The 144,179-nt window shown below is 40.6% G+C and overlaps 3 protein-coding genes across 5 annotated transcripts; 2 read left to right on the top strand and 1 right to left on the bottom strand.

Annotated features, from left to right (window-relative positions):
- The first annotated feature begins 23,274 nt into the window (after positions 1-23,274).
- On the top strand, positions 23,275-112,086 carry TIAM2 (TIAM Rac1 associated GEF 2). Of its 3 annotated transcripts, XM_081997031.1 has the most exons (25): positions 23,275-24,552; positions 30,424-30,859; positions 35,903-36,075; positions 37,120-37,344; positions 47,183-47,368; positions 48,607-48,753; positions 52,347-52,409; positions 57,205-57,372; positions 60,024-60,128; positions 60,593-60,671; positions 61,625-61,717; positions 62,766-63,026; positions 79,937-80,040; positions 98,296-98,475; positions 100,193-100,261; positions 100,629-100,754; positions 101,977-102,085; positions 102,633-102,812; positions 104,223-104,341; positions 105,473-105,581; positions 107,322-107,380; positions 108,207-108,312; positions 109,647-109,734; positions 110,298-110,452; positions 111,336-112,086. In XM_081997031.1, the coding sequence occupies exons 1-25, from the start codon at positions 23,356-23,358 to the stop codon at positions 111,977-111,979; spliced, it is 5,181 nt and encodes a 1,726-aa protein (XP_081853157.1). In that variant the 5' UTR covers positions 23,275-23,355; the 3' UTR covers positions 111,980-112,086. The 3 variants fall into 3 exon arrangements, with proteins under 3 accessions (XP_081853157.1, XP_081853159.1, XP_081853158.1); XM_081997033.1 differs by lacking the exon at positions 52,347-52,409 and having other exon boundaries at positions 57,211-57,372; positions 60,024-60,134; XM_081997032.1 differs by lacking the exon at positions 52,347-52,409 and having other exon boundaries at positions 57,208-57,372; positions 60,024-60,134.
- Positions 112,087-113,215: 1,129 nt separating this feature from the next.
- TFB1M (transcription factor B1, mitochondrial) lies at positions 113,216-139,058 on the bottom strand (the record flags this gene model as incomplete). Its single annotated transcript, XM_081997645.1, has 7 exons — positions 113,216-113,477; positions 116,166-116,293; positions 126,838-126,957; positions 131,546-131,697; positions 133,482-133,590; positions 137,232-137,383; positions 138,926-139,058. The coding sequence occupies 7 exons, from the start codon at positions 139,056-139,058 to the stop codon at positions 113,216-113,218; spliced, it is 1,056 nt and encodes a 351-aa protein (XP_081853771.1).
- On the top strand, positions 122,364-123,054 carry CLDN20 (claudin 20; the record flags this gene model as incomplete). Its single annotated transcript, XM_081997475.1, has 1 exon — positions 122,364-123,054. The coding sequence occupies exon 1, from the start codon at positions 122,395-122,397 to the stop codon at positions 123,052-123,054; it is 660 nt and encodes a 219-aa protein (XP_081853601.1). The 5' UTR covers positions 122,364-122,394.
- Positions 139,059-144,179: the final 5,121 nt, after the last annotated feature.

The raw sequence follows: 144,179 nt of genomic DNA, 5'->3' as shown, positions 1-144,179 counted from the left end.
AAAGAGACCTTAAAGTCCGTATTTCACATAGCCTTCATTGTCTTCAGAAAAATCTGGCGTGACCATTTTTTTAGAAGGAAATAGATTTCCCCCCCACCCCGTTCCTTAACTGACTTACATAAGTCACGCAGATTTTCCACGTTCTCTTGAAACGCAGGTTTCTCAGTTCCCCTATGTTCTAGGTTGCTCAGAGGTTCAGCCTTCAGCTAATGATACAGAGGAAGCAGAGAAACAGAGGAAACTATATGAGATAGATTAATTAAACACAGTGAAACAGCCTGGATGGCCTTTCCTCCAGCATATCCTTCTTTGCTTCAGAATAATTGCAGTGATTTCATTGGAGTTATTCCTGATGTAAAGATGCCGGTCAGGCATGATTATGGTGGTCTTGATCTGTCACACAGGTGAACTCGTAGGTGTTACCAACCAAACGGCTTTAAAATACCACATAAGTGTAATTTTTTTTTTTTTAAAGAAAAACCTAATACCCATTTAAAAGAAAAACATTACATATGGCCTCATGGTTTAGAGTCAGCCAAACATGAATCTGTGAGGTTTTGCACTTAGTTTTTGCTGAGAAGGGGTTCATCTTTTTGCTATCTTAGCCCCCTGTTCTGCTATCAATCTGGAGCCTGCAGGATAAAGTCACTGTTTCATCTGTCACCTCCTTTGGATCCTAAATGGCTACGTCACCTCATAGAACACAAAATAAGAGTAGAAAACAGAAAAAATAATACTGAGCAAGACTTATATTATAAGGGAAAGTGAAAGGAACTGGTGCTTCTAGTCCCTGGGGAGGAGAGAGGAAAAAGCAGTACAATGGCTGAGCAGGCACAGGAACAAGGTCGCTGTTTATGGGCTTCCTAGGAGTACCTACATAAAGCTCGGTGTGGAATGAGAAATGCCGTAATACAGAAAGAAAAGGAGAAATCGATTGTTCCAAATATAAATTTGTGCATAGCAGAAGAGCTGCACAACGCGCTTTTCTCTAGGGGAATTGTGTTTCCTGGTTAGTAAATGGTACTTTTGGGGTCACCAGAAATCCCGTTTCCCAGACTAACGACACAATATGGTTTTCTTACTCCATGTTGTACACTTGCCAGCAATGCTATCCTCTGAGTCTGTGCGCTGATCTCAGGTATTTATTAACCCAGCTTCCAGTATTTTGAAAAGACTACTCTCCCTGCTGATCATACCTGAGACATGCTTGCTTCTTATTTTCTCAACCAGTAAGAATAAATGACAGAAGGCAAGACCAGATCTGCTGTTTTCACTCTGTTCTTGAACAAAAAGTGATTTAAACAGGGAACATCTCTCAGAACCTTCTGTCTTGTGCATTCATTTATGCTGGTACAAAGCAGGAAGAAAATGCTACGTACAGTGATGGGTCGCATTTAATGCCCAGCCTGCACTTGCAGAATAAGAGAGAGTCTTCTGTAGAGACTACTTTGAAGGGAGCTCTGTTCTTCAGAGGAATTAAGTTGATTTGTAACCCTGTCTTTAGGAAATGCACATGCATCCTGCATCCGTTTGTGTTTATTTGTAACTTCTTGTACTTAAGAGTCAAGGAGAGGAAGATGTTTTGCCTGTTATTGCCAAGTAATGTGCTACATGCAAATAGAGCGACCGCTTGCTTTCACCACCTGTAATGACCAGGTGTCCACCACAGAAACCTGTAGAAAGCAGGCATGAAAAAGGGCACCAAATATCGGTGAGCCAGTGAGCTACGCTTAATTAACTTCAGTTTGTAATGATGCTGGGCTTCTCTCTATGCCAAGGCAGAGGGGCTTTGGCCTTGCAGGGAGCTTGGCCGCGCAGCTGTTGGCCATAAAGCTCTAGTCAGACTCCTGCCAAGGGCCTGACCGGCATCTCCATTTTCCCATCAGTCTGTGACTAGTAAATGGTGATAGGCATTTGGCTTAAGGGCTTTTCAGCCCCTGCTGCCAGAAAGTGTGAAGATGAATTTCTGTTCCTTCTCTTGACTAAGCATCCCAGAAACTCTGGCAGCCGTAAGTGTGGAGCTTTGACAAATTTCTGGTCCTCTTCCTTCTCTTGCACGTTTCTGTCAAGAAATTCTGTTCTGAATCCTACCTCTGCTGCAGTAACCATTTTCTTAAGCAATAGTAGCAAAAAAAAAACCCCAAAACCCCACCCCCAAAACACACCAAACAAGCAGTCCTCCTGCTTTTCTGTCCCTAAACTCTGGTGAGGCCACACCTGGAGTACTGTGTTCACTTTTGGGCTCCCCAGTACAAAAGAGGGGTAGATGTACTGAAGAGAGTTTGATGAAGGGCAACAAGGATGATGAAGGGACTGGAGCACCTTTCATGTGAGGGAAGGGTGAGAGAGCTGGGACTGTTCAGCCTGGAGAAGAGAAGGCTCAGGGAGATCTCATCAATGCGTATAAATACCTGAAGAGAAGGTTCAAAAAGGATGGAGCAAGCTCTTTTCAGTGGTGCCCAGTGACGGGACTAGAGGCAATGGGCACCAACTGAAACACAGAAGGTTCCCTCTGAAAATCAGGAAACATGTTTTTACTGTGAGGCATGACCCTTAGTTAGTTGACCATTCTCATTTACTAGTAATGGAATTGCTCATAGTTTAAATTCGTTCATTTCTGCCTACCTTGACAAAGTAACACGGAACAAACTCACAAATGTTTGCAATCTCTGCAAGGGTCATTGCTGAGTTTTCACTTTGGTTCATGTTGAGGTGTTGGCTTGGTTGCTGTAACAGCTACAAACTGTATAACTAGGATTGATCTGTATTATTAAAAGCAACGTGCTGTTGCCACACTATTGGTGTAGTGTCACTCAGTTCTTCAGATGCTGGTATGCCTAGCAGGTGTCCCCAGTGGAGAGGGCTTGCTGCCTGTCAGGGGTGTTGGGAAACTGTCAGTGCTCTTAACCTTGCAAATACAGACCACTGCACTGAAAATGAGGTGCTCAGCATGTTTTTCTGTGTGTATATGTGTTCATTTATCAATTTCATAGTTACCAACCTTAGTTTGTTGTTGAAAAATGGTAAGTCACCAGAACATGTTGCAGATTTTTACATGGACTTTGTTTTTTTCAAAATTCCACATTTCAAGAAAAGCATTTTGCTAAACAGATAATTTTGAAAGGTTTCAAGCACCTCTAATAAATAACAGTAGCAATTTGTCCAAATTAAAATATTACGCTGGAACCACTTTGAAAACATAGAGCTGAAATGCAGACTGGGCTGTGGATTTAATTTGTCCCAGACACAATTAAGTGAAGCCTTGAGATACAGACATTCCTGGTATTTGAATATTGTTCAAGATCTAGGTCCAGACATGAATCTTGCATTGGAAAGTTGACCAGTTTACATAACACTGGGGGATATTTAACAAGATTTGATTGGACCTGGAAGGTAATGACTGCCTAATATTTTTGATGAATAGAGAGGAGTTAAGGATTTCCTGGGGATGGCCCTGAGGTCATCTTGCATTTCACAAATACAGCCTGCAAGAAGAGGTTGCAGACTGTCTCATACATTGCAAAACTAGTGCCAGCGTTGATAAACTCAGTATGTAGCGAGTGTTGGGTGAGCAGAGTGTTCCTTCTCTGTATTTAGCACAGTTGAACAAGATGATCATTTGTTTTGTGTAAAGGTAACCTTTTATTGATTTTATTTATTTATTTGCTTTATTATCTTAAATTTGCATAAAAATAATCTGAATTTAAGCCATGACAAGGGATCTGTTCTTATATGTTGGCTCAGTGTACCTTGCCAGCCCAGCATAAAGTCAAGAATATAATACCTAAAGTTAGGCATATTTTTAAGGACCATGCTGAAATGCAAAGCAGATCTGTGTGGCTTCATCCTCTGGGTACTTTCACTGCTTTCAGCCTGATGCAAAGCCCATGGAAGTCAGTGAGAGCCTTTCTGTTATCTGCGGTTGGCTTGGATCGGGCTCTATCTTAGTAATGCCATTATGTCAGCAATAATATTTCAGGAAGCTGAAAGGCAGTTTGATAAGGTGGGAGAGAACAGCCAGGACTCCGAAATCACTGCTTCGGAGTAGACGGTTCACACAGGCTTGAGCGTTGTTTAGAAGGCGTAGAGCACTTTGGGAAAAACATATCTACTACTGCAAATTGCTTAGGGATACGGATGTCAAAGAGCATCCAAACATTGCTTTGTGAGTTGCATTTGCTGCAAATAGAGTTAACGTTTCATTATATATGGAAAAAATGCTATAGAATTCCCCTCTGGGCCTCATGGAAAAAGTGAACCAACAAGAATGTTAATTGTAACCCCCTTCTCAGATGCTAGGAGAGAGTCCTTGAGGCTGCCATACCCTAACAAGATATCCTGTTGAGGTCAAGAACATTTATTTTCTTCCCTGATCGGAGCTTTCTACCTCAGGCAAGGAGAAAGGAACTCATATTAGTTGAGAGAGAATAGAAAACAAAAAAAAATTATGATGCTCCGCTTGTTAATTTGCCTGAAACTGGGATACATCTGGGGAAAGGCTTGTGTCTTTCCTGCAGTCTTCATGGTTGCAGGGAAGAGCCCCTTGCCCCTGTGCTTGGGAGATGGATGGAGGCAGGGTGACCGTGCCTGGCTGGCTCTGTGCCGGCGGGAGTGCAGCATGCCGGAGAGAGGATGCAAGTGGGGCTGGGCTAGGACCAGGGTATGCAGAATTTCACAGTGACCCAGACGTTATGAACTTCTGCATATTGGGGTATTAAGGATTACATCTTTAAGTGGCTTAGCTTTGAAGGCAGTAAGTATGGGCAGAGAAGACCTCGGAAACCCCTGGTCCCCGATTCCCTTTTGTCCCTGAGCTGGGAATTAAGCCTGGCTCTGCTGGCCTCCACGCGGCTCAGGCTGGAAGTGGGGAAGGATGCCCTACACACAGCAGGGAAATCCCTGGCCACATGACTTTCTGCAGACGGTCTTAGGCTTCTCGCATAATCCTACGCTTTTGTTTCTTGGGAGGGACCCCACCTCTCATGCCTGAGTGTAAGCATGTGTAGGAGGCTCAGTGGGGGAATCTTGCTGATTTAATTATTCCTTGCATGTTGTTTGCCTGTGAATGGGACAATTGAGCCCGTAATAATCAATCTTGCATGCTCTCAAACAGGAAAATGGTACATATGATCTAAGCTGCATGCTGAAATGTGGTTATTGGAAATTAATTTTATGGATGAATAGGCTGGCATCGTGTTGTCTCTTTGCTTTTTTGGGCTTTTAGTTATTTATTCACAATGTCATGCCGGCAAAATATTTTATGTCTTTCCATTTAGCTCACTGACTTAATCTTCTGCTTCTGGAAATGTTTATACGCAGATGACAAAATACAGATTTTCTGTGTAAACTGGTGGCTCGCTTTTTGTTCATGTTAATTGAAAGGCTTATCTCAGTAGCATCTTTCTAAAGAATGGGAAAGGAATTTCCCAAACTCCTATTATATGCATTAAGATAATTTATTTTTGCTATTTCTTATCCACATTGTGGTTGCTTAGGAACAGAAGTAATAATACTAATTCTGAAGTCTTCTCCTTCCATTTGTCCTTCCATCAAACTGGCAATTCCCTATAGCTGTTATGTTCCATATGGTAATCTACTAAATATTTACATGTCTTCCCTTACAGCTTTGAATGCATTTTTGTAAATCTCTTACTTCTCACACATGGTCTGTGGTTTGGTAATAGAGGTCTCTCACAGGCATTTGTAATTACTACACTAACATTCCTCACAAAGTCTACGTGAGGAGCTCTGTTCAGGTGTTACAATTTTGAAGGGATTCCAAATTTTAGAGGTCTCCTGAGACTGTGAAGAAAATAAGACAGTCCTGTTGATAGTAGGACTGTTGTGGTTTTTTTCCCATGTTCAGAAAGGCTAGGTTTATATGAGATAATTACTGCTGCAGAGCGTGTTTGATTACTGTTAAAATAAGTGACTGAGCAATAATCCATCATAAGTAAAGCTGCTGTTATTCTGCTTCCTTATTAGTAGCATTCCCCTTCATTTCTATAGATAGTAGAAGTGGGAATATCTTTGATCTGGCTCGTTAAGTATGAGTGTCATTTGTCTGTAACCTCTCGTGCTGCTACATTAGTTTGTTTATACCTGTCATCTATCATATGGCAGATGAGAAGAAAAATCAATAAATAGCTATTTTGCCTCCCCTCCCCATAACTTCCTATATGTTGAGATGCTTACTGTTGCTCACTTAGCGTTCAGGCTTGAAACAGCATGTTTCAAATTTCTCTTTAATGTAATTTATTTCTTTACTTTGTTTGGTAGGTGCAGTGCTTATCAGCAATGTATGTCCTCTTTGTTTAAAACTGAGGGTTTTTTTTAAAAATGTCGAGGCGATATACCGTGGTGTGTATCCTTGCGGAAGCCGGCGCCCTCCATCTTTCATCGTACGGTGGGGATAATAGAAACCTCTTGCCTACTTAACTCATGTGATTAAAATGGGACGCATTGTGATGTTCTCCTCAATTAGCATGATCGGCTCCCGGGGAGCGAGGGAACCCTGGCTGCGGTGGTTCACATTTTCCCTTCTAATGAGTAGAAAGAGTCTTTTGAGAATTGCTGAATAATTCAGACCATTAGGAACCTGTCAACTTAAGTAATGCCCCCTCTGACCAGAAAAATGGTTGTGAGCAGTTGGACACCCTGGCAGATGTTGAACTTGTTCTCATTGTTTGCTCTGCTTCAGGCAAATAGCTTTGCAGCCACTTAGAGGATTTGTGCGTCGCTCTGTTCAGGCGATGCGTGCGGGTATAATCAACACATGTTAGCCAGACTTCTAGCTTTTCTACCCCAGTATTTCTTTCAGTTAATTTAATGATATTGTAATAGGCTCCTAATATTGCCATTTACCACTTTTAGTAGGTTTGCCAGCCAGCTATAATGAGAAACCACAATCAAGGTTTTTTTTAAAAAAAAAAAAAAAAGGCACACACACCCCCAATTTGACTACTCCAATATTGCTTCTGTTGTGTTAATTCCTTATTTTGCATTTTGAAGTGCTTCTCTGTAAACAGAAGGATTAGAGGTATTGTCAAGCAGAATTTGCTGTATACTCATATAACTCTAGGATCTGAAACTTCAGGGGAAACACTCATGTCTTGAAACTTCCTATAAAATCATATGCATGTGCAGGACTACTTTAGTTAAAATTAATTATGCAACAAGATCTATTTTATATGCCTTTTTGTGCATGCTATTGAAGCAAACACTGGTGTGATGCAATTTTCTTAGAAACCTTGCCATACTTACACTTCTGTAACGTTTATTTATGCCTGCAGATTTTTCTAACTTAATTGATGATCAGTAGTGTAATGAAAAATTATTTGATACGTTTGATTAGAAAACAACCCCTTAAAGCTTCCCTGCCCCCCAGCAATTGTTTGCGCTTCTGTCTTGAATGAGCGGTAGCAAATAGTCAATCTTGCACAAGCAATTAGCTGGTCTGTTGGATCAGTTAATGGAACAAGCTATGGTAGTAATGCAATGTGAAATAACATCTGTGCTTTATAAATATTTATGTTGTAAGATCTCCTACTATATTCTTCTGACAAATGACTCCACCTTCAAATATTTTTACATGTTTAATAGACAAGCTTTTTTTTAACGGCATGTGTGAAGGCTTCAGTTCTGATTTTTTTAACTTAATGCATTAAAAATCATTTCCACTCCTATTTTTGTGAGATTTCTCCAAGTTTTAGATTTTTGTTCCTGCAAAGTAGCAGTCCTAAATTGAGAGCATTTTTACGCCTATCCGTTGTAGTAAAAGAACTTTTAATTATAGCTTAGAAGGGACAGTTACCTAGTTAACTAAAATTTGTTACTGCCCACTGTGTATTGAAGAAGCATATCGCTGAAGTTGGGTGCTTGTCAAAAAGGACGCATCCGTTCTGCTCTAGTGATGCAGCAAGTAGCAAATACTGCTCAGAAGGGGTTCCCATCTTGATTGGGTGTATCAGTATTTCTCTCTCATTTTGTTTTTCAAAAATGAAGCTTTTACTGTTAGTTCTGAAGAAAAGAGAGAATTAAAAAGTGTGACCCTCGGGGGCTGTGCAGAGCGAACCTCCCTGTAGCAGTAGCTACCACCGCTTCCGAGGGCCACCTTCCTTTCAGAGGTTAACTCTTGTGAGGGCCTTGTTGGTCTCGGATGCTGTGACGGCACCCCTGGCAAAACAACCCACCAAAAAATTGCTGAGCACCTTATGCGGTGGGGGATACCCCTTTGGTCCGGTGGGGTCAGCTGTCCTGGCTGTGTCCTCTCCCAGCCTCTTGCCCACCCCAGCCTGCTGGCTGGTGGGGCAGAGTGAGGAATGGAGGAAGCCTTGATGCTGTGCCAGCACTGTTCAGCAATAGCTGAAACACTGGTGTGTTATCAACACTGTTTTGGTCACAGATCCAAAACGTAGCACCGCAGGGGCTGCTGTGAAGGAAATGAACTCCATCCCAGCCAGACCCAGGGCAGGAGCACTGACCATTGTGGGCCGGGCGGCTCACATCCAGTGTGCTCAGTCATCTAAACTGAGAAGATGGCTTTGCTGCATTGTTCCTCTCTTTTTCTCTCCTAATTGATTTACCATTTTTTGGTAATACTTCTGCCCCATGCCCTGCCATCGTGTGATCATGCTTTATCTTTCTTCACTCAATTGTATTGAAATTAATAAGGCAGGAACCAGAGCCACTTTGATTCCTCAACTGTTCTCTATAACTCACTTGAAAACAGATCATAACCATGACTAGTAAGCCCACATGTACAGCAGAGCTAAAGAACCACACAATATAAAAATAAAGGAAAAATTTAATCTTGCTTTAAACATCAGGTGTGGTTTATTGCATGCCTGAAATGTCAGTGGATTGTCCCTGTTTTGAACGCTGGAAAAACCCATGAGAGGAGCAAGATATGTGTGTGATGCTTGAACAGCAGCCCCTCTGCTGAGCTGGGCGAGGGCCGGCTGGCTCCACAGGGAGGTGGGGATGGGGAGCACCCCTTCGATCTCCTGTGTTACAGCATTTCACAAAGAGAATGGGAGCCTCTGCCAGGAAGGCAGTAGCCATTTAGGGCACTGGAAGTCTCTGTGATAGCTGAGGGTGTGAAATTGTGCTCATCTGCACCATTCTCCATTGCTTAACATCTATTCTGACCTATAGCCAGGGCTGTTTGACTTGTGTTGATGCTGTCATTCAGTAAGTGAAATGGTCTGTTGGGGTCTGTGAGCACTGGAGAGAAGGAATGTGCTAACATACAGGCTTCTGTTCACTCTTTTCCCAAACTCCTCTGAGAATGACCCCAATTACTTTTGTCCTCTTCCATCTGACAAACGTTAGGAAATGAGACCAGGAAGCCAGGTAGGTGAGCACTGGTCTGCAGAAAGGTGAAAAGTTCTCAGAAGCTGAATTGATGTCTTCTGGAGGAATTTCATGTGGTGTAAGGCTTCTTTTCACTGCTAGCTGAATGGTAGACTGCTGCCTTTCTTGTGCAGTTCCCCTCCAGGTTCAAAGACCACAAGGATGGACCTTGAGTACAGTTTAATGAGAGTATTTCGCTACCAGATGTTGCATGATTCAGATGTTTTAGTCATGAAATCAACAAGGCTTCAAAACTCATCTCTGATTATTATCTTCTTGACAATAACATGTAATTATTTTTAGCAGTTTAGTTACACTTAGTGTAGCATAACTTCCCAGCTATCTTGAGAGCTGCGTTAGAGGTTTCTCATTTGAGAAACCAATTTCCTACTTCAGACTTCTTTAATTTCTGCATGCATTCTGTTTTTGGGAACATGGGAATATGTTTTGGATTTCATGGTAAGTCTCTGTACGCATCTGCCAGCTAAACCACGATCAGCAAGATACCGAAATCTTTCCAGACGTGCCTGTCCAGTGCCTGTCTGTTGAGCGTTGGCCAAGGAACCTTGTGGACCAGGGGTATGCACACAGCTCAGCTGTATCACTGTCAGGTAAGTCAGGCAGGAGAGGGCAAGAGGCAAAGCAGAGAACTGGCCTTTCAGAAACAGACTGGACTGTGTCTAGGAACAGATATTCTATATGGGTGACATATGTTTGTAAAAATGGGATGACTTTAGTGAAGGAAGTGTGTCATTTTCGTAGCATGAGTGCTGGGGATATGTGCATTTTCTGTGTTTTTCTTAGTGGATTTCCATTGCTTAGAAAACAAAACAGTGGTGACAGTAGAATCTCTTAGCACTAGTCTAGATTTTATTTTGAGTGTAAAGTAGTGTAAAACACGGGTTAAAATAGCTATCTGTTTAATTTTTGTAATTAATTTATCTCCAGCTATGAAAATAAGTTCTAGGCTTTAAAACATTCTGTAGAACGCATTTAAAAAATGTTATGAAGATTATATGTTAATCTAGAGTGTTTATGTAGCCAACCTGCTATCCAAGGCACAACTTTTATTTTAATTCCATTATGGACTTCTCTGCACAAACTACAGTTCGTTTTACTGCAAAGGAGAAATATTAAGAGCCATTAAGCTGGGAGAGACATGCATTAACACAAGCTACGGAGCTTCCTTTTACTGTATTGAAATACCCTTTAATTTCTTTCGTGGCCTAGCAGCTCTCTAGAAAATGACGATAACGGCACCCTTCTCCTTCCCAGCAGTGTTGTGATGATACATTTCTGGAAGATTGTGAGGCACATAAATACTTTAGATAGTAATAAGAGATTAATCTATTGTGTTCAGCATGGAGATTGCATACTCCTTGTTGCTCTCCAGGGGACATTTCATTATCAGGTTGTCCCAAGTAGATAATGGCAAGGCAACAGGTGAGAGATGGGGGATGAGATAGATGTGGAGACTCAGTTGTGGTGGTGTGCTAAAGAAGGACCTTCATGCTGTAACCCACTAGCTAGACTGTGCCAAAGCCTGGTCATCTCATCCTCCTGCTCCCCAAGGAGCAAGGCAGCAGGAGACCCCATGTGCAGGGGGAGGCACTCGCAGCAGCCCGGAGGTGGAGGATGTTAAAGCTCTGTGTAAGTCAAGTAGAAGTCAGGAAAGTATGCCTTCAACGCAGTGTGCTCATAGTAATCAGTTAAATATGTTAGAGGTGGAAGCAAAAATAAAAGAACTGGAGAATATCAACTAAACAATGACTAAACTTAATGAGTCTTGGTTGGCTTGTCACAAAAAGTGGGAACGTGTTGATGAAACAGGCTGATAAAAGTGGGAGACATAGTAGGTACACAGGTAGGTTAGAAATAATGTAGTAAATAGCTGAATGACCCTGAAGACTGGAATGATAAAACTCAGTGAACTTGAAGGAGAAAGTACGGGGTTGAGTGCTTTACACTAATAGCAATGATGTCTGTTGACATTTGGGAGTCACCCTCTGAAAATGAAGGAGGAAGGGAATGGACAGCTTTATTATCTGTTGCTGGAAGATTGCGAGGCACTAATGTGATTCAGCTGGGTCATAGGTTATGTCAGTCCAGGTATTTTTGGTTGAGTTAGGAAAGAATTGCTATGCTTGAACAGGGTGCTGGAGAGGCATCTTTGGGAATAGTATTTATACTTCTGAACATTCACCTCTAAGAAAGAGAAATTCAACAAAATAGATGCTGATGAAAGGCTTCTGCGCTGGTTGGAGGTGAACCTTACCTAAGGAATCATTTGAACGTGTTTTATTTAATCGTCTAAGAGGTGGACTCCTGGGGGAGATGCAGTACTCTGTGTGAGAAGAGGAGTGGGACCAGAGGCCAACTGTTGCTCCTGAGAGAGACCTGGTGCTTTGATTCATGAGCTGTCACTGCTTCCACGTTTGTCTCAGGACTTGGATCTGGCCTGTTAGTGAAAAAGCTGGACCACAGCAGTGCTAAGTGAAGAGAATATAACTGTACCAGGAACAGGAGAAAGAAAATAGTCTGCTTTTCACAGAGAGCAAAGTTGTCCCCAAAACAAGTAGATGTGAAGCCCCCAGATGTATATTCAGGCATAGAAAATTAGGAGTACAGATGTAAGTCATGTACTGCTCTATTACATTTTACAAAAACTGACCTACGGAACTCACTTCATCGAAAACATAATTGAGGTCAGTAGAATTAAAAGAAGGGTTTGACCTTTGGCATGGTGACGAGAGCATATTCAGTGCTAATATTGAGTGTGAGAAGAGATCCAAGTCATCGTTTGCCAGTGGAGGCGTTAACTGTAACTGGGAATTGGGGATCCAATAGAATTTTTTTCCAAACTACTCCAAAGCTGCTGGGTTTTGGAGTTTTCTTTGTAGTGAGACGGGATAGTGGACACAGTGAAACAGAGGTCCACTTCTAGGTGGCAATTCCTATGTTACTATGCAAATTGTTATTTTGGTTTTGTGGACATAAATATTGATTTGGGGCTTTTGTGGGCTACTAATGATTTCTATTATAGTGTTCATGTGTTTCTTTTCAATTGAATACGTCATCTGCAGTGTAGCTTGGCTGTATTTTCATGCTTGGCACTTGAATGTGACCCTGCAATTTTATTAGAATATTTGAATAAATGCCTTGGTTTTTGGCTGAGTTAGTTCACCAACTGCTGCAATCAATGAAGCGTTGAGCTTTTCTGATAATAAAGCAATTGTTCACGCACCTAACTATGGATTTAACAGCCTCGTTCTGTGTATTGAAACTTGGAGATGTCATTTCCATCTTAAGAGAGACCCATTTTATCTGAGGTCAGTTATTAAAAAACAACTAATTCTCTGCACAGGATAGTATAAAAAGTCTGACAAGCAAGGAAGAACGTGCCAGAGTTTGCGGTTGTGTATGTGATGCTGTTGTGCAGAGTTGTTAAACGCGATTGAGGGCTGCTCTTAAGAGTGGGTTTTCATGACTACAGCGTTCCCGCTGTGGTTTGGGGCGTTACGTTTTTGCCAGGGCATCTCACGCGAGGATGTTAGGAATACCTAATCCCTCCTAGCAAGTTGTTTTTTTTTTTTTTTAAAAAAAAAAGCTGGGGGGAGAGGAACCTAAAAGAAAGAAAAAAAAAAAAAAGAAAAAGGAGAGCCTGGAGCTACCTCCAGGGAAGCAAACCCCTCTCCAATTCAGCAGTCCTCCGAGCAGCTTTCCTGTGGAAGCAGCCTGGCGGCTGAGGAATGCGGGGTCAGACAAGAGCCCAGTCACGGTGTATTCCCCGGCGGCTGCCCGGCATCGTGGCAGGCCGGCCCGCGTAATCGTTTCAGGCGGCCCGTGGAAAACCACCCTCTGGTTAAGTCTGCATCATGCTGCTCCGCCAATGGAAGAAATCGAACGGGAGGAGGGTGTGTAGCCTGCAGACGAAAATACATCCAGCCTCGCGCAGGATCTGTTTTTAGTTCCTAACGGCTGAGCGTTTTGAAGTGTTAGGCACAGTTTCCTGGCGTGCCCAGGGCAGGGAGAGTCCCTGTGTCGTCGTGTCCGTGTTCCCGTGGCAGAGCTGGGGCGGCCGTGGGGCCGGGGAGGCTGAAGTCAGCTCCTTGGGGAAGGTAAGTGGGAGCGGAGAGGGGGGCTTGAGCTGGGCAAGGGAGCTGCTGGGGGACCGTGGTCCTCCGCTCGCCGGCTGCTGGCCAGAGCTGGGGAACCGAAGGAAAAGCAGGGAGAGACGTGGGAAACCTTTGGAAGCCGAGGGCAGAGTGAGCTTGCTGCAGTGCCAGGACTTGCAGCCCCCGCGCTGCCTCTGCTATTGCCGGCTGCGCCCGAGATGAATGGTTTTCCTCCAGAAAACAGTTCTCGGTGGTCATCTGTCAAACTCAATTGCCAGAATTGCTAAATAAACCACCGCTGGGATCATTTTACAGCTCTGCTTATGATGGGGCTGCATTATTTTTTTTTTTTTAGGGCGAAGTATGTTTGAGTGCTACAGTTTCTGCAACATTAAGGTCACTGTCCTAATACAGTATGATTAATAATCCCTCTGAATCTTTTCTTTTTTATTATTCTGCCTCGTCTCACTAATACTTAACGTAACTTGCAATAAGTAGACAGTGTATCCAAGCAAGGGTTATAGGTTTGTGAATTGTTAGAGGAAAAAGTTTCAGTCAACGCTACTACTACTACTGAACGGGGATGGTATGGAAAACCAGAGCTTCTGCACCTGGCAGAGGTACATCCTGCACAGGTTTTGATCTTTCTACGCAGATTTTTAATACTACATAGATGTTTGATGCATAACTGTACACAAATTATGAAAATGCCATGTTCTGTGGCACAGAAAAAAATAAAAAAGGAGGGAAATGCCCAAGAAATGGAGAAGTGACTCCCCCCCCCTTTTTTTTAGGAGACGGGTGAGTAATTACTTGTGCAATGCAACCAAAGTTTGCTACTTTATTTATGCTTGTTGCTGATGTGGTCACGGAGTTAATTTTGTATACTGGTGACTTCATACTTCATTCTGGAAAGCATATGTTTCTTTCCCTTTAGGGTGGATGATTTGATAACATTATACAACGTATAGCAAATTACTAGTTAGAGGTAAGGGATTAAAAAAATTCCCTAAAAAAAATTCCATCCTGATGTTTTTTTTTTTAATCTGATCACCTTCAACAGGAAGGTGTATCCACATACCATGGAAGAGAGGACTCTCTGAATAGGGCGCTCTGTAGCTGTGAAGCTATAAAGCAAGTGTTTTAGTGGAGAAACCTAATCCTTGGTGTACTCTGTTATTCTTTTAATGTATGAGTAACATGCTGGTACTACAGGCGTAGAGGAGAGGAAGCCCTAAGCTGTGTTACTGCTCCAGGGCTCTTGGCATGCAAAAATCAAGATCTGCTTTTAATTTTCCCAGGGACCGTGGCTCAAGTTTACTTCTGGTGTCTTAACTCCCAGATCCTCTATCCTCTTCAGGAAGTCCCAGGGCCGAAGGTGGGAAACCATTTACTTTGGAATCAACACCCCCAGGTGTTTATGAATGTGTAAACTGAGTAGAAAAGACTCTGCCAAATGCAGCGTGGTTTCTCCCTCCCGCCTGTGGAGTGGGCTGTGTAATAAGTGGCAGGCAGGGAGTCCTGCAGCCGTCCCGGCCCGTCCCTCAGCCTGAAGCATGCTGTCCTACCAGTTGCTGCTGGAAATTTTTCTCTGGTGCCAGAGGTTAAGAGGTGGTTCGATAGACTTGGAAGACATCAGACCAAAAAGAGTCTTCAGGGGCAGAATGGATTGACGCTCCTGCCTGGGATTGCTCCTCCTTGATGCTCTTTGCTTGCCCTCTTGGTACGGTCTACAGGGCTGCCCAGGGTGTGGTGTGATAAACTGCATCCTAGTCCAAAAATAACATTTCTCCTACCCTCTCCAAAGCTGATGTTTTGGCACCTACAGTTTTGGGTGGGTACATGTGAGAGTATATCCCTGTAGCTGCCTGCTGACTGTGGTTGTATTTGATAGTGTGAGCTGGTTGCTGCTGAAGCGGACAAGAGAGGAGAAGAGCAGATGTTCCTGGTGGGGATTTGGGCATGCCAGTTTCACCAGAAAACTCCAGTCTCACCTCCTGTACTTACCGTTGAGTAAGGAGGAGTGAGGCAGAGACCACTTCAGGAGTTTGTCTAAGCTCAGGCAGGAAGTCTGCAGACCTGAGCTCAGTCTCTGAAGTGGTGTTACTCCAGAGGCCAGGGTGGGCAGCAAGGCTGGAGCCAAGGCTCCCCTGCTTGGAGTTTCTTGCCTCCTTTCAGGTGCACCATCCTCCCTGCTCAAGGTCCTGAGCCTTGAAATCCCTTGAAAGCACCGCGTTAATCTGCATCAGGACCTGCTCTTGTGCCTACAACCAGAGTAGATGGAGAAGAAAAGACCTTTCAGATCACTGAGTTAATTTCCCCTTCAAGGGCAGGAAGTAGACCCTTTGACATATCAACTCTTTAACTACTGCAGCTACTGCATTAAGCCAAGATGTGAGGTGGCATTCCTGTTTTTTTTTAACAAGCTTAATGGCTTTCATTTAAATGGATGTGCACTTTAGCCATTGTCTGTAAATTCAATAACATTTACAAATGGCGAAATTTGTTTTTCCTGCCAAAGAAAAATAAGTCCCTAAAGATTTAGATTGTATCAACACTGGTGTAACATGATAAGGATCTTCAGGCTTGACTCAACCTTCCATATCGCGCTAACTTGAAAGCTAGAAAGCAAAATTTAATTAAGCTGCCAATGTCTTGGACCCAGTAGAATGGGTTGAGTAAAAGAAGGAATCATGGCCCAGGTACAGGATGTGTAATTCTAATGCAATATATTCGTGATGTAGTATAGACCTGTTGGGATTAATGTTATTTTAAGAGAAGGAACCAGGAAAGGAGATTGTCCCCTTCTTGTTTAAACTGTGAAATTAGAAGTGTGTATGCTATGTAGGTATGAGTCACAGCATGAAAAAAAAGTCTGGGGTCATAATAACCACTTCTGTTTAATGAGAAAAACTATTGGTTTTAATGTAATCTGTGAGCTACCAAACAGTTCCTAATACAGGAGGCTATAACTCTAGAGAGGCTAATGAGTGAGTGAGGAATTCTGGCTTCAAAGTGGATTTTTAAGGCAAAATAGTCCTTTTTTTTTTTTTAAAAGAGAGACATACCTGTGGTGTTTTGGTTATTCATTCTTTGAATACAGTGGTATATAATGTAAAATATCCTGCCAAGAATACCACGGAATAATTATTATGGTATATTTTTGTAATAGGAATGTGATTGAGATTGCAGGAATAAGAAATCTGCTTCTGATTTGTGGAAGCATGTAACCAAAGTGCGTAGTTCTAAAAAATACAGTAAATTGTTTCCAGTAAGAAACTCCACATTTAATCCAGCTACAGTGTTGTGCTAACCTGCCTCCCTCATTAATTTCATGTATCCGTCCATACGCAGCCATGCAGGAGGGTGAGGGCAGGTTCGTGTTCTAGCATTCTGTATTACTTTCATACTAAAACTCAAAGTAGATTAAAAGTTAATTAAAACTTCAAACCTGTAATTCCGTATCCCTGTAAGAAACTTATGAACATGTTAGTATCTGAAAGATACTTATGTACAATTCTAAGACTTGATAAGCCATTTAAGATAGATTTTGTTTTAACCATTGGGCAGAAGAGAATGTAAAAGTAGTTTGAAACTAAAAATAGGAATTGCTCGGTCAATTAAAAAAACCCCAAAACCAAAAAAAAAAACCCCTTTTCCCGGTGTAAAAAAAACACTGACATAGTTGCTGTACATCAAAGCCTGCAACGTTTCTACCAAGATCTGCCACTAAAAGAAAACAAGTTGGTCCTTTCATACGGGGGCTTTGTGTTTCATATTTTACTGCTCTGAGCTACTTTCAGATCCTCTGTTATCCCAGCCCGACTACCCCGATGCCAGTCTCCTGCGGTGCGCTGAGGAACCCCGTGCTCGGAGCAGCCGCCTGTGTAACGACCCGGGCGCTGCCGTTTCTCCTCTCGCCCCGCTCCCCTCTTCACCTTCCCGCTCCCGCGTGTGCGGTCTGGGGTGGCCATCGCCATCCCGCGCTGCAGCTGGGACTCCTCCCCTGCCCTTGTGGAAACACGGTTTTCAAGCACCGCAGACAGCCTGTGTGACGCATGACTCTCCTCTTGCTTAGTTGCTAGAGTAGTCAATGGGGTATTCTCTGCCTTCTGCATATAAAGGCCCTTTGTATAAGTATTTATATCACTGTGAAGTGAGTTGGAGCTCTGCCTTTCTTTGGCAGACGTTTATACCTGTGTGGATGGCTGTGAGGGACAGTGCCTGGTGGCAGGTACTAGAAAATTGGTCCTACGCCCTCTTGAAAGGTACCATGCCGGTGCAGGTAGCAGTCTTCCTGTTGATGAAGAAAGTCTGAAGAGGTTGTGACACAGAGTTGCTGCTTAAGCTACAAGTAGGAATAAAATACTCAGCTTATTTCTTTCTTGAATAATTTTTTTTCCTTTCCTCAAGGAAAGGCCTTCTTTAAAAGTTTAAACTATGTCCTGGTGTGTCATTGTGAAAAACTGAAAAGATGCCGGCTCTTATTTTTTGGGAGTGAGGCAGCCAGCTCTAGCTCTTACCTATTTTCTAAGTCTTTCTCCAGCTCTCCTTTTAAAAGGCTTTTTCTTGTTAATGTCAGGAGGTTTTAAATTTAAGCTCTTCTGCTGTGTATAAAGAGTTATTATTCCTGGTAATTCTGATGACTTTTGTGAGTTCCTGCATTTCCTAGTGAGTCCTCACTCAGTGAGGCTAATTTGATGGGATGATGTTATCCTCATCTGGACCAATCCATATTGTTCTTTTTTTGGTCTTGTTTTTGCCGTTTTTGCACTGATGCCATGTTCAGTGAAGTGAGAATCAACTTCCCTGCACCTCATCAGTAGATTTTTGAGGAAGCTTCAGCAGGGATTAAATGGTTTGTAGGTCACTTACTATACATCTACCAGTGAAGGTTCATTGTCACCAGCCATCCAGAGCAATAAAGTCATCAAAACGCATCAGAGAGATAGGTTTAGTGCATGTGTTTGTGTCTCATGCGGGTAACTTCTTGATCCAGGCTAAAGCTTAACATTGCTAGGCTGACAGTAGTTGATCTCTTATGACATCCTGGGTGGCGAGATTGTCGGTCCCAGTCAGGGAAATCTGCTGAACCTCCCTAGGAAGATGCAACCACAACCTCTTGTCTTTTTGTAATTGGTATAGGACCACTGCCCGATGCTGACTGTGGTTGAGGAGCAGTCAGTCTACTTACAGCTCTGTGCTTGCCTCCCGTCAGCATGGAGCTTGCCATTTTCTGTCCTGTAGCTTTTGAGATTCTCAGGCTGGTTAGTGTGACTGTACTGGAAGCAGATGGCTGGCACTAGCATAATCATGTTTGGTGTATGTTCCTGCTGGAGCAGATGAGACCAGCACTGGAGCCCGTCTCTCTTGACTCAGATCTCCCACTAATTCATAATACAATAGAATCATAGAATAGTTTGGGTTGGAAGGGACCTTTAAAGGCCATCTAGTCCAACCCCCCTGCAATGAGCAGGGACATCTTCAACTAGGACGGGGCTCTGAGCAACGTGATCAACCTGACCTTGAATGTTTCCAGGGATGGAACATCTACCACCTCCCTGGGCAACCTGTGCCAGTGTTTCACCACCCTCACTGTGAAATATGTCTTCCTCAGATCTAGTCTAAATCTACCCTCTTTTAGTTTAAAACCATTACTCCTTGTCCTATCGCAACAGGCCCTGCTAAAATAACAATAATAATAGCAACAACAACAATAATACTACTACTCCAAAATAATAAAAACAATAATTCCTTTTTGTATCTCATCAGCAAACGTAGTACTAGGATATTATTGTTATGGTTCAGTTTTGCTTGCAATATGGTTAGCGAGTCAAGCTTTGTAAACCTTTATTTTGAGAGATTAAGGCTGGGGAGGAAAGCACCCGTGCAATTAATTGCAGGGCACTACTTGTACATGCGCTCACCTTAACCCTAAGAAAAGCGTTTTCCTCTAAAGCATGTATAAAGCAGTCTAGCTGTGGTGATATTAATGAGGGAATATAGGTGGCAGGCGCTTCTCCGGAACAGCTCTTGAGCTCCTGTGGGGTTTTTTTTGAGCCAAAAAAAATGTAGGAGAGCTTTGTGTGGGGAAGCCTAAAGGTGGGGAAATATGTTTTTAGCTCTAGGGTTGTGATTTGTGTTAATTATTGGGTGTGGTGGGGATGGTGGGGTTCCCGGATTAGTATGTTTGCATAGCTGTGTTTTCTGAATGTGTCAAGGGGAACCAAGGTGAAGATTAGAAACTTCTTTTTTAGGGAACGTGGATATAATTGAAAGCAAATAAACTCTTAATAGTCATCTTCAAGGTGCAGTGAGCTGCATTCTAAATATACTGCTTATAATTGCAGAAAATATTCATAGAAACTGGTTTTGCTCACAAGAAGCATTCATCCCCCCACCTAGGAAGAGAGAAGAGCACCTTGTCTTCTGTGCTGGTAGGTTTTCTGTGGGAAATACAGGGGAAGCTGAATGCTGTCCCCTGCACTGTAATTTCCAGCGCTTCCACAGTTCAAATAGTGTAAAATATGTGAGCGTCTGGATCGAGCGCAGCCAGAGCTTGTCCACCACCGTCCCGCTGCCTTTGGGCACAAGCTGACTCGCTCCGCTCCCCGCTTCCCCTTGTAATTAGCAGAAAGAAAATCGCTCCATGCAAGTGTCAGGCACGAGAAAGGCATCGCAGCTGATTTTCAGGGCGATGGTCTTTGTGTGGCTTCGCAGATGACCCGGCCGGTTATCGCAGTGTGTGCAAATGTTTAGCCTACCGTAGCTTTCTGGACGGCTGGGATGCTGAGAAAAATCCCTCAGGGCTAGTTCTATGGGATTTATTGACTGTTGTGTTGTACCACTGGCGGATTCCTGCACAGACCGAGACGCTGTTTTGTAGACATTGTACCCCGAGATAAATTTATTCGTTCACGCATTATGTGACCTGTGTATTGGATCAGACGTGTACAATGGATCCTGGTAGCGGCAACTTGAGCCTTGACGAATTGAATGTCTATCTTCTGAGGTTCATGACAGCAGCTTGCTTGCTACCCACTCTGTTAAAAGGATTACCTAACAATTGCACAATCACTATGGAGACCAGATGGTCTTTTTGCCTGTTTCTTTAGACAAATTGGGTTCAGTGTTCCCTTATGAATAGATAGAAGCCCTTCAAAGCCCCCTTGTTGAACGTAGTCCCTGCTCCCAGATGAAGAATTCTGAATGTAAACTCATTGCTTGTTTGTGGTCTGTGCCTCCTGGATCGAGGAAGGCAGTTTTCCTGGGGGTTCACAGTTTGTTCAGCAGCTTGGAGCTTAGGAAGTTTGTGTGTTGTCTTCCGTTTACCTTGAATCAAAAGTCTTTTGTTCAATCCATGTTGCATATTATATTTTTAAAAATGTTTACTTAAATGCGTGCATTTAGCAGCATAGGCAAATGAAACCTGCAGGGCAAGGGTGTCCTAAATAGCAGCTTTCCAAATTGTTAGAGAGAATAAGCAAGTTGAACAGATTTTTTTTTTCCTGTTTCTTTTTTTTTTTTTGAGCATAAGATTAAATTTCTGTGACTTATCTGTTTTATCAAATATTTTTGTGATAACAGTTGTAAATTTGTGTTTATAGGTCTGTAACATCTCTTGCATGATCCAAAAGGATATATCTCTTCTAAGTCATTTGCTAATCTTTTTCTAGGCTTGGTGTTGAGACTGTTTTTAATTCTAGTTTGCAACCTTTACCTTTGTTTTTTGGAAACGTTAGCAAAATCCTGAGGTTAGCAGTGGACTCCTTTAAATATCTTCAAATATCTTCAAGGTTCTTATACAGTAAATAGCCACAAAAAGAGTCAAAAAGAGCAAAACTCTGTGTGTTCAAATCAAGTAGTTATTCAGTTGAAAAATATGAAGAGTAGCCATTGAATTTATGCAGGAAAGAATATTTTGGGGGGTAATGTGTTAAGAATGGTTTCTTGTTAAAACATTTGTTCTAAAGCTGAGACTTAAGAGCTTGTACAGCTGCTTCTGCTGAGTGTTTCAATCCCTAAACGGCTGGTGTACTTCGTGAGATTTAGCTTCTGTCCTTCCGTTTTGAGTTGCAGCCTTTGTGTGCCAAGTGAAGAGCCGATACGTTCAGATGGTCAGCAAGAACTTGGGTCTTGTTACCTTTGGGTGTGTGCAGTGCTTGGTGCTGCCTTTTTCTTTGTTTTACTGGCAGATTAGCTTAAAATCAGAACAAACTTGAAGAGGGATGTTGCCGGGTGGTTGCTGGAGTGAATTGTGTGGTGGCCTTTCACTGCAAGGGTCATCGTTGGGGAATCCAGGCATGGGGAAGAATAAACAGATGCTGCGGGACGTTGCTCTGATCAGTTTGGTCCGCACCGGAATGGGTCACTGCACAATCCTGCCATCTGTAATTGGTCTTCCAAAAAGCAAATTGGAGTGGGATCAAAGTTTGCCGTAACTTGTCAGTGAGAGGGGAGAAGGACAGAATTAGCAAATAAACCACTTACCCAAGCAGTGACTTCATTGTATTAATTCAGTGTCAGTTGTTAAAGTGTGTTTGTAAAAATGTTTGTCTAAAGTCCAGGAATCCCCTTAACCATACCTCTTTTCTCCATTTGTAAGTTCTGTGTGATTTTTTGGAGTATTGTTTTGCTTACAGCTGGAGTAAAGTGTAAATTCTATTTGACTGAGTGCGCCCTTTTTTGTCTTTTTGGTGTTTTCTAGGAAGGCTGTGTGCAACTCCATCCTGGGTTTGGCAAGTGTAGCGGCTGGCCAAAAAGACGATGCAGAGCATGCTAACTGCTGACTGTGCCCGTGTTTAAGAGTGATCCTACAGGTATGCTCTTCGTTACATACTACACTTTTAATCTAAAAGTATTAGAAGTAGGGATGTTAAAATATATACAAACTCTAGGAGATAAGAATTTCAGAATGGCTTATTTTGACAAAATTTTAATGAGGCTGCAGTGAACTCTCCTAAGAGTGATAGTCTGAGATCCAACGTGCAAAGAAGCACAGTGCTGATGGAAAAAGTGCTTTGATGTTGTTTCTGTAAATTACAAACAGTGGAGATTCGCTCCAAGTAACAAAAAGAACACATCTATCTTTTTTACTTTGGAGTGCACTTTATGTAGGTCCAAAATCTTCAGTCATCTCACTGGGGCAATTTGATTGCTACAGTGTGTGCTATTCACTGCGAATTCAGTAAAAAGCTGCAGAGCGTTTTACCAAGCGAACTGTCGAACTACGCCATGCTGAATGAACAGAATGCAGTTTTGTGCTGTAGTGGAAGATGAGGCTATTTGCTAACCAAATTATTTTGTGTTTGTGGGGTTTTTTTGGTGTGGGTTTTTTTTTCCCCTTTCTCCTGGATTGACTCCATTGAAACACAAAGTCGGGGTTTGCTGAACAGTTTATTGAGGTAACACTTGGTTGCACAGAAACCAGTCAAGCTGAAACTGCAGTGGGCTTGTCTCCTGGCAGAAGGGATTTCTCTGAAAGTACAGTTCACTTTACATCTAAGTTATTATTATCTTGCTGTCTCCCTTTCATTATGCCATTGTTCTTGGAAGCCAGAGATTTTCTAAGTTATAAGAAAAGGATGTTGCCAAGGGTGTGGGTGGAGAAAAGTGTTGACATGATTTCAATGGAGCTAGATTCCAGCTTTATAACAGGGGGATAATGAACCATACAAAGAATAGGCTTTCCTAGTCTGCCCCTAAAATAAGTTCAGTTATGAATTTAATGTTGTAAATGGCTATTTAATGTTTTCTTTTGAAACAATTGCTTCATATAATTTTTTTAAAAGGCACTTTCCTGTGTGGAGGGTAAAAACGGTCTGTTACTTTTCTCTGTGTCTTCTAGCCATTGTTTCTAATGAGACTCTTCTTAATTTAGTGGAAAATGGGGAATTCAGAAAGCCAATACAGTCTTCAGGGGTCAAAAAATCATGCTGCTGCTACAGCTGGTTCCAAGCAGAAGCCTTGTTCTCTGAAAATTCACAGCATTCATGCTAAAGATGAAAAGTCTTGGTCCATGCATGGATGGGGACATACCAGTAGCAGCTCAAACTATAAATCAAGGTCCCTCGCCAGAAGCTGCCTTTCACACTTCAAGAGTAGTCAGCCTTATTCATCTAGACTTGGTGACACCGTGGTGAAGGTCTCTAAAAGCAATGCCCATGCCAAACACAGGACAAACACCTCAGGGGACTACTGCCAAGGAAGTAACGCAGTGTTTTTGCCCGAGAACGGTTTCCACTATATTGGCCTTCAAGCTGGAAGTAATCATGCTGCCTCCCGAGAATGCAATGGACACATTTTGAATTGCTATGGAAAGAATGAGAGTCTTGCATCAACCTCCCCATCAGAGGACAGGAGGAGTCCAAAAGTTCTCATTAAAACACTGGGGAAGCTGGATGGTTGCTTGAGGGTTGAATTCCACAACAGCAGCAACAGCAAGGTACCGACTGAGGAGTCCAGTGGACCGGTTCAGTTGCTGAGGTATTCGCCTACCTTGGAATCTAAGCCGAACAACCTGCTCGATGTCAGGAGGAACTCCAGCGCAGACTGTTCTTCAAGTCATCGTCTGTCACCTACTGATTCAAGGCTTCGGTCTAGTAAAGGAAGCTCCCTCAGCTCTGAGTCTTCATGGTATGACTCTCTCTGGGGAAATGCTGGGGATATCAATGAGTTGGATGGTCCATATTTGACCAGGAGCACTCCCGATACAAGCATTCATGCCACCTTCCCAGCAAATGACAATAAGAAGTCGTTCAACCAAAGTTCATCTCTTTCCTCACTGCGCGATCTCTATAAGGATACAAATTTGGAAAGCATGCCTCCACCTGGAATCAGGCTATCTGATGAGTATATTGATACTCATGGTAGCCTCAGCAACCGTGTCTCATTTGCCTCAGACATTGATGTTCCTTCCAGGGTGGAGCAGGGAAGTCCTGCACATTATTCCTCCTACACACTCCCATGCCGAAAGTCCAAGCCCCTCAGTGAGGATGCATCCAAGAAGGATACGTTAAAAAACCGAATGCGACGCATCAGTGACTGGACGGGAAGTCTCTCGAGGAAGAAGAGGAAACTACAGGTATGTACAAACCTCAGCCTCAGTGCCTGAAAGTTGGTTTGCAGATTCCTCTTATAAATTTAGTGATTGCATCAGGTTTCTCTTTCTCACAGGATAATTACTTGCTAATCTCATTTGGTATTTTTTGGAATTCTGAGAAGTATTGCATCCCCGAAGCTGTCTGAAATGTCAACAGCAAAAAGATACATACATTTGTGTGTGCACATTTTCCCTTCCTATTTTGTCACCTTCTTAGCTAACTCCAATCTCTGCAGCCTAATCTCTCAGTGAATTAACTTTTGAAATCATTGCATTACTTACAAAGTGACTTGGAGTTTTTAAGCCTTCTCTTTATTTGAACTGTGAAAATATAACCTAGTTATCCTATATATGCTATGAATCAGCATGCATTATCTAAAGAGTGTGGAAGGAGCAGTAGAAGAAGGATGTTATAAGTATCTTTGCAGGTATTCCCTATATGTATTTTTGGCTTCATCATTCACTTTGGTTTCACTTTTGGCCCATCTCTAGCAAGGCGAGCAACTGTAGAGTATCGGCCAGACCTGCTGGTTCTGCCTCCACCTCCCATGAAGGCATTACATGGAGCTCCCTCCTCCTTCCTGTGTGTCAGCTTAGTTCTCCAGATGGAAGAGCTTGAATTGCCATCTGGCTCACTGGGAGATGGTGGTGTGAAGAAGGAGATGGGAGGAGGGCAAGAGGGAGGGAAAGGATGTTTCTTTAGAAGAATTTAAGGCTAATCCCATTAATAGGCATTTAGGATGCCTGTGGTCAGGAATGAAATTCTCATCTCTAGCTGTAGGTCCCAGAATGAGCTCTTTAAATGCCAGACTGTGCCTGGACTTCTGCGCATGAGTTCACAAGCTGAGATGGAGGGCAGAGGCTGTTCTTGGTTTTGGTTTGGATTTTTGTTTGTTGGTTTTTTGTTTTTTGTTTTTGTTTTTTTAATCTTCCTTATTGTTTCTCGTACAGGAGCAGTCGCTGTGCTTCTCTAAAATGGAGGACCTACTCCCTTTCAGCAGCATTAGGGTGCTGGCCACTTCAGAAGTGAGAGGAGAGGAAAGGGAACCCCATAACACACACTTTCTGTGCCATGTAGAGGGAGCTCTGTCTCCCATGTTGGCAATTCAGACAGGTATCATGCTTAACAGGCGTCTGTCATTGCAATGTAAAACTCTGACGGACCCTTAAGCTCAGAAATGAGGTCAGCGTAAGGTTAGCCAGCACAAATCCTAGGTAAGGGCTACAGAACTGGGAAAATGAAAATGAAAACTGTTTATTTGGATTACCTCTTTTGTTAGTTGGTGCTCATGTATTTTATCAGATGCTGTCTTTTCACCTTCTTATTCAGCTGTGAAAGAGAAGGCAGAAAAAACAGAGTCAGTCAAGAGCCTCAGTGCCTTGTGCCAGGATTCTTCACCGGTTTCAACATCCATAGCTGTTCTGGATTTTACAGCCAGGCTTTACATAAGATCTCTGCATCCCAGACCTTTGCCATGTATTACTTAGTTACGACATTTTCAGAATGGTATTTGTGGTGCATGATTCGTAGCTGTTTTGAATTCACTGTGCAGTGAACTGACTTCAGACCCAGCAAGGAAATTTGGCTGGTGAGATTGCATCAAGCTTGAATCTGATTCTGGTAGAAGGAAATTGGCCCTCGCTACAAAAATGGTGATTTCTTAGAAAAAGCCGTAGGAAATAGTTAGTCATCGATTTTTATCGGACAAGTATCCAGCGACAGGAAGGATAAGAGGGGTAGCGAATGCTTTGTGACTTTGCTGTCCTTGTGAGGCTTGGGCAGCTCCTTTAGCTCCTTTCTGCCTTGCACGCTTTGAGTAACCTGCCGTCTCTTCTGGGGGTTGCTGTGTTGTAGTTCACTAACGATCGTAGTCTCACCAGGTCCTTCGGCTTAAAAATGCAGAAATATCGTGCGCAGTTGTGATCTGGTTAGTCCCTGTCTGTAGGACTGTTCATCACAGAGATTGTAGTCTCCGTGCTTCGCTCTGAACAACGTGTCCCTTCCTCAGTGCATTACTAATAACTGATTGTGAGTCACTTGGGCTGAATGTAGGTGAAAGCTGGAATATTTCCCTATCGGTGGGCCCAAGCACTGGTGCTGGCTGGGTGGGTAGGTCCCTCCAGCTGCTCCAGTGGAAACAAGGCAGCCAAGGCTCCTGCTTCACGGGGGCGCAGGACCAGGAGGCAGAGTCTTGGGGTACTGAGGCCAGTCCCCTGCCGCTAGAAAGGCAGTGGAGTTTCATCTCCTTCATGAACAAATTGCAGGTTAAAATCAGGTGGGCTTTTCCCCAGCTTGAAGACTGCTTCCAAACCCTCTTACTCCGAATCTTGTTAATTTGCAGAGTGAATGTAGTCTGTGGCCAGTTTGTTCTGATACCAGTATTGTCCACTACATTAGTTATCCTTTCCTATTACTTAATCTGTTACGGTTTATTTAAAGGAAGAAACGGTGTCTTTTCTCAGCCTGCATTTGGGGGCTGTGCAGACTCTCTTTGGTCTCCTGTCTTAAGATAGGAAGTCTGTTTCCTTTTCATGCTGGCACCCTTCCTCTGCACCTGTTTTAAATCATCCATAAACAGATTTGGATGTGGGATATTCCAGAGGAGCCCTCAGCCGTGCCCTGTCCAGTGACTTGGATGTTTCCTTATGTCTGACTTGCTCTGATACTTGATCTGATATATCCTGGAGTTGAGTTTGCCTTTCTAATAATGCTCTCACGTCAAGCCTTACAGTCATTCTGTGCCATGACCCAGCTTTCATTGTACAAGGGTGTTCTAATGTGTTCCCTCAATGCAACACCGGTACTCTACTGCATAGCATGTCTTCATTTAGTTTAGTCCTTGCTGAAATGGCACTGGGGAGGTGCTGTATCACAAGACACTATGTGTGAGCAGCAAGGTATATGTGATGCATGTGAGATCTGTGGGCAGAATTTAGGCAGACTTGTTGCACAGTCAGCCGCTGCTAAAGTTGGTGGTGCATGCAACTGCATAACAGGGAGAGAATGAGCAAATGCTGTGTAAAATGAAAATCCAGCCACCAGAAACAAGTACTGCAGATGGGTTCTTCAATGAAGTTAATAGCCTCTTCGTGGTAATAATTTCTGAAATTTCCTGACTTGATATGACAGAGCCCTGAAGTGTGGTGTATAGAGAATTTAAAAGAAAAGTACATTGAGACAACGTCCTTATTTGACTTGGAAACTGGTATTAGACTCCACTTTCAGCTTGGGTCCTAATGAATTTAGCAGGCTCCATTGTTTCCTGCGCTGCTCTTTACAGCTAATTATTACATGCGTCACCCTAATTGTTGTCTTAGTTAGCCGCTTTATCTTTTGCAATATCTATAACTATTCCAGGATATATCTCGGACATGGAGAGATCTCCTTGAATGCAGCTGGGCAGAAACAGTGGTAGTTTTCTATAATCACTAGATGCAACAGGGGGAAAACGAGCAGAAGGTTGGCCAGCAGGAAAACCACCACTAGCAGTGGTCAGAACTTTTCAGCAGTGACCAGATACTCCCTGACGACTGCAGAGACTGTGTGACTCTGCCAATTCTGCTCTTTAAGAAAAATAAAATACAAGTGATGTTGTGAAGTGTATATATTAATTTTGGATCCTATGTCCATTTGCTCTACTCTGGTACTTCCTCATTTCTACCCTTTCTATGTGCATGGAGAAAACACAGGATGTGGTTAGTGGCTGTGCATGAACAGGTTGTATCCCACCCTTTTCATTAATGCTTGTTGTTCCAGTAGTGGCCCTTCACAGCAGACACCTTCTTATGTATGCGTCTCTTGTTTTTCTTCTTAGCACTTTGGGACTGAAAGAAGTACATACTCTTAATAAACTGTATGTTAATGTTTTCTAGAGGACACTAGCAGTTCCTGGAGAATAGTCAAACTATTAAAATACAGGGTTTTGGCACATGTGTACAGTGACAGCAATTAAAAAGAGGGTGGAGGAAGCTTCCAGTTTCCCAACGAACTGCAGATGGCCGGCACAGTTGTATGATCCATGTCGTACAGTCACTTTGTGGGCATAAACACATTACATGTGTGATTCTCCCCCCTTTCCCTTCCCTTTTCCATATAAAAAGCAAAACTGCCGATGTTTAGGGAGTTGCTCTCAGAGAATGCTCGTTAACAGTCTGCAGTAAGAGTTGAGGAAAGTGTTCCATTATCAGAATTAGCTGCTTGTTGCTGGACACAGCCATCTGAAAAGCCAGGCTCAAACTGCAACGTACCATCGGAGAACGTGCGTTCCAGTTCAAGCTGGCTTTTGCCAGGCCGCGACCGGCAGTGTCCTGCTGCTTGGGAAGCGGCTCGTCTATCGACGCTTGGGAGGGCGTGCGATCCCGCTGCTGCTCTTGGCTGCGTGCTGGAAGCCCCGATGCTATCAAAACATGGCGCAGCTTTTCCGCTGCAGTTTTGAAGAGCATCAAGTAGGAAGCCAAGCAACAAAAAAAGTCGTTGCTTTCAAAGCTGCTGGAGAGAGCAGCTCACAGGAGACCAAGGTTTATTTACTTTATTCGTGTGCAGAAGCCTGTGAGCAAATAAATGCTTTTAGAGAGGCAGTCTAAACTTGAAAGTATAATAGCTTTATTATTGCCGAGGGTAATAGCGTCACTTCTTGAATCGTTTATAGCCATCTCTTCTTTCTTTTTGCCTCGCACATTTACTGCAGAAGGCAGCAGGCTTTCTGTGGTGTACGTTCTTAAATCTTGGTTGCTTTTAAGTAGCTTCAGCAACGCTTGAGTTGGGAAGACTATAAATGGCTTCTTACGACGCATGGTGTGGTTCTCGCCAGTGAAGTTAGTCCAGGGAGCTCCGTCTTGGGTAGTACGAAAATCCCTGTCTATCGCTGGAGCCTGGGAGAGTTGGAGGCATTCAGCACATTACTGGGAAAGGCTTGAGAAAGAAAAGGCCCAATCTGCTGACAACGCCCCACGTCAACAAGCAGTGGCAAGAAATGGGCCTTCGTTAGCATCTGTGTCACAAGGCAAAGTTGAAGTCATACCACCAGGCCTGAGTATTTCAAATAAAATTGGCCAGCCCTCTTAATACAAGGGATGAAAGTGCACAGTGCAGTTAAGAGAAAGGCCCGTCGGCGCTTGGTGAGATAAAGTCCCCAGGGGGTTTCCAGCAAGTCAGAAAATACACACCTCTGCAGTCTGGAGACTGGATTCGTGCCAGTCAGCAAGCGTGTCTGTCTTTTTTTAAATCACATCTTCTGTTGGATTAGATTTTTGTCAATTGGTCAATACTAACAAGCTCAAAATATTCTCAACTTTTGACCTTTTTTGTGTTGGTTAAGCACTGTTTGTATGACAAATAGCAAGTGGAGGCAAAATCAGCCTAGCTGCGCTGAAGTTAAATATAGCTGCCTCGCACAAATGGAGCATCACCAAAGTACTGAAAACCTTGTAATATTAGGGAAACTTGTTGTGACACCATTGCCGCTTGTACTCAAACAGGCGTGTGAGAGGTGGTGGCAGGGTTTCAGCCGAAGGATGTGCTTGTCTCCTGGAGTCCATCAGGTTTCAGCCAGTAGAAGCCCCAGTAGTTATTGGTGAATTTGGAGATTACTCAGAAGTTTCTGAGTTACCAAAGCTCACAGACTTTAGTGGTTAGGGTTTAATGGGGTTCTGCTGAGAAAACCCTGAGTGGTGGCACTGACGGTGTCAGTGGCTGCCAAGGCAAAGCCTGTGATGTAATGGTGAAAAGATGTGGCCCTTGATGAAGGAACTGGCCATGGCTAAACATGAAACAAATTTAAATGACAAATGAGGAGTGTCTTTTCATCGTAGCTCTGGTGACTGATCGCTGGCAATTTCCCTTTTCTTGCACAGGAGCCAAAGTGTAAAGATGGGAGCGAATACTTTGACAGCAGAATGGACAACTTCACCACGGACACGCTGGCACCATCACAGTTCTCCGCTTTGCTGTGGTCACCTGGCTCCAGCCATGTCCTGTCCCAGAGAAGTGAGTCCACCAACGCAGTCAGCAGCGATGCCCTGAGGCAGAACATTTACGAAAATTTCATGCGGGAGCTGGAGATGAGCAGGACGAACCTGGAGAACACCGAGACCTCGTCGGAAACAGAGGACTCCAGCGCCGAGTCCCTCAGCTCCTTGGAGCAGCTGGATTTATTGTATGAGAAAGAGCAAGGAGTGGTACGTAAGGCAGGGTGGCTGTTCTTCAAACCCCTGGTGACCCTGCAGAAGGAGAAGAAGCTGGAGCTAGTCACACGGCGGAAGTGGAAGCAGTACTGGGTCACACTCAAAGGTAAACCACCACATTCTTCTTTGTTTTGGCAGCAGCAGTTGTTTCCATTGTGTCTCAGCACCTTTTCATGCATGCCCGTCTCTGTTAGCAGATTTAGGGGATCAGAAATTCATGCCTAACTTCACACAGCCAACCCATGTGCTTAAGTGGCACATGTGCCCAAGGACCCCACTGAATTCAGGTAGTGCTCATGTGTTCGGTATTGCCTGTGCAGCCTTGCATTTCATACCGTAGCGGGGATTGTTTCGTCTGACTTCCCGGTTCCTGTAGTCGGGGAGAACTGGGGGTTTAGAAGATGCTTTTGGATGTTTTGAGGTCAAACACCAAATTGAACCAAAACTGAGAAAAATACAGAAGTTACACCTCTGTATCAGGGAATTAAAAATTCAAGGATCAGCAGAAGTCCCCAGCGCCCAATTCCTTGTCACAGGCACGCAGTTTCTTGGGCCCTGCTGTGAGGTTTATTGAAAGTTGGGGTAAGTTAATGTAAAAATGTTCATTTCCAGTGCTTCAGGTGGCAACATAACGAAGAGGTGAACTCGCCGTGCTAGAGCATTTACACAGAAAAGTGTGCAATTCAGGGCAGAGGAGGGGGAAGCAGCAGCAGGGGAAGCCCCGTGGCACCCAAGGCTCAGCTGCCATGGACCACTGCCAGGGCTGACCAGTCTCCCCTGTTTCCCCGGGTGGTCTTTCATCTTGCCCACTCCCTGCAGTACCAACCCCTTCTGGTTTCCAGCATGCCCACCTTCCTATCTCCCCCGGCCGCTCCTGCTGTGAAACAGCCCCGTGGGAAGGCAATCCCCGTAAAAAGGGCTGCCGCTCGTGGGCTGCGGTGCGATTGCACCTTGGTGGCTCAGCGTAATGGAGCGGGTAGGTGTGCCGCAAGAAGCGTACAGGCGTCAGGAAGCGTGAGAAGGAAAATAACATCTATTGTGGGGAGGAAGAGGAATTTAATGGGTGAGTTCATAGGCTTTTACTTTTTTTTTTTGTTTTTGAATTGCATCCAAAGGATTTGCCTTTCAGTAAATATAATGCTAGGTTAATGAGTAAGGAAATGATCAAACTTAATATATTATTTCCTAGCATATCTGGGACTGGAGGAGAGAAAATAACACCTTTCCCACAGGTTGCCCTTTTCAAAACTCTGCATGGGTGTAGACCTGAAGAAAAATGAATGGCAAACAGCAAGTGCTGTGAGTGTTGTCCATGATAGCGCTGATGTAAAAGAAGCAAACTTGCAAGAATGCAGCAATTCTGCCTAATAATTCCGAGACCTGTTATCAAGGGATCAAAATGTAGTCAGTCTTAACAGTTTAAATCAGATATTCTGATCATCAGATAGCATGATTCATGCTTACAGGCAATGTATACAAAAGGAAAAACAATATCTGAATGCCACCATCTTATTGTATGTGTTTGCATTATGGAGTACAAATATGAGTTTGATCTGCCTCTTCTAAAATTCAGGTAGTTCCTAAACAATCCCATCAAAACTCTAAACTCAAGTACATAATATACTAGTAGTTCTTGCATTTCTGGGATAATGAAACCCTGGAAAGGAACTTAGGTGCTTTGTGTTTCGTTCTTTGCTATAAAATATGCTTATTGGCGACCTTGAACAAGTCACGTCCCTTCTTGATACCTGAATTTCCCCAACTATAAAAAAGGAATAATAAAATTCTTTGTAAAAAACTTTATTAACTTCTAACATTATAAGAAGTATTAGATACAATGCTTTTTACTTCGGATGGGTGATACGGCTGCATTCATGGTGCAGAATCTCTTCCGCTTTGTTAGCTGTTTTAAATATACATTCCTTATTTCCTTGATCTCGTACCTTTATTGTGCTGTGGAGACTTCTGATGCCAAAATAAACTTGCCTGTCTGGATATCAAGGCGTAGTTCTGTTTTCATAATATGATACATCAAGATCAAGGCGCTTGCTTTGGTTCTCCTTATAAAGGGTTTTGAATAAATCTGTTTTTAATTTGTTCTTGAAGTTTAAATAGCCACGATATTTTAAAATATGACTTAAAATAGCCACATATGCAAATGGAGAACAGCATGTTTCTTTGCACTCTGTTGAGATGTGTTTAATTACAAATATGCAGAAGGCTTATAACCATCTGGTTACCTGCCAGACTTCAAAGTATACATGTCCTGAGGCCTCTGCTCTACTTTCAGGGCCACCAAGACCTGAGCTTGAATAGTAACCCTTTAACAAGAGGAACTCTCTTTTCCATCTGTCCTGTCTAATTAGTTTATTTTAATGAGGGAAATTGCTTTCCCATTGCCCTTCCCCTTCAGTTCAAGTTTTGATTAAAATACTTGGACGATAATCAGTCCCAGTGGGTCGCTCAGAGTTTATGAAACTAGCTGCTTCCAGGGATCACTTGGCCTGATCCAAAGATATACCTGGGGTGCCGTACACCTAAACACACACACATGCCCTTCAGAATTTTTTATTTATGTACATATAAACTGTCAGGATAAAAAAACGATGCATCTTTAGTTACCTTTTTGGGTAACACATAGGGGAAATATAGGAGTTTAAAATAGATCTTAATTTGCACTTTCCTAAAATGCAGAAGTGGAATTGTTTATACAGCCCTGCTGCTGCTGCTGAATACAAGAGGGGACTTGGTTTTCTTGGTTTAGTGTGCCCTGTTACATTGAAATGGTGACAGAAGTGCCATGCCTGATATGCAGAGTGGAACAAACCATGTCCTCCTTTTCCAGCTGCAGAGACCTCTAAGTGTTTCTGTGTCATAAAGAAGATCAGGTGACAGCTGCTAAGAGGAAAGGATAGGACCAACTCTCTAGGATTTGCTCTTACCCTAAATATTCTGCCAGAGAGTCTGGACAGTAATAGGAGAAGGTGCACTTAAGTTGTATAGAGACATTTCTATTTATTGTGTTCCTTCCTTTGAAAACTTTTTGGTCATCAGATGATTTGGTCAGTAACCTCTGATATATATTTCCCTTTTTCTTGTAATGGTTGTACATTCACTGGCACTGGAGAATGTGATGAAATCCATCTGATGGATCTCATTTTTCATACACTTTAAATTTCGGCTGTATGAGGACCAGTATATTCCACCACTTTTCATAGCAAATGTGCCCCATAATCTCTAATAGGCCCATCCTTCACCTTTACCAGACAGAAGAATCCAAAAAACCTCGATTTTGCTTCCGTTTTCAGATTTGACCTTTGAGGAAGCTCCCCTCAAATTTAGATGACTTTGGATGATGTGTCTGGAATTTTCAATACAGCATTAAGTGTAAATGTTAGAGAAGTACTAAAATAAGGTTGAACTCTGGTTTTATCCAACTATTTTAAAAGCATCCACAAAGAAAACATTGCTATTTTGCAGGTTTTGCAACATTCCCTTGATATATACTTCCTATGTACAGACAGTGTGTCACACAGATTAACACCAACAGCTTGAAAATCAGCAAGTCAACCCAAAATCTCCATTTTGGTGCTGCCTTGTGTTGTGGTGCCTCTTTGATTTGAAGGAGAAACAACAAAAAATGGACTAGAAAGATAACAATGCCTTAGCAAACTTAATCCTTATATTGGCCGAATTTCAAGCCCGCTACTGAATATGTATAGGGGTTACAACAGTAATATATTAATGGATTACTAGGCCCTAAAGGACCACTGTGAGCATTTAGTCTAATTCACCATGTAATGCAGCCATAGGTCTTCTCTAAATTAATTCCTGAATTAATTTAAGCATATCTTTTGGAGAAGGCTCACCTTGCTGCAGAATCTACCACCAGCCCCAGGTTCTTCTAAGTGCTTATGTTATTCTCAGTTTTCAAAATGTATTTCTAGTGTCTGGTCTTAGTTCTTCCAGGTTAAACATCTGGCCATAGTATAGTATTAATTTATCTTTCAAATAAAAAAAACCCAAAACCACCACCTAACTCATTATTATTAAACTGCCATTTCCCAAGGGTGAAAGTGAGGTTTATTTACTTATTTTCTCTTGATGCACAACTAGCCTAAGAAATTCTTGAGAAAGACAGGACAGTTTTTAACTAGATTACTTTAGTAATGCAGTTCAGTCTGTGACTGCTTGGACATTCAAACTGGTGCCTCTCAGAGGACAGTGAATTGTAACGTGGGGCAGGAGTGAAAGGCTGGGGGGAATGGAGGAGACAGGCCCTTCTTGAGCCAGCTTCACTGACAAAGGCAACATGGCAATGTAGTTATACTGCTGGGGACTGGGATCAAGTCTCTTCTGCTGTCCTACAGAAGCAATTCATCTTGTTACACTCAGGATTGTCATCATCAAGGGTGAAGTTTGTTTTCTGAGTGCAAGTCTTGTACCTTACATGTTATTGAACATGCTCAGACTCAACCCCTTTAAACCATTTTAAATTATTCAGACCGTGTTCATTGTCTAAGTCCACAATTTGCAGGTAGATTCAAGGAAGTCCGGTTTAAATTCGAGAAGTTTCTTTACTAAGCATGTTGTTTGAAGACAAAAGTTTCTGCAAATCATTTCAACAAACAAAAAGATTTCTTAGATGGCTGTTAGGAGAGAGTTGATTCAATTTAATACAGAAACACAAAAGCCGATTTAACTAAGCAGGAATTAATCTTTTCTACATGCTTTAACATTTTAATAGGCTCAGTTTATTCATAGAATTGTGGAATGACTTGGGTCAGAAGGGATCTTTAAAGATCATCTAGTCCAGCCGCCCAGGTTGCTCAAACCCCATCCTACCTGACCTTGAACACTCCTATATTGAAGTATCTTGTTCTTTTTTCTTTCTTCAGTCCATGGGGTGTTTGTTTGTGTCCCTATTAGATGTCTGTTCCAACTTTTCATTGGCAAATTAATCACTAACTTTGCTTGTTTTCCAGTTTAGAGGATCTTCCTTTTTTCTCTATTTCAAAAGAGGGACAGAACTGATGTTTCCTGTCATTGAAGGGTATCTTAATCACAAAAGCATTAACATAAGAGAACTCAAATGTGGGATCCAGAACTTACTTTCTCCTTATGTTTTTTGTCCCTCTGAACTGCAAAGGTTGTACTCTGCTGTTTTATGAGACCTATGGAAGGAACTCGATGGAGCAGAGCAGTTTGCCTCGATACGCCCTCTTTGCAGAAGACAGTATAGTACAGTCAGTTCCAGAACATCCCAAGAAAGAAAATGTCTTCTGTCTCAGCAATTCTTTTGGAGATGTCTACCTATTTCAGGTATGCATACTTTGTGGTTGTTTCCATTTTAGCATGTGTTTGCGAGTATTCACCTGCATGTATGCGATTGTATATACACTACGTACACTCACGTTGTGCCTGTGCCTTTGACTTAAAAATAATAGTATAGTTGCACTCTTACACTATACTATTATAATATTGATTTAAGTTGTGGTAAGGCTTCAGGTATGTAATATCACATCATTTGTCTCAGTTAATTATGGTTCAGAAATAAAAAGAACAGATCACAAATCTGCAATACACTTTTGGTATCTAGTGGTTACAAGCTTCTACAAAATCAGATTTATTATCAATTTTTTTCCACGTCTATTAGCATTCCACCCTTACAGAGTGATGGGCTCAACCCTCAATCTAGTGGCCTCAAAGAGAGTTTGCTTGAGCAAGATGTTCAAAAAAGGTGGCTAAAAATAATTTGAAGATCTAAGGCTTTTTAACTGCACCACTGGAAATGTTAATAAAGAACAGTGTTATAGGTGATTAATAGGTGCACTTGTAAATATCTCTAGAGACGCTTTGTGCAGATGTGTTCTCTTTACCTTGCTGTCCTCTCTCCACTAACTTGGCATTTTTTAAGTACGCAAGTACCTCTTTTCAGACCTTACATCTAAAATTATCCCTGTTGCTGTGTTACCTGCAGAAGAGGAGGTTTGTCTTTGAAACCTGTTGGTTTTTACCTTAATTAATTGGAGGGATGAAGGATGTAAGTCACATCTTTCCCACAGCTTGTGGGGGGCTCTGTTGTGCTCCTAGAGCCCTCAGACCTTGCAGGACTAAGGAGCAGAAGCTGAAGGTTGGAGTCAAGTCATGACAGTGCGGAAATGCTCATGGTTCCTGTACTCGCACAGTTTTAAAGGTAAAACCTTATTTCAGTGGTTTTAAGATAAAGTGCCTAAGAACTCAGTGAACCCATCAAGCACTTCATGTCCTACAGCTGCTGATTTTTTAATTTTTTTTTTTACTCTTGTCTGCTCATAATGTTGCACCTTTGTTTTTTTGTTTTTTTTGTTTTTTTTTTTTTGACAGGCAACAAGCCAGACGGATCTGGAAAACTGGGTTACTGCCATACATTCAGCCTGTGCTTCCCTCTTTGCAAAGAAGCTTGGGAAAGAGGACACTGTTAGGCTGCTGAAAAATCAAACCAAGAATCTCTTTCAGAAGATTGACATGGATAGCAAGATGAAAAAGATGGCAGAGTTGCAGCTCTCAATTGTTAGCGATCCAAAAAACAGGAAGGCTATAGAGAATCAGGTACTTGAAGCAATATTTTTATAGAAGCATATTTATCATTATTTCTTGCATTGGGCTCTGACTGTCAGTGCTTTCTAGGCCTGAGGGTAATTGTCTTGGGGATAGCTGGCATGGTAGTTGTAATTATTGCCAGGTTTCTACAGCAGTCCAGAGCAGCACAGGAGGTAGGCTTCTCAAAGCTGAGGATCAGACTGATCTGTTTTATGAATACAAAGCTATTTCTCTTCTCTTCTGGAAAAATGCAATTAATTTTTGCTGTTTTATGATATACTTAGATGTTAATAAAATCTAGCTGTTACATAGCATACCACAGAATATACAATATGTTCTGTGAATAATTATTGAATTGAAGTAGAGATTTAAGAATAGATACTTAGCAATACTGTTCTGCATCTCAAGATAGGACGTGAAGAATACTTTATCCAAATAAAATTGGAGGAAGGACTGCGGCAGACAAAACCGTGTGCTTCAGTTGAAATTTAGCCATGACTAGAAGGCCAAGATCCACTAGGCTTCTTAAAAAGCCTTGTAGGAGTCTAAATGAGAACAAGAAGTCAAGATCGGAGTTTTCCATTCACCACTAAGATCTGTTTCTAAAACAAAACCCAAAACAACCACCTCAAAATTTAGTCTTCATGGTGTGTATGTACCTTGGGATTTTAGCCAAGCCATGCCTAATACAAAAGGTCAGAACAGATTCATGAGCAGCTAGAACTTGTTCCTCAGTGAAAATGGTCACCTTATTGTCTGTATGGTGGTGCATAGATATCAAGCCTTACTCTGCTCTGACTTCTAGCTTGTGAACCAGGAATCAGTCCAGTAATACCTTGTGGAAGCATCTTGAGGTGTTGATGTCTTGCCCACGTCCCCAGTTTTGCATGCAGCAACTGGCAAAAGATGCTTTAATTAGACATGCTCAGCATTCGGGCAAAGACCTCACTATCTAGGGCCTCTTGTGTACTAAACTTGTCTAGTAGTTTAGCCTAATAGGTCTGTGGGCTGAGGTTGCTGTATCTTTTATTTTATTAGGCCATTAACAGAAGGCATCTGATAATTTGAATTTGTTGACTGGTATTTGAGAGCCCATCCCTACCTGCCTTTCCAGTCAGAGTAGCTATTACTGTCATTACTTCAGGCTGCACGTTATGGCCTCTTGAGTAGCAACCGAAGTTTATTTCCTTTGATCCAATACAGCATAATTTATGTTTCTTTGGTTAGTGGAACACTTTTAGTTTCAGGAATTTGATGCTTATAATATTTAAAATTCTTACTATACTGGTTTGAACTCGACGAAGGGCAAACTGACTGGTATTGACTTCATTATTAAGCTCTTGTAGCACACTTCAGTCTGAAGTTCTATGAGCAGAGTTCAAAAAGTATGCAGGTTTGTGTAGTGATTTGTGGTGCAGGTGTTCATAAGCCCTTTGAGTACTCAGATGTTCATAATTTATTTCCAGGTCACTTTATTTCATGGTCCAGAGCCTAGTGAGGTGAATGGAAGAGGAAAAAGGTTAAGCATCCTTTTATTGCAGTAGGTTTTGAGACCTAGAAGTGTTCTTCTAGGGATGACACTAGAGATGTCTAGTGCTTGTAACACGTGATGCACTGAGGAAAAATCCTGACATGTATTAACTTAATTTACCCCTCCCCTACTAGATACTGATGCTAGTAGTTTATTTAGAGTCATCTGAAGAGTATTAATGATGCTTTCTTAATATCTGCTAATTAGATGTTCTTTCCTTGAACAACTGCCATTATTTTCCAGCTCAGTCCCTGGAAGAAGCTGGCTGCATTCTGCTAGAACTGAAATCCATCACTAGGGCTGCAGAAGATTATTCCTGTTATTCTTTTGTCTATGGTTGTCTCAAAACATTGAATGAGGGCAAACCAGTGAGACAAAGAGCGAGATGGATCATGTGCAAACATCCACTAGTTGGCAAACAAATTTATAATGAGCCTTTTCTCCAGTCTTGATCCCTTTGATCTCTATAAAATCTCTCATTACAATTGCTGAAGGTTTGTTGGCAAAGTCACTTCAGAGAAAAGTCAGTAGGTAACTGGGTTTCCTAATCTTTTTATTTGATGTCTCAGAGATTGGCTTTTGCAAAGGAAAAAAAAAATCTTGATGTAATTAGTAACCGAGAATTCTTAATATACTTAGTAAGCTAACAATTTTGAAAAAACATTATTCCTGAGGGAAAAGTTTGCATGTATGTAGCTCAGTTGTTTAGTAACTGTGGTTGTTTAGTTGTCTTTTGCCCACTTTGAGTAACAAGAGGAATATAAATTCTGGGTTTGGTTTTGTGTAAATTTGGTGGTGTTTTCAATCATGTGGCAGTTATGATTCCTCCATGCTAAAGTATATTGTATTGCCAATACTGTAGTTTATAAGCATGCCCTACATCCTGTGCTGGAAAAGTTCACTGGTGATATATTTTGGGAAGTCAGCGGAAATAGTGTGATCGACTTCAGAGGGACCATGGTGGTTTTTTATGTAGAAAGATGAGGCACAGTCTTAATTTATTTCCACTGGGGAATTATCTTGGAAACTGTGATTTTTATATCCTTTCACCTTTTCCTTCCTCTTCTTCAGAAAAGCAACCATCCAAAATCAACTTTCTATTTTCTTTCACATCTGTATTGATTTAAAACCAATACTTCTCAGCTGAAGACTTAGTAAATCACAGGGCTTTACAAGCAAGCAAAACCGTTTCTTGCTTCACAGTTGCCATCACCTGAAAGGCAGTTGCAGTAAGGAAACCTGGACTTCTAAAATTGCTTTAAGTATTTTAACGTACATACAAGTTTCTTTTTGGTGTCCAGCAAATGGACTGGAGAAGCCTATCTGTTACTATCTTTTAAGTTTGGTAGATTTGCAGGCTAGCAATTGCTAAAGCTAGTGCTAAACAGAAGAAGTGCAAACAAAAAAATGACAAGGAAAATGTTGGTTTTCTAGATAAATGATTTCTTTAGAGACTTGATGCTATCGACTGGTTGAGAAATGCCTTCAGCCTTGCAGCCTAGATCAGGGATTCTCTCTATCTGAGTTTACTGGTCCAATAATAACAATAATAATAGACTTAACTTTAAGAGAAAATGGCAGCCCTTCACATAGCTATTGGTAGCATTGGGCAGTTTAGAAGAGATCAATGAAGCACCTACGAGAGCAGCACACATACAGCAGCCAGTCCCAGTGGGCCACTGGCGGCACGGCTGGAAATCCCAAGTCTGCACATACTACCTACAGCCATGTGCGTTTATATTACTTTATGCAATAAGTATGTTGTGGGTGGTGGTATTCCCCCAGGGTGTAACTTCTCCCCTAAACTGAAGAGAATTAGAACGAAAGCTAGCAAGTTTGAAAATCCCCTGGCGAGATAAATTTCAAAGCCTGTCTTCAGAAAAAATTTAGTTTTCCTAGCTACTTAACCTGCTAGAGAAATCACAGTGTTTGCTGTGAATATGGAGCCCTGTCTAACTGCTACTGAAGTTAGTGAAAGGGATTACTGGCATTTATTCGGAGCTCTTTTAACAAAATATTGCACATTAAATCAAAAGTGGGGCTGTCTGTGCCTGTAGAACTGGTTTTAATGGGATGGAAAATCTACTTCACAGTGAGAGCACCACAGCTCTGGGTGTACTTCTTTATGTACTTGGTACATAAATCTGTTCTGTTGTCTCACTTCAGAACAATAATATGAATAATAGTTGCTTGAAAGCATTCTGGATTTTTCTGTTCACATTTTAATATGTTGCTATAATCATATTTTCCAAACTATTCAGAGGTTTCTGATGTGATTCATATTTTCTGTGCACATGATACTTAACTTACTTATCAGATGGGTTATGAACATAGGTATTTACTTGCAGACACTGAAATGATGAGCCATTAATGAGAAGAACAGGGATATGCTTGGAGATATTTTTTATGGAAGTTTTCATATGTGTCCTCCAACTAAAAGTAGTTTATCTGCTGCCATGAGGGGATCAGTAAGGTGGTGGTCTGTTTACTCTGGGTAGTCATTAAAACCATTAGTACTTTTCTTAACCTTCCCTGAAGTGGTCTTTGGCTTTTTACACAGAGCGTAACCTCATTACTGTTTTTTATTTAAAATGTACTTGATTGTTTCTATTTTCTCTCACATTTATAGGAAGATTATTGGAATATTTTTGGGAATTTTATTCTTCAGGCTCCCTGAAGCCCAAATTTCATGTCTTAATTTTCTATAAAGCATTTGATGAAATACTGTCTGACATTCAGATGAAAACACACAATAACACCACTCAGAGATAATCTTTCCAGGGAACTTTGCTAGCACTTGCCAGTTTTGCCACATACAAATTCAACTTGAATCGCAGTACGCAGTTCCTATTCTTTTTTCCATACTCTCCTAAACTAAAAAACACTATCTGAACTTGTTAGAACAGATCTTCAGTTTGGGTGGTCTTTGAACTGGTTAGAGCAGAGCTCCGCTTTCTGGGAGGTTCAGTACTATTTCTTTTCAGGTGTCGCTCTTCAGTGGAGAATGGTCCCTCCCTATGTCGTTAGCAAATCCTTCTCTTTAGTAGTGGAATACTGTCACTAAAGAATGAAGTGGGTAGCCAGCCAGGAAAGTTAGGGAAAGGCATCTCCATTCTCCTCACTGCAGCAATTACTGTTTTGCAGATGGGTGAATGTCTATCTTTGTTTCACAAATATTTAGTATAAAATAATGAAAAATGAATAAACCATTACTAAACGTGGAGTTGCATAGCATTATCTCATATGATGAAGCTGGTGGGGGAGCGTGTGCAGAAGGGGCTGGTCTGGTTTTTGGGGAGTGGCAGCTGGATAATAAGATTCTGTGGCTTTCTTAATTACATCCCTAGCCATAGATATACATGTGGTACTGCCAATTTCAATCAGATTATTGACAAGAATGTAAATGGGGTACACATGAGTGCACTTTTGTGCTATCAGTAATATTGGGAATAAGATTTCCTCTGTTTTGGTTAGAAATGATGAAAATTTTGTCCTTCCAAAACAAGCAGAAAGATGGCATTTATTGTAAAAAAAAGCTGTTGTCTTGTTATTTCAGAAAGTTTTCTTAACTGTTTTTTAAGTCATGGTAGAATGAAGAATAAAGGGTATTGTTAATTGCACGTCGTTGTTGTTTGTAGTCTATTACGTTCCCTTTTTTATTTCGTTGAGCTAAAAGTTATGACAGTATCGCTGTAGTGTCCTTTAAAGTAATGGAATTTCTGGGAGAGTGATCTTTTTGCTTCTTTGAGTTCTCTTTAGGAAGTAATGACAATAAAAATCTTTTCCTTGTCCCTAGAAACCAAGTGACTCATTTATCCAGATGGGTACAATATGAATTGTGTCTGAGAACCAGGGACTGGAATGCAAAGAGTTTGGTGTTGTTTGTAATGTGGTTGAAAAGCCGTTCATATAAAACAGCAGCAGAAGTTTCTTTTAAATCCATAGAGCTCCCTACATCAGCTTGCAGAGACACTTTCCATCTGTGAAGAAGATGTTGCATCTGCATTTTTTACTGCTATAGATGGTGAATTTTGTCAGCGATGAGCTCATGTTTCTATATGGTGTAAGAACTATTGCTAAACCCAGCCAGTTTTAAAGGCTTGAGCACTGAGAGAAGTCCCTCCTCCCTGCGCATCTTTTCTTTTGTGCTAAACTTGGTATTTTGTATCAGGTGAGCCATCCAGGACGTTTCTTCCATCCTTCCTCTAGGTCCTTGAAGTATTGCTACCTCAGGTTGATACGGTGTCATTTCTGCTTTCCACCATTCACATACTGGTTTGGGATTTATTACACTGACCTTTTCTTACTTTGTACAGAACAGCTATTTGAAAGTGAGACAGTCCTTCCACAGCACTCCAAAAGATGCTGTTTGCACTGTAGTATGAGATGGTGAGGAGCCAGGGACCGTCCCTGAGCCACACTGTTGGCACTGCCTTCGCGGGGGCTGTCGGGGCCCTCCCTTTTACAGTCTGCAAACCCTAAGCATGTTCGAATGGAGGTGGAGGTGTCACTAGAAATGTCAGAGAGAACTGTATAGCACGTAGGAACTATGGATCCCCATGTCACTTGCTGGAAACCACTGGTCTGTATGGTCTGGTCTGAGTACATTTATCCCTTGCCTTTTCCAGGCTCCCACTTTTAGAGTTTACATATAGAAAACCTAGCAAGGTTATTGAATTAAGAGAGAGCTGCTTTCAAGCATCTTGCTTTAGCTCATCTGTTTGTGTGATTTAAAATGTAATTAATTTACAGTTTTTTCTTAGTGTCTGAATAAATTTTTCACTAACTCGGAGGAGAATTGGCTGTTTATGTTCTGAAAATGATCATTACTGCTAAAGTACTGCCAAAAGTACCATGCTGATGTTCCTTTGTATGTTAACTCTTAAAAACTCATTCCTGAACTAGGTCTCTGATGCAAAAGCTTGTCCCCTCACTTAGCACTCGCCATGTAATTAACTGTGTTATCCCTGCACTGGGCTTCCTTGCATGAGTTCTCCTGGTGGCCCAGGCTAAATAATTCATGGCCCTAATTCTTAAGGCTTCTCACGTTTTAGTCCTTCCTCTCTCTCTGCCGCAGCCTCCTTTTTTCTTTCCAGCTTACAGGGATCTCATTAAGCTGAACACATCTATTTGGGCAGCCCCTCCTTGCCTTTCTCCCAGGCTCTCTCATGCTGCCACTACAGCCAGAAATCCTTGCCTGTACTGAGAATGACATCCTCTTTTTCCTCTAGGAAAAGCCTTTAATGCTCTTTCCTAGGAATTCACGTGGAGGTTTTGAAACAGTGACTGAGAGAGGACGGTTTTGGAAGCCCTGGGCGCTGTAGCTGGCTGTGCAGGCAAGCGCAAGAGCTGAGCAGGTCACGCGGGGAGCGGTTTCGTGTGTGCTTGCTTGTTTTGGCGTGCGTCACGTTGGCCCATATGTCTTACCTCTTTGCGGACTCACTTAGTGCTGCTGTTAGCCTTTGTCACCCATTCCTGCTGTCATGGCTGTCTGGTGCATCCACTTTTTCCCATTTGCTTTCAGACAGATTTCAAAAGGGCCATTTTGTCTGGGCACGATGAAGTTAAGTCCTTGAGCCATCTTTTGGGCAGTTCTCCCATGTGAGGCATTGATTTGCCTCACACAATAGCAGAATAAGGATGGCAGCAGCTAGTCTGCAGGCTATAAATTAACTTCATGGACCAGGTCATGCTGTGCTTTGAAGTTGTTGCTTTTTTATTTGTGTGCTTCCCCCATTTAGTCTTCAAGAATATAAATCTTTAGGAAGAATTATCATAGTTTAAAAGGCTTAGACAAATAGCAGCTGGTATTGGTTCGTGGTCTCCAATTGGTTCCAGACATCCCTGGTTTTGATAAGGCTACAAGACAATCCCAGAAATTCCCTGCCTACAGCTTTTGCTAATGCCATTAAATGTAACATCATGATTACCGATGCTTTTGGAGCTGATTAGCTAGCATCCTGCGTGACTGATAAACACCGTAATTTAATTATTTCTTTGGAATGTCCTCATGTTGTATCCCACTCTGCCTTCTTAGATTATCTTTATTTTAAAATACAACTTAGTACAAATCTTTAATGGGGATTTTGAAGAAGGCCCCAGAAATACAAGGATGACTCTGTTCAGCTCGTGCTCAATGGGGACAGGATGCTCCACTCCAACAGTGCCCAGAACAAGCTTTGCTCTGTTCCTGAGCTTTTCAAAGTTGGCTTGGCTCTGTACCCATGGAGGTGTCATCCCAAAGGGAAAGGCTTCACCTGAGCTTGTAGCTTTTGGCTTTGTGAAAAGCTGACAACCATGTTTTCATTCTAGTTGGGTGTTGACACAGAAAGAGCTTGTCACAAAACCTCCTATTGGAGTCGTCCCATGCGTAAAGTACTGGCAAGCAGAAAAATGCTCTGTGAGGAGTGTCTGAGAGCACAAAGAAAGCACAATGAAGGGAAATGATCAAAAAAAACCCAAGAAAAAATTATTATACTTTCTGGGGCGCAAGGATGCGTGTTTTGAATGTCTGTGGTGAGAGATTAGATAAGGCATCTTCATTATGTCTATGTCTCTGTCCTTTTTCTCTGGACTTATGGGAATTGCTGTCATAATAAACTTTTGTAAATTCTGTCTTTTGCTTTTAATAGTCATTCCTTGAAAGATTTTTTTTTTTTTAGTGTACTGCAAATTATAGTTTCGCCTTCGCATATGTACAAAACAGTATATTGTCTTCCCTTTTCTCACCCTACCCGCCAAATAAGATTACCTCTTACTTCCAAAAGTATAGCTATAAGTGATGCCAGAATTTGTGAGTGCACGTGTAAGGAAGCCAGACTAGGTAAGGTCTCTATCAGTTGTAGTACAAGTCTTAGCACCGTTTTGTTAACAGGGCCTTTTTCACCCTTTCATTGCTCATTTCTTCATTGTTGAAAGCAAGAGGCAAGATACTTGCTCAGTTCTTGTTATATTTGGCAGCATTATAAGGAAACTGAACTGATTTTGCTTCTAGTGAGCCTGCAGGTCATAGTTCACCTGAGATTTTTATTATATTTATCAGCTTGTTTTCTAACTCACAAAGGTGCTTGTCCCAACCTTGGCTAATCTCAGTGTAAGGTGATGCTGTCCTGCGCATGCAGGGACAGGCAGGGCATGCCAGTGAAAGGTATGAGGTCAGTGCACGTTAGAGAAAACGTAATGAACTTTCTTCACAGCCGTAAACTACCTGCTGAACAACCAACATGCAGTGATTGGAGCTGACATCGGAAGATCAACATTGTCAGGGGATTTTAACAATCTTTAGTACTTGAACTTGGTGTACGTTAACCTAATGGACATGCCTTTTCTGCCTTCCCACATGTGAATATGCCTACTCTATCAAATGCAGCTGCCTTTTTATTTGTACTATTTATCGGTATTAAAGTGTATTGTACACTGTGGGGCAGATTTTAGCTGCAACTACCGATCTGTAAGTTGGGGAAATGAAAAGCAAAATTTGACTTTTGTGTGATGCATAAGAATATGCGTTCATGTAGATGAGTGTGTATCTACACAAATATTTAAGATCTGCCATCTGAGCCTGGATTCAGAACTTTATTTGTCTAGTAAATGTTTGAGTCTCTTCACTTTCCTAATTTTACATTGGAACTGGATTAAGCTGTCTGTTACATCTGCATATACCCGTGTTAGATATGTTTAAAAATTACATGAAGGGTATGTATACGTTCTTGCTTTTGGTCCACTGATTTGTATTGGGCATATATATCTCATTTTTGCAGTTTGACTGAGCTTAAACATGTCTTAACTTATTAGTCGGACAAAGAACCGCACGTGCTTGTGTTGCCAATATTGTCTCCTGTTTACAGATCGACAGTCCATAGGACAGTAGTGAAGAATGAGCAGGAGCTATCAGTGTAGCTATTTTGCTGCTTTGCTTTCAGCCAGCCAGCTATACAATCTAAGCTCATAAAAATGAAGGAAACAAAACTAATCTCCAAAAACAAGAGAGAAGGGGGAAAAAAAAAAAGCCTTCGTGAACCACAGGGTTGTGTTTTTATGTAACTGCTTTTGTGGCTATCAAACTACCCGAAGTTCATGGTATGTTCATCTTGTCAGTATGCATTTAGGACCACCAGCTTTGTTTTATTTCAAGCCATCTTTTGGGTTGATGTAACACAATATGACTGGATGTGTTTTGGCAGGGAATAACTAATCTAATCCATATACTACCAGATGAAAGTAATTTACTATGGGTTTAGGGAAGAGCTCAAATTTTCGGTGCAGCCCACAAAGACATTTTTCCCCTTTTAATTGTCCCTTTTTATATCTAAACAGATCCAGCAATGGGAACAGAACCTGGAAAAATTTAACATGGACCTTTTCCGAATGCGATGTTACCTAGCCAGTTTGCAAGGTGGGGAGCTCCCAAACCCAAAGAGCCTTTTGGCTGCTGCCAGTCGTCCTTCCAAATTGGCACTGGGGCGGCTCGGCATTTTCTCCGTCTCATCCTTCCATGCACTGGTAAGTCTGAATGCACTTTTCTTGGGGGTGTTACACAAAGCCATTGTTAATATTATACTTAGATGTGGGATAGTGCTGGGATAATACATGGCTGCACCCACATGCATTGCTCAGACAGCTCTGTTCCCTTCTCACCCTTTCTGCCTGTACCTTGACTGCAAATAAATTTTCTTCTACAGAGACAGACTTTGAAACCATGAGGATATGACCATAACTTTTTTTGGCCCCTGAGGACTCAAGAATTGGGTACTTCTGACCTATACCTAAAAAAAAAACCAAACCAAAATATTCTTCAGATTTAAAGGAGTAGTTGTGTTGAAATTTTGTCACTGCAGTTTCAGCTCCACTGAGTTAAGAGTTTAAAGTGTATAGGAGCTAAGTGACTTAGAGTGAAAAGAGCCTAACACTGAAATTTCCAAAAGTGGTTCAGGTCCCTCTGGGCTGAGCTGATCTGTTTTGGAGGTCCCAGATGGTTCCATTTTTTCAGAAACAGTTTGATACCTTCCTGAAGAGGAAATATTTTTAGAATAGACTAAAACTAGACACAATCCAAAATTATAAGGCACCTTTTAAGGACTGTGGGCTGTGATTGCAAGGAAGAGTGAGGGAGATCCTCAGCTGCTGTGAGCTGTTGTCACCCTGTCAGCTTCAAGGGAAGTACGGCAGTAGCAGGTCCGCCTCTGCTCTTTAACCTTGGCAGGGCTGTGAGGCTGATGTTGGCAGAGAGGGGTGGACCACATTTGCTGCATGAGAAGTCAGTCTGAATAGTAGTCCTGAAAGTCCCGTCAGGGAATGTGTTTTTCTCTGCCACTGTTTTTATCTGTGTGGTTTTTGTCATTGCTTGTTAAATGTTCTATGGCATTGAGTTATTATCTCCCATGTTTGGCAATTTTGAGAGTCTTTCTTCCTCTAGCAATTTCATATCTGAATGATAGGTTATCATTCTTCTTGAGAGCCTTTTCATTAACTTCTTTTGTTGTACAGAGCAATATTTTCTCAGTTCCTCCCTTCCTATGACCTTCTAATTTTGCCCCATGACAAAAAAATTACACTGTCTTGCCATTGGAATACCAAAACAAGCATCACTGCTGAAAGTTTAAAACATTGTCCTTGCACCTTGGCATATTACTTTGAGGTGAACTGAAGTAACTCTCATTTGATGCCTCAAGCTGAAATAACTGTCAATATTTTGCTCTTATGAAAGTGATATAGGAAGGCCTGTCTCTGTGTTTAAATAGATCTGCTCCAGGGATGAAGCTGCTCTCAGGAAACGTACCCTATCTCTGTCACAAAGGGTCCGAAATAAGAAGGGTTTGTTTTCTTCGCTAAAAGGACTGGACACATTGGCAAGAAAAGGAAAAGAAAAGCGACCTTCCATAACTCAGGTAGATCTTATTTGCTGGTGATAGCATAGAAGGGCTTGTTTCTGCTGGGGCTCATTCTGCGAGGTGCTGTTGGTGCACGGGGTAGGAGACATCTCTCCATCAAATCTGTTCTCAGTTTCAGTAGACGTGGCAGACTTGCAATGGGAGGATCACTTGTGTGATGAGTATATATCTAATTTTGTGTTTCTTTGTGATAAATAAGATTGGAGAATGAGAGGTTTTGACCCAGTGGGTTAGTTTATTACCAGCAGCACAAGACCATCAGGTTTGGATTTGTAACAAAGCTTCTCTTCTGGCACATTGCAAACTGCTTGGAAGTAGGGTTTCTTTGGAGATAGCCTGTGTGCACAGTCCTTAACGCAGTGTGTGCTGGCTTATGACTGGGATTCTGAAATACTATTGTAATTTAACATAGAGTAACACAGGTGAGTCTTTAAGGGAAAAAGAGGAGAGACTGCTGCAAAGACAGCAAAGCTTTTGGCATGGCCTCTCAACACAACACGCACTGCTTGGAAGTACATTTTAGCCAAGAGGAGAAGACTGCTGTCACACAGGAGGCTGGCTGTAGGTGCAGACACCTAACTGGTAAAGCCGTGCCAGTTTACACCACCACCACCGCTTCCTGAAGGCATGGCGCAGGTCTGATGTGCTGAGGCGGGCTGGCGCCGGGGAAAGGGGGGCTGTGCTGCTGCGTGCAGACTACAGCATCTCAGGATTTTTTTCTCTTTGTGAAACTAGTGGCCCGTGCATGCTTTTAGTGTAAACCCCATGCTTCAGGACTCTCTATTTTCTCAATAAAAACACAGTTAAATGTGAAACAAAAGTTTGCTGGCCTTCTCGCTGAAAAAAAAGGTAAATAACAGCAGAGACACTTCCTTGACAGTGAGGCAGAAGGCGTAGCGGTGCACCCACACTCAGAAAGAACATCACTGTTTTCACTGGCCTTTGCCACGTCTGCTGTTTCTCCTGCAAAACAGTATTTTGTGCGTTGTTCATTAGGTGACTTTGTTCCTATTGTTCCCTGGCCCTTGTGTTTTGATTTTATTAGTCAAAAATCTATGATCAGCACTTGAAAATTGGCTGTTCTTGCATATCTGGTAATCTGCTTGTGGAATATTTAAACAAGCCTATCTGTACGCATACTGCAATAGTCCCAGAGCTGATGCAACAGATTTAATGTTGCAAAATAACATGTCAGGATTTTCTGGTCTAGTGGCTTCTATTTTTAATAGGTAAATATTTATCTGTATGTTACACTGGGATGAAGCTTCTTGGGGTGGCTGTTATGTGATTGATGCAGATCAATCGAGTTGTGTTTACATGGTAAAACTGAATAAGAATAAAACTCAAGTCTGTCTTATAAAAGAGGGAACTGAAGGTAAAATTTTCTTCGGGACATCCTCTTCATGTAATTTCCCCTGTGCTCCCCAGCAGGTGAGGCTGCTCTGTGAGTCCTGCACCTCTATTTCTTTATTAGTAAGAGGCCTGAGGGAAGGGATTTTATGCCCCTTAGCGCTGTTCCCAGCGGAGCTGATACCTTGCACTGCCTTAACTGGGTAATATGTCCTCCCGCATGCTTTACAGCCCATAAAGGAGATTCTGCGGAGCTCAGGGACAGGGATCTTATTTCCGTGGCGAGGAGAAGGGGCTCCTGCTGCCCTCCCAGTGCTTTTCCAAGCGCGAAGGGAGCCCTGGCGCAGGCAGAGGTGCCCCCGGCACGTCTTCTCCCTCCTTATTCCAAACCTTGCAACCAGCTGGCCCAAAAAGGTGTTCATTTTCATCCATGAGCTGAGGTTCTTGATTTTTTTTTTTTTTTAATTTTATTAAACATCCTACAATAAAATTAGGGAAGTGTAAATGCTGAGTGTTGCATATGAATAACACCAGGATATGACTCATACCCGTAAAAGTGAGGAATTTTTAAGGGCATGGCTTGAAAGCTGACCCATGAACCTAGAAGGTGGCTGAAAAGGGAGCCACGTCCTTGCTCAGACTGGTGTGTGCGCACATAATTGTATATCAAAATCAGAATAGGCCTGAGGCAGCCTTTCTTGTCTTTCAGCCCACGGGGAAACTGGGTTAAGCAGAGAAGTGGAGCTCGCTTCTCTGCTCATTGTGCTTGATGGTTTTGTCAAACAATAGGTTAAAAGTGTTTTGCTTTCTTGGATTTAAAAAAAGTTCATTTGACTGGAGCTGGTATGTTTTAATCTGCCGTACCCCAGCTTCAAAATTAGATTGTATATTCTTGAACATCGTTGTGTCAGAGAAGTTTTTAGTTTTATCTTAAGTTTAATTTTATGGTGTTAATAAAAAAAGGATTCAGAGTTTCTGTGCTGTGAGGCTTTCATAAACATTAATGAAATGGCTCAGTCTTTTACAAATCAGCTAATAAAACTGCACTGTAGCAGATGGGGGATGTCTAGGCTCACATTATCCTAAGTTTCTTAAATGCTTATCTGCTTTCTTGTGTCGAAATGATAAACTGTTTTGAGAAATCATAAACAATAAAATACTTTGGTTACATCTGTGGGTGGGACAAGGAAGAGGAAGTTCAGAAGTTGTGCCCTTTATTTGCATTGGCAGAAACTGGATTTTGTATGAAATTTTAGGAGAGTTTGTTGTTGTCTTGATTTATCCAGAAGGCTTTTGCTAGTACAAAAAAAAAAAAATTAGAGAGAGAAGAAAAACCTAAACAAAAAAAGCTCAGATGTAAGTTTGATATTGTCCTGATTTGTTGACTGCAGGCGGAGTTAAAAAAATGCTCTTTATATTTGCACTTTGGGAGGTTAATATTATCATCTGCAAATCTCAACATCGTGTATAAACTATATAGACATCTATCCATGTGTTTATACAATCCTTATCACCAAAATATCTCATTGTATCCATAGCCATTTATTGGATTTAAAACAAAAAATCATTAATAAGCCTAACACCTTTGTGAGATACTAGTAGTTAAACTTTCAAAACAGATGGGGAACTTAAGTCTCAGTTTCTGCTTTCTTCACTTCCAAAGGAGACACAGTAGTCAGCTATTTTCATTACTTAATAGTGCGGGTTTTGGGTCAAGTATGGTTTTAAAGCTGAGCTACAAGTTTCTGTTGATAGTGTCAAGCTAACTGCTCTGTTAGAAGAGATGAAAAACTGTAGGGTAAAGAGCTGATTTGAAATATTTCCTTTAAATCATTATGAGATTTGTAGCTGTACCTAACAGTATCCTGAAGGATGAAACTGTAACTTCCAGCATAGTGCATGATTTGAAGGTAAATGACTTTGATCTTATTGCTAAAGAGTAGACAGGAAAACACAAGGACATGAATGCTTTTATATATACTTGAATGTGAGTGTTCATGAAGACTGAAAGAGAAAACTTGCTTAAATTTTCTTTGTAGAGGGAGATTTGTATTTCTGTAAAATTTCTAGTCAGAATAAACCATAAAAAGCACAAAAAGAGCCCTGGGGTGTAGCAGGTTGATATATATTTATTAATTTAGTTTTCGTTTTTATTTTTTCAAAGAATTTACCTAACACAGGTAAGAAATAAAGGTGTTTATTTGTTTAACCTATTTATTTGTCTGTAATATTTTTAATAGATTTTTGATTCAGCTGGAGGACATGGATTTGCTGGTGTCCAGAATTCGGCCAACTCTGTTGAGGTAAGATATTCCTGTACTCATTCTGCACCATCTTGTTTTTAAATTCCTGAATGTATTTCACTAAGTATACTGACTATATGATGAGGCTGGTTCAGAAACCCCACGGAGGTTCATAGCATGCAGTTAGCATTAGACGGCAGGATTATAATTCTGCTAATGAAACCACTTTAACCTAAGTTTCTGAACATGCATGGTAGCCTTTTTAAAAAAAATAATAATAATTAAAAAAAATCTCTAGAAGTTTTTTCACAGCGCTAATCCTTACAGTGTGTACACTGTCTGAGAGAGATTTGGAACCGAGCTTCTTTGAAAGCATCCTTCACAGTGTGGTGAAACTCAAGGTGTATTTTTCCCCTTTGCCTACTTCAGCAGAACCCGTGTATTTTGAGTGTAAAGGTAAATAAGGTCTAATTAAAGTCTGTGGAGCATACCAGCAGAGAAGTGATAGTTAATATATAGCTGGAGATTGCCCAAGTAAAGGAAGAGGAAGTGACATCCCCTCAGCAGCATTACCCAGTAAATAGCTGCGGCTGATGTTCTCCAGTGCCTGGGAGGAGGAGGAGGAGGAGGAGGAGGGCTGCCGCTCGTCCCTGCCTGGCGTCAGTCACCGTCCCTCTCAGCTCCCGCAGCATCCCTGGGGATAACGTCATCGTCCCCTTTGGAAGCAAAACAGGACGCTCCAAAATCCATAATGACATCCATGTAGGACTGCTGAGTGTTGTCTGTGTACTGTGGGGCTTACACAGACAGAGTCTTTCTCCCTTGGTGGGCTTGTGCAGGCTCCAAATAAAAAATTCAAATTAAGTCTCAGGCACAGGGTTTCTGGACTTTGTTTTCCGTATGGTATAGCTGGATTTCTTCAATGGCAACATGTGCCAGACGCAAAGGGATATTTATCTTCCCATCTACACCCTGTCTCTTTTTCTCCTTTGTTCCCTGAACCAGATATTCCCTCGATGCAGTTCAAAGCTTAAAAGAAGACTTTAAAAAATCATACTACACTACTGCTCCCTTTCAGCTGAGTTTGTTTACCAGGTATTAGACAAAAAGTAAAAATCTGCATTTAAAATAAAATATTGCTCTTGAAAATTATTAACTATAATGAAGAGCTGTAATGAATCTCATGAGGAAGGTTTGGACAAAGTTCCTCATTTCTCATAGGCTTTTAGGTTGGTTTTTTGTATCATTACGTGCTACACAGTTTATTTTCTCATCAAGAGCCTTCATTTAATGTCTAGATAAGAGAGAAATATATAATTATACAGAAGTTACACCACTGAGAGAGGCATCTCCCACTGACAGCAGCTAATCCTGTAATGCTGTTTTGCCTTCTGAAAGTATCTTCACGTTTTGTCTGTTCTTTGAAGAAGTATATTAAATCTGAATTCCTTTAGTTACTTGACCACTTGCTTGTTATTTCCTGGAGTGGGAAAGTATTTAAACCAGATTACTCCTCTCTTTTCAAAATAGATTGTAATTATGCAGGATTTCTGGGTGAAGTGATCTTCTGTAGAGAACACTTGCAAATTCCTCCAGAATGTACCGTTGCGTTGTGAGATGACATCCATTTCCCACCTCAACAGCACACACAATTCATTCCTGTCCAATGCTGTTAAAACTTGGAAAGGTTTGGTCCCTCCTAAAACTGAGAAGAGGCAAAATCTCTTGCGTGCACCCGTGAAGGTTTCTCCTGAAGGTCTGTGATGCTAGTTCCTTGGTTTAGCATCGTCCCCCTCGGGGTTGGGAGGTCAATGGTGCTGCCTTGTGCAGTGGGGTCTGCTGTGGGTCTTCTGTCCTCTGGTCTAACAAGAGTGTTTGCTCTTCCTGAATCCTTCTGAGGAGACAGAGAAAGGTTTTGAATGCGCCAGGGAGCAGGCAGAATTAAGTCCCTTTGGTGCCGTGTCAGGGAAGGGACAAGGTCTGGCTTCTTGATCCAGCTCTGGATAAAAGAATTCTTCTCCAAATTCAGGCAGAGGCTCACAGCCCCACTCCCCAGGTAAAGGGGACCGGCATGGGGGCAATGTCACTGCAGATTTTCAGCTAGACTTTTACAAAGGGTTGTTTTTCAAGACTGAAAAAACCCCGAAATTTAGGTGCTGAAGCAAAGGCCTGGAGCTCAACCTTATTTCTAGAAAAACATTACTATTATTGTTGTTTTTGTTGTTATTATTATTACCTCAATCTTATTTCCAAAACCTTTTTTTAAATGGGAATTAAATGCGTGGACATTTTTAAGATCCTGACATTTTGATGAATCACACGACAACTCAGAAGTGATTCATCATAACTCTGAAAACCGTTGCTTTGGCATCAGCCTGGTTTCATTGGCTGATTTCAAATGAAAAACAAAAACAGGATCAAAACTTTTATAAAATGCTACCTGAGGAGGGCAGGGAATGACGAATTGTGAAGTCTGCCAGGGAGGCTGTGTTTTCCCTGAAAAGGATAATAAAACCAGAGGCAAATAGTGGGAGGAAATTATGAAGTAACCTATTGGTCCTGCAGCAGCCCTGTGGCACAACGTGTGACAGTCTGCAAATCCTGGCGCCTATTTCTGGAAAATTGGAGGGGTTGTTATAACTTTATGTGGCAATGAATGAATGAACTATTGTAGAATTAGTCACTGCAGGCATAACAGGAAGAAAAAATCTCTTTTCATGTCAGATTTTCTGAGATGGAAAATGTGGATGAAGCAACAGTACCTTGACTGCAGTTAAGGAACATAGTCATGTTTAATAACAGAGGCGAGTTTATCTCGAGGCGTGTGCTTGAGCACCAGGGTACGTGGCAAGGAAGGGGAAGTATCTCACATTGGCTGCAGAACTTTCTGTCCTGTCTTAAAAGCTTCTGGAAAAATGGTGGCCTTAAACCTATTTCTCATTACCTTAATCCTCTTATGTTTTGGGGTCTGTTTTATTTTCATCTCTGGCAATGGTGAGATTTATTTCAGTTGCACAGATATGAAGAACTGCTGTTGCACTGCGGTAGTTCCAAACCTCGGAGCTGCTGGGAGCATCTCCCTAGCTGAGGCGACATAGCTTCGGTTTTCCCTGGAGGAAGCCGCCAGAGAATTCAGTTTGACTCATTCCTGCTAAACTCTCGCAGCCTGCCTGCCTTGCCCTTTCTCCTTTCTGTTATTTACACCATGGAAGGAGGTCAACGTTTATTCCCAGGCACTTGATTTAGTGCTTTCTGAGAGGACCACGCTTCTGTGGGAATTATCTTCTTCAACAACACTAGTGTTAGGAGCAGTCTGGAACCACAGCCAGCAAGGTGAAACTTCACCTGGTGTAGATTTCATCACTTCATTAATTGCAGTAGCGTAACAGGATTTCTGTTACGTATAGTAGTTGCTGGATTTTCGTGGGATTTCCATGGAACGTGTTAATTAAAATTTCATTTTCAACTAGTTAAAAGGGACAGTTGAGCAAGAGATACAAGATTTGTCAATGCCATTAGTTCATTAATATTATTCCACCAAAACCAACGTTACTCTGGCATGAAATTATTACTGTGCCATACTCTGGGTTGGCTGCAACCTGAATTTCTGCATTGCTTGGTAATTACCTCAATAGGATTGCTTACCTCATCGTTTTCACAGCCACAGTTGTTATTTGGAAAAACAAAATAATATTGGTCTCTCTGTTGCTACTGGTAGATTGTTGTCAATAACTTTGCTGCCTGCAGCAAGGGAAGCAGTCCCTGTGCAGTGATTTTACTGCAGCATTTTAATTGCAGTGCACCCCTGGGCTTGTGTCCTGGCAGAGCCAGGAGGAAGAATTACATCATCAAGGGGTTTTGTGTAGGCAGCCCCCCCCCCCCAACCAAACAAACAAATAAAAATACAAAGAAAAAAGCGTTAGGGAGGTAGGCACTCCTGAGAACAGCTCAGCATATTTTAAGATGTGTCTTCGGTGGCAGTTGGGCCACTTTAGGGGGTTATTGTCCCTTTCCGTTGACTGTAAGGAGAATCGAGGGACCCTATCTGTGTAAACTTCAGTGCCTCGCTGTGGGTATCTAAGTGACGTGCTGAATAGGCAAGTGCAAATATATAGGTGAAACTCCAAATTCTGAACAGCTCTCAGTGTTTTTCTTCTCCTTTTGTGACTTCATCTGGAACGTGTAGCCTCAAGTGCAGCACAGGAGAATGTGCAAATGAAGGGTGAGAGCGCAACAGGGAAATTATTCAGGGTGGATGTTGTTATTTGATCAAGCGGAGTGGCTTTGGAACAAGTGTGAATGTGAAGCAAAATGGTAAACAGGCAAATACCCTGTGCTACCTATGGAACAATATGTTCTTAAACTGTAAATAAAATAGGAACACTTTATTCCTGCTTTAGTCTTTTATTATGTTATGGTAAGCCTTGCTCCACAGTGCTCTCTGCTGGAAGTTTACTATATTATAATTTTCTGTCAAAATTACAGTAATTCCGTTTTTCTTGCATTTGTTAATAAAGTAAAATTGTAGTAGCTGGTTCTTCTCAAGAATTTATTCCCATTGTGATATAATACTAGGTAGCTACATATTTTCACTTCGAGTTAAATCAACAATTAATATAAGATAAAGGCATAAAAGCCCGTAATGGGAATGCAGAGGAACCACAACCTGTTCTCAAGAACATCAAGTGTTCGATAGTGAATGAGAGAAGGTAACGGAACTTTGTCCCTATCTTGCCATAGGGAAATACACGGTACTGCGTCTAAATACATACCCACCGCAAACTGCCAAAGTAATTGTACTTTTGGGTTTTTTTTCAACATTCACATGTGTTGTACGTTTCTCCCTTGTTTCCAGCAGCATGTCGATGACTTTTTGAATGTCTACTGCTCAGTGCCAGAGAGCATCCCGAAGGAGAGTGCTTGGGAAACACAGACATATGTTCACTTCTATGACGGCCAAGGAGTGGCGCTGACCCTCAAGCCAGAGCACAGGGTGGAAGATGTTTTGTCTTTGGCATGCAAGGTACTCGTTTTTTGTGTATGATTGCATCTTGTTAATAGCTCTAGACTTGAGAAGGAACATAATGTATCAGAGGATGCCTACGTAGTGAGAGCATAATAGCAGCATCTCCCTGTCACTGTGTTAAGGCACATTGCTCTGTTTCCTTTAGTTACTTACGTATTGTAGCCAAGGTAGCAGGCTGTGGAAAAGTTTCCAAGAAGCGTTGGTCAAGACAGCACACAGTGTCTTAGAGAGCGGTGGCGGTTTGCCGGGTAGTCAGCCCCTGAAAAATCTCAGCACGTGTCCGCTCTATGTTGTCATTGCAGCGAACCCAGTTTTCTGTGCAAATTAGTCATAGAGGAGTAACGGCCGACTGGTCGAGTTAATGCCAGGTGGTGAAGACATTTAAGACTGCTATGACAAAGTCTGTCATATGTGTTTGCTTCTTAAAGGACCCTTTTAAGCTTTTCAGTAAATATCAGCTCTACTAGTGAAGTTCAAAGAGTGCATTTCCTTGAGATGGGATTTCCTTTGAGAGGGATTGCTATAGAACTTGGGGCAGAAAACTGAGTCACAAGCTGAAGGTAAAGTAGAAATACCAATTTTAACTACAGCCAAAAGACCAGCACCTCTAGAACATCACAACATACCTAGCACCTTTGTCTCCACGTGTGTCAGTGCTTGAATTTAGCTCTAGCTTCACGATTCAAGTCAGTTAAATTATGGAAACAAGCTTTTTGGAACAACTAACTTTTTTACTCCCAAGGTCTGTTTTCTGACAACTGGTAAATAAAGTTTATTTACTTCACAAATTAAAGGGAAAAACAGGTAAAAAGGAGTCCTGCTCTGTACAAAATCCAGCTGTAGCTTTTGGCATAGGTTAATATGAACATTCAGGTGAGCTCATTCAGCTGGCTTGAAGTTAATGATTTTTGAGGCTTCTAATGGAGGAAAGGAACCAATTCAATTGCTCTTTGCACCTGGTAATGTCATAAACAAATAAAAATTATTAAATTACACCAGTCTTTAAAAATCCAGAGTGAGCTATAGTTTTTAAATCAAAATAAGCACACTGATTTAGCTAAGTCACAATGCGTCTCCGTGGCACCACAGAGGAGGAATTATCTTCTAGTTGCTTTTGCTGGCGGAGACTGAATCCTGGAGAAACAGGTTAGTGCCTGGCTTTAAATTTTAAAAATTCACTGTACCTAATCAGGCTAAAGGGATTGTCTGAGGCATTATTTGACCACCAGATGGCACGGTAGAGCTGAAACATTTGGAAGTAGTTGACAAGTGACAGGCAAGACCCCTGAAAGAGGAAATAAAATTTATAAACGTAAAATTAAGTTGAAAAGGAAATTCCTTACCTCTCTTACTCCATCATTCCAAAATATTTGTAATTGTAAAGCTGACTTTTAATTTTCATTATCTGTATCGCATGAAAATTTAGTTTTAAATTATTTGAGTTTTTTCTTAAACATTTTTCTGTTTTATTTTTTCTTTCTATTCTGTGTGTAAAGCTTTTCATAAGCATTCTCTAACGCTGAATACTTTCTACTCATCTATCCTGGTTCTTTTCCTTCTTACATTTTCATTCTGCTCTGGTGAGTGTAAGGAATCTTTCTTCTTAACAGAACATGTTTGAATGTTATGTGTATAAGGATGAAGTTCAAAGGGGTGGTTGTTTTTTTTCCCTTCATTCATGCTTTATGGGGTTTATACTTTTCTCATTCCTGTTTTCGATCTGAGGCTTTTGGATAGCGTGTATAGAAAAAAAAAATGTGCATTTGAATAAAATTGTTCAGGGTACAGAACACATGCAACTTGTAAACTGTTACACATAATAAATTGTTAAGGTAATTACTAGTTACTCAGCAGATGCAGATTTTGTAAGCTGCAGAGATGCATTAAAGAGGTTAAGTAACCCTCAGGGATGCAGTCATTCCTCCTCTTTTAGAAATGTTGCTTCTGCCCGTTTTAGAAATGTTGCTCTATTAATATGCTAAAATGAAATGTTTTGTGCAGTGGTCTCACCAGCATCCTGATTTTCAGAGAGACTCTCATCAGGGGCTCAACACTTTCAGGCTAATATCCTTTGGGAATGTTCCTATTTCCCTTTGACTTCCTGTTGAGACAGGATTTTTGCTTTGACCTCACGTGGTGAAAAAAAATACGTGAAACTCTCTGATCATAGATAAAACCCAGCAATAAAAATAAAAACCAATAAAGGCAAACCCTTAGGGAGCCTGCTTCCCATCCCCTCTTCTAACATGCATATACATTTTCTACATCAGAAGAAAAAGTTGGTGAGCAGAACTGAGTCATTAAAAGTAGTCGCAGAAAAAGATGTTTGTGGGTTCAAAAGGACAGAAAACAGGTGTGATATCTTCAGAAACATATAGCAGTGCTCAGTTAATCTAATAGCCAAGACATAATGTTCATGAAAGAATTTGGGAGGATTGTAAGGGAAAATGGAAATTGCACTTGAACCCTGTCTTTTAAGCAATGCAGCTAGCTTTGTTTGTACCACAAAAATAGTTAAAAAAAGACTTGTTGAGGATTTCTTTTGCATGATTCCTAAAGAGCTTTTTGTGTGTGTGTGTCACTTCTTTGTCTTCTGGGATACTGGAAATAAATAACAAATTCCAAACCCCATTCTCTTTGTTCCTTAGATGAAACAGCTGGAGCCAAGAAACTATGGCCTACAGCTCAGAAGACTGGTTGATGAAAATACCGAGTATTGTGCTCCTGAACCATATGAATACATAGTAGACCAGGAAAGTGTGACTCCTTTTAGATAAAGCTCCATGATGTCTGTAGCTTCAGTTGAATTATCACCTACGAATATGTGTGATTCAGATCTAAAATAAGACTTTAAAGCTGTTCTTGGATTGCATTCTGCCATCCTCGTTCACACAACCCATGCCCATGCAGACGTTCAGGTGGCTAGGCACTACAAACACTCTCTTCAGGAACTGTTTGAAGATTTAACTGGGGCTTCTGGTACAAAATCAAAGTGTCAGTCTCTACTCCAGGCTGGGTTTTCTATATTTAGCTTGCTCTGCATTTAGTCCCACTAATACCCGTGACACTTGCACAGGGACACAGTTCTCTGTGTAAAGACAGCTAGCTTTGGCTCTTCATTGATGCAAAGAATGTTGTGCTTATTTCCCATGCTGGACCTTTAGGGTTTGGTGCTTGCAATTTCATAATTGGATTATGTTGGTTTTTTTTTTAACAGGTATATGATGAAATAGAAATTTGTCCATTAAATGTTCATCACGTTCATCTTACAAAGACTGAAAACATAAGTGATTTTGGTAAGTTTAACGAAAACAGCACTCAGGAATTTTTCTTTTTATTCTTCTAATTGCTTACTTCCTCTCTTCAGGAGTTTTCTGTCTCTTAGAGCAGGTAGAGCCCTCCTTGATAGCTCAAAATCTTGGGTCTGCAAAGGACTGGAGGCATTATAACAAGGACCTAAACTGGTTATTTTACACTGGCCAGCATGTTTCTTATGTCTCTGTTTGGGAAGGCTCCAGTTTCTAATTCTGCTGTGCTGGCCAAATAATTAAGTGTGGGATTGTCAGAAGACAAATTTCCTTTGCAATAATAAATACAATAATAAATAAAATTAATACAATCAGTCTCAGTTGGACCATGGTCAAGTTCTGCATTTTATTTTCTTTTTTTTGGTGGTGGGTTCCTCTATTGGCACAGTATCAACAGAGTGTCCTTTGGTACCAATTCTGACAGGCTTTTTACTTGTGGGAGGTGGTTATGCCTAGGAGTAGTTGTATACCTTGCAAAGATACCTTTGTAAGGCAGCTCTGCGCTATTCTTCAGCTGCAAGTCTGTCAGCTGGTCTGTCTCACTCACTGGTCTATATGGATTTGCTGCCTTATGCTTCAGGGTTTCAGGTTTTGGGTCTGTTCAGGACACCTGTGTCTGATGGACACAGTGCAGAACTCTTACCATAACGATGAGCTGTGCTATTGAAATGTCATGTGGGGGGAGGTAGGCAATATTTTTTTGAAATCTGATTTGTTTTTTTTACAGCACAGCATGACATTTCCCGGAAGTTGAAAAGTCCTATTAACTTTAATAGGCCTTACAATGACTGGGAAACAATGTGATTAATTTCTCTATGCTCCTTGGGTGTGTTCTCACAAGAAGTATTCTCCCTCTAGTTGTATAGAGTCTACTGAATACACAAAATAAAAGGGAAAGGTTTCTGAGAAAGTTTATTTGATTTAAGCCTCTTTTACTTCAGGTTTTGCTGTCACAGCAGAAGTTGATGAAAACCAGCATCTCACCCGTATATTTGTAAGTGATGTTCTCCATGATGGACTGGCATACAAAGAAGGTACTGTGTTGTATTATGCTTAACACTGTACTTCATTATCTTTTTAAAATCCCAAAACATGAAGGAGCTTTAGTACTGCTGTCTAAAATGGTTCTTGGCTTTTACTATTCATAGTTTTCTTTCCTGAAGACCATGGAAAGTATGTGATATTAGGAAAGGTAAGGTACGCAGAGTAACTGAACTGTCCTTTCAGTATAGTGAGGAGAGTTCTTGTTCACCCTCGGAGACAAAGCCTGTGTTCAGCCCTCCGACCAAGTGCTTTTCAACAGAGGAACAGGCTGGAGAAAGAGTTCATCTCACAGTGGGGAACCTCATGGGCTTGGTCAGTCTCCAAGACTGATCACTTCCACTTTTGCTGGCAATGAAAAGCAGCCTCCAGCCCCAAAACAGTTTTCTGTGTACATTTCTGCGAGCACCTTCTCTACTGTGCTGCTCAGAAACAGTGCTCTCCATCAGCACAGCAGGATCACGTCAGTTCTGCTTGCTGAAAAGCAGAGAGGCAAACCCAGAAAAACAGAGAGTTTAATTTGCTGCCTGAGGGTAATCACCACTTGGTTGTTGCTGACTTTGAAAGGCAGCGGTTGCCACTGTTTAGATGTATACAAAAGCTGATGAAGACTCCATCCGCTGCTGTTTCAGTTTTGCCTGAATGGTTTGATCTGTGTGACTAGTGCCTTGTTGTTCTCGGATAATGAAATATGTGTTATGGATACCACCAGTGTACAGCACCAAGTTGTGACAGCTGCCTCTACTCTAATCTTCTTGAAAGTTGTGCTGCTCTCCCACCCACCAAATTCTGTAGCATCTTTAGAAAGAAACAACTCAATTGCTGTACTATGTGCAACACCTACCAAAGTAAGCATGCGGTCGATCTGTATAATTATAGCACAAATAAAGCTCACATCGATTCTGATGGACTTGTTTTAGGATTAGGCTATTTGAATTAGAACTTAAATAAAAGGTGAATCAGCAAAAGGTTTGGTTTGCGACCCTTTACGTTTTATATTCCCTCGTTTTTTTTTTCTTCTTTTCTTTCACATGCTCCCAGGCCTCCGAGTAGGCAATGAAATCCTGAGCATAAATGGAGAGGCTGTGTCCGATCTTGACCTCAGGCAGATGGAGTTACTGTTTTCGGAGAGAAGCGTAATGCTCACTCTGAGAATGAACCATTACGAGACCCAGCAACCCTTATGTGCATCCTGGTCAGATGGTGACATTTCCAGGGACCCCAAGAGTTTGTTGCCCCCTCCAAACCAGTCACAGCTCCTGGAAGAGTTTCTAGATAACTTCAAAAAGAACACAGCAAATGGTAAGACGTTGACAATAATTTTATTACTTTCATCTCACTTCCAATATCACTGTTTTTTAAAACTCAATTATGTTTAAAATTCTGTGCTAGCCTCAGTGAGAAACCCAAGCAAAAATTGTTTTAAGTTCCATTTATGCTCCATGTCTGTCTGCTATTTTATTATTTTCTAGAAAGTAGAAATGGAACAGAATATAATCATTTCTGCAGGGAAATTATATTCTTTTAATCTGTTTGGCTGCACCATCCGGTATTATCAAGAGCTCTTTTAACTGTTCTGTCGTCTCGGGTATCTCCAGTACATCCATTTCCCAGGCATCGGTGGTTGAAATGACGTGATGACTTTCAGAGACTGAAGTGTTGTTTTGTGTTTACCATGCTTTATGTATGGTAAAGTACTGCATACATTCAGGGTACCTTAAATGCAATAATCATCATGACCTCAGAAAGGAGTCATTTTGCTCTGCTCCTGCCCAATGGTATTACCATGCTCCCGTTGGATAGAGCCACTTACTGTGGAGAAGAAAGCCTATGAAAACGGCTTTGATCGGAATTGTTTTGCTACTACATGCTTATATTTCTTACTCAATGTAATACCACTGTATTAGACATTGAATGGAGGACATATCCTAACAGTGCTATGTCAGGGTGAGATCCTGGTGGGTTTCCACATCAGGAGCACCAGGCAGGGAAGATGCCAAAAGCCTACGTGGTAAGGACTGCTCCTGGGTGACACCACGTCTCCCCAGCCCCCAGGAAGGTGCTAGTGCTCACTGCTGAGTTGCCTTTTCAGCTGGAAATAGGAGGTGGCACGTAGAGGGGCACCGCCACGCTGGGTGGAGGAGAGCCGTGGTCACGCTCCCCTTCCTTTAGCTGATCTTACTGCACGTGAGAAATACATCTTGTGCTGCCAGAATACTTGTAAATGCCGGTCTGAAATAGAAAGTATGTGGGGATTTGCTCCCCTTCCTTCCCAGGCCTTGACTATTTCTCAAGCAAGATAGAGGCAAATTTAACTCTAGTTTCTTGAGAGTAAAGGTGCAGTTTCCTCGCTGGACCTCTGGGGGATGCTAGTAAAATTCTGCAGGAAAGCTAGCCAGGGCGCACTGCTGCGCGCGGAGAGCTGCAAGAGGTACAAAAAGGGGTCGATGATTTTTGTATATAATTATGGTGGCGAGTGTTTTCTGATTGGATTTTTTTTCGTAATTAAAAATGGGAGAAGAAAAAGAATCACATAGGAGAAGTTGTTAGAATGGATTTAATTATAGAGCAATTTTATTAGGTCATCTTTTGAAATTAAAAGAAATCTGAATACAAATTTGTGGTACAGTAAGTAGCATCTCTCTCAGGGGCCTTAGTTCAATTTAAAATGCCATTAAATTGACTAGTGGCACATAAAAGTTAGTGTCATAAAACAAAAATTATGATAGAGCTAATTAATTACATAATTATACCAGGGCTATCATTCAGCTTGTTGGCTTGGTATCATAGGCCAGCATTACCTAGAGTATTCAGTATGATAAATGTATGTGTCCATTCACTAGATTCCTCCTTCCTCTGGGATAAATTTGCAACCTGTGCAAATATTCCATTATAATAGGAAATTACTGGAGTATTTATTACACTCTAAGCACAAGTGGATAAAGGGACATAGTATATTTGCTTTCGTGCCTATAAGCAACTAAGGAAGATTTATTTTATTCTGAAAGGGAACAAATAGTTCTAAATTAAGCTTCGTGAGAAGGACTTTCATGTTTATTGAATTTAGTGCTTAGTGTCTGATCACCTGATCAGGTTCAAATGGAAACAGAAGGAAATGGCATTATTTTGCATTAATAGATAATCATAAGGGGTTTAACTGTTCTGTGTCCTGTTACTCACTCAGGAATTGAAAAAGATTTTAGATAAGAAGAGGGGGTATTTAATGATCCAAGCAAGGATTTGGAGGCCAGAGACTCTTAAATTCACATCCAGTGTTTAATACTGTTCTGTCTCCTTTGGTAGAGTTGAGTGATTCACTCTTAAGACCACAGTTCTCAAAAATAATTTCTGACATTTGCTTGTCCATGTTGAGCCTGTTCTTCTAAGGCAGTGCCTTTGAAAGTCAGTTAGTACCAGCGGAGAGAGACCTCTTTCAAAAATCAAGCACAGTTTGGCTCAAGGTACATACCTGGAGTTAAAAACCTTAATGTTTATGCTGTCACCTCCCTGTTTTTAAAAATTGACTAACTCTATTTATCTTTCTAGAGTACTATGAGGATTAGTGAGCTAAAATTAAGAAGGTGCTTGGAAAGTGGAAATTTTCAGCACTGAGTCACACGGCAATACCCTGCCTAGTGCTTGGTGACAACCACCAGGCGAAAGCAAAACAGAATTTTCTTTAAATCACTGGCTTCATGTAACCTGGCTGGTAATAGTTTGTCTACATTCGTGTACAGTTTTGTAACTGCTTAGCATAACTGATGAATGCCTTTTCCTACGTATTCTGCTACGTTGAGGATAGCCAGTTATACCTTGTGGCAAACTTTGGCAGCCTGTGCTGTACAGAAGGGAAGTGATTGACTTTCTCCAAAGCCACTAACTCTGCCACTCCTAAAAATCATTCCCAGGGAGTCTTTGTGAGGGTGATTCATTTTCTCCAAGAGGTTGCTATGCCCTTGTAGCTGTATTTTGGACCTGCTGTGGTCATATCATTTCATCTCCCACGTGGCAACGCTATGTGCTTGCTGCTTAGCCGCTTGGCTAGTAATAAGCTTATACTGGAAAAGAAATGAGATGAAATACCTTTAAAAAATGCACTCATAAATGTGGAAAACCAAATAACAGAGCAACTAAATTTGCTCCAAGCTCCAGTGCTAGGGAAATTAAAGAAATACTTGTATTTGGAATTCTTACAACTATGGAGGGAAAAAATGCCTCATTTTAAGATGGCATGGATATTTGAGGAATAAACAGCAGAGGAGGCATGAGAATTGAAAACTGTATATTTAGGGCAACCCTGTGTGGGTTAATGATGTATCTATAGAGTGCTGAGGCAGCGGGGAGAAGCATAGTAGGTGTGAAAACCCATTGCAGTACATGAGTTGCTGTCAGAGTTGACAATATTATTTTTCCCCCCAGCAAGTGGGTTTTTGCCAAAAAAGCTGTCATTTCTGGTTAGCTGACACTGTTGAAATCAACCCTAATTTGTAAATAGATCTCTGTGATTAAAAGGAAAAAAAAAAGTGGGGGATGGCAGTTTGGATATGCATTAACAAGTTTCCATGAAGAAATACTTTCATCTGGGAGGGTTAGAGAGCGAAAAGGGAAAAAAACCTGTTAAAAAATAGAAAATAATAACAAAAAAAGATGAACATACTCTTTTTTCGCTCCTTGTTGTGAGGGTTAGAGAGGTAAATGGGAGAGAAACCATTAAAAAAAGAAAATAATAATAATAAAAAAAGATGGACATACTGTTCCTTCACGCCCTGTTGTATTCCTCTTTTGGGGTAGGGCAGTTACCTTCTGTGTGGGGTCTGGCCCATCTTTCTAGAGGTGTGGTCCCAGGAGCGGTGAAGAAGACTTGGGTGCTGCTGACAAGGGGGAGGCTTGCTCCTCCTCCTCCCCTGCACCACCTTAGCCCTCCCTTCCAGCCCCATAGCACTCGTCCCACCCCTGTGCTGGCAGCGGCACTTGGTGGAGCCTTTAATGAAGCTAATTAAGGAGAAAATTTTCTTTTTTTTCCTCCCCTGCAAACTCAGCGGGTTGAAGTGGCGGGTACAGAGGTCTGACAAGGGCCAGAGCCAGGTAAGCAGGAGGAGGAGGAGCGGGGAGCAGGCAGGTACCGGGGAGAGCTGGTTGGAAGGAGAGTTACCGTCAGAGGCAGCAAGCTGTCTTTCAGCCAACCTTCCTGCAAAGCACCCCTCTGGCCATTTTGGAGCATGGGTTTTGCCCTCTGCTTCCCACCTCTCAGGCTGATCCCTGGGTAGCAGCGTGGTCTGGGACGTGCTGGTTTGGGTCTCTCCTGATGAAACTATTTCACCTTGTATAAATGTGAAATGTCTCTCTGACCGCTGGAGTCAGAGAGAGTGTCAGGCTTCGTCCTGTTTGACGAGTAGCTGGGATGTGTGCTGGAGAGGAGCAATGACATTTCAGCTCCTGATCTGCTAAACATTGAGATATTTTTGCAAAATGTAAGTGCTTCAGGAGGAGGATCAATGGTTTGAACCCTCACGTGGGAAGTGGCTCTTCTGTTTCCCAAGACATGAGCCACTTCTGATTTTAATCTTAGTAAGCACGCACATAGGCAAAGCACATCAGTCAGCCACAAGTTTAATTTTGATATGACCAAGTTCTTTTTAAAAACGTGGTCGTGATAATAACTGGTTTGGATTCAGTTCCAAGGTACTTTCCGTTTCAAATACGCTTCGCTAGGTGGTTTAGATGCCTCTGTAACGCGTAATTGCAACTCCCAGCTTCTCCAGAAAACTTCGCGCCACTCAGCTCTGTCAGGTACCACCCAGGGGAAGGGAGGAGGAGGAGGCAGAGGTTGGCTCTGCCGCCAGCTGGCCGCACGCCCGCCGCCGCGCACGCCTCCCCAGGTAGCACTCCCTGCACCCTCTTCCAGCCCCAGCCCAGCCTGAGTATCAGAAAGACCTGTGTGTCCTTCTTGAGAGGAGAGACAAGGTCGGGAGGAGGTGAAGCCAAGGTGCTCCGTAGCCTCCAGCAGCCAGGGGCTGCGCCTGGTGCACCGGCTCAGGCCGCTCTGCTTGTTGCTGTTTGCCCACAGGTTTTAAAGCATTTCATAAGCGCCTTTTAATGTAACGTTCAAAGCGTTTCGTAAACAAAAGTAACACTATTACTTAACTGAAAAACATTTCTAAAATAACTTCTACTTTTAGTTCTTCCCAAATCGGGTCGTGTTGGTTTGCCTAGCTGCTGTTTTGGCATTTACGTTCTCCTCATTGTGCTGTAGGGCATGGCACTCATTGCGCTGTGTGTGTGAGCAATCAAAGAAATGTATTTTTATTCTTTCACAGGAAACTCTTTTGAGCTCAGAAGAGGTGAATATTGCTTCTTAGCTTCCTGAGACCTGAGAACACTCACATTCCTGTTAGATGTGGGCCCTGATCTGTGTTAGTTGTACAGATCTGCACATACCGCTCCCTCTTGCCTGGTGGACCTAATACCAGATATCTGGTGGTTTTTGCATGGTGTGGGGCAACACACTAGAAAAGCAGTGCCTTATTTTAACATAGATGTGTAGTTCTCTGTGCAGCATGACTGCTTATCTGCCTGAAGATCAATGACTCTGCTGGGTTTTCTTTTCTTTACTCACTACGAAATTTACTTCAGCAGGAAGCCACGTAGATGTGATAGGACATGCAGTGGCTGTTCATCAAAGCAAGCTCAGAGGTGAGGTGTGTGTTTACAGTAGTCTTGGGCAACCGTGGTACATTGGCTCCTGCTCCAGCTTTTTGTGTGCCTTTAACGCAAGTGTCTTTGTCCTGCGCTTTTCTGAATCATCGAGAAGAGACTAAGTCTGACCTGTGACAGTATCTGGGACTGTAGGAGTGTGGAGGTTAATTCAAAGAAAGCTTTTGCCTCCTCAGAAGCTGGATCCATAGGATCACTTGTTGCCTACTGCGTGTTTTGCAATACAGAGTGTTTCCCAAGAGTGGTGGTTTAATGAGCTCTTACTGGCACTTGACAAACTGTCCTGTTGGCTTCCTGCTAGATGCGTATGCTGCAAATTAAGAGATTGTTTATGCTATAAAATGGGACAGCCTTAAATGCTCTTCGTTGTGCTTTTCTGCTGAAAGAGTGTTCTGTTCTGCTTTGCTAAGTGCTGCTATGATTTAATCCCTGTGAAGTCAGTGGGCCAAATTGTTTTTTCCTGGTGTAAACTCCATTAAACCCTGTGGAGCTGCATATTCTGTCTCAGTGGCAATATGTAGGCATAAATCATGACACTGCCCATCCTACTGAATCCTGTAGAGTGACAATACGGTCAGCAAGGAGATCTGTTAATGATGATAAAGTTAGAGACATTCACATGTAGACCAGTGCCTTAGGCATAATTTAAAACACATCAAACAGCTAGTTTGTCTTGTGTTTCACAGAGGTAAGGTAGGTTGAGTAATTATAAAAAACTGTCTAAGCTAGCCACAGATTCTTGCTAAACTATTAAGTAACTTTTTTTCCCCCCTTTTTCCCCTTTCTGTTTTCATTACTTTTGTGCCTATGAATCTGAGATGGAGGAGAAAATGTGCTGCTAAGGTGGTACACTTGGTACCTGGGCAGGGCCAGCTCCATTTGCTTTCCAACAGTCCTTGGTGACCTCGGAAAATGGCCAAAACCATCCTATGCAAGCAATCCCTCAGTAGCAGCAGAAGGCAGGAGAGGAGCTATTGGCAGCATCCCTGCATGTCTGGCGGTCCCAGCCTGGAAGACCTAAGGGCGGCAGTGGGCAGCAGCCTTTGCTGACACTTACACAGGATGGTGCCACCCAACATGGGCTCTGCTGTCTCTTCCTCCTCCGTGCTGCAGCCACACATCTCCAGTTGTTCAGCTGGAATAGAAGGGTGATGCACTAGCTACGGTTAACACTGGCCACCAGTGAGACTGTATCTAAGAAGGCATTTGTTATGCACTTAAGAAATGAATGTGTTTGGGCAACAATTTGAGAAACCAGTGTGAAGTGTTAACACTTAAAAACTTAAAACACTGAAAAGCCTGAACAGTTGTCTGACTGGCAGATACTTGGACAGAGAAAGTTTAGAAAGTTAAATAACCCTATAAAAACCTATCATTGATGTGCAGGGGCTAATCAGGCATTGCTACACGAGTGCAGGCAGCTATTTCCTGTTATGTTGCTAATTTGTATCTCCTGTTGATTACTGAATTAGCAAATGAGTCAAATTGCTTTACTTCACGATGAACAGTTGACCAACAAAGGAACTCCCAAGGGATCTAAAGGACTCTGCTCCAGCTTCAAAATGGATATTTCTGCAGATATTTAGAAAAAAAGAAGAGAGAGCATAAAGCAGCCTACAGAAAGTCACACTTGCAGAAGTAGGTGGCTGACTGGAGCGAAGCCACTGTTCAGCATGTGGCCCAACATGTCTTAAGCAAGCTGTATAATACAAGAATATTTGCATGAACATACTGGGGTTTTCTAAAGATGAAAATGTGGAGTGTTTAAAGGAGACGCGTCCCTTTCCTCACTGAAGGATGAGAACAAAGGACAGACTTGTTCTGCTTGAGCATTTCAGACCCTAGCCAGAAGCAAGAGTTTCTCTTCGTCTAGGCAGTATCAGATCTACAAAAGGAAGCAGCCTGGTTGCATTGTCCTTCAGGAAGCATGTAGAGCACCTTCTGATGTTTCATAGTTTGCTCCCTGAATCCAAAACATATGGATGAGAGGGGCCATGCAGGGAACCTTCTTGTCTGGCCTGTAATTGCATGTCTTGTTTGGTAACAATTAGTCTTGTCAGTGACAGGCATCTGTTAATTCTGTGTTTAAGAAGCCTATCTAGGAAGACTGATGTTATGACAGCTGCATGCTAATTTTCTTCCATATTTAACATCTTGAATGAATTCCCAAACGAAGTTTCTAGCTATGCCAAATAGTCAGTTGTTGCAGCCTTGAAGCTAAGCTGAGAATGTACCTTCCAGCCAGTCCCAAAATAGGTTACAAAATGCCTAGGACAACAAGAAGTGATAAAAGCCAAAGTATCTTGCACAGATTAAGAAATTTCTGAATTATTAAAATCCAGTGCATTTTATTTGTGTTTCTCTAACATGTTTAGTTTTAGTTTTCTAGAAACTGGAGTCTACTCCAGTAAGAATTTGAGCTAGTTGATATCTGAAGTTAGGTCAAAAGCTTTCAGAAGAACTTGAAAATTTCCTAGGCAAAAAGAGGAAGGAGTTTTTGAATTGGTAATAAATTTGGTATTTCACTATCTTTTTAACTCTTGGTTAAAGCAGCATGAAAGCTGCAAACCACTGTACGGTGAATGACCACAGTTACTGCCCACAAATTGTTTTGAATTTGCTCCAGCATTGGAGTGTGAATGTTTAAGTAGTAATACTCACTTGTGAGTACCAGCTGTGGGGAAACAACTGAACTGGCACTGTGCCGTAGTTAAAAACTTACATCAATTCCAGTTAAAATTACTGAATTGAGCTAGCATGAACACTCCCATAGTTCTGGAAAACTTAATTGGACATTAATAAGAATCTGCACTTAGGGTCCCTGGTACCCTAGTCGTTTGCCCAGATTCATAGAGAACCCCAAGGAAGATGAAAGGTGAAACAAATTGCTTTGGCTTTCAGCTTGAAGTGGCAGAGGATATGATGTGTTTCAGTGAGTATTTCTCATCTGTGCTGCAACCTACCTGCCTTCTCTTAGATCTATTTCTGTAGTGCAGAAGCTACCTGGAGACGGCTTTTGGACTAGAAATCAAATGTGGCTGTAAAAACTCCTTATGAATAAGCGTAGTCTGTAGCAGTCATTTTTCATACGTCGAGGCTCATAGGATATAAGAGTGCAAAACATTTATTTGTTTATTTATTTGCTGCTGTGACATGCAGAGGAAATAGATCAACAGCCTGAGGTAAAGTAGGACTTTTCAGTGCACTTTTCCTAGGTGGAAATTAGCTCTCCACATGTCACTTGAGCTGGACCATTGTAGTGTTACAGGCTTTAAATTTTTTTCAGCTGACACATCACCAAATTTATAACCATCTTTCTCTGGCCAAAGAGGATTTGGAGGAAAAAAACTGCTTTGTATTAAGTCCTTCTTGAAGACCTGCATGCCTCCAAACTCCTCCTGATGTTTCCAGACCTGGGCCTTCATGATGGAAACCCTGGAGCAACTCCAGTGTCCTCTTGTATCACAGCTCTAGTAAACCTTCCTAGCTAGATTTATCCACACACCTCATCTTCTAGACACTCCTCACTTTTTTTAGCAATTTCTCCAGTGCAAATGGCTGTTGTGGGACAGTTAATGAATCTTCCATGGGAGTTTGTCTTCTCCTCCCAGAACTCTCTTGCTTTTCTCCTTCCTGACTACAGTTAATGTGCTCTTTGCAACCTAGACAGAAACTTAAAGGGCCGCAGAGATTGAATGAGCTCTGTCCTGGATGCCAGCCATTGAGTGCCCCCTCCGTGCTGATCCCAGGGGATAACAGGAGCCAAAGAACTGGAAGGTCTGATCCTCGCATAAGCATGACATACAAGTTATTCATAACTGAACTAGTGAATCCAGAACCCTTCATATCTCTCTGGTGAAATTTGGATGCATTCTTTAATAAAGATTGTGGGAATGTCTCTTGAAAGCCATTCTATAAATTCCTTCAGATCAACTGTTACTTTTTGAAAGATATTTCTTGAAGTCTTTCAGAAAGGCAAAGGATACAGAAGGAAATGCTTACATACGTATTTTTTAACTTCATTACAAAAGAGTAAATATACTGTTGAAAACTTGAAATATATTTAGTTGTATCAGACATGCGTGCTACCTGCCAGGCTGAACTGTTTAACTGAAGTTGAGTACTAGCCTCCAAGGGAGCATTTTTAGAGTTCACTACACTGATCCTTCACTTTTCCAGGCAGTGCTGGAATGCTTCGCCTACCACTCCCTGTTTTTCAGTAAGTCTGAAGGCATTAAGACCACCAAGGCTTTGTACCTTTCTGAGAGTTGGCTCAGACTTTAGTATTATTTGCACCAGGGATTTTGGAAATACTTGTTATCTTTGCTTGGAAGCTTACTTTTCTCTTGATAGTAACATTGGCTAGAAGAATATGGGAACTGCAAGCTTATCATAATTAACTGATCAGTCTGGAGAATTCACACAACAATGAAAAATGCAGCTTTCCGTACACCTTGCTTAACCTTTTTACCCAAATGTAATATCTCATTTCCATCTAAACCATGCAGCTGTGTTATGGAAAATCTCTGTAATGGGGAGAGGGAGAATATCATATATGATGAAGATTGGCCGTGTGGTGTTTTATTAGGAGTTTCTAGAGCATTTGGGAATTAGTGAAAATATTGAATACATTCTTTCCTAGTGGATGGACCGGACCTCCTATAATTCCTTATAATTATGGCTCCTATTTTTTTTTCAAGCTAAAATTCATATTAGTATTCTCAGAAATAAGTTGATACCCACTTTATTGCTGTTTTGCAACCTCTATCTGAAATCACTGGACAATACCAGTGTTTAAAAACGCTCCGATCGGAGATTTGGGTATCTATCTTTTACAGACTAGACCAAGCCCATCATAACTGCTTGAAGCTCTCTGTGTGTGTTGCCATATCTGAAGCGTCTAACTCTGCAGATTAAACACTACAGCAGAGAGGACGGGAAATGAGAGCACCATTTCCCTCTCAAGTGCCAGAGAGCTACGAACAAGAGAAAGATTGGTTTGCAGTAGAGTAACCGCTAGAGTTAATAATAATCATTTGAGCTGGAATCAACAAGAGACTGGGGTGCAGGACAACCGTCTAGGCTTCTTCACCAATATGTACTTGTGATATAAGCATTCTCTTAGTGATAAACACTCTTTACCAGGATCTTTACACCCCACCACTAATGAAATTTAAAGTATTTCTTGTTCTCTGCTGAACAGACAGAGGCTTCTGGCCACCTATTTGCCTGTGCAGCTGTATTTAGGCATCTGTGTAATATTTGTGCTACCTTGATGACAGAAGAACCTAGGGTAGGAAGGAATTTCCAGACTCAGTGAGTCCAGTCCTCTGCTAGTTGAGGATTTCAACAACCCTATTGGTATATTTATCATACCCTTTTTTAAAATAGGATAGACTGTTTGCGTTCTTTGCTCCCAGGTAAGCCTGTTCCAGAAATTCATTCATGTGATTGTTGAAAGCCAGTCTTCTAATTGCCAGCATAAACTTATTCCTGGCCAATGTTGTAACTGATCAGTATCTGCTGGCCTTGACCATTGCTTAAGTAGCTCTAGCTCACAACTACATGTTGTTAACCCCTTCTCCACACTTTCACACTTTTCTTCATGTTTCCAACTGGTGAGCCGCAGGTTATAGAAGGAATTGTTCTTACTGGTCCCTGAAACCTTGTTCTATGCGATCTCATTCTGGGACTGTGGCTTCATCTTCAAGGTCATTCTGCATCTCCAGGCATGCTCTTAATTAATGCTGTGTATTAACTTTGAATGGTTAGAGTATTTAATCAGAGTACTTCCTATTGTACTTTCTTTGCTGAGACAAATAATGAAAATATCAAGTAAAATTGGTCCCCAAGCCTCCCTTAGACAAAATCTACTCTTTAGCCTCTCCCAGGCTGACAAGTTCATTCAGACCAAACTATTGTTATTGTACCTGTTAGCCAGTTCTGCCTTGTTTTAATTCCCATCCCTTTCATTTTAGCTAATAATTTCCCTTGGGATATTATAAAGGTTTCTTTTTTTTTTTTTTCTCTCTTTTTTCTTTAAACTAGTTGCCAGAAAGTTGGATTTATCCAAAGTTCTTTGTCTTTAAAAACATCTTTTATCAAAGGCAGATGTCAGGTTAGTTTGACACAGTCTGTTTACCCATACGGTATGTATATAATACTCCATTTATCTCCAAATTTTTAATTTTTCTTTCCTTGAATTGATTGTGAAAGCCTTAGGTTACTAAGTAGGTCACAGATCTGTAGTTTCCTACATCAGATTTCCCCAACGTTCTCATTCCTTCTTTAAATACAGCTATTGCATGTTGTTCACAAGCTGCGTAGCATGATCCTCTTTTCCCCATCATGAGCCGAACCATTTATTAAAATCCTTGCTCTTGAATTTCAATTTCATATGCCAGGTTTTAAACGTTGAGAGCTAAAGAAAGTTTAATCCTCTGCTGAGGATTTGCACCCACCTCAGGCAGGGTCATTTTCTAGTCATTAATTGCTGTCCTACCTCACTCTTCCCACTTGAGGACAGAGTTCAGCCCAGCACAGCTGTGTTCTATGGGCTACCTTTAACCATGAGCTTTCGAGTCTGAATCTATTTGCTGTGGCCAGTGGTCGGTGGTACAGTAAGTGGATCAGGTGGAGTTGGGGATACCAGGAAAGACTCGCAGCTACTAGCTCTTAGTCAAGCATCTTACCTTAACTGAGACAGACCCAGGTTCAGTTTCCTTGCCTGAATGTGACAGAGCAGGAGACTTCTCCTCTCTCTCCTACATCATGGATGAATATCCTGGTGCCAGGCTGCTTCTTTTTGTTCTATGGTGTCTCTCATCCTTTTGGCAAAAGTAAAACAGCACAATGTAAAAGGATATGGTTTCATTCTGATGCAAAGCAAACTCTTTTTGCAATCTCAGAAATGTTGCAGAATGGAAACGTGATTTTCCATATTGGTGTAGTCAGTGTATATTTACCGAGGTGAGGACTGCCTGTGCCTGTCGGAGTGCTGCTTTACTTGCTGAGGATAGTTATCAAGTGATGCACAGAACTGCTGCTCCTGCTAGAGCTGAAAATGATGCCCTGCAGTGGTCTTAGTTTGTCTTGGAGTGAGAAACTGGGTACATTTAATTTTGCTGTGTTGTCTTCTCATGTAGAGCTGGAAGGGATTTTTTGCTCAATTTATCATTGTTAGTAGAGTGGCAGGTGGAAACACACCTTCTTGCTGTAGTTTGAAAAAGGAGGTGGTTACACAGCCTACATAGTGCTTGACACTTGATAACACTTGACGTGATTGTGATGATTATTTGGCATTTTTTGAAATTGGTGAGAAAAATCTAAAACGGAACACGTTCTGAAGTACTATGAAAAACAGAATTATAAAAGAAACAGAGTCCTCAGTTCCTACTTTCTCCTCATGGTAATTTTGCCTTTGCAGTGAGTGGCTGAAGTGGTAAGAGCAGTGCTGACTAGAAAGTAATTAAGGCTTCTTCGTTAATTAAACAGAAAAAAAGACATAAGTGACATTTGCATTTGTTGACGGCTTCTTTACGGTACATGAATTGCCGGATGGTCGATGTTGATGTTTTCCAGTTGATTTCCTTTTGGTTTCTTGGCTGGGATTGTAGCACAGATTATTATTGTCTCACACATCTGCTAGAGGATGTGTTTCCATTGTACCTCACCACTCACAATCACGTGAATAACTTCCATATTGACCACTTGTACGTGTATCACCGCAGCGACGTGAGAAGAGGCATTCCTGTAGGCGTACAGAGCTCTTGGAGGTGCTGTATGTGTTTGTTTTTCTCACCGACTGTGCCATCCGTGCGCTCTGCACCCACTCTTAATTGAATGATGAGTAGTGAGGAGCATGACTTAGGAAGTATGCTTTCTCTCAGTTTTTAGTGGTTACATTATAATTTCTCTTGTGAGTCACACATCTGCCTGCCAGCAAGACACAACATCGCAGGAGCAATGGCATTCTTCTTTGGTGATGCTGTCGGTAGCTGAACGTGCTGAGCAGGTTCTTAGTACTTCATTGTTCATTGCTAGAAACCAAGAAGAAGGTTTGGTGCGCATTTCATATGGTGTAGTTAAGCTGTTCACATAATGGCATTTTTCCCCTGTGCTTTTCTCAGAATTTTAGCATTTATCTGAGGTTGCTACTCTTCTTGTTTGCAACAAGCTGACTTTGTATTTTAGTGTCTAGAGACACTCCTGTTTGCTAGATCAGAAGCAGCTATCCGCTTAAGAGGTTCCTGTCCTTCCCAGACAGAAGTGGTACACATTTCAAGTCATGAGTGTCTGTGTGTGTGTGTGTGGAAACGGGACAGAGGTATGCTGCAGTAGAGAAAACTTATGTTAAAAGATTTAAACCAAGTGTTGTTTAACCCAATATTATCAGTCCCTTTTTTATTCCAGACAGGTTTATCACAAGTGTGTCAACAGAATAAATCAAATGCACTACTGTAATGGAGCTGTATAGGCAGACTTAGTCATGGAAGGTTTTCGTACTTGCACAGTGTAACATTTCTCTTAATTCTGTGCATACTCTCTACAGTTTTATTGCTAGTTTTTGCCTGAAAGGATGGTGGTTACCCAGCCTGTAAGATAACAGTTTTACATTACTGCTTTTGAACCTCTTTGGTAATAAGAATCCCTAATTCAGATCCAAATTTGAATGTTTAAAGAAAATACATTTTGTATGGTTTGGCTTGTTACTGCCCTCCCATTTAGTACTAGTAGTAGAGAGAATTTCAATGTTAAACTTGGCTGCTGTGTTTATGTCCTTAGGCTTTGCATTTGAAATTACCCATTCTCTAAGGTAATACTCATTTTCTTTGCCCCTTCATTTGTTTTTTTAGCTATGCAGCTGATGTTAATGCCTCTGTGCTCTTTGGGAATAGTTTGATGGTTTGTAGGAGCAGATCCAAAGGAAGTCTGCTTCTACAGTAAAAGAAGGAAAGGGAGACAGGATATGGATGCTAAACAGATCAGCAAGCCATACATCCTTCCTTCCTTCCCTCCCCTGGTTAGTTTGGCAAACAACATGCAGTAGGATGTCCTTTTTCACCTTGGATCCTTTCTGTGTAACTTTTTTTAGTTTTTACTATTTAAAATAACATTTAGTGTTGCTTACCCTACCTACCATCAGCAACACATTCTGCCAATAGCAAACACTGTAAAAATGGGCAAGACTACATAGACCTGCCTCTGACAGCCCTATAGATGACAAAGGAAGAAGAGAGATGAGGGTGAAGGGAGGAAAAGACAGATCATCTGGACAAAGCAATATAATATTCTGTTTGCCTACTTTGGGTGGTGTTACCCTGATTTCTCCTGTTCATGTTGTGTGCTGATTGTTTTACCTTATTTTCCTCTTCCTACATTTATGCATTCTTTTAATTGCTTACGTAGGTTAGCTTTACTTCCTGTTTTGTAAAGGACAAATACGTTTAATTGTCTCCTTGTAAAATCAGGGAAAGGGTATAGGTTTTTTTCCTCATTAGATAGCTACCTGGGATCAAACTCTAGATCTTTTTGCCACTGCAAAATCTCTCACAGGTATATGTTGTTTGGAGGTATGAGGGAGAAGCACATTAACACCCAGAAGGCAAGTAAAAAGAGCACAAATGGTAAACTATATCCTTGACATCACCTCACCTGCCAGAAAATATGTTATTTAAAAGTCAGTTCATGGTTTAGGCGTTGGCTTACCTTTTGTGAACCCAGGATTTGACAGTGGTGGAAGTCAGTAGGCATTCATATACAGAAGAGGGACTTAAAATGACTTTAAAAAGTCCAGAGGGCAGGAGAAGATTATTTGGGCATGGTGGAAGAAGAGAGGTAAAAGCATAATAAAATGCAGACTCCTTGTTAAGTTCTTAAATAAGATGGGTGGCTATAAAATATGGTATAAAATATGTTTTGTCTGCAAAGATGGTAACTCTTGGGGTATCACATGTTATGTGGGCTCTGAGATATCAGGAGCCACACCTGACTCCTGGAGGCAAAGGTAAAAAACCTTGAGGGGAGAAAAGCGGTAGAACTTTGGTTCTGCAAGGATAGGGAAGTGACAGAGTAGTCAAGTCTTTGGCATTTGGGTGGAAAGCGTCACCTTGATGCGAAGCTTGGCATAGGCATCTTAACAACATATGGAAGAATAAAGTATTAGGGATGACGTTGTGCTGAGTTATTTGCATCTGTCTCTCTGGCTTTCCTATGAACTCTGTCTGCCATGTTTTGTCTTCCCAGGAAGGCTCCTTATGGGCTATAAAGTGCTCTTTTGGGCCTCAAATTCTTGCTGAGAGGAGCTAGTTCTGCTCTGCAGGGACAGGGCAACAGCAACACCCAGGCAGAGAGATACTGTTGTCCTTCACAATACCATTATTGCTAACACTCATGATTTTACTGCAAAATGATTGGTATTTCTTTTAATTACCACCTCAGTCGCAGGAGTCAGTGATTAAATGAGAATCTCAGCTTTCACTTAAAAATAAATCTCCATCATTTGTAGGTGTTGAGGCAGACTTTGAAAATGTGGTAATGTGGTGTGAATTATGCCCTAGAGGCTTAGAGGCTAGAGAACAAAGCAGCAAATTAAAAAACCCTTCATTTTATTACTACTTTATCATCTGAGGTTGCTAAAAATCCTCACTATTTTTTTGGTGGCTGCTGTATGATTCAGCTACTTGGATTGATAATACTGCAGATCAAAAATCAGAGAAATTTGCTTCACTTCTAAGAGTTTTAATTAGAATTTCCATGCAAATATCTCTACAGGCTTTAAGCAGCCAGTTGAGGAAACGTAAAGAGAAAAACCATCATTTTTATATGAATGTTCCGCATCGTTGGATAGATCTTGAGTTTACACATAAATGTTATTGAAAGCTACAATCTGTCAATAGGTAGAGTAGGGCAAAGCCTCCTCTAGTTTTCGCATTGTGCCAGCTACTATGTACATGGACTCCAAACTTAGTAAAAGTGGTAAACTGCTAGTAACAAGAAAGGGGTTTGTCCATATTACGAGCTATGGTGTTTGTTCAAAGGCAAAATTCTCTTTTCTTCTTAAATCTTTAAGGGATTCAGGACGAATTTGTGTCAGACAATAGTGTGCTCATCCAAGGAGAACTACTAGGTGCATTTAATTGTCCTCACTGGTTGTCTCAGCACAGAGTGTGCTGATTATAGATAATGCTACCTTAGAAAGCACGTTAGCAAGAGCGTTAGGTTTATTTTCGTAGGTCAAATATGTGCATTGCTTCAGACAGTCTTAGATGTCCATCTGCTGTTTTGAAAAGCAGAGTTTCCAGGCATAGTTGCTCCTTGCTTTGACCTCCTGTGTTATTTTCTGGGCGGTGTGGGGAGGATCACAAATTTTGTATTCCTTCTCTTCCCCTACAGTAATTCTACCAGTCACTGAAAGTATTTGGAGATAAAAGCAAATTCTTTTCCTGTTCCTGTCCTCTAACCCTCTAATTTATTTATTTGTTTTCTTCCGAGTGCAGATTTTAGTAATGTGCCTGATGTCACATCCAGCTTGAAAAGGAGCAGTACTGATGGCACTCTGGACCAAGTGCCACACGGGGAGAAGGCTGATCCACCTTTCAGGGTAAGAACATGCGTGGCATAACAATCCTTATGAACAAAAAGACAGTGGTGCTGCAGTGTTAACGCTCTGCATTTTGTGGGAAAGAATTTAATGTATGGCACTAATTTGGCAAAAGATTACATACATATTAGCTGTACTTAGTGTTTTCTTATCTTGAGGTCACTCTGGCAGGCCAGCATCTACGGCACAGCTTGCTGCACCTCCAGCTGCAGTGTGATGGGTGCAAATGGCAAACAGGCAGACACATACCAAATTCATCTTTCTGCATTGCTTGAACCCAGTTTTGCAGAGAACAGTAAAGCTGCTGCTGCTTTCTAACTGGTTCAGTTTGGTTAAGGTTTTCTTTTTGCTGATACTCCTAGGGCTTGTTGTTAAGATTGCAGTGACCTAGCAACACTCGCTTAATGTCAGTAGTTTTAGACTGGACTGCAGACTTTGAGAGGCGTTGTGTTTGAGACCCCGGTGATTCAACTCTCTAATTTGGAGAATTTATATGAGTCTGCAGTTCCTGTTTAACTTCAGCTGGAGTGATGGATGCTCGGATCTCTCAAGTCAGGACTGAGTCAGTCAGGAGGCAGAGACCCCCAGTATTAGCATCCACCTTTGAATGCATTGGTCATCAAAGAGCCATTTTTTGTTCATTTTACTTCGAGTCAGTCAAATTGCAACTTGTGTCCAACTCAAGTGCCTGTTGTTTTGAACACCCCCCAGCTGCTAGCATAGGTTGTGTTTTCATGATCAGTGGCTGTGATTTTACTGTCATGACGGCATTGCCATTCTGACAACAGAAATGTTTTTGTTACTTTTGTTGATGAGTTGGTTGTATCTCCAAGTAAATGTGTGATAACAGTTGTGTTACACTATTGCATAACAGAAATTAAGTCAGGTTTTACAGTTCTGGAATATATTACTGTCCTGTACTGAGTCGTACGAAAAATTGGTACAGATAAGGCAAAATGTAAAAACTCAGAACACCAGAACAGAGAAGATCTATTGTGCTTCTAGCCATACTTACCCAGAGGAGCTGAACCTCTCTTGCTTTTGGAATTACTTTGTAATCTACTTCAGCCTAATATAGGTGACTTCATGCAGTTTCCCTAGAGAGTAAGTAGAAGCCCAGCGATAGTGGGTCTTTAGCCCATCTGCTGCTGCACAGGGGATTCCCACAGAGATCATCTATATCCTGTGTAACACATTGCTTATGCTCCCAAAATGTCTTTGCAACCAGACAAGTATAAACTGGATTTTTCTCTCCCTAGGACACATTGTTCCTCTGGAAGGGGTAACATGGATTTCTCTATTGTCCTGTTTTAGGGCTTCTGCAGTGTTTTAGGGGCAGGGATTTTTTGCAGGAGCACAGCAGAGGTGACCCCACGTTTTGGGAAGCCCTGGGGGCTGGCTGCATGAGCAGGCTGGTGCTTGGCCAGGTTCCCCCGGGCGCCTCGGCGTGCCCTGCTCGCCAGGAGTACGTGCTGTCCCCCATACACTGTGCGGACATATACAACTGAGCTCTTGTCCTGCTGGAGGGGAGGAAATTCTGGAGCATCTGCTTTGCTTTAGCAGAAAAACAGAGCCGCTCCCGATTGTCTGTGTCAAATACAGCAGATGACAGAAAATTAGGGAGAGTTCAGCAGGATTTAAATACAGAGAACAGTTCACATACACTAGTTGTTGCTCTGAACGCACTAAATTTGCTCCAATGCTCTAAAATTACATGCTGCAATTGAAGCTCAAAAAATAAAGAGGAGGGGAAAACAGGGAGGTCTCTCCCTGCCCTCTCTCCAGCCTCAAATCTGTCACGTCTAGCAGTATTATTGGCTTGTGCACAATTTGCTAAAGTAACTGCCCATGCCATATTGCAGTTCACTTCTTGGGTTGGCATGCAGGTCTGCTAATGTCATTTTAAAAATTATCTGAAGCTGTCCTAGTTCTGCAGGTACAAGGGAGGGAAAGGGCTTGGCAATCAGAGGCAGTCTGACTTGAACTGCAGCTGTAAACGAGTCTGTGACAGCTCTACAATTTCTGCAAATGGTTTGTAATTGATTGCTGTCTTTCTCATGGAGGGTACCTATTACTGTCAGAGCTTTTTGTCTGACCCTTTTGATTTCTCCAATAGATGTAGAATTAGAAAAACTCAAACCTCACAGTAAATTTAAGTAGTGTATATTGTATGTGCTTTTGTGATTGGGTATAAAAGGAATTAAAATTAATTCTGCCGTTATAGCTGTGATTTGGGACTGCTTGCCAAATGAACAATAGCTATTGCTAATAAAAGACAGTTTGAGGAAATTGTGCAGCCTCAAAAAGCATAGCATCTGGATTTGGGTTTGGTTTTTTTTTTCCCCCTTTGCCTTCTGTTTCCTGCATTGCTAACTTGACCCACGCCTGTGGGAGAGCAGTAGGGCAGACACCTCAGCGTTAGGCGATGTCGCAGAGGTATGGGGGAGAGCAGCTCTGTAAGCACAGCTCTGTGGAGAAGACGTTGGTGGCGCTGAGAGTTTCTGAGCACAGCCTGGAACAACAGGCAGTTTGGGATTATTTCAGGGGAGAGACAGCTAGAGATGCTTACTTCCCAGTTGACAGCAACTGTAGATGTAATTACTTGTCTCTGAGGGAGCAGACTCCTTTGAAGTTTGGTTGATTTTTGTCCTGTAACATGTAAGTAAATAAAAAACAGTCTTAAATCTTTGGATTTAATGGTTGCATGTCTGATTTCTAGATTTTGTGTGTATCGTTAGGAGCATTTTTATTTGTTTGTTTTTCGCTACTTTTTTCTTCATCTCATACCAAGCTAAGGTTAAGCATCATCTTAACTGAAAGTACAATGAAGCATTTCAGATGTGCTTTGTAACCTCAAAGCAGTAAGTTGCATGTGTACTACATTCAAACATGTGTTCATTCAGTCAGTCATTCAGTCATTCATTTTTTGTAGTCCGAGAAATGAATGAATTTAGAATAGTTGTATGTTTGTCTTTCATCTGAGATCTAACAAATGAATTAGAAGGGCAATAGAGGATGGTTTCATTCCAGAAATGGAAGCTGTTCCTTAAGTTATAAAATATTATTAAAAACACATGGACATCAAGAACTATCCAGATGCTCATTAGTTTTGTCAGCTCTGTATTCTCTGGGATGCCCCATTTATACTTTTAATACCTTTATTTTCTCTTTTATTTAACAAGGATAGATGGTAGACTTCTAACACGTTCTGCTGCAGTGTATTTTCAAACTGTGTTAAAATACTGTTTATGTGGCAGTGGCATGTCATCCTTGCAGTTGTTGGTTCTGTAGTATGTAGGCGTACTGTTGACAGAAGAATAGAGGACCTCAGAAGATCTGGGGATTGAGTATGCCTGTCAGTACAATTAGGTTTAGTTGTTTTAATCATTTTGAGAACTAATTGTCATGCTCCTGGTGCTCAGTTAAATCCTGGTACATTGACGGTTGCCAAGAATCAAGCTCTTCATACATCCAAGTAGCATGAAGCTGAATAAGTAAAAAATGCAACTTTTCCATTCGGTATTTGTGATTTCTAATTGCAGACTGTATTGTTTAGAAATGTTTTCTCTAGCCCATGGTTTCTTTTAAGATGAAGTTTAGTTGTCTGTTACTAACTTGCTTATCTTTATTTTGTATTTTCAATATATTAAAAATACACTTTTATGAAAGATGAACATAGCTAGAAGGTGAAATTTTACCATACAAGTAACTACTATCCTCAGGTCTCTTATAAGACTGCTGTGACCTGACGTTCTGTTGCTCTGAATCTTTTGAGTATCATCAGAGATAAGTATTTCCGAAATCATATTAAATTTTAACAGACGGATGTATTTCTCTCCATTTGGTGTAAGTTGTTTCCTTTCTTGCTAGTCAGTTAGTGACCCCTAGCCCTAAAACATCCCCAAAGAAACACTAACATTGAAATAAACAGACGGAAAGAAGGAACTTCATATAAATGCATGTGTGAGAGGGGGAAGATGTATTTTCACTGTAAATATTTTACAGATCATAAGGAAAAACGTTAGCATAAACCTTGTGCAAATATTTCACATAACTTCATTATATTCTCAGCTGTATCTTAGAGTTCTTTAAGAAACTTAAGTAACTCAGTAAAAATAGTTAGTGTGATGCTTTGTAATCACGGTAAAAATAGTCAATGCAGAATGGTTTTATGCTGGCATCTTCAAAAATTAACATTGCAGATGCAGAAACAGAAGCTACTATGATGAGAAACTTTGAATGTTAACAAGAATTTGCTTTCTAAAGAATTGCCAAGTGGTTTGATTTTTTAATGCTTTTGAAGTGGTGCTACATTTCTTTCAAACAATGAAGTAAAATTGATTCTGGGAATAAGTTTGGTATAGAGACTTATAGAAATTGCCTTTGCTGTTTATTCTTAAAATAGTCAATCTACTTTCAGAACAGGTTATATCGTATATACATCAGTATATATATATATGAGGACAAGTTTGTCCCCATCACCTCTTAATAAAAAATAAATCAAAACCACTACACACTGCAGAGGGAGAAAACTAACTACTTCTCTTAGGAATATCATTCCTAATGCAATGAACAGAAATTATAGCTAAAAATCCCTGAACACCTTTTCCCAGCATGGGCTGCTTTAGATTAGCTCAACTTATTCCTTCTCTGCTCCTCTTTGACAGCCATGTTCACTTCCCTCCATCTGGTGAGGAAATGAAGACCTCACAACCAGTCTGGTCGGCAGAGCACGTGGCACCTTTAGCAAACACAAATCTGCATCTCCTGCAGGGTGGAGCATTTTCATCAAATGCTTTCAGCTTTTTGTAGGGATGAGGTGCAGGTCAGTGTAATGGCCCTACTTGAAATGTCCATATTTATAGATATAGGGGAAGAAAGAAAGTAGAAAAAATATGTATCTGTGCATTTCAGAAGTCTGCTTTTGGATGCTTGAGTTTCCTATGTAATGTCAAATCATCCTTCCAGCGCTTTTGAAGCATGTGTATTCTGTTTATTTGTGATGCCAGTTGTGGACAGTCCTCCATTTGCCAGAGAGGAGCTTTTGCAAGTGCAGTGAGCAGTAGGTGTTTCCATGAACTCTGCATGTCTGGGACCATGGTGAGAAATCTGCATACAGTCCTGCTTCTCGTGCTCAAGGAGCCAACGTGCAAACATGCCTAACTTGGATGACTGTTGAGGTTTTTCTTCCAACCCACCTAAAGTGTGTGTGCAGTTGAGCATCTGGTTTGCATGTCAGATGGTGCCTGAGTGGTGTGAATGCAGAGACTGAGACTGGGTCAGAAAGCAAACCCATCTTCCCACTCCTGCATCATCCAACTACCACAACAAGCTTCCCAAAACAGTGCTTTCACTAGATGCAAAATACATGTGTCATCATTTCAAAAAGGAAATTCCTTGTGTTACTATTAGCTGATTTCACACAGCTATTTCTGTGATAAAAATCAGTGAGTATTGTGAAGAGTTTGCTGCATACGTAGTTTTGGCCTCTTGTGTTTAAAGCTTAGCCATGTACTGGAGGGTTGGTTTTCATAAGTTGAAGTAATTCATATTTTGTCTTTAAATGGTCTAAAATTGTTTTTGAAACCCCTTCATTAGAAGTAGCACTAAAGCCATCAAGTTCTCAAGCAGATAGAGTAATTTAAGGGTAAAAATCCTGAGGTACAACATACATTCAGGTCTAGGTTCAAAGCTGAACGAAAGAATGTGTATCCCGTTGCTAGTCTGTCTGAATGCTCAATTGTTAAAGAAAAAGGTGTGGTTTAATTTTGGGGAGGGGAAGGAGGCAAGTACAACAGTTGCTATGGAATAGTACAGCTGGGAGCAGTTAGTAATCATTACTCATATAGTCCAATCCCAGCAGAAAATTAATACAATTCTTCAATGTTTATGGATGATGCGAATGGTATTTCGTCTCCCAGACGAAACAAGTGGATGCTAGGAATGATGTATTCCTCTGATTTGTTACCTAGAAAGTACTGTACAAGCAGTACAGTACATGCTACAGTGATCTGTAGCATATGTGCTGTGGGATAGTTCGGGGCACCATTATTCAAAACACACCCAACAGCCTTCCATTGGTGCTATCAATAAATGTAATCCTATATATTCAGTTGTGGTGGTTCATTTATTTATTTTGATATGGTGATGACACTCATTCACCCTCAGAGATGAGATAGGGATCATCAGTCTGAATGTGTTTATATAAGCACTGATTGATTGCCTTTTAGGGGGTAAATGGCAAGAAATGTTTATTCTTCCCCACTAAGTTGAACAGTTTCCTAGTATGACTTTTTGGGGAGAAAGTTAAAGATTTACCAAAATATGCTGAATTAGAAGGAAGATTTTCAATAATATGGTACATAAAACATAAAAACTGACACGTACAAATCATATTTTGATTACCTATATGATGGTATGGCAGTGTATGCATGTATGTTAACATGTGTCTGGTAGATTTGAGAGCTGTATTTCTCTCCATTTGGTGTAAGTTGCTTCCTTTCTTGCTAGTCAGTTAGTGACCCCTAGCCCTAAAACATCCCCAAAGAAACACTTTGAAATAAAACTGTAAATAAATCTTTTTTTTTTTTTTTTAAAGTGTGTGCAAAGTAATTTTGTTAATCAAAGACTGTAAAACTCAAAAATCTTGGAAGGCGAATGCTATAACTAATCAAGTAAACACCAATTGTTGAGCTACACTGAAAGAAAGCCAAGCAGAACAGCCAGAAGCTCAACAAAGGTCCCTCTGGGAAAAGTAAAATAAGAGGAAGAAAAAACTGCTGGTATGCCCATATGGCCCCAAACCTATTTCTTGCATGGAGGCAATTCCAGTTAAATGATGTTCGTGGTGATAGCTTCTCATTAGCTCTATTTTGCATTGCCCAGGCAGTTCCCACTTGCACAGCATGTCATTAATTGCAGGAGAGCTGCCTGCCTGAAGGTTTACTCAGCATCCATAGGACATTAAGGATCTTTCCTTGATTTTAATCGTGAGAACTTCTCTTTAGCAGTTGATGAGATCCAAAAGCTTGGGGAGTAGTCCACAATTAACATCCTTTTTTTCTGTCCTCTGTAGGAAAGGGATTGACAGCGTAGTACTCTCAAAATCATGTATAGTCCTCTGCAAGCCAAGTGTCATTTCCTTCCAGATGTGAGATGTATTTAGGGAGTCTAAGAGCTAACATGGGAAAATAGCACGTTCCTCAACAGTGGTTTTCCTCGATCAGTTGTGCCTGGAGGGGACAGTGCTGCATCGAAAGCGCAACAGAAGCCCGTGGGGACCTCTGTTAATTATTCTGCTTCCTTTGCAGACAGCCCAGCCTCTGGTGAGCCCAACCAGAGTTGCTGGCTCCAGCAGTGTGGAGCCATGGCCAGACCTGGCAGGACAGACCCCTGCTGTCATTGTGTGCCTTTTGAGAAGGGTATCAGTGATATGAGTGAAACTGTAGCCTGTTAGAAGTCTATAAAAGTTTTACTAATTAATTTAGGTTTCAGTATTTTATTCCATCCCTCAGAGAAAGCACCAAAACTGATGCACTAGGTTACAGAAGGCTTGCTGTAAACCTACCAGTGAGTGCTTGCTACTGACCCCAGTCCTGAATTCCACTTTGTTGCGTTGATCCTGCGGGTGTTTAAATGCAGCAGAGCCATCCTCTGGACAGCCCAAAACGCAAGCACAAGAGTTGCCTGTCTTGGCTAACATAGAGAGGAGCCTTGAAACCATAAAGCTTGAAGTGTGAAAGGCACTATATCCAGGGTGACCGTTTAACCAGACGTTAGGTCAAGCTGTAGATGGAGACCTGGCTGCATAGTTGCTGGTAGGGAGGCACAAGAACGGCAAGAAAGAAGACCAAAGGCAGACTGCGCAGCTCTTGCATGCAGAGGTGTGAACTTGTGTTGCTCTGTTTCGTGCTATTACATTGGTCGCTGGGGTTTGGAGGGGAGGTGGTTATTTGTTGTCTTTTCACTGACTGAAGGAAAGGTCCTTGCAAAAGTACTTGTGACAGTTGTCAATGTAAAACGTGCAGATGGTTTTGATCGGGAGAAGAAACTGTGTTGTGTTGGTGCTTGCAAATGAAAGAAGCTGGTGGGAGGTGAGTTATAATGCAGCTTTTCTTTGTAGTCTTCTGGGAAAAATCCACAAGGCTTACCTGCAGGTGAAAAGCGAAGCCTATGGTGAGAGCGCTGGTTCATTGCAACAAGATGTGGTTTGCAGCATCTCTGGAGGCGCTTGTGACTTCACCGATGAAGGGCCGGAAGCTGCCTGGGAGTCCACCACCCTGGGCCTCCAAAGGCAACCTCAGTCATCTGCAGTGCAGGATATGATGGCAGAATTTCACTTTGAAATCAAAGGCAGAGATATCTAATCATGCTTCTGGCAGGCTCGGGGACCTGGGTGACCTCTCTGCCAGCTGTAGATCATTCGGTGTGGTTTTTTAAGACTGAGATACTGTTCAGTTACAGCACTGACAATAACACACTGTTTTTTTCCTTGCAACGCAGAAGAATTTAAGCACAATTCTAGTGCATGCTGCTGTATGTGATGTCCCTAGCAGTTGCCCATAGGACACAAAAGTCGCTTCAAAGTTGCACCAAGTTGCAATACAGGATTTCAGACAATTACTGCCTCCTGGGTACCCTCACACACTTTGAGACTGTGATTCCTATTCTGTGCTGTCAGGAACATGTAAGGCCAAAGGTAGATCTGAAATGCCAAAACTGAAAAAATCTGCTACCTGCAGCAGACTCTGCAAAATCAAAGATAACAAAAAGATACTTGAAAGGAAGGAATAGGAAGGAGAACTAGAAATTCAGGGATTGGTTGAGTCAGATACACAGGGAAGTTCCAGCAGAGTTTCATGTTTTGTTACATGTCCATAGCACTGTGTGCCTCTGTCTCTACTTGTTAACATACTGTGGGCGGACATAGACCTTCACTCGTCGTGATTTTTTCCTTCTGAGACAGCAGAATCCTTCTGTAGTCCCTAAACAAACCCCCATCAAAACCAGAGGAGAGGTTGATGTGGAGTTCAGGGGGTCTGCGTTTGTCTTTACGGGGGGATTATTGCATCTTTTAACATTCGAAATGCAATAAGCCTGCTACTAACAAGAAGAGATAAGGGCCGCCCTCTCTGCCTATAAAAAGGCACAGTGCAAAATATACGGTGAAAGATGAATGCAACTGCAAAGATAATGTCTGTGTGGTTGCCATAGTTTCTAATTCAGCACTTGAGAAAAGTTTTTGCATTCAGCACACAACACTTCGGGTGAGAATGTTACAAACAGTATTTAAGATGCTTGAAGTTAAACAGTGAATTGAAGAATTAATTTTAAACGTTGGAATGTTAACTAATTTTTTTAGCACTGGAATTAAAGCAGACGTCTTCACTGTGGTCAGTTATGCTTTGAAAATGCATTTTGAAGGTATTTAAAAAATATGTTACTAGTAATAATAGGTGCAATAGAAAATTATTCAGAAAAATCATCCACCCACATTTATAAAAAGTAAAAAATGAAGTCCCTTCTAAATCACTGTAGAGATCTGGAGACCAACTGAATTAAGCATGAGCTTGTAATGCTTAGAGACCACTAATATCAGAGAGCTCCTCTTTATTCCAGGGTATGTACATACATATTGTATATTTTTTATATATATATGTGTGTGTATGTGTATTATATACACATGTTCATATACATATACACACACACTCTCTGTATATATAGAAAATACATGTTGTGTGTACAAATTCTGCTTCTGCTTCACTGTTGGTCCAGGTGGATGTTTTAAAGTAGCCCACAGTGCCCAGAGTTGTCCTGGAGGCAAGCCGCCGTTCCCTTTCATTCCAAGTATATACAGGCGGGGCGAAATTAGCCTTTTACCTTCGTGCACTAAGGGCAGAAGCAGGATGGGAAACCAACTCGATGCAGATAAGTGCACCTAGACGTATCGGGACAATAGCGGGAAGCGGGTATTACGAAGGACGTTACTGTTATGGTAACTGTCAAGCCTGGTGCCACTAAAATGGAAAGATGAAAACCAGATGTCTGTGAAGGGAATGTGTGTTACTCAAAGCACACAGGAACAAACAACAAGGCTATGTAATTTTTCCAGTCATCTTAAAAGTATTTCAAGGTGATTGATTGTTTTACATGTAAATTTTGTGTAGGAGACACATTCTTGAAGAGGGCTTGCGCGTTTGTTGCGTGCTTCTGTAGAAGAAGAAAGGCTTTCATTCATTTGGTTTATTTTAGTTTGTGTTTTTCACTTTTTTATCCAAGTCCTTCAATAGGAGTTTGAAGTATTACAAAAACATTGTTGCTTTTTTCTAATGAATACACATGAAAAAAAAAAAGTCTGTTAATTGGTAACATCTTTTAGCTGGCATATGGCTAGCTAATAACTCAGGCTTAATTAGCAAATCTGGGGAAGAATAACTTCCTAATATGGAATTAAAAAGGCCTGTCATTGTTTTTCATCAAGATGCATGATACTGCTTGGACCTGAAATTTAGCAGCCTTTTTTTTCCCGGTCCCAGTGGATGAGCTGTGTTTTAACACATATCTATTACAAAAACAGAGCTTGAAATTGCCACGACTCATGCTGGTAGAAAATGGAGAAACAGTGCCTTTCCAGAAAGTGTAGTTACACACTTAATAATTGTGGATCTGGTGACCTGACCTGTGTTATTTTTTCAATGGTATACGCAGTACTGTAAACATTTAATTTCCACAGACTAGCGATTGATTTTATTTTTTTTCCTCTTCAGACTTGGTCTGTGGACCCCTAGGGTCTGTGGACTACTGCAGAGGCAACCACTCACGGTGGATGAGAGAAGTAGCCTTGTACATGCTACACAGTAGTCCATATAATTGGATTTTTAAATCAGGCTGTGTGTCCATTGAAAAATGAAATGCTAGGGAGCAGGCAGAACCGCTCTTGCTCCCTCGAGACCGTTCCCTCAGTTTTCTGTTACATAGTCTTCTCAGCCAGTGAGTCCGGTATCTGTCTCCAAAAGAGAGGGCATAGTCCATCAAGAGGTCCCTGCTACCGTGATGCGTTCTGCGAGCCTTACAGCAGCAGCAGCACGTTGTTTCAGGGATTCAGCATCGTTGTTCCTCCGCTCGGCGTCCGCTCGGCAACTGAGCTTCACGGCTTGGCAAAGGCTGAGCTGTCAGGTTGTGCTGATGGTTTGGAAAGAGATGGATGTAAGTTTAATTGCAGTAATTAAAGGAGAGGGCTGCATTACTCCCTCACTTGTATGGAGGTGAATATCTGAAGCAGCACACTAGTAACCAAGGATATAGATACCACGGCTTGGCGTGTCGTTTGGGTTCAAGGAAAGGGTTTGCTGGAGAGCGATACGTGGTGGCAAGGGCAGTGTTGAGTGAAGCCTTACAGCTCATCGTTGCACTCTTAACACGGGAGTTAATGTGTTTTATTATGCCACTGGTATAGTTCTCCTTTTATTAATGAATTGCTTGTCAGTCTGGTAACTCTTCAGCTCAGTGGTGTCATGTCCTATAATGTATTATTTAAAGCTACATTGGTTTTAGAATAACCTAGCTGTACACCTGGTTGGTTTTGTGTAACTATATCAACATGGGGACTTCTACTTTCAAGCCTGAATTTATTACTGAGCACAGTTTAAATTTCTTTTCATTGATGTAATTACAACTAAAAGGTTCAAACAAGGGACAAGCACAATTAAGTAATCACCCAGAGAGCTGCTGGTTTTCATTTTATCATTGTAAGAGCATTTGTATGCCACACCATTTAGTGGCAATATACCCTTGACAGAGCATCAGTACCTTTGATAATTCACGCTGACCTTCAGGGCAGTCAGCACCCTCTAGGTATTTTTAGGTATTTGACTAATTTTCTCAAAGCACCTGATGTGTTATTTATGCAGTAAATTTCACGGGCACAGAGGCAGGTACATTTCTGGGGAAATAAAACTCATCTTCCCTTGCCGTAACTGCACTTTGTCCTGCATTCACTACATCGAGCTATTTATAAAAAAAAAAAAAATCTTCTCATCTTGCACGTTTTCCCTGCATTTTTAGTAATAAAAGGAAGGATGGCAGGTCTGTTCGTGCACTCATATGCTGCTTAGCCCCGTTGTGCTGGGACATTGACAGCGTCTCTGATTTTCGTCAGTCGGCACAAAAGAGAAACTTGTGCAGCTGAGCTCAGAGAAGAAGATCTGTTCGTGGGGGATCGCAGGGTCCGTGGCTTCCTTCCGAGGGGCCTTTTCCTTTTGGCAAAGTTTATTTTCACAAGCCACAATGCCCGCCTTCAGGAGGAGTAAAACCAGCGCTAGGAGCTCAGCGGTGGCTGGCAAAACCCAGCAGCGGGCAGCGGCGGCGCGCGGCTCCCTGCACAGGATGTTTTCTGCGGTGAGTTCCGCAGCGGCGCGGGTTAAGTTGGGGGGATGCTGCCTGGTGAGGCTAAGGTAGGTGACCGGGGCTGCGCGAGCATGGCCGGGCTGTCTGCACTTGATCAATAGCAACTGTCTCGGCGTTAATAATCAAATAATGGATTCTGGCAACATGTAGTCGGTGGGTGAGCTTATACCAGTATGCTGCGGGGGGAAAGATTTGGGTTTTTTGAAGTTTGAGGGGAGGGAGGGGTAGGTTGGTTGCCTGCCACTGTTTGCTGCTGGGCTCAAGCAAATAGTTCTTTCTTGCGTCTGTCAAAAGGAAGGACTAAGTCATGATCCAGATTTTGACAAGAAGTGGGATGTTAAAACAAGAATCTTCAGGGAAATTTGGAAATAACTGCAGCATGAATGTTTTAACTGTTTCTCTGGTTTTTGACTAATAATTTAGGATTGTGGAAAAACGGAGGAAAAATAGAAGCTACAATCAAGGTACTGCTGGGGGAATATAAGGCGGCTGTAAATATATTACACAGGTAGTAGAAAAATACTTGAGCCTTCTGCATTAAAGGTTGACAGCATCAGGATAAGGACACGTGGAAGGAGCTAATGATAATGGGCATCTCTCTCTGTGGCAAGTGAGAAGGAAGATTTGCCACCATGCAATTCATATTAATAGCTCAGGCCTCATGTCAAGTGGGTTGCATCTTAGCTGTTCTACACAGCCATGAGTTCAGCCCTGTTTCAGGCCTTGCCCTGTGCTGTCAGGAAAGAGTTACTAGGTCATCAACCTCTCTTCTTACTGTACTTGTGATTTCTAAATGAGGTTGGTGACACCTACTTGTGTTATTGGAAGAGGCTGACTTTGCTAATGTAAATGTCCCTGAAATTGGGAAACTTTGACTCAAAGACAAAAAGTGTGTTCTTAACTCCTCCCCTGTGTCTGGCAGGGCAGCTTTTCAAAATGCGGTGTAGAGGGGTTGCTTCTCCCTCCTTAAAGCATAACTCTAACTATGCTTGGCTTATTGCTACAAAGGATCTGAGTGGGCACTTTTAAATTTAAAAAATACTTTCCCTTTAGCAATATTTTAAACTTCTAATTTAGAAGACATGCAAAAGACACAGCTAAACAAAACAGAGCCAGAAAATTTCAGCAGTGTCAGTCAGGAACAGTTTCATGTTCTGAGTGGTCTTGAAGTTGGGGAAAAAAAGAAGGACCAGAAGAAAAGAAATGACTGAGTCTACTATGTTTTAGCTTCTGTTCCCTGAAACTGAGCAGCAGCCTTGCCCAGATGCCTATGGTGAAAATCTCACAAGGCACTTTTCAGTAGAACTCTGCTGACATTTTTCAGTCTATTTAAACAATGTAGAGGAGCGCATGTACTGCACTGGTGTGTAACACAGAGCAACTGTTTGCAGTGGTCATTGAGGAAGCGAAGACCTGCGACTTTCTAGCCTTTTACATTGCTTCGTTACAAAGTACTTTCAGGACCTTCCCAGTCTGAGGATGACAGAGAAGTCTGTAGAGTGATGAACCCACAAAAAATGATGGCTGTTAGGGCTGCCTTCATTCTGGAAAGAAAAATCTTCTAACACAAAGGAAAAGTGATGGAGGTCTCCAAAAGCTTTCCTTCTTTCACAGAATGAGGGATGTAAAAAGTTCTCTGGCCAGTTGTTCGTTTCTCAAAACTCTGTATAATTGTGTTTCTTCTGCTGACTGGTGCATTAAGTCCTATTTCCTGGAAATACATACATCAGGCAGAGCTGAGCTGTTAGCTGTTTGTTTTTAGAGGGTACAAGGCTAATCTGTTTCTGCAGGATGGTTTCTGGGCATGCTTCCTCTTTGGATAAGGAATTCAAAAGATTGGTGATCTCCATGTGGTCAATGTCCTGCACAAGGGTACAGGAATCTGAAAACTCATCAAAGGACATGCACGGTTTTACCCTCCCCAAGGAGTCTTTCTTAGGCTGAAGAGTTTTCTAAGCTTACTCGAAATATTCACTTTTTCAGACAAACCCCAACCAGCTGATGGAGTACCTGAGGTGTATAAATGAGGGTAAAATAAACAGCAATGAGCAGAAACACTGTAACACTAATTGACCTTGTGCAGCATTTATGCTCAATCAGTGTCATTCAGTAGAAAGTCACAGGGTAGCCATGAAATTGTTGTGCTAATGCTTAACCACTGCTGATTAATGTCTTCTGCTCTCTCACCAATTAATTTTATGGAGATTTTTCACTCTGGTGGGGATAGCACAGCCTCAGATGATGATATGCTTGTCTGCAAGGAATAAAAAAAATAAAATCTGTAAGAGGTTCCTTGTAAGAGTATCCTTTGTTTGCTTTAAAGGAATAATCTCTGATATTTCTTATCAGAAGTGTTATTGAAAATGGCATGTGCTTCATCTCCACCTGACGAGCTGAGCACCGCTGTGGTGATTGACAGCTCTGGGTCAGGCTGGCGATTCTGTGGACTGGAGCTGTCCTCTCTAAGGTTACTGTGAGCGACCCTCATTCACAGGGACTGCTCCATGCAGAAGGATGTGGGACCCAAGTATGAGTTGCAAACATGCAGGCATGAAAAAAAAAAAAGTCTCAAGGCTGCTTCTACACATCTTTCTGTTTTCTTGGAGGCCAAGAGAGTACAGGGCAGGAGGCTGCTTCCCCTGACTGCTCGGTCTGTAGAAGGGTTTATACAGCTTTGTTGGAAAAGCTGTGAAAATGGCCAATAGAACAGTACAGTGCTGCTTAACTTCATTCTCCCTGGAATGCAAGTATTTGTTTTTTCAGTAAACCCTGCATAAGCTCCAGTCATCTTTCCCAACTCGAGCACTGTTAGTCTAAATTTCGGGATTTTTAGCCTAGCTGTCTGCTGTTCAGCGCTCAAGGTAAGCTGAAGCTGCTTGCAGTCTCCTATAAATGTTGCTGAAAGTGGCATATATAAGCTCAAGTGACGGATTTTGGAGAAAGTTTGTTGCTTCCACTCTATGCTCTTCTCCTCAGCTTTTCTCTGCACCCAGCTACCTTGCAGCCTTGTCCACAGTCAGTCATCTGGCCTTTTCTTTTCACCAATTTAAATGTTTTTATTCTGATGAGCTGCACACTATAAAGATTGGCATAAATAATTTTACTAAGTACAGACAGTCTTGGCCTTGTGCAAATAAAAGCTGTCTGCTTGAGGCATTTACCAGATGTATCTGAGAGTCAAATCTGCCTGTGTTAGCCATTGCAATATCATTGTCAGAGCAAATTCAGGGTTAATTCCCACCTTATTTCAAGATTATGGTGTGTGTGTGTAGTATCAACTTGGGGCTCCTCTTGAGACTTCTTGGCTTACGGGCACTAGACTGCCAGACTCTGCTTTGACATCCCGAATGCCCAGGCGGCTTTGAAATCCCAGCTGCAACCAGTAAGAGGGCAGAGGCTGGGCCTCTCCTGCCCACACATAAAGACGTAAAAGAGATGTTCTTAGGGGTTGTCGTTAGAGTCTTTCTAGAAAAGATCTGTTTTCTAGAAAAACCCCAAAACTAATGAAGAGCGGGGCATTGTTTAGTGTGGGAGGCAGAAAGTAGCATCCAGAGCAGTGTGGAAAAAAGATGGAGATCCCGACCTGTGTGGTAAGGGACTTTTGGGAAGAAATATGAAGCAAGAATAGTTTTTATTCCTCTCTGCTTATTTTTTGTTATGAAGTTTCTCGTGAATACTGGGCTCTTGATCAAGGTACAATTTGTGGTTTCGCTAGCAAAATGGGTTCCTGCATCTTTTATGGTCCGTGCAATGTGTAGGAGTGAATGTGAAATACTTCTGTCCTGTCATCAAGTACATTTGCTTTGACCCAAATGTAAGTACCACAGTGGGTACAAAGAGTGGGAATCGGGTCTGGATATTGCACAGTCTGAAAGCCTCCCAGAAAGGGAGGGACAGAGAGCAGCAAGACTCCAGGAAAGGACGAGAGCCTAGGAGCAGCACTGCAGGACAAGGGCAATATCCTTAACGCCAGACATGCAAACACAAAGTTCAGGAACCTACTGAAGTTTATAAAAATCACTGCTTGTTGGCAGTATGGCTGAGAGGTAATCCTGTGTCTTGGGCTTAGGCCTGTTATGCGGAACAATTTCTGACACCAGAATTATGTTGCTTAGGTGCTCAAATGGTATCTGTGTTGAGGAGTATCATCTATTTCCATATGCTTTCTTACCCAGTGGTTCTTGGTGGCAGATGCAGCTCTGGCCTCAAAACTGAAGGGGATGAAGAACAACACAGGATGATCTCTAATGTCTGCCAGCCCTACGTGCGAAGGTGGTTGAGGAGGAATAGAGAACTTCTAACTCTTCTTGTAAAACTGTGCCTGATGATGATGTTTATGACTCGCTTTCAATAGGCTGTCTCATACCCTTGATCTAGTGTCCTTGATAAGGCACCAGGTTGATGTAAATCAAACTGCTCACATGCACCTTGAACTGTAGAGAGTGTAAAATCTGAGTCATTCCGATACAAATACAAAACTTTCTGACATCAGAAGCAAAGAAAACAAAACTCAGTACTTGGCATTCAGCTATTTAGAAGTTGCTTTAAAATACTTACACCCCCCCCCCCCCCCTTTCCTAAATTAAATTGTGATTTGTTTCCAAAACACTAATTAATTTTAGTGGCACAGGATGACGGTGATTTTAAAATGTATTCCATCAGTGTGCAGCTGTAATTCCAACAAACACCATTCAATTTACATTGTGTTTTGTCGGGTCCTAATGAATGTTTTAAATACAAAATGTATCTAAATTTCATAGCCCTGCAAGCTGTCATTATTATTATAAGATTATAGTAGAAGACGGTTGCACATATTAGTGAGGAAAGTAACCTTTTTTTTTTTTTTTTTAGAGTTGTGGAGTTGTTCAAAGCTGAAGGCTGGGAAGTTAGAGACTAATATGGACTATGTGGCAAATATTTGACATTTTAACATTTATTTCTATCATATAGGTGTGAGGAATGTTCCTATGTTTTGGTACGAATGGTTGAGATTTAATATTATTAGTGCATTTAGCCTCCACCTTACAGAAGGCTTTGTATAACTCAGTTCAGTTTCAGAGTAACTTTTGCATTTGCTCATTTGATGACCTAGTATGTTGGTGAACCTAGCTACACAGATAATCAGTCCCAGAAAATCTCTTTCTCTCCCATCTTTGCCTTATAAGATTAACTATTGTTGTTACACCTCCAACTCTTACCTTGCTTGAAAATTTTCTGGTTTTTTCATGTTTATCATTCTTCTAAAGAATCTCAAAGATTAGGGTTTCCATTCGCCATTTTTGAAAGCAAATCTCGATACGTAGTTGTCTCCTTGGAGAGAAAGCATCTAAACATCTTTTGACAACCCAGGCCGTTGGAATCTGAACCCTCAGCTCCAAGTCTCACTGTTTGAAAAAAAACACACAACATAATATAGGTAGCAGATGTACCTGTAAACAGTTATCCTGGATGCTTAAAAGATCTTTATCTACTAATTTTTTCTATTTTGATGCAGTGAGCATTACAAAATAAGGGAGATGGAAAACAGTGTGATGCTAGTGTCATAAGAATCAAAGTATATGATATATCTGAGTGCTGTCTCATCTTTTGCATCCCACGAGCTTGTATGTGAAGACTGAAAATAATTTGCACTGGAAAATCACTGGAAAATTTTCATTTCATTTTACTGCTGTGATCTGGATCTCCTAGAAATTCAAGCTGTTCAAAACTACCAGGATACATATTTCACAAAAATCAATGGCATGCTCTGGCCCCTGAATTTGGAACCAGAGCACAATTTGAGGACTTAAAAATAATTGCAGTACAGCTTGTATTCTAACACATTGGCGCTTGTCTCTTCTCATTTAACAGAGCGCAGAACAGATCAGTGTATTGTGCCGAAACTTCCAAGAAGTCCAGGCAAGTGGTATGGAAGGACAAAAGGACAACCAGGATCCACCTCAACGGCCACTAGCTCGCCACCTTTCTGATGCAGAGAGATTGAGGAAAGTCATCCAGGAACTTATGGACACTGAGAAATCTTACGTCAAGGTAATAAAAATAAATCTGGTTAGCTACAGCCTTCTTTTTGAGGCTGACAGTGATTTGTGGATGGTCTTAACATATTTCGTGCTTACCTTTGTATTACCAGCCCTCTACAAGGGCCACAACCTACGGAGTCCGCCTATCTAATTGTTCCTGTTGTTTTCAGTGGGCTTGCCCCTGTAACAGAGGCTGTAGGATTTGATCTAGTAGCTTTAGTTCTAGTAGATTTGTATTTATATTGGAGAGTGGTAATTTGTGGGGAGTAGATACCTGCAATATTTGAACACTGGAGTTTTCCAGGGGATGTTTCCATAGTTTTCAAAATGAAAATAAATGTGGTAGAACAGGACAGATTCTCCTACAAATTAGGAAAAAAGTGTAATTGTGGAAAATAGCACATAATTATTTTTGAATCAGCAAAGCTAAAAGGCAAAACTCCAGTTGGTTGTAGCATCACACACATTATTTCTCCTTTGACCGATTAGTCCGTAATTTGTTAGATATATGTCTCTTCTTTTTATAAACCCTAAATTCATGTGACTGGATGCCAAAAGAAACATGAAAGCATTGATGTCATAGGCCTTCGGCAAGGAGGAATCATCTACTTTACTTGATCTCAAAACACTTAGAGATATCAGTACTTGCTGCAACAATGTATGTGGAAAACTATGGAAAATATGTGCTGAAACACTGGCACGGGTTTCCCAGAGAGGTGGTAGATGCACCATCCCTGGAAACATTCCAGGTCAGGCTGGACGGGGCTCTGAGCAACCTGATCTAGTTGAAGATGTCCCTGCTCATTGCCAGCAGGGGGTTGGACTAGATGACCTTTAAAGGTCACTTCCAACCCAAACTATTCTATGATTCTATGAAAAGAAGAGGAAATGCTTTCAATCTGTTGTTGTTAGTACATCCACCAGTGCACTAACACAGCCATACGCTGTAAAGCTTGAGGAAGCTTTCCAGAACACGGACCCTCATGTATGTCCAGCTGATGTTTATTATAGAGGAATTACTTGAAGAAAGGCATGACCATGGAGGTCACTGATGTGTGAAATTTTGCACCAGGCAAAGCCCTGGCAGGTTGCACATACTCGTTATGGCGTTCTCAGGGAGGTGCTTGTTATTCCTTCTCCGTAAGAATTTCTGCCATTTCTTTTCTTAAGGTTGGAGAGCCCTGCAATGGGCCCCAGCCCTGCTGTCATGCTTTGGTGTAGGATAGTAAATCTTCAAAGTGGCACCAATGCTTTGAAGAAGTGACCGAAAAAGCCCTTGATCACATCCCTCCCCACAACAAAACGGAACACTTTAACACCTAATAGGATTTTAAAATGTGTCCTTCTGAATATTACTACTGATGTTTAAATGAGTGACTGTTTATATGGTTTATCTAACTTGCATGATTAAAGCATTTGATGCCGTTCATATACATGGACCCTTTAGAAAGCCATCATCTGTAACGTTTTCTCCTCATGCTATACTAAAATATAATTTGTTATATATAAGCTGTAAAGCCTTAAGGATGAGACAAAAATATTACACTGAAATCATTTGCGTCTAATTTACCAATCACTTTAGTGCTAACAACACGCAGGTGATTTTGCTACAGAAAAGAAATTGTATTGCTAGTTCATTCCCAAAAATTACCCCTATCCCACAGTTGTCTTATAAAGAACAATTTCAAACTGTTAGATGAAAAGTGAACAAATTCTCTTTCTCGCAGGACTTGAGCTGCCTCTTCGAGCTATACTTGGATCCCCTCCAAAATGAAACCTTCCTTACACAGGATGAGGTGAGGGAATAACTGAAAGATGTGCTTGTCATTCTTTTATGGGTTAATGCCTTGGCACTTGGGTTTTTCATTGCTCAGAGCACGACAGAAAAGGCAAACAATTAGAACCACAGGAATTACACCAGTCAGTGCCTTTCTGTCTGGTGCATGTGTCACTTCTTTTTTTAAAGGGTAATTGTTCTTGACTTAACTGCTAAGAAATCTTCGCTTTTTTGTAAGGATTTTTTTATAAAACCCGTTTGAAAAGTATTAACGATGATGTTATTGGGCTTTGCAACCTCTTTGTGCATCACATCTCCTTAGTGTTTTTGCAAGACCCCAGTTAGATGCATGGAGTTCTGTACTTCATAGGCTGATGTTTTTCCAGATGGAGTCCTTGTTCGGCAGTCTGCCAGAAATGCTGGATTTCCAGAAGGTGTTTTTGGAGACCCTTGAAGATGGAATATCTTCTTCCTCAGATTTTAATACACTGGAAACGCCATCTCAGTTCCGGGTAAATATTTGGTTGTTTAATACCTTGCAGCATTTGTGAAAATCTGGCTTTAAGAACTCTTTAAGTTTCATATGCTTGCTTTTATGTTTGAAGCTTTATTTTGGATTTGGATAGCAGACATCTATTCAGCAGTGAAAGATAAGTGCTATTTTTCTTGGTTTTATCTTCCCCTTTCCCACGGCAGAAGATGGAACATGGAAAGTGCAGAGCAGACTTTCAGTATGCTATAAACTAGCAATGCTTATGATGCAGAACTCCTTTGTAGAAAGGTCATTGTTGCTGTGCTGAATTCTGCCCTGCCCTGTGCTCCTCCCCACTGCGCCCAGTTCACCTGCTACAAACTGGGAGCTTTTCCTGTTAAATGCTGCATGAGTTGCTCATCTTGTGAGGTCCAAGAAGAAGCCCTACAAAGTGTAAATGGCTGTAGGTTGTGTGCTCGCTGTGCTGTCTGGCTCACAGCGGAACCACTCCGTACCTACCCTAACTGGAAGAAGTAAGTTCCCCAGAGATGGAGTCACTGTCACAGGACCAGGCAAGACTGCTGGCAGGTCTCCCGGACACTTGCTGCCTTTGTGGAGCAAACATTGATTAAAAAGAGGGGAGAGGGCTGCTCTCCTCCTCCTCCCTCACTACTCCTCTTTCTTATCTTTGCTTTGGGAAGCATTTTTCTAAAAACGTCTCCCTCCTGATTCAGTCCCTCCCACATCTTCCCAACCGCCCCTTCATCCGAGAGCATCAGAGGTGCCCTGTAATTACCCCCTGCCTGAAAGAAGGAAAACAGTTGGAAAGCAATCCTCAGCGTTTGTTTTACACTGTCCCTTCTGGCTTTGGCACTTGTGTGCCTTGCCTCCTGTTTGTTGCTCATGTGTTTTCCCAGCACAAGATGCCCTGTTACATGTCTGTTGATTTTTGTTCCTGTGCTGCCTGAAAGATACAGTAAGACAGAGCGTCTGCAGTGGTGTTACCTGCTCAGGGAGAGTGCAGAAAATTGCAGGCTTTGCCTAAACAGGATGAACTCTACGCCCAGAGAAATACAGAAACATTCTGGAGCTACTACTAATAGTATATTCGTGATATTTATATACATGTTTATAAACATATAAAAATAGGATATGTATAGAAAGATAGCAAAAAATCACAGCGTTAAGCCTCTGTGTTATGTGCCTGAACATTTATTTAGGATTCTGGCAATGAATTAATATTTTGATTGTGTTAATTTCAGAAATTGCTGTTTTCTCTCGGAGGCTCCTTTCTGTATTATGCTGACCACTTTAAACTGTACAGTGGCTTCTGCGCAAACCACATCAAAGTTCAGAAAGTTCTCGAGAGAGGTAATTTGTTATCCTAATGATTGTAATTCATTTGCATGAATTTAAACTGCAGTGAACTACCGTAACAAATCTTGTCGACTTGCAGAGAATATTGGTACAAAGCGAAGGCTAATTGGGTGTCTTTCAATAGGAATAGCTAAGCTAAGGAATAGCACTTCCGCTGAAGTATGGTATAGAACTGAACTTTTGTAACATCCAGGCAGTAGCCTGAATAGCTACAGAAACATCTTCCACAAGTTTATGCTGCCTGCAGATCCAGCTTATACTCCAAAAAGCAGCAACAAATGGTAGAATAAGTTAGGAATTAGTTCCTCTGCCATCCACTGCAGTGCAGTGGAAAAATTACATTGAAGAATAATCTCACCTTGATGTAATTGCTTTCTTAGCCCTTCTGTATCTTAGTTAATGCAGGAAATGATTATGAAATGAAAAGTGTAAACCATCTATTGAAAAGGGTGAGACTTTTGGTGCTGGTTCTGTGCTTTCAAATTATTGTAGCTTCTAGGACTTCCATGTTCAACTGACGAACTCTTTTATTTACATCTAGCCAAAACAGATAGTGCCTTTAAGAACTTTCTGGATGCTCGAAATCCCACAAAGCAACACTCTTCTACACTGGAGTCATATCTCATAAAGCCTGTTCAGAGAGTGCTGAAATATCCTCTACTTTTAAAAGAGCTGGTGTCTCTGACAGATAACGAGAGTGAGGAGCACTATCATTTGACAGGTAACTTCTTCCTTTCTTCTATGGGAATGAATATGAGTTAAGTTCTATTTCCAGCCCTATTTGAAAGTGCAGGTACCCATTCTAGTAGATAGCACAGAAGTCATCAAAACCTAGAGAGAATTCCCTCCGTCTCCTTGAAAATAGTAAGTAGCTTTTTCGTGCAGTTAGCAAAAGTCCTACTTGGTATGTCCAAGTCCCTTTGAGAAGCAGATGTGCCCAAGATTTGCCATAGCAAATAGGACTGGGGTCTTTCTCCTCGATTCTTGCACAGGAGCCTGTCAGGTTATAGTGTTGCTTTTTTTTTTTCCCTACTTGGGAAACACTGACCAAAGCTCCATCTGGTGGTTATTACTCTGTTCCTGAAACGCATCAAACTTCAACAGCTCTACAGAAGGAAATTCTAGTTGTTTGAGGTTTGGATGTGACTCTTGCTTTCGTAGAAGAGATCTGTGTCAAAGCTTCACAGTCTTCCCATGTAGAAAAACTTGTCTGTCTAACATATATTAGAGTTGATTGCTTTTCTAGGCTCAGATGCTTGGGACTTCACCCTGGCAAATTCCAGTTCAGGTCTGTCAGCACATCATGGATGAAAGCCTAGAGATTTTATGGAATGATTGTCATTTTAACAAAATAGATTCAGGCAAAACACACTGTCAGCAAAAAGTCACGAGGCTGTTACTGACTTCAGAGGGAGCTTCTAATATGGTTGCCTTGCCCTTGCAGCCAAGCTGGGGGTGACTTACTTGCAGGTCAGGATGAAAGCCAAACTTGTAAAAGGCTGCACCGTTAAGAGCTGGCAGGACTGGAGAAACTAAGTGCCCTTCTCCAACTCCTTTATGAATTAACACAAAAGTGTAATGAAATCTAGTGTCATTCTTGCTTAGAAAACAAAATTTAAACAAAACGTGGCCACCAGCATTTAATTTCATGGATACAATCAGTGAGGAAGTTGCACAACCTAGCACTGTATTTTTTCATTCATTCTGTGGGGGAGCCAAATGCAATTTGTTTCTATTAAAGCTCATCAGATGACTTATTCTAGTATGGGTGTAGATTACTCTAGAGATCCTAGCGGCCTGGCCCTATATATACAGGATGCAAAACCAAACCATATTTACTATCGTGTTGATAGGAATATTCATACATTTGGGAGCTCATCACTGGAATGCTTATTGCAGCCTTTTCAGGCACTTCAGACACCAGATGAGCATTTTTTACTTACTCTGATCAGGAAGCATACCTCCTACTGTTGCGATGAGAAAGCACTGATAGAAAGCTAAAATTCTGTTCACCAAGCCTTGGGTACACCGCGTCATTTTACCTGCCTCAAGTGGAATTCAGTAAAAAATGCCATGTGTAGAAAATGCAATTGAATTACATAGCTGTCTCTGAAATTTTAAAACCTTACAGAAGCACTGAAGGCGATGGAGAAAGTAGCAAGTCACATCAACGAGATGCAGAAGATATATGAAGATTACGGCACGGTATTTGACCAACTGGTTGCAGATCAAAGTGGAACAGAGAAGGAGGTAAGAGAAGCAACAACAAGTTTTATTCACTTCTGAAGCATTATCCTGCTTGCCTTTGGATGTTTTATCTCTTCCTGAGGTAATTTTGGGAACTTATTTGTGCTGGGCTTCCTCCATTTTCCTTTATTATTTTGACTTCCATTTCATATCTGCGTGTCAGGTTTCTTTTTGTCAGTGGGTTATGCTAAAATTTTCAGACAGCTGCCAGAGCCGCCTTCCAGACTGACAAGAATTGCAAGCAGGAGTAGACATAATTCTCAGTAGGAGAAATCCTCCTCTTCTCAAACATTGCAGAGATTATCCATGCCCCAAGGCATTCAGATTTTACGCCACAGAGTTCTTAAATTCTTAAGATATTTTTTCACCCGTGTAAGTGAAAGTGGCAATTTGAGGGATTTCACATTAAGGTCTGTTATTCTCATTCTCTACACTTCCAGTGCTGAGGCATCCACGGGTATTTGTCAGAGCAAAAACCGTTAGACTGTGTGTGCACACATCTTCCAGAACTGGGGCAGCAAGGTCTCAGCTATTTACATCAAACGATTACTGATCAAATCTGCTAAGGTGGAGATGAGATATGAGAGGTGCTGGCTCGGTTGTTTTATGTCCTCCTAGTAAAAGCCAATTCGCCCCCGTTGGCTAGCTGGTTTCCCATCGTTACGGGGAAACAAAACTTGACAGCATGGGAGATTCTTCACAGTATTACGTTGTGTCCCACAGAAGAAACCAGCCTCAGAGTACAAGACCTCCATTAATTCTGCCATTGGCAGAGTCATTAATACTAATTACTCTATAGAAATTAAAGATACTTACAGCTAATAGATCAGCCAGTTCACAACTGGCTACATGTAAGTGACAGATCATCAGATCAACTTGATATTCTTCTAAGTTATTAATAGTAAGAATTTCTATCCAGCTTCCATAACTTACGGGCTATTAGTTTTTACAGTTGTTACCTATTTTAAAAAGGGGATTACTCACACTTTTCCTGCCATTGTGCAGATCGCTCTGCCTTTCTCTCTGTACATACAGTAAATACAGAAAGCATAATGTTTTACTTACATATGTGGATTGCAGCCTTGATGTGTATGTTTATTTATTTACGTTATCTACTGTTACAATTTAATACAGGTGACAGAGCTTTCAATGGGAGAACTTCTGATGCACTCTTCAGTTTCCTGGCTGAATCCTTTCCCATCGCTGGGCAAAGCAAGAAAAGACCTTGAACTTACAGTGTTTGGTAAGTGTCTTCCTTAATGACTCTCCGGTCTTTCAAAGCTAAAGAGTACCACATTAAGTCTTCTCACAAGATGAAAGCCACCATCTCCTTTCCCTGTAGCCATGTGATAGCTAGGGTAGACTTACATCTGAAAAAATACATAGTTGTATTTCCTAATATGAGAAAAGTTTCCATTCGTTTGTTTGCTGTTGCTGTTTGCTCTGTGAGCCAACCTCAACTGCTCTCCTGCCTATGTGTAAACTATGGAAAGCAGTGATTTTCGAGGGGCAGTATTTCCCTTTAGAACAATCTGCTAAACCAAGCTTTCAAAGGGGCTGGTAGGCAAATGGTGATTTATTCTACTCTTGCCAGTTCAGGCTAACCTCTGCTTTACAGCTGCTGCATCAAAATCCCCATCCAGAGTATTTTAACCTGAAAAATGGATGTGGAAATGAAAGCATACAAACAAGAGTCTTATTTAATAGTATATATACAATTAAACATAATTAAATAATTAAAACATAAATTAAATATTTAATAATTAATAATTAAACATAAATTAAATAATTGCCTAAATAATTAAATCTTCCAGTGAAACATCTTCGGCATTTGCTCATTTTGTTAAAAAATATTTCTTCAAAATGTCGTTGGATAAACACCTACAGAACAACTCCAGGTTTCACTTTCTCAGGGCTGCCATGCATTCCTTCCCTGGGAAGCATGACAGGTTAAGGGAGGGAGTGCTTCTAACACAAGAACAAACAGGAGCTACCTCCCAGGCTCCCACATGCCAGACACTTCCGGCAGGACATGTATGAATCGATGGCAGATTGCTCGTATGCCATTTGGGAAACCGAGTTTTATTCTCACTTCAAACTCTATGAGGGCAGCTTAGAAAAATGCACCCGATGTGTGGAACTGAGAGAAACTGCCAAGCTGTGGGGTAAATGCTGTGCATGCCATGGCTGCATCCTGGCTTCATGTAGAGAGGAGACTCGGCTGCATACTATTGCCCCTCTCTCCTCTTCCACTGGAAGGAAGCATGGATGCATGAGCAGGAATAGAGCTATACTGCGCTAGCGCCCGATCTGGGATCCAGGACTGCTCTGCAGAGTCATCCCATAGTTCAGCTGCAGCTTCAATGCCCCCAAGTTTCTGTTCCTCCTTACAGATGAGAGAGAACGTGTCCCTGCTTCCCTGGAGGCTGAGAGACCAGATGATGTTAGTGAGCCACTCCAGCTGGATGTTGTGGAAGCTAGAGAATTCCTGCAGGTGGAAAAGTAGGAGTTGAGATGAATGTTTGAGTTTTCAGCTAAACAAGTGTTGAACTGCAGGAGAACAGACTTAGCATTCTTTTTCACAGCCCTCTTTTGCTATAGGCCCTTATTGAACTTGAAGACATCCATCGGTTACAAAAAGAAAATCTGAACCTTTACATCTAAACTACAGCTGCTGTACGTGTTTATGTGAGAACTTACAGGAGACAGGCTGCTGCTAGTCTAGTTTCAGAATAAATTTGCAGAATGGCTTCATCCTAAATGTTCAGAACAAAATCTGAGGAAAAAATACTGCCATTGCATGAAAAAGTGTAAGACGGAAAACCCAGTTGCCACTTTAATACAAGGCAGGTGCTTTTCAGTCAGTTTGCTTCTCTCATCCTTCACATTCCTGTGACTACAATGATCAGCTTCTCCCAGATAGTATTTTCATTGAATATTACACCGGTAATTAACGGTTTTCCTTTCTTCCTTTCTTTTTCAGTTTTTAAGAGGGCTGTAATACTGGTGTATAAGGAGAACTACAAACTGAAAAAGAAAATGGTAAGTCTGGTATCAGTGGAAGTGGTGGGTGTTTATGCACAGGATCCTACTGCAGTGAGAGATGGACCACACCAGTGTCGAAGGGGGAATGGCTGTGGTGAAATGCCACTTTCCCTCACTAGGCTGGAATTCTAGCCATCACAGCTAAAACGGGTGCTCAGACAAAAAATAATTTTTCTTTTTTATTTATGCAGCAGCATCTTCTCTGTGTGTGCCCCATGTTAGTTCTGTCAGGTGAAATATGAAACATTGCCATAAAGGAATCATTAATTCTTCCATTTACAATGGCCTACCTTAACGTAGTGCGTAGGTTAAAGACCTCTGTTTGTAGACCCTTGATCACCCTGGAAGGAAAGGAGAGGGGGTACTATAAACATAATCTCCTCTGTTCCCATTTACAAAACTGGAATGCTGAAATGAAGTAACAAGTTGTATAACCTGAGTACCAGTGGTGAAGTACTGCGCCATGCTTATCATAACAGATGGAGGGGCTCTAAAAGTAGCAGCAGCAGCTACATGATTAATGTATTCTGCTAATCAACAGTCTGCGGGTTCCTTCATGGGAAACTTGTTCCCTAGTAGTGCTTAGATGCAAAGTATTATTTTTATCCATTAAAAACAAGTGCTTTTAAAAGTTGAAGCAATTACAAATTCCAAAGGTTGTGTCTATCACCATTTCAACTACATTTACAAGCACATATTAGGGTCCTGAAGGAAAAAGTCTAATCAATTTAGTTTCTTTTCAGAGGCAGGTCTTTTAAGAGTAACACAAAAAACACCCCACTTTTTTTACTTCTGAGAAATACCCTTGTTTTTCTTTTTGCAGCCTGCTAATGTTCGTGCTGCACATAATTATGGTGACTTGGATCCCTTTAAATTTCGTTGGCTGATTCCTTTATCTGCTCTTCAAGTTCGACTGGGGAACACAGCAGGTAATTCCCTTGCACTGAATACTTCAGGATTGAACACTGTTGTGGTTGCCCAGCTGGCAACTAAGCTCCACGTAGCCGCTCGCTCACTCCCGCCATGGTGGGATGGGGGAGAGAATCGGAAGGTTAAAAGTGAGAAAACTTGTGGGTTGAGATAAAGACAGTTCAACAGGTAAAGCAAAAGCCACGCACACAAGCAGAGCAAAGCAAGGAATCCATTCACCACTTCCCATCGGCAGGCAGGAGTTCAGCCATCTTCAGGGAAGCAGGGCTGCATCACGCCTAATGGTTACTTGGGAAGACAAACGCCGTCACTGCAAACATCCCCCTCTTCCTTTTTCTTCCCCCAGCTTTACATACCAAGCATGACGCCTTATGGTATGGAATATCCCTTTGGCCAGTTAGGGTCAGCTGTCCTGGCTGTGCCCCCTCCCAGCTTCCCGTGCACCCCCAGCCTGCTCGCTGGCAGGACAGCATGAGAAGCTGGACAGGCCTTGACTGCTCAGCAACAACTCAAAACATCAGCATGTTATCGACATTTTTTCCTCCCAAATACAAACCATGGACTCATAATAGCTTCTGTGAAGAAAATTTACTCTATCCCAGGCAAAATCAGCACAAACGCTTTTTGGGGATTCTGTAATACTGCTTTTTCCATATATCTTTCTGGACCCTCTGGAAACAGGCAAGTGTAGATAAAATCTGTTCTCTGCACTCAGGGGGTACAGGCTTGATACCAAATGAAGAAAGTCTGTTAATGTATGTTGGCTTCTTCCATGAGCTTAGGAAGATGCAACATCATGGGAAGGAATGACAGAATGGAAATCCTCAGTGAAAAGACACCATGAACAAGAAGGTGATTTACCACAGTTGATGTCCTGGTGATGCCCTTATGCTGTGTGTGCGCTGACCCTTGATTTTTTTTCAAATGTGGGAAAGTTGACTCTTAATTCATGGTAGTAGATGGCTGTTTTTGTTTTCCCTTTGAGTTGATCTTTATGATGTTGTCCAGTTCTAAGTGTCACTAGGTGTTTAGAGCAAATGCTTTACACACCTGGGAGGCGGCCTTTGAAGGCTGGAAGGCAGTGAGAAACCCTAAGAATGGGGGAAAGAAACTGCAAGAGAGAAGGTCGAGTTACCAAAGGCAGCTCGAGGCTGCTGCAACGGGAGAGTGCAGGGAACTTTCCTTTGGGTTCCATCTTGGGCGAGATCTTCTGTGGATGCACCCATGGCTATGTTAACACTGCCTTCAGGAGCAGAGCAGCTCCACACTGGTCTTTCTAATGCCAAAGGTTTTGTCAAATAGATACAAAAATAATGTTTCCTTCCATGCACAGGAACAGAGAACAACTGTATCTGGGAACTGATTCACACCAAGTCAGAACTAGAAGGCAGGCCAGAAACAATTTTTCAGTTGTGCAGCAGGTAAGCTTTACATGGAGGTTGTATTTGACAAATCACATTAATGGAATTTAAAAAAGAAAGTATTTTCCCCTGCATGACCTTTGCATCAGCACTTCTAATGCAGCTGTCACCCTTTGAATCCAGGCACTATGCCAGTGTTTAACTGCATAAAGTGTAACAATTTGAAATAGAAGTGAATTTGGCGCAGTGATCCAATGTCAGGAATCTGCACAGATGTATGATCATAAGTTCCAGTATGATAGGGGCAAAGTAACTGATTGTATCAGACTCTGTTGGTTATCAGAAATGACTCTCTGATAAAGACCACTTAAGGGGTGATGCCTTGATATAGAAATTAGTTACTTTTCAGGCTGTTTTTCTAAGGGGAATTAATTAAGATCTCAAAACACAAAGTATGTGAAATGCCTAAAGATGTTAGCTGCAAAACCACAATTAAAGCAAGCCACTGAAAAAACCTCACTGCACTAAAAGCACATCAGCAAAAAGGAGAAGGGCAGATTTCATCCCAATAGTGTCTTACCTTTGAGCAGAAAATTAGGCTATCTGTTTTCTTAAACTTGCAGTGACTGTGAGAACAAGACTAACATAGTGAAGGTGATCCGTTCTATTTTGCGGGAGAATTTCAGACGTCACATAAAATGTGAGCTACCACTGGAGAAAACATGTAAAGATCGCCTTGTCCCACTCAAGAACCGTGTACCTGCAACAGCCAAACTGGGTAAGAAACACATTCTTGAGGTGAAAAATGCATTCTGGACTCCAGGGCTGGCACAAGGTTCACAGTTGCTATCCTGACTTTAGCAGGTTGGTGTGCCAGACCCACAAATCCCCTACCTTTTTCAGGCTGGGGAGGTGGTAGAGTTTCTTCACAACTCAGTGCATGACAAGGGCTAGAGGAGATAAGCAAGCTTGCCACCCCCCTCACTGTATTCTCTCATTTGATGTGTCATTAGCTTTCTTAAAGGAAGACTTAATAAGGCCTGAATTAATTTTCCTGGGAAGAAATGGACTGCCTTTGGCATGCAGTATTCGTGTTCTTTCCTCTGGGTTCCCTTTAGTAACTCAGCCCTAATAACATTTAAAGCTGAAACAACTGGCAAAAGGCAGGGGTCTTGCTTCTTTCAATGCACTAAATCTGCATGCCAGCAGCTACCCTAGTTAAGCACAGGCTTCAGACATTTTAGTTAAATGAGTATCTACTAGTATTTCAAGTTCTCCAGCTGATCAGTTGTCTGTAAATTCCCCTTAACATCACAGGAACTGGGACAGTTCAACTTATGCCTCCAAGCTGGTCCTCCGGTGCTTAAGGGGCCTGAATCAGTCTTGGCTTTCCTGCGGATGTGTGTAAATCATTACTACAATTTTGGGAGGATTTTGTACATATTACATATGAATGCAAGCATATAGCTCTGTGTTGGTGGAATGAAAACTCTTAGACATGGGATCGCACCATTGGTATCAGAATGCTGGCACGTGTAATCTGAGATGATTATGAAGTGAGGCTACATACACTGTAATTATAAGCGAGCTATTGAGACAAGACAGTAGAACAACCTGATGTTTTGCTGAAAAAAATAAACCTGCCTTCTTCCTCTGCACAGCTTCCACAAGGTCCTTGAAGGTACTGAAGAATTCATCCAGTAGCGAGTGGAACGGTGACCCGGGGAAAGGCACCTTCCAGGACTCAGATGAGTGCAGCCTGAGCAGCAGTACTCACAGCAGCAGCTGCCACACTGCAGAGAGCATACAGGAGCCCAAAAATTCATCTCCTGATAAACACGAACAGAGCTGTGCATCCGACTTTTCTAACGTCCTTGTCAAAGAATCTGATATTCTCAGTGACGATGATGACGACAATGACTATCAGAGCCTAAAGAAGGGCAGCCCTACAAAAGACATTGAAATACAGTTCCAACGGCTGAAGATTTCAGAGGAACCAAGTACTGACTCTGAACGGGATCAGGCTGCTGAAAATGAGGAAAGAGATGGCTTTAAGACAGGACAGCATCCAAAGCTGGTGCGTGCCCACTTCTGCCCAGTGAAGAGAAAAGTAAACAGCACAAAGCGTAACAGAGGAACTTTAATGGCAATGCAAGAACATCACCAGTCCCTTGACAGTCACTCTGATGCTGCAAACCTGGATCTGAACTCTATTTTAGAGAGAGAATTTAGCGTCCAGAGTTTAACATCTGTAGTTAATGAGGACTGTTTTTATGAAGCTGTGGAGAGGCATGGGAAATCCTAGCTTTCTGAGCACTATATTTAAAATATTCATTTGAAGTCCACATAAAATTCAACAAACTTATTTTGCTTTAAAACTAGTAAATTCATGGAAGCTGCAGGAAAACTACTATCTGATTTTGTGCACTAATACATTTTTTCCACAAAACCAGCTGTAAAGCATTCTTAAGTTATTTTAATTTATTGTGGATCAAAAATAGATTAAGTTGGCCAAGGTCTGTAAATTAGTTCATCCCTTTCAAGCAGTTATTAAGATGATGTAGTATTCTTGGGGAGGGGAGTGGAAGAGAAGGATGGCCTCGTTAGTACTTTGAGTAAGGTGGAAAAGGTGCTAGTGAGTGGCAGAGGGGATTATAGGGGAAAGTAGCATTGCAAAATGAATTTTTCAATTCCTTGGGCATTTTATTTGTTTGGTTTTCATTTTTGCTTTATTTAAAGCAGAATTAAGTTATTTTAATGTGTTTTAGTGCACAATAGTGCAGAAATTTCATTTTTGTAAGTTTCAAGATACTGTTTATACTTTATACATATGTGTAAATACAAAGCTTGGCCTGTAATCTTTTATTTGACTGTATTTTTTATTTTCTCTACCAGCCTGTACAGTAAAAGACAAATAAGTATTGTATTTAGCCATGCTTTCTCCTTTTTATGATGCTGCTTTGCTCTAGTTGGAGCTTTAAATCCCAAATTCTTTGCTTTTGCATAAATGAGAAGAGTATTGGCAGACCTTGAGGCAATCTGTGCACTTTTTTCTCCTTTAAGCCAGTTACTTGAGTATATTTATACAAGAGGGTTTGGCTTTTGTTTTTTAAATTACTCTGCAGTATAGGATGTTCCAGGATAAAAAGAACACAAAAACCCAAACACTGTGTTACATGCTGAAATATGGTAAGTGTTTTTGTCATGTTTCAATAATGCACTTTCAGTCATACAAAACTCCATTATTTCAGAAGTATCCCAGCTTAATTACATGTCTCATAACATACCTTGTTCTTGATATGTGTTCTAGCCATTCCCCTGAAGTAAAAAGATCCTGTAGGCCCCTTGTAACTGGACCATCCTTTCACTTTTGTCTACACCTGACTGAAATGAATAAATAAAATGGGAAAGCCCACTCTCTCCACCACTTCCTCAAAAGTATTTCTTCCATACCTGCACAGATGTAGGACTATATAAGCCTCCTTTTATGGAATCAAAACCTCTAGATCAAGGAGTTAAATTAAAATTCAGTCTGCTGCAATTACAGCTGATTTTCCTCTTCAGTCTGTTTGGACCGACTGGTACGTTTAAGTAAATGCCTCATCTTCTTCTTCTGCCTTAGCTCTTCTCTGTAATTGTACGCAAAAAGGCTTGGGTCTTCATCGCACATTTTCCTGTATGTATTGCACAGATTTCTGAAGTGTGACATGGAGAGCTGAAAAGGACGCAGAGTTGGATCAACGTTTGCTGTCATCATCAGCTGTTCTGTTTTTTTCAAACGTCCACTTTCAGGAAACAAGGTCCTAAAAGGTGTGGGGAGAAGACAAACAAATTTAAACAATTCAGACAGACAATTCAGTTTCCCTTAAGAGTAAGACAGTCCTCTTGGGAATTTACTTAATACAGGTTTACTATTAAGTATGTCATTATTTTAGCGCAGGCACTCTTCATATAGCTCGTTACGTAAGCAAATAGAAACATAAGGGTCCTTTTTCTGCAAATGCAAATTATAACAACATAGGAAAGGGTATACATACTTGTACATTAAACACATGCATGTATGTTCATGTTTGCTAACATTTAAAAGAGCTACAGTGACAGAGCCTTCTTGGAATTAGCCTTATATTTTAGAGAGCAACAATAGATTAAACTGTGCCAAACAGAGCAGATCCAAACCATATGACTGACTTTTTTCATTCCAATGGGAAAGATATTGTATCACTTGTCATTAATACCGTAATTCCAATGCAAAAAAAAAAAAAAAAAAAGCCAGGAAGGAGGAAAGGAATATTTCATTATCATTCACTTTGCAATATTTAGAACTCTTGAGAATGTGCCAGGAATCGGAATCTTAGATTTTGTTTTCTGCTCTGTTACTGTTCATAGATACTCAAACAAGTTCATTTACTCTGTGGTCAGATGCTTTAGAACCTCTTTCACAAGATCCTCAAATTTTAATGAGTAGTATTAATTCAAGTGATTTTTAATGTCTCACAAAAATGCCTTCTACAAAGTGCAAACTAGAGTAAGGACTAGCTCCTATTAGCTAGCAGGTCAAGGCAGAAAATTTGCACATGGTTGATGTGTGTGTCTCGATGTTCAAATTACCCGCCTCTGACATAACCATGCATAAGACCTAAAAATGCCACGAATCTAATACAGGAACACGTGTCCCGTCCCGTCCCGTCCCCCCCCCCCCCGCCATGCCTGCATCCAGCTGTTTTGCAGGTTGGCTGGACAAGCTAGTCAAAAGGCTTTGTGTGAGTGATAGTTGGCTCTTGGTGGGCAGACAGAATACAATGTTAAGAAAGGGTTTAAAATGACAAGAGAAGGATGGAACTTCTGGGAACATGGTTTAAAGTACATGCTACTCAGGGCCTGGTGGAAAATGTCCCCATTAGTTCAGCATCTAGGTCAGCAAGGTTAAAATGGATCAGTCCTTATTTTGACGGCCCTCCTTAACTTATTCTCTCCTTTGATGTGGTAGTTAAAAGATGTACCTAGAACCAAAATGTTCAATCATCTTTTATGTACAGACTATGAACCATCTTAAAAATGACCATGAACAGCAACTCAAACTACTATGTTTTTCTTCATGGACTTAATATCTTAATCTTAAATACCATGTCTCTCTCAGAGCCCAGAATTTGCACACAAAGGTAAGCTGATTCGATTACGTTTATACCTTATAACAAACATAATAACCTTATTATATACCAAAATTTACTATTTTTTTTCAGGTCTGCTAAAGAATAAGAGGATTGTGTTTCTTAGCTGCACACTAGGGATAAAGTATGATAAGCTGCTAGGGAATATGTGATGTCCAAAAGTTCAGATTCCCCCTCCTTACGTCAAAAGAATGTAGAGCAGTTATTAGCAATTTGAGATTACACAATAGTTGGAGTTTTTTTAAACTTACTTTGGCAAAAATATTTCACAAAACATAGGACGTGCTGATTGCACGTGCCTTCTGCTTACATTGACAACTGCAACTGTTCTTTCACAACAAAATCAACCCTGTGAATCAAATACAAACCTATCTAAAGTTCAGATGATATCCCATTTTCTAACCACCTCCAAATGCATATTCAAACCTTAAAACAGCGAAATTGGTACTCATTTTAGGTCAAGTGTCTGCATCCTAGACATCAATGCCATTCACTGGCTTAAACAAAAACCCACAACTAGAGGTAAAATTCTGTGTTCATCTTTAGAGAAGTGACATATAAAGCTCATAGTTCAGTAAGGTGGCATCCACCCTAATTCTAGACTGCATCAGGGCCAAAACCATACCCAGTAAAATTCAGGTAGCCAAAGCTGCAGCAGCTCTGTCACGCGTTCTACAATGCTGAATGCTGGTTCTTCCCCATACCAAGTCAGACATGTGGCTATGCTGGAGTTTTAACAGGATCCTTGGCAAAAAGACTGCAGGTTTCTTTCATCATCAGTTAGAGATCCTAGTAAATCGCCTCAGTAAGACATGGGAATTTTTTTTAAAGAGTCAGTAAGAACTCTATAAAAGGGCAAGCACAGAAACAAGAATTTGACCTTTTGACATTATCCCCAAATAAGTAAAATTTCCCACAGATACATCCTCCCTCCACACTGCCATCTTTGGCTCTGAATTTTGAGACTTTCATTTTTTGACTCAACCAACAAATGCTGTAGTTTTTGTGGTTGGGTTTTTTTTTTGTTCCTGAGACAGAGAAACTCTTGGAAAGATCACCAATTTATCCTAGTAATTTTAATAGCTTCAACTGCACTAACAAAAATGCACTGTAATTATTACATAATTACAGCAGAAAGAGATTCATCTCATACTTTTGTCTCCAGAAACCATTCTGAAATAAAAAGATCTGATGAACTAGGAGGACAAATTTAAAATGGGAAGAATAAAATCAAATGCATAGCTACAAGTGTTTCTTCACTGATTTAGTAGCTGACACATTTACAAAAACATTATCTGAGAACTTTTCATTAAAGATTCTTACGCGATTCCTCGGAAGCAGTGTTTTCTTCTAAACTGAAAAACTCTTTGAACCACTTTTTCTACTAGCTCAAACGGCTGCTGTATCTTTGGTTGCACCAATGGAGTGAAATGCACCACCGCCACATCCACCTGTACAGAAAAAAAAAAGATCAATTGGAGTAGACATACTCCTCTGAGACGTATTATTTCCAAGTTAACCGGTTAGACAGCAGGAAACAGGCTGAACATAGGAAGACATTATTGTGACAGGTAACATAGCTGTGCAGTGACTACCGTCATAGTATTTGAATATAAAGATTTGACTTAACTTTTAAGGCCCTACAGAATTTTAGTCTTAGTTATCTACATATTTCCAATTAGTTCACATGCCGTTAGTACTTAGTACTTTTTTCCCCCATGGCACTTCTTCCATCTAGAACAACTTCCATGTAATCTGTGAAGTAATTAGCACCTCTTTCTTCAGATCCTTCCACAAGACAATTCTGACATGATACACAAATTAGACAATATTTGATATACAGGCTGAAGGGCAGCTGGAGAAAATTGGTATTATAATTAGAATTCATCCTGCTCCCTATATGTTTTCTGTTGCTTTAGGGCTTTTATAAAATGGTAGCCAAGGAATTACTTTTCTACATAGTAAGATTTTAAAATTATAGTCTATTTAAAGGAATGGTAGATAGAAATAATTTTGCATTCAGTTTAAGTGACCATACAACTCTCTGTTTACACTGTGTATCACAGTTCATCCAAAACTATATTCTGAATGATTCTACAAAGATTTTTTTCCAAGCTTGTTTTATTCTTTTATAGTTCAAAAATCAGCTTGGTTCACAGAACAGTCACTTTCCCTGTGTCTGAAAACAGACTGAGATAATATCCTTCCTTCAATGTACACATATATACATATAAAAAACACAAAATACATCATGCAATTATAGATATATTATATTACATAGAAATACCCCAGATTCAGACTTCTGTATTACAAAATGCAGGCAGAGGGAAAAACCCAGCTCTGTACAACATCGAATAAAACAGTTCATCTTCCAAACTAGATATTAACAACAATAAACATGAAAAATTTATGGAGAAGCACACTGAAAATTTGTACAATTTGTTCAAGTACTGGTACTGAATGATTACAAAATTTTTAAATGCCAGACATTTAAAAATATTGTCTCTTATTTAAAAAGTCTACTAATATGATGGACAATCATCCATCTTTTTAAAAGGTCTGAAAGTCAATATTGGAATTCATAGAAGAGATTCTGTGTGACGTTAAATTGAAGTGCTACTTCTGACTGAAATAAAAGATACACTAAGAGCAAAGAACAGCTTCTGTTGTAGGCACACTCTCGATGTACCAATACTTTGAGAAAACCCATAGGAAGAGAGTACTTAAAAAAATTAGAGGGTTTTTTCCACTGCTCTAACTAAAACTGCTCCAAGTTTGTGGGTTTTTTAAAAATCAATTAAATCATAACAACCTCTGATGTGGACATATTCTTCCGGCACAAAAGTGCCATCCATCCATGTTGTACTTTCAGTGGGAACAGCTCAGCTGTCAAGTATGTATCTATCCAGTACAACTGCTTCAACAGCAGAGGTATTATATTTACTTTCAACAGAATAATAAAAAACTCACGTTGTTTGATTTTCATGTAGATAGAGCTTACGAAGCTGAGTGAAAATACTGGCTAAAGAAAGGGAGGAAAATACTGATTAACTGTGCTGATAAAAAAAAAAAAAAATCCACCACAGCAAGATTCCAGTATTAGCCCTGCTGATCTCAAGTATCTGTTACAGATACTGTTCTTTCTCTACTTTTCTACCTTTTCTGAAATCTAGAGTCAAGACAGGGGGGGAAAAAAAAAATTAATAAAATAGAGAGACACAAGAACTTATTTAAAAATGAGATGAGAAAGAAAACTTGACATATGGAATCAGCAGTGAAATGCGCATAAATGTGTTTTCCAAAGCAGTTCCTGAATTTCTCAAGTGCTTATAGCTTCTACCTTTGCCACAGGTTGCTGCTACCTGTCAGGAGGGCCACAGGAATGCAGTGAAAACTTGTGTTCACACTGAGTGTCAGAAAAGTTTATCTTTCTGAAAAGGGCAAATACATACTTCACATGACCAACCAGCACCTTGTACAGAAATACTAAGGGTTTATTTACACGTTTATCGACATTTTTGTCAAGGAATAAAACAAGGTATTTCCCCCCACGAAATTAGGGATAAGAAAACCACCAGAGAGCATTTGGAATCTCCTAGACACCTCAGTTTTGCAGAACTGCTTGTGAGTGAGTTATGAAGGCTCTTTGGGAGATGGAGCTACATCTTTTAACAAAAATTTCTGATGGAAAAGAAAAAGAACACAATCTAGATGCAGTGTACAGTTTAAGAGAAAAACAGCTCAGTTTGCAATCTCAATGCCAGTGGGCAATAATTTCTGCTTCTGAAACAAAACACAGCACTTCTCAGCATTTGTTCCATTATAGACACGGTTTTCTTTGGACCCCAGGAAAGCTGCCTGGTTACTATAGCAACAGATACAGGGGAAAGCTTTTTCTCTTGTAATTGGCTACTCCTTTAAAATTATACATGCTATTTTCCCCTAACCTTTTAAATATGCATAAAATAGAGAGCAGAATTATGCAAGCAAATAGAGTACACAAGAGCACTTATGTACAAGTACACAAGTTCATTTGCTGCTAATTTTATTAGTAACACTTTTTTCCCACAAGTACATTAGAAATATTTACAAAATACTACTCAGTTCTTACAAAATAATGAATATGCAAATTATTCAACTGATATATCCTGAACTGTCAATAGTACAGCAATTATTCACCCCTTACTGTTTTAGTGTATCTGTACAATGAAGGATTATGTTCTGGTAGGAGTAGGAGGAACACATGACAGAGTACAATTTAATTCAGAAAAGTCTGCTGCCTTGCTGATGAAATTAACACTCTAAATCAGAATAAGTTTAAAAGAGACAATCTTACTAATTGTGGACAATAAAGGTCTCATGATGGGCAATACATGTATCTTGCAACAGGGCTGCATTAAAAGCAAACCCACACACCCTTTTTCAAGCTGTAACTTACTCATAGGGAACTGAAACCTAAGCAGAACATATTAAAACTTCATTACAACAGACTGCTTGAGATCCTGCTAAGATAGTTTTAAGCACTTTCACCAACCAAGTGTTCAGTACCAGCATTTTATCTGTCTGCTACAGACAAATGTTAGGTCTAACACCAGATACGTGCATTTCGTACCAATCTTGTTCTGATGCGAGAGTTTCATTTTGGTTCACTTCCAGCAGAAAAATAACTGTGCCACTGCACTAATAGCAATAATCTAATTCCTGTAAGAACTGCTTTTTAATAACTTAACTCCATTCACACTAGGCTCACAAACAGGATCACAGGAAACCAGAAGTCAGGCACAGAACCTATGGGTTTATCATGTCTGCAATTAGCAAAACTTTTCTTCCAACTTCTCGATTTCACACACGAACTTGTTGAGGCCACTTCTCTCATGTGCTGCAGTTACCTTATAGGCCTTATTAGTAGATTTATTCCTCCACCCTTTCATACAGACTTATACAAAGGTAACAAGTTATAGGATGACCTACAGAAGGCTAATGATATCAAGAAGAGATAAACAAAACCTGTAGTTGAGTAGAAATATCCTGTTTGTTCCAATTACAAATTAAAATAAATTGCATAGTTCTTTCCTAGGAAGTTTAAACTCTTAATAAGATTATCTGTGATGGGAAAAAAACCAACAACCCCCACACAACAAAACCTCTGGCTCCGGATCTCAGTTCAACTTAAATGATCCTACTCTCCCCTGTCACTCCCCCCACTGCCCCCCCTCCAATCCAAAATTCTACAACATCTCTGGATTCTCAGTATTTTACTCCTTTTAATCACTGTTCACCATTTTCATCATAGAATCTGGCTATCATTATGTATTTAGGACTAAGGGCTTCCATGTGTTTTTCTCCATAATCTCTTTGCTTTCCCTTACTGAGTGTTTGTCAAACAAAACTCATTAAACAAAGTACTCCTTTATTCTCGGGTAGATGGAACGAAGAGAGGGAACAAACAGCAGTAATGCACTTGCTGCAGAGAAGAGAAAAAACAACATTCCAAGAAATTTTGTTAATACATGCCAATGCAGTTTTATACGAGAAGAGAGAGTTCCATTCAAGATAAACTGCATTTTTCCAGAACATCTGCAGTGAAGAAAACATCTCAGACCTCACATCCAGCAGTAAGTGCTACGCAAACAGGAATGAAACATTAACTGTATTCTTTATTACATCTGCAGTGCTTATACTTGAATTTATCATGCCTTTAATTCATTCATCCCATTAAATGCAATGTATGACTACCATTTGCAGTGGTTTGTGTTTATGTTTGCATGTTTGTATATGCTGAAATTTTGAAAAGGAGGCAATTAAAAAAACCTAATTCAAGATCCTAATTATCTGTTCCAGAATATGCTTTTGAGCAAGTTTTGAGATATCCAGACATGTCAGTTCCTTCTGTAAAAGGAAGTTAAGCCATCTTTCCTGTGGGCCTAATACAGCAAATGATATGTATTTGCCCAATCAACTCTTCACAGTCTGAACAAACTGAAGGGATTTGGAAATAGGCAGGTCTTTGAAATAAGATTTTAAAAATGAGTAGCTGTTAATATTCTCACCTTAACTATAAACATTTTTAATACATGCTGGACAGAGTTAGTACCTCCTTGAACAATTACCTGAACTAAGTACAGTATATAAATTAGAAGATTACTTGTTATGCAATGCCACTAAGGACTGATAGCATACATATTGATCAAAACCTTGTTGTCTTATGTATAATGAATTCAAATAAGAGTACAATGCTACAGATATTTTGTGTTCCACTGATTTCAACTTTATCCCCTATTGTTATGGCTTTTCTAAAAAAGTTCTAATGCTAAAGACCAATTTTTTATATTATTGTTCACATTTCGATAGAATGTCTTAGAAAGCATAATCCAGACTGAGGACCACCCTTTATCTATCACTCTGGTAAAAGACAAAACCAGCCAATTATACAGCCCCACTCGAAAGGCAGGATGCCATTTCTAATCCTCATCACAGAGGTTTCAAACCATTTTTCTTCATCTGCTATCCCAACAGTCCAACTGATGTAACAGCAACAGTGCTCTTCCCACTGGAAGACAGTACAGTTACCGTACTGCCTAAAATGTTCTCATCTGTCAAATGAAATTTGACTCTTTATGCAAAAATAGCAGGGAGGTTTTTAAATGAATTTTTAAAACTGCCATTTCATGGCAAATTTGCAAATTATTTCAGACAGGTAAGTGACCGATTAGGAAAAATGCACTTACACAACTAAGTTGTTCCACATAGGTGTGAAAAACAGTATTTTGTTTTACAGACAAAAGCAGGTCATATTCACTCTTATGACTTGCTCAATACTGCTGCCGTAAGTCAAGGATTGAGAACCACTGACTGAAATTAAAATCATGATTTAGAAAAGTCACATGTGACATTTTTGAAAATACTGCAAAAAATGCATTCAATCTTAGTTCTCCTTCAAAAACATCAAGTTTCATAACAGTAAACAAAAGAACAGACACTATTTAAATAACTGAAATAAAGGGTTACCTTTAACCATACTTTAAACAAAACATATTATCAATATTCATTGTTATAAAATAGTCATCAGGAGCTGACTACACACACTTGAAGAAGGTGCTTGAAGAGTACAACGTATTTTCCACAACGACTTCTAATCTGCAAGTTTCTAACATTCCATTTACAATGTGCATTCTCTAGTAAGCCTACAATCTGTATACTATTACCAACAACTCCAGTAAAGTAAGTTTTGCTTTATGGCTTGCAATCATGTATGCAAGGGCAGCAGCTTCTTCTCACAAGCAATTCTAAAACATTGTCCATTTGCCATCATTTATGTTCAAGTACCTTGTGACAGCTGCTCTCATCTGCTGCAGGGTCATGTTCAGATATTCATTCAGATAGCTCTAATTGTAAATGCAAGCTGGTTTCGTTTGCTGATTTCTTTTTCTTTCCCACTCCCATTCCACCCCCCTTCTTCCCCCCCCCCCCCCCCGCCTTTCTCCCTATTACACAGCGGGCTACAGCCTTGGCTACGAAGCGGGCAGACAAAAGGTGACAGCAGATAATCATCATGGCATCAGCAAGTCTGCAGTTCTTTGCTTTTATTCTGGCTTTGTTTGGTGTTTTTGGAGGTATCACAGCCACCTTGCTACCAAACTGGAAGGTAAATGCAGATGTTGGTTCAAATATCATAACAGCTATAACACAGATGCAAGGACTTTGGATGGACTGCACATGGTACAGCACTGGGATGTTTAGCTGTACCCTGAAATACTCCGTTCTCTCTCTCCCTGTCTACATCCAGGCTGCCCGGACCACCATGGTACTGTCTTGTATCCTGTCAGCCTTTGGCATCTGCATCACTACAGTTGGAATGAAATGCACAAAGCTGGGAGGGGACACTGACAGCAAAAGTCACGCTTGTTTAGCTGGAGGAGTCTGCTTCATTCTTGCAGGAATCTTTGAGTTAGTACCAACATCCTGGTACACAAGAGAAATTATTTCAAATTTTCTGGACCAGAACATTCCAGAGAGCAGTAAACATGAACCAGGAGGAGCGGTTTATACAGGATTCATTTCAGCAGGGTTTCTGTTTATCGCAGGTGTGATCTTCTGCACTTCCTGTTTTAAACAGCAGCAAGGAGCATTGATTTATCCTCCAAAGCAGCACCATTTCCCATCCACAGAGCAGGAGAGCAACGCAGGTTACAACCTGAAGGACTATGTGTAAATACAGTTATTTCTATCCATTGAGGCTTTTTCTGTGCTAAGTCTAGTATGATTATTTCAAAGAATGTGTAACATAGCACTTAACTTCTCTTACATCTGGGTTGCAATTATGTTTAAGCAAGGTATTTCATTTAAGCAGCATCCACAAAAAGCATGAAGTAGGAAACAATGCTTAAGTCTGCTACCAGAGTACTTTTTTGTTGATTTTTCAAACCATTCTTTTTGACTTTCCAAGTAATATTTATTGAAGAAAAACGAACTCTTTTAAATAACTGACAGTACAATTAATGTACTGATGGCTTGTTACAGCAAAGACGCTTAAAAACTAACTGCTTTCTATTTAGCAAATCAGGCTATGAATAACATATAGTGTTTTATAGTGTATTTTATATTTTTATCTGTATTATGATGCAAGGAAAAAAAAAACCAACCACTCTGTCCAATAAGCCCACTTCAATGGTTTTTAAGTAACAGACACATCTGCCTTTCATTTTCAGTTGTAAATTGCCTTGGTAACTAGATTTTTTTTTTAAAAGGCAAACCCCCAAAAAACAAAACCACACACAAAAATCAACCATAAAAACCCACAACAAAAACCCACAGCCCCAAACTTTAGCTACATTGTCTATTCTGCATATCAGGCTGAAGATTCAGCAGTACCATTCAAATCTTGCCAAAAATGGCTCTCCTGCCCCAAACTGCCACCTGCCGTGGGTTTCATTTATTAACGAAACGTCTACTGGGCAGTCACCAATTGCTACCAATCTATCATGACACAATGAATGTTAGATTTAAGGAGCAATACAACAACAGAAATATAACCATGTCTATGAAAATACCAGCAAACTGTAATACACAGTATACAAAATAAATATCTGTGTTCCAGAAAAAAATGGAAGCGTCCTAAGCTTACACTTGCTCAAAGTAGCTTTTAACAGCTCAAATAATACAGCTACCATTTATTGTCTTCTACATTTCTGGCTACCTAAAAGAACTTTTAAGTCTTTTTAATTATTCCAGTAGGGTCTGTTTCAGGCCCACTCCCGTGTATTTTATTACTGTAAAATATAATATACAATGGTAATAAAGAGACAGATTCTTAATTTATTTTCTTAACCCCCTTATTTTGGTTAATAATCTTAGATCCTTTAACATTTTCTTTCAACACACATATTTTGTTTTGTGTCGGTCACTGGCAGAGTATGTTGTATCTAATTCCCTAAACGAGAATCAAAGTGATGTTAATTTGCTAGCATAGCTAAGGGAATGAAAAGGGAATTATGATACCGGCCTTTAAATTTAGGAATATAATAATGTTGGACAAGTCTTTCAACAAAACCAATTGGTATTTATTTTGTATGTTTATATAAAACTTTCACTTCCCCTATTATTAGCCTGAAATTCACTAAAACAGTATGAAGAGGCCTTAACATTATACATACAGTTTGTTGGAAAAAGTAAAATCTTCTGCTATAGTATTTGAGAAAGTGAAATGTTTTATACATCTAATACGTAAAGAATCTTTATTCTAATATGCATAGAATGCAATTACACCTTGGTTGTATTACTACTGTTATGTAGCCATTTTGAGTTTCGTATGTATTCATCAAGGAGCTTGTTTTGTACTATTCCTAATGCTAGTATCAGCAGTTATTCAGTACTGCAGACTTAACTCTATGACCAAAAAGCCAAATTTTCTTTGCTTAGACACAATGCCATGCAGCACCATTCCACTCCACAAACCAAGAGTCTTTTACATCTCAACATTCATAAGTATTGTTGAAATAATATTCATTCATTGAACAAATGAGGTAAACAACTCATTCCCAAAAACACACATGACACTAAGCTGTGATCATTGCTACGTATACGAATTAAAACTAACGTTTGTAAAATAAGAACCAAAGGTATTTTTACAGGAGGGCATAAGAAAAAGGTCATAATTTCATACTATGAGCAAAATTAAGTATTCACCACTTACATAAGCAGCAAATTTTTCCTCCTAGAACTTTATACAGAAGTACCTGAACTTCTTTGTATACCTATGAAACAAGTATCAAGCACTGAGCCACTTCATTCACAATATGCTGCAAGAGATTTCCAAGAAAATGAAGATTCTATCAGAAACGGTAATATCTAATACCACAAGTCAGTCTATGGCTAAAAGAACAGGGATAAAACAGAAAATCAGTCTACAACAGGCGTTTGAAAGAAACAAAATATAGTGAAAACAGGTGCCAAGTCTGTCTGAAAAAATTGTACTTTCTGCTTTTGCAATATAAGCAATGCTTGTTTTAACTCAAAGAGATACATGAAATAAAAATATGCTTGCCTTTTGTGGTACTCCCTTTTTTATTCAACAGAGCACCAACTGACTGTAGGATTTGCTTATACTAAGCCATTTGTTACAACTCCATGAGTTACCTCTACCTGTCAGCTATGGACTATTTTCAGTACAGGAAAATGGGAATATCAGTAATAGCTTCCCAATTCTGAGACACATTCTGCACAAAACTTTCGACTACAATAGCTCTACTATGCCCTCAAATTCTATCCACCATTGAGAAACCACCACAGAATTAGAATTTTGTCCTTACTGAACATTGTTTCACATATTTAACAGTGAGTTGACATCCTGAAATTATTTTTCATTCAGCTAGGAGACAGGGTAGGGGAAAAAATAAAACAACAAAAAGCAAAAAAAAAAAAGTTATCTTAAGCCTGGTCATTTTTTTCCAAAACAGACAGCTGTCATGATTAATAATCTAACATGTTTGAACAGTTACTCGCTCAACAAAAATACAGAATTTTAAATTATCATCAGAATATGCCCAGATATTATGCCTTAAAATTTATTGTGATAAAAGAGAGAATGACTTTCCGAAGGTTTTCAAGAGATAGACTGTGATAAGGGGGAAGGGGGATGTATTGATGAGCTGAACCAACCAGGTTAAGAGGAACTTTCAGAAGCTGCAAGTTCATTTCTGAAACAAAACAGTACATTTCCATATTGATTCAGGGGAAACAGACCCCACTTTTTGTCAGGCACACATTTTTACAAAAACAAAAACCAAAATAAATTCTTCTCCAAAATACAGTTTATTTGTTCCTGAATCCTGTAATCGTAATGGCTATTAATAAAAACCAGTGGCAGTAGATAGGAGGACAGCAAAGAGACCGTTTTCCTCTACTCACTCAAGAGCAGACAGGAGGGAAAAAAGATTGTTACTTTTTTAAACAGGCAGTGGGATCTAGGTGACAAAGTGCTATAGCGAATAGGAGTGAGTTAAATATGCTAAAGGTGAACTGGGTGAAAAGTAAAGATTATATACATGATAGAATTAGAGATACTTGACAAAGATGACAAATGAAAAGCTTTTATTTATCAGGGTCTTTCAAAAGACCCATCAAATTTTCTAGGCACAAATCCCAAATGCAAATAAATCCCAAATAAATGCAAACTGTAAACAGCAGGCTTCCCGAAGATGCTATAATCTTAGCAGACTATCCTGTCATTACATCCTAATCTCCCTCTCCAGAAACACCCATAGTAGTACACTGATTTTGCAGATAGGCTTGGAGGTCAAAACCAAGTTCTGAGGAAGCAAAGAGAAAAGCACCTTCTTGAAGCAAATATGCTTTGTTTACAGGAATAGCATATCACTCCACTTCATAATATGGAGATGTTGAAAAAGAGCACCCAACTGTGTTCCTTACTCAAAATCTGATATATTGCTTGACTGACAAATTAACAAAAATCCCAAAGAAATACCTCAAAACTTACCTTTGGCTTTGGAACAAAGGCTTGACCTGGAATTACAAAACAGTTTTCCACAGTGCAGAGATGCTGAGCCATGATGGACAGTCTGCTACGTTGCTTACCTTCTGGATTAGCTATAAGCCTCTATTGAAGAATCAACACATGGAAATCAGTGAAACTGAATTGACCAAGTGGTCAGTTACATTAAAGCTTGATTTTCAGTATAATCAAACACAAATTTTTAAGCTATTTATTAAGAACTCATATCAAAGTTTATGCCCAGTTCATCCAGAATTTTTCTCCAATGTAGCAGCGTTTCGCTAAGATACCATGCTAATTTACAACCTTGGTCCTGCAATCAAATGCACATGAAAAGGAGCTCCCAGAACTTCTGCAGAACTTAATGAATGTCAAAAGAATTTTGTATGCGCAAAAGAGAAAACTAAAACTGTTCTGACTGCAGGATTCAACACAAACATAAAACATCAAAACATCAGCTAACAGAATTCTCACATCTTTTCCTTCCACAGTTTCCGTATCAAATAATACCATTTTTTCCTCCTTTGAAATTAAACAAAGCTCCATAAACTCAAAATTAGATAGAACCCAACATTTCTTCATTATTAACTGCTCTACACTTACAATATATGCAAGGAAGATGAATCTATTTTACATAAATTTAGATTACCTAACAGTAAGAGCATTTAATAATTAAAGATCGATTTAGTAATTATCTGATTTTCCTAAGAAATTCCTTACAAAGATTATCATGAAAGTAGCCTGGATAGAGGTTTTCTACACTTTCATGACCTGGCAAGAAATGTATTCTGTGTGTTTTGCTAGCACAAACAAGATTTAAACGTAGAAAAGCACCCAGTAGAACAAGTCTCAAATGGTCAAAGACATTGTACTAACTATGCAGAAATAGAATTTTGAAGATTCCTGTTATTTTTTATTAACATAGTGGTAAATGTGAACCAATTTGCATATCTGGTAACATCTGTACATCATATAGCTTCAGATGAAAAGCTTACTTATGAAATGCCGCCATGCTTATTAAAACTATCCCTAAAAAATAAAATTTATGAAGTTTTAATTTTTTTTTAAACAACTCTCTTGAAAGGCAGTTTAAGCATCAGCGTGGAGCAAATAAAACTCTTCAACGAGTTTGCAGAAAGCGAGCTCAGTGATTCTTTTTACCTGCATCAGCATTTAAAGCTACCGTCATTATTGTTTCAGATAAACCTATTAAAAAAAAAAAAAATCTATCCACCATCATTATTATTCTCTGAGAAAAAACAGGCTGCAAAGTCTAACAATGCAATCAGATAGGCACTTCCTTAACCTCTGCAGTGGAAAAGAAACAGACCTAATGACAACCCTGGTAGTCCTTCCAAGGCCAATTCAAACAAGCCAGTCTTTACTTCCCACAAAAACAATGTAACAAGTCTCAGGCAGTTAGTTCCTGCTTCTCAGCTACAAAAGGGATAAATTAACAACATCCACCTCTGGGCTGTAACATCTTAAACCACTTCAACCACATCAGGAGGAACATACTTGGTGTAAGGCACTGCTCAAGAAACACAAAAAAGCTGAGAATGTAGAATAGAATCATAGAATGATTTGTGTTGGAAGGGACCTTTAAAGGTCATTTAGTCCAACCCCCCTGCAATGAGCAGGGACATCTTCAACTAGATCAGGTTGCCCAGAGCCCCGTCCAACCTGACCTTGAATGTTGCCAGGGATGGGGCATCTACCACCTCCCTGGGCAACCTGTGCCAGTGTTTCATCACCTTCACCGTGAAAAATTTCTTCCTTGTATCTAGTCTAAACTTACCCTCTTTCAGTTTAAAACCATTACCCTTTGTCTGATCACTACAGGCCCTGCTAAAAAGTCTGTTCCCATCTTTCTTCTAAGCCCCCTTTAAGAACTGGAAGGCTGCAAGAAGGTCTCCCCAGGGCCTTCTCCAGGCTGTGAACAACCCCAACTCTCTCAGCCTGTCCTCACAGGGGAGGTGTTCCATCCCTCTCATCATTTTGGCGGCCCTCCTCTGGACCTGCTCCAACAGGTCCATGTCTCTCCTGTGCTGAGGGCTCCAGAGCTGGATGCAGGACTCCAGGTGGGGTCTCACCAGAGCAGAGGGGCAGAATCACCTCCTGTGACCTGCTGGCCACACTGTTTTGGATGCAGCCCAGGATATGGTTGGGCTTCTGGCCTTATCCTCCTTAACAGGCCTCAAAATTCAGCATATAACATATAAATTGCTGGTTTTCATCAACAGTTTTAATCAAGGTAATCAAATCATATCAGAACAGAGTGGTCTGTAGTAATAGGTCTATACTGACGTAATTCATGTAGCTGTGCTACAAGGAAACAGAAAAGCAGCAAACTACCACCCCCAAGAAAAGCAAAGGTATTTTCTATCTGTTATACGAGCAAAAATGAGCTTGACCACAAATAACACAGCATGGTGCTTTATTTTCTTACTGTTAACATCAAGTTAGCCTAACTGATTATAAAGCACATATAAATTCCATGACAGCATCTTACCCTTCCGCTAAGCTTATGACATATACACTGAGACTTTCTTTGATATTTAGGCTCTTAGCTTAGAAACATCCAGTGAGGACATCAAACTTTTGAGTGTAAGACATTTTCCTTTCTTATATATCCAGAGATATATAAATCCACAGATACAGAAGATGTCAGTAGCAACTCACTATCCGCATTACACTGTTCACTATTTCCTGGTACTGAATATGCTTATATGTGCCAAATTACAATGGTTAACCTAAGCAACTCCGGAGGCCCAGAAAGAGACACACAGATTTGATTATCATCCTTTCTCCTAATCATAAAACAAAACAATGTCTCTCAAATGAGTTTTTCATGATGTCAAATCAATTATGGAAATGCAAATCAGAAACTATGAACAATTTTGTCTACTGTGGAAGATCTGTATTTAGATAGATGTAAGAACAACAGTCAAGAGATCCCAGAATGTAAACTCAACAAGAGTTAAACACTGATTCATTGCATGACCCTGAACAACATATTCAATTTCCTAGTGTTTCTAACTTCTCAGCGTTCCAAGTACAAGGAACTTTAGAGTGCATGGTATTTTGCATCTCATTGAGCCATGCTGGGTGCAGAAGCACTATAATCTCCATGTCACCAATGGCGCATGCAGCTGGTTACAGCTATATAAAGTACAGAGTGCATTTATGCTCTCACTCAATGCTAGGCCTATTTTTCCACTGCTGTCACAAAATTTTGCATCTACCCATCATCACTTTGCATTTTACATCATAGTCCGTTAGCCATATTTTTCAACAAGGTCTAATCTCAAATGGCATGAAGTCCTTCTGGAAAACAGATCTGGATTTTTTAATGCCTGAAACCACATGAGCTCAGAACTGAATTAAGAAATCTAGTTTATTGCATACTAAATGTTTGTCCCTGGTGTTCTCTAGAGCCACCTACTGGAAATACTTCAGTACTTGTCTTGAATCTTGATCGCAGGGCTAGAGTAATGACAGCACAACATGGTTTTCTGTGACCCCCCCAAAATTACAGCAGACATGCTACTTGCACATATAATTATTACTAATTTACTTACCCAAAAAAAGCACAGCAAAGTTTTCCTATTTGAATTTTTACTTTGAAAGATTAAAATTCAAACACCACACACATTTTGGTTGCGCACAGAAAACCAGATATTTATGAACTGGAGTAATTAGATGGAAATTCTTTTTTCAGACTGATGAGCAATTCCTTTTTCTTTTTTTTTTCTTTTTTTTAAGCATGTGATATGCTTATAAGAAGCCATACTGAGATGCTGGTAAGAAGCCATACCACTTTCATAAATACATAAATAGAAAACAAAAAGTCTTCCAGCCTCTATGTTATCATACGTCTCATGAAATGGCAACAGAAATAAACTGTTAAGTATGAAAGCATTGTGGAGTAAGTCAACGTAGTATCAACTGATCTAGAATTAACACTACTACACAGGAGATCAGTTTGGCATTCTTTGAGAATCTAACTATTGAGACAAAATAAAATCTCCATTTGCTCTTGGACTTGCTGTGACAGAATTCAAATGATGCCTTTTTACACACACAAGGCTGGCAGCAATCCATTAATAATTCTGATATCAAGTCTTGTTCAAAAAAGCCAGAGTAATTTTCCACGGTCTTGACAAATACTCCCTGTGTTTTAAGTGTTTAATTAAAACTGGAATTAATGCTAACCTTCCATTTTTCCTTATTTCAAGGAAGGTGCCTTTTAAAAAAATTATTTTTTATTAAGAGGGCAAAGGAAATAACTATAAGTATATTTCTTGATATGATTGAAAGGTAAGGAAAAACAGGCTGATGAAATGGTGCATGACTGACTGTGAGAGAAGATATTTAAAAACAGAAGAGTGCTGTCAAATCTATTCATGTCAAAGAAATCAGACTTTAGAAAAGAACAGATTAAGTACCTCAAGAAAAAATATATAAGATATTAAAAAAAAGTTTATGTGCTGTGAAAGGATCAGAGGAGAGGATTAATTCAACATTAAAATTCATCATTTACAGCCACACAAACTAAAATTGAACCAACTCTTTCCTCTCTTTTTAAAGCCAGCTAAGATTGGTTTTGTTCTTTTAAACAAAAGGTTACATGTAAACAATTTTTTGTTCAATTTAGCATCTGTAAAGTTTTGGGAAAACAGTAACATCTTACCTCTGCAACTTCCTTCTGAAAAGTCAATGTCATCCGTGTCCTGCCATAAATAAAAGGTCCATCCTTTTTGGAAACATTTGCAAGCCATTTGATGATTAGAGGTGTTGAAACACTGAAAGGCAGATTCCCAATGATATGTATATCTGGCGGCTCTGTTAACATTTGATGGAAGAAAAACAACTGTCAAAGTTTTGGACAAGATTTTGCCATGAAAGAACATGTAAGAAAGATATGTGCATATAATCCTAGACTTAAAATACTAAAACAATTTTTATCATGCCACGCCAAAATTATGCCTTTTCATTTGTACTTGTCTTACACTGACAAAACTGTGTTACTATTCTCAGTAATTAGTTGGAAAAAAATAACAGTTAAGTTTGTTTCTCATTTACATTTGAATAAATCAATAGCTTTTAGCTGATCAGTAGATTTCAGCTGAACTATTCCAGAATATCAGAACTGTTGACAACAGCAAAACTACAACAGTGTTTCTGTAATTGTAAACTATGACTATTAGGTACAAAGTGAATAGCCACACTCATCCTTGTGTACAACACGTTCCTCCCAGAGACATTTTACTGAATCTTCATAATCCCCAAAACAATCACCTAGCTCAAACTGGACAGAGCTCTCCTTCTGTAAAGCCCTCTGAAACCAAAAGGTCTTAGAGAAAGTACACAACTTAGTCATGAAAAGTGATACATATGGTTCAATTATGTATCATATCAGTATATATGTGTTGTACAACGCAAAGCAGGTATTTCATTAGCGGGGATCCTTATAGCTAAGCAGGAGTGCAATAGAAGTGGACAAAACAACAGGGAGCGTGTTATTTCTTAGTTACTACAACATTTAATAACATGAATAAGAGATGGTAGTATCAAATTCAAGATGGTTTTCTGGAACACTTATTATGCACCTTTCAGGCTGTGCTATTTCTAGCATATTTGTGATACTGGACATGTATCAAAGATGGTTAAGTATCTTTCTGAAACCCACCAGCCTTTCAGATTTTCATATGGCAATAATAGAGGAAAAAGTATATTCTACCTGTAATTAGTCAGCTGCAAAGACAACAATGACTCATATGTATGTTCAAGAAAGGTCAATTTTTAAAAACTGCACTACACCTTCATATATGCATTTCCTCATAGCTGTGTTTTGTGAGGCACCTACCTCTCGCAATGAGGCAAATACAGCATGGAATTTTTCAAGGTGAACATAATGAAGCATAGTCTTTTATGTCCTAAGTCAGAAAGCAGTTTACTGTTCTTCGGGCACTGCAGACAGTGACTCTATTTAAGAAATTTGGAAAAGTGGCCTGGGAGGTCATCAATGATTTATCTAATAATATTACATGTTTCAAAAGGGAGGTGAAATAAAGTCCTAGAAGAGCCTCAGATTTGGAAAAAAAAAAAACCAAAACCAACATCAACCAACCAAATCTCTGAATAGATTCTACTTTTGACAAAGATATCCATCTGAAACGAAAACAATTAGAAAACTACATTTTTGAGGACAAATTTCCTAAACGTTTCAAAGAAAGTTACAGAGATTTCTTCAGTGGAAGGACAGCAGTGGTGGCTTCTGGCTTCTTCAAAATGAGGAAGAAGCTGGGAAGAAACTATACCATTTGATTTGCTTTTATGCTTTCCAAGAGTCATTATTGTACAGTCAAGATACCCTAAGGTTAATAACTGCAAAGGTCCTCAATGTTGACTAAGGTGAATGTCACACAAATTCCACTGTTTTGTCTTAGAAGAGGAAGATGATTCCGTTTCCTTCTAGAAAGGAAGAAAGTTAGCTCGTCCTCTCTTCCTACCTTGAAAATGTACCAGAAGAGAGTAACACCTGCACTGACTGAACTGCAACTTAACCACAATTAAGACTAACTCAGAAGCCTTAAAAATTAAATAAATCAAATCCAAATACTAACCATCCTCCCAGTTCTTTTTTAAGTGCTTTGGAAAAGCCTTCTCCATCTTGTATGTCAGGACATCTCCATGAACAATGCTTACTCTTCCTGGAGCTGCTTCGGATAACATCTATTTGTAAGCAAGCAAGCAAGCACAATTTCCAGTATTAACCAAACTGATTTCCAGTTTCAGCCACAGCAGGAATGAAACCATTGCTAAGTATTTGTCTTCAATATAGAAAAAAAGCACAATAGCAATTAAAACTGAGCATACCATTATTAAGTATTTACTTTCAAAAAGCAAACACTAACGAAAAAAGTTTAATGTGTGATTCTGTAAATGCTTACTATTCACAGCTGTAGAATTCTTAATAGGGAATTTAAACCTGAAAAGACTGCTAAGAGTGTCTTCAACAAGAATAATTAACAAACCCCAGGCCACTAACAGGACCCCAACTGATTTAAGTAATAATGCAAGCAGCAGGTTTTGAAAAGTTTTTAGATCCATTACCTATGGAAACAAGACTCATGTTGTTTATTCTGTCTCCCCCACAGCTGTAGGATCTATTATCCAATTTTAGCCATGTGTGATACAAAGCTGCAGAAATATTCAGTCATTTTCAATTTTACATAAAAAAGGGGGCAAAGATTCTCTTAATACTCCCTGTAGCAGTCTGAACTCACACCATTAGAAAGCAAGGAGCTCTCAAAAATGAGGAAATGAATACCAGTAGCAGAAAACTCAAAAATGTCTACCTTTTTAGACATTACAAAATCCACTCTGTTGTCAACTTCTCTACCCCACTTTTGCAGCTTACCTAGTATTTAATAAGAATAGGCTGTAGTTTAATGACCCATTCTTTCATTTCTGGTGTCAGTTTACACAATCAAAATTAGTTAAGTTTTTTCGTGTTGTATTAATCTTTCACAGTATGAACATAAGCACAAACAGCACAATTCAAAAGCAAAGTCAACTTTTACAAAGATGACATTTGGGGATATTTATTGTTCGTAAGTCAGAATAATGAAAAATGGCTTAAAAAGCAATTTTGCTTTTGCACAGAAATCCAAATCCATAAACAGTTAAGTGCTAGTGGCTTAACTGACGAAATAAACAGCTCACCATTGTTAATTCCATCTTCAATCTGAATCATGTTTATATGCTCAGGAGCACAAACAGATTTTACAGGTCTCTGAGCCAAAGGAAAGTGCTACTTTCTCATACTGTTCACAAAACGTCTGCATGATATTTTTTTGAGTAAAAGTTTTTTTACCATCAAAACAGCTAAATTTTGTGTAGAGTACTAAAAAAAAAAAAAAAAAAGCTTAACTAAAACCTAAGTGTTCCTACATGTTTAAGTGCAATTATTTCCAAACAGAAAAAATAAATCTAACCTCAATTCCAAGCCACTTAATGGATTTTTCAGCATTACACTAGCAATTATATGGCATACAAATTCACTAATCTGCCATGATTTGTCAAATCTTTCTTTGAAGCTGTTATAAATGCTATAACAGGATGAAAGATAATGTAAGATCAATAAGGTTAGAAACTAGCATAAAATGAAGCAGACAGCTGCCTACACAATAATGGATTATTAACATATGTTATAATTTTTTTAAGAATAGTTTTCATGTCAAGAGGAGTTTGGGGTTTTTTTTGAGTATCACACTTAACATAACTGAGAACTATATTTAATTTGTGAGCAGAAAAATCACAGTTGTGTATTTCTAATCTGAAATAAAGACTCAGAAATCCACTGAAACTTGCTATATTTTAAGGTCAATGTGTGCAGCTAACACAGTTCCAGGAGCTCTTGTGCACCAAGCACACGAGCCAAATGATTATCTATCATACAGACCCTCTTGTTCTTCACACAGAACGAAAAGGGAATAAAGAAAACAAAGGGCATAGTTTAAAAAATGAAATGGTGTTCCTGGAAGAATTCTATATTCAATCCATTCTCTGGCTGAGCGCACCCTTTCTCTTCTCATAAATCTTTCCAGCCTAACAACTATTAGGGCATATGGCATAGGGACGTTGTGATTCTTCAAGAGCGAAACAGAACTGACATTCTCAGCTTGTGTAAACTGTTACTCTGTACACATATGTTCTTTGCTATATTCCAGTTTTGCAGTAAGGAGTTGTGATAGAGACAACAGCCTGAGAAACAGTTAATGAAAAATGCTGTATGCTTTACATCAATGATTTAATAAGTATCTAAAGAGACATTTTTAAGTAATAGTCTCTCTTACTTTAATCTCTGACATTTTCTGTTACTCAAATCTCAACCTTTTATAAGCATTGGTTTTGATAGCACTTTTAATAGGAAACCAGGAAAAAAAAAAGGTATTACAACCCACATTATCACAAAAAAGAGATTAATTCTGTTATGTATCATGTTATTTGGAGGGAAAAAACCAGCACCAAATTTAACACTAATGGATGCAACATATTTCATTCTCATGCACTGTTACTGAGTTATGGCATCTTTATATTCAATAACCTCATTCAGACATATTTATTTCTACTGTGAGGAGGTTGCTAATTAAAAATAATGACTAACGTTAATTCACTTGAATAGTAAAGATAATTACATACCAAAAGCTCATTATAGACCCTGAAAAGCATACTTTTATTCAGAGAAATCTGTTGTAGTGGCTGCGTTTTGGAAGACCAGAAAAATTGCCTAAGTACTTAAAAAACTCTGTTAACTAAAGTAAGTATCATTTCATCTCGAATTATCTCCAATTCCAAAACAGTTCTGAAAATATAAAACAAAAATGCAGATTTGCCACCACTCAAGAAAAGTGAAAACATAGTGTTTTCATACTTCATAAGGTAAAGATGGCATACTGTCAATTATCAATGGCTGACCCTACAAAGACATAGTTAAGGTCCATATTCAGGTTTAAGGATATGCACAGTTAGTTTCATTTACATCTTACATTATTATTGTCCTACAAAGAGATGGTATCAGTTCTCGGTGAACTACCTATTTATTTTCACTGCTCATTTACTACCGAAGACACAGCGCAATACCAGGAAAGCCCTTTGAATTGCTATGATTTGAGCTTGTAGAGGCACAAGAAAACAATCAAATCTGAAGAGATTTTGGACTCTCTTGATTGATTTATGCAGCCAAATTCTATAAATATGGAAACTTAATAGCAACACAAATGGGTGGTATTTGAAAAGTGCTACAATGACTTGTGAACTTATACCAACATCAAAAGAAAGGAATAAAAGGCTGAGTCTTTTTTTTTTTTGAAAATTTTTAAATAAATGCTTGTTTTATTCTTCTATATCTAGATGTTAATCCACATTGAACTGTATTAACTGGAGATATAGATTCACAATTTTACAAGTTTTAAAGCATAATTATTAGGATTAAAATGAAAAATCAGGCCAAAGGACATTACATTCAACCTTCAAACTACTATTTTACCCGCACAGATAGACTTTTAAAGCACCTGAAACTTCTCAACCAGAAAAAAAACAGGCAGGCCTCAGCCTTAATTCAGTTGCAGGATCAGGTCCTGAAGAGACAAAGGGTATTTAAATGAAAAGGCATATGAGAAAGCAGGACCTTTCTAATTGCTATACTGTGTATTTTCATCTTCAAGCAAACGATAGCTCTAATTTAAGCCAAAGAAGCAGACCCATTTTCAATGCTAAGGTCTCAAGAAACTTGCAACCTTTCTATCTTTTTAAAATGTTCTTAATCAATGTTGTGGATACATTTATACAAACTATTCTCCACATGGTACCTGCAATCCTGGAATAAATCGAGCATCTTTTTCAATTAAAAGGAGTTGTTCAACACCAGCACGGAGAATGGATCTGGTAATTCCACCTGGCCCAGGGCCCACTTCACAAACATGGGCATTTTTCAGCTCGCCAGCTTGTTTCACTATCTTGTCTGCAAGACACAAAGAACATACTAAGCCTTTATTCTCCAAAAGATCCAGCTCACCGAGATAAACTGATTGTTTATTGTTAAAGCACAAGTGTGCTTATCTCAGAACACACACAAACAGTGACACATCCAAGTTAAATGATCATGCACCTGCTAGACTGCACAGAATTCAGATTTGTTTCATGCAAGATATGCTCAACTGCTTAAAAAAAGACTATTTTCAGTTTAATGTCTTTAATATACATTGTTGCTCATTATAGAATCAAATAAAAAGAGAGTATTATTTCTAACCTGCAAACAAGCAGTACTATTCTCCTACTGCAAGTAAGCACTTGTGTTCAACGTCCTAAAGTCTCGCTACTTATCTTTATAAAGGTATTGCACTACAGTACCTCTGTTTCAAGGAAATTTAAGAAGCAAAGAAGATAGAGTGAAGCTCTACCAAGATCACAATATGTATAGAGCAATTTTATGAGGGAGGAGTTTTACTGGAGTAAAGTAAGAGTTGGGATACAGGTAACTGGTAATTACAGAAAGTAGGGCAGCTGAAAGATGAGGAAAAATACCTGTACATAAGTGGAAGGATACAACACTGGAAGGCATTACAGCCAGTAAAGAAAACGGATTAAGGATTGAAAAAAGGATTAAAAATGTAGCTAATGAAACAAAGAGATCCTTAGGAGCATGGAGAGAAGGATGCTGAGAGAAATTATGCTGCTCATTCTATAAACTCTTAAGTATGCAATAAAAATAAGAAATATTTTACGACTTGTCTACTTGTAAGGTATGCATGCACTAAATGCACGCAGACATTTTTATTCCAGGGTAACAGTGTAGATATTCAGGAAGTGGAACAGAGTTTCATGTTCACATCCTAAATCTTTATCAACCTGAATCCTCAAATGTAATCAAATCATCAGCTACATGAAGCTGCACTGCATTTATTACTGCAAAAGCCAGCCACCACTAGGGCAGTAAAAAAAACTCACCACTGACTGAACAGTACCAGCTTTGTCACCCAGTGCTGACATGAAACTGGAGAAAATGGAATTGTTCAGAACTCGTTCAGAAAAGCTACTTTTCCGGTAAACTAAGACAAATGACCTTCCTAATCACACTATATAGTAAATGTAACTGCACAATGAATTACAGTACTTTCTATGATACATAATCTGAAAAAATACTCATTTTTGAATCAAATTTATAAACTATAGTAGTACCTAGATGGTGAAAGGTAGCCTACTAAGGCTTGGATTTTTGCATTTCAATCAATAACCCGTATTTTATATAGGAATATAGTTTCGATGTAAAAATTTACTCTGTAAGTCATAAACAAACACATTTTCTAGGAATTTACAAGTAAAATCAATTTGTCTAAGATAAAACTACTTTTAAAAGAAGTCTTTAAAGGTTTACCATTGAGCTGCCATTAGTTTGACAGATGTCACCACGCAAACATCACCTCCTTAGCTAGAATCTGGATGCTGAAGAAAACCGGGATACATGTTTTAGAGCAGCTAAAAATATTAGAATAAAATATTTAACCTGTCAATCGCAAATCCAGTAGAAAGTTCTGTGAAAGTTGTTTCTGTGCTTTAAGGCGGAAGAGTTTAATAATCTCTCCAACAGTTGGCAGGGGAGGCAGATGGAAAGCTGCAACCTTTCCAGGAACAGCCATAAGACAAAACCCTTGTTCTTTCCTCCTAGAGAGACATTGAAAAGATGATTCTAGTATATGCAATAAATTCTAATATACTTAATATTAAAAAATGCTACTAAGTTTTCAAACCAAGACACGATTTACAAACTATTATACAAATGCTAAATTTTAAACATCAGTATTTTGACCACCGTGTGCAGTGCTTATGCTCAGCATGTATTTGTGGGATTTGGGCAGGTCTCGTTTTGCAGCTTTGGCAAAACATTAGGTAAAATAAAATCCTCTCACATTTGTTCAATGTCAATCTTTCAGTACTTTAGAAAAGAATCATTGATAATCTGCTTGAATTCATGGTACCACATAAAGGCAGAATATATTTAATTAAAGCACCCCTGAAGAACTGAAAGATTATTATTCATCCTCTGCTTTTCTAAGCAGAGATACAGACAGGAATCCAAAACGTGAAAAATGGCATTAGCTAATTTAAAAAAAATAAAATCTTTTTTTATTGCCAGCCCCAGCCTCACCATTACAGACCTCGGGGCCCACAAGTTTCAGCACCAGGCGCCCATTTTGTAGCGAGGCCTGCCACCCAACGCCGCTGCTTTCAGAGGCACGGCCCCACACGCAACGGGCCTGGGAAAGGCCGCCGCCTGCACGTGCGGTTCTAGTGGCCTCATGACAGGGACTGACGAGGGCAAAGCCGCGGAGGGCGACGCCAGCGGGCAGGCGGCGGCGGTGAGCGTTCACCGCCGACGCCATTTGACAGCTACTGATGGGCCGGGGGCAGCGCTGTCACAATCGGTACTCGCACCCAGCGGAGCATAAGCCGCTCCTCTCACCACTCAGGCGGCCAGGGCAGCGCGCCCCATCCCCACGGCGGCAAGAGGGCAGTCCCCCGCCGCAGAAGGCCGAGCCCCACCGCCCTGCCCGGCCGCCTCTCCCGCTGAGCTGCGGCAGCGCTCTGGCCCCGCCCGCAGCGGACCAGGGGCTCGGGGAAGCCCCGTCCATTGGCCGCTCGCCCCCCCGCCCCCCGCTCCCCGCCTGAGGAACAGCGCCGCAGCGCGCATGCTCTCAGTGACGGGCCTCAAGAGCACGACACGGCAGCCGGATGCGCAGCCGCAGAAGGCATCAGCGTGGCTGGGGCAGCAGGGGCGTGCAAGGTCCAGCGGAGGAGCGGAGCCGCCGCGTGGAGCGGAGGCGCCATGCGGCCGCACACACTCCTCCTCCCTCTGCTTTTACGAAAAGGAAACCTGAAAGTAGCGCCGCAGCAGCACCGCGGCTCCTTACGCTGTCGAGCAGGAGCTAACCCGGAAAAGGAAGCGTCTCGCTCTTCGGCCCTGCCGCGGACCCTAAAGGCGCATGCGCCTGTTCAGCACGTTGATTGGCTTGGTGTCCCGGGGGGGGGGCAGGAAGGGCCACGGATGCGCCCCGGGGCGGGGCGGAGGGCAGCCGCCGTTCTGCGTGCGCTGCGCATGCGTGGTGGGCTGGTGGGCGTGATTGCGGTGCCGGGGCCGTAATGGAGCGGCGCCAGCAGTGCGGGGCAGCCCCGGAGACTACGCACGCAGCATGAACGTTTCAGAAAGCTGCGTTTGCGGGCTGCCCCCCTGGCTGCTAGGGAGGGTTCCCGCTGCATCCGCGCGGAAGGCCCCATTGGAGCTGCAGGCTCTGCTGGTGGGGCTGGGCCGCAGAGGTGGGCCTGAAATGGCCGTGACCGTGGGTGTGCGTTGCCATGGCAAAGATGATTCTAGGCAATTAAAAAAAAAAAAGTTGTCAGTCATCATTGTGGGTTAAAGTGCAGTTTATCCGATTCTGTGGTACCCTTTCAGATAGGTAGAACTGTTAACCTGCGGGCTGCAGGAACAGGCACATGGGTGTCAGTGGTATGTTCTCAAAAGACAGGGAGGTCGAATGGGCATGCGGGTGCACAGGTTTGCCGATCAGTCTCGAATTTCACTTACATATTTACAATGGTTTGAGGGTTTTTTTCATTTGAGTGAGCCAATTTCTAGGCCATTTTTCAGCTAGTTTGGATGCTGCACAAATGTCTCTGCTCATTTCTGTGTTTCTAGAGTTAACAGTGTGATCCGAACCTGTAGTTCTCTTCATTTCCTTTGAAAATATGAATGCTGCTACGTTTCTGTACATCTAAGTTTTTCCAGGCAGAGCCATCGATCTGATTGGGATTGACCTGACTGGGAAATTAACATTGAAGAATCAAGTTTAATAATAGTGTTATGTATGAGTAATTACATTATACAATCTGAGCAATTGTATGTTGCAACAGAATTTTAACTACAATATACTATATCAGCATATAAGTGTATGTGTTCATATATATGTGCGTGCATGTTTAGGTATATATTCTTAAATCATTGTCCAGTTTTATTCAGCCTAAAATTCACTGGTAGTGTCAGAAGCCATTTTGGCAGAGTATTGCTGCAATATCTTTTGTAACAGTACGTGAAGGAAGTTCCCTTCTCCAGAGCACTTTTGAACAATTGTTGGATTTTAAGGTCACTTTTCCATATTGCCTTTATAATTCCATGCTGAATGATTATTATGACAGTACAAGTAGATGCTAAGAAGATGTTTCCAGAAAGCTAAACAGTTACTTAAAAAACCACAGAAAATCAAGGATATTGTTAAGTAGGTGTAAGAAAATGAAGACATGAAAGGATTTGCAAAAAGTAATTCCCCACTCAGGATAAATAAAGGGCCTAATTCTCAATAGCTTTGTGTATTAGACATAGCTTCTGCCATCAATAGCCTGTTTTAGTTAAATACTAACACCAGGTGCAGTGATGTATTTTAGTGTTGTCCTGTGAAGAATTAAGTGGAAGAACGTTCATACACAGTAGCTGCATCAGTATCTCTTTATAGATGTGGTTTCTGTCGTGTTACAAGATCAAGTTTATCACAGGTGAAACCTATGCATGTGAGATAAATAATAGGTGCGTGAACATTGGTGGAGTCAACAGGAAAGAGAATATAATGCAAAGGGGCCACATTTAAAGAAAAATGAAGATGTGCCTCATTATGCAGTCATTGAAAGCATAGGGAACTTTGCAATTAGTAAGAAAATAAGTTGGCCTTGGGTTTATTGTTTGCATACAGTGGAATATTGGAATAAGCTGTCATGTTCCTAATGTTACCTGAAACACTGGAATTTTGAGTTTGTGATGTATAAAGTATTTGTCTTAATACCTATAAGTTGAATTAAAGTCATTAAATACAAAATGTAAGCTCCACCTGTTGGTGAAAATGTGGGATTTCAAATGATACATTTGTTCCTTCGCCCAATTCCAAAAGGGCTTTATGACAAAATAATATAATGGTGATTTTTGTACTTAAAATCTGAAGAAATTTGAAGGAATATGGGCTGGGTCTTAGGAGGACCAAGTGTGAAAATAGCATGCATGAATCGGCTTTATGACCAGCTGAAGCATGCAGGCTATTTTAACTCTAAAGCAAAGAAGATGCCAGTTAATAGTTTTTCTTAGTATATTAAAATTTTTATGTCAGGGCATTGTTTTAATAATGTATTTCATACTTGACTGTCACAGAGGCTGAGCTTTTTCATGTTGCAACCTCACATCTACGCAGTCTATATATACAAATATTGTTCTGTCATAGTTGAAGTACAAGCTCATCCTTGATTAGATGCACATACAGAAGTTTCCGGATTATTTTCTGTGGTCATAACTCTTACTGTAATAACCAGATAGAATAGATTTATACTTAAGTATTTAAAAGAAATACAGTTATCTGTGCTAATAGGTCTACTTGTAGAAAAATTTTGGTAGAAAAATCATTTGCTAAAACAGAAATTCCAGCTTATAGTTTAATGTTTTCCAGAACACTAAAGTTGCTATGAGGGTAGTACTGTGTGGGTTGGAGAGTCAAGGTGGGCCCCTGAAAGTCGTGACGGGAAAGTGGATGAGTTAAGCCTTAACTCATCACATCATCTGGTAATTTCTAGAAGATGTCTCCAGCTAAGTCTTAACATACTCTGCAAGAGGAAAACTGAGCCTTCCTAGCTCTCATCTGCTTATCCCAGCCCTTTTGTTCCTCTGCAAGTTATGTAGGGCCTGCAGGAAGAGCACTTCTTTCTTAGTGTCCTAACAAAGTTCATAGAAGAAATGTGAGAAAAAGAAACTGGAATCAGTTTTTCCATTCCTGTGAATGCCTGACACCCACCCCATGACTCTCCAGCCTCTTAATGGAAAATGCTTTCTCTGTTAACATGTTGGAATTGTCACTGGAAGACATTCTGATTACCTATGTCAAAGTCTGCAAAAAGAAGAATAAGCTACTGGAAGATCTTCCGCAAAGATTCTATCATTCTGTGATTCTATGATTACTCTAGAATCATTAAATAGTTTGGCTTGGAAGGGACCTTTGAAGGCCATCTAGTCCAACCCCCCTGCAATGAGCAGCGACATCTTCAACTAGACCAGGTTGCTCAGAGCCCCGTCCAACCTGACCTGGAATGTTTCCAGGGATGGGGCATCTATCACCTCTCTGGGCAACTTGTGCCAGTGGTTCACCACCCTCATTGTGAAACCTTTCTTCCTTCTATTTGGTCTAAATCTGCCCTCTTTTAGTTTAAAGCCATTACCCCTTGTCCTATCACAACAAGCCCTAGCTATCATGTCACATCTCAAGCTCTGCCGTTGTTAAGAAGGTGGCTTTCTAATGGCCTGTGCACTATATGTGAAAGGTTTGTTTTCCAGAGTTCACTGTCCTGAGAAGAACCCTGAGGAGTCATTGTGGTGCTGTGGACCAGTCAGTGACCCGTAAGTGGGGAGATAAAAGATTTTGTTCCCAGTTGTCCCAGTGATCTGACTATGTGATAGTTGGGAGATACTGTGCATGCCTCTGTACTTTCACTGCCTTATAGTTGTCTTATCTGCTTTGAATGTAAGGTCTTTGGTGGCAGGACTGACTTTCTAGTCTTTGTGTATCAACAAAGAGTTATGAGCACCACGATCAGGGCAGTCCTTAAGTGTGTAGAAAGCAGCTGGAATATGGAGAGCACTACCATAAATAGCAATAATAAAACTTTAATGACCCCTCAAAGTTAGACTGGGCAACTGCATTTTGATGCTGGAGCTCGGCCCAAGAATCTATTAAGAA

The sequence above is a fragment of the Phaethon aethereus genome (genome assembly GCF_964289735.1).
Source record: "Phaethon aethereus genome assembly, chromosome: 3".
In the NCBI taxonomy this organism is placed as follows: Eukaryota; Metazoa; Chordata; class Aves; order Phaethontiformes; family Phaethontidae; genus Phaethon; species Phaethon aethereus.
The sequence above is the reverse complement of the archived record's forward strand: the minus strand, read 5'-3'. Positions and strand labels throughout refer to the sequence as shown.

Bases quoted from the DNA above. Each gene is read 5' to 3' on its own strand.
- TIAM2 (XM_081997031.1), top strand. From the start codon at position 23,356: ATGGGGAATTCAGAAAGCCAATACAGTCTTCAGGGGTCAAAAAATCAT. The intron at 60,129-60,592 runs GAAAGTGTGACT...TTTTTTTAACAG, and splicing joins ATGAATACATAGTAGACCAG to GTATATGATGAAATAGAAAT. The intron at 110,453-111,335 runs GTAAGAAACACA...TCCTCTGCACAG, and splicing joins ACCTGCAACAGCCAAACTGG to CTTCCACAAGGTCCTTGAAG.